Source organism: Engraulis encrasicolus, chromosome 14, assembly GCF_034702125.1.
Source record: "Engraulis encrasicolus isolate BLACKSEA-1 chromosome 14, IST_EnEncr_1.0, whole genome shotgun sequence".
NCBI classification, from domain to species: Eukaryota; Metazoa; Chordata; class Actinopteri; order Clupeiformes; family Engraulidae; genus Engraulis; species Engraulis encrasicolus.
In genome coordinates this window covers 1,174,740-1,317,239 of record NC_085870.1, presented here as the reverse complement: position 1 = coordinate 1,317,239, position 142,500 = coordinate 1,174,740, and the positions used below count along the sequence as shown (strand labels likewise).

General features: G+C 42.8%; 7 protein-coding genes across 8 annotated transcripts in view; 4 read left to right on the top strand and 3 right to left on the bottom strand.

The window, feature by feature from the left end:
- The window catches only part of ca16b (carbonic anhydrase XVI b), a 178,774-nt gene extending 165,917 nt beyond the window's left edge, over positions 1-12,857 (top strand). Inside the window, exons 23-31 of the mRNA XM_063216202.1 lie at positions 919-1,054; positions 1,576-1,722; positions 3,327-3,420; positions 4,242-4,318; positions 4,815-4,943; positions 5,697-5,843; positions 6,768-6,910; positions 7,982-8,117; positions 10,575-12,857. Of these exons, the coding sequence (XP_063072272.1) occupies positions 919-1,054; positions 1,576-1,722; positions 3,327-3,420; positions 4,242-4,318; positions 4,815-4,943; positions 5,697-5,843; positions 6,768-6,910; positions 7,982-8,117; positions 10,575-10,715 (1,150 nt within the window). The 3' untranslated portion in view covers positions 10,716-12,857. The remainder of the gene's footprint in view (positions 1-918; positions 1,055-1,575; positions 1,723-3,326; positions 3,421-4,241; positions 4,319-4,814; positions 4,944-5,696; positions 5,844-6,767; positions 6,911-7,981; positions 8,118-10,574) is intronic.
- Positions 12,858-16,575: 3,718 nt separating this feature from the next.
- On the top strand, positions 16,576-22,555 carry tardbpb (TAR DNA binding protein b). Of its 2 annotated transcripts, none has more exons than XM_063214764.1 (6): positions 16,576-16,682; positions 17,001-17,357; positions 17,830-17,993; positions 18,511-18,651; positions 18,856-19,026; positions 20,504-22,555. In XM_063214764.1, exons 2-6 carry the CDS (start codon positions 17,111-17,113, stop codon positions 21,005-21,007), a joined length of 1,227 nt encoding a protein of 408 aa, XP_063070834.1. In that variant the 5' UTR covers positions 16,576-16,682; positions 17,001-17,110; the 3' UTR covers positions 21,008-22,555. The 2 variants fall into 2 exon arrangements, with proteins under 2 accessions (XP_063070834.1, XP_063070833.1); XM_063214763.1 differs by having other exon boundaries at positions 18,823-19,026.
- Positions 22,556-23,659: 1,104 nt separating this feature from the next.
- On the bottom strand, positions 23,660-26,053 carry cenps (centromere protein S). The gene is made up of 5 exons (XM_063214765.1): positions 25,826-26,053; positions 25,580-25,703; positions 25,443-25,476; positions 25,254-25,320; positions 23,660-24,364 (listed from the first exon to the last, which is right to left on the bottom strand). Exons 1-5 carry the CDS (start codon positions 25,850-25,852, stop codon positions 24,227-24,229), a joined length of 390 nt encoding a protein of 129 aa, XP_063070835.1. The 5' UTR covers positions 25,853-26,053; the 3' UTR covers positions 23,660-24,226.
- Positions 26,054-29,340: 3,287 nt separating this feature from the next.
- rbp7b (retinol binding protein 7b, cellular) lies at positions 29,341-39,558 on the bottom strand. The gene is made up of 4 exons (XM_063214762.1): positions 39,343-39,558; positions 31,892-32,070; positions 30,000-30,101; positions 29,341-29,516 (listed from the first exon to the last, which is right to left on the bottom strand). The coding sequence occupies exons 1-4, from the start codon at positions 39,413-39,415 to the stop codon at positions 29,463-29,465; spliced, it is 408 nt and encodes a 135-aa protein (XP_063070832.1). The 5' UTR covers positions 39,416-39,558; the 3' UTR covers positions 29,341-29,462.
- Positions 39,559-44,493: 4,935 nt separating this feature from the next.
- LOC134463031 (uncharacterized) lies at positions 44,494-48,802 on the top strand. Its single transcript, XM_063216287.1, has 7 exons — positions 44,494-44,838; positions 46,145-46,241; positions 46,421-46,483; positions 46,919-46,998; positions 47,462-47,592; positions 48,297-48,363; positions 48,622-48,802. Exons 2-7 carry the CDS (start codon positions 46,168-46,170, stop codon positions 48,708-48,710), a joined length of 504 nt encoding a protein of 167 aa, XP_063072357.1. The 5' UTR covers positions 44,494-44,838; positions 46,145-46,167; the 3' UTR covers positions 48,711-48,802.
- A 3,019-nt stretch (positions 48,803-51,821) lies between these two features.
- h6pd (hexose-6-phosphate dehydrogenase (glucose 1-dehydrogenase)) lies at positions 51,822-72,823 on the bottom strand. The gene is made up of 9 exons (XM_063214760.1): positions 72,770-72,823; positions 66,777-67,301; positions 65,762-66,067; positions 63,945-64,062; positions 62,910-63,179; positions 60,762-61,021; positions 59,886-59,993; positions 57,550-57,780; positions 51,822-55,770 (listed from the first exon to the last, which is right to left on the bottom strand). The coding sequence occupies exons 2-9, from the start codon at positions 67,263-67,265 to the stop codon at positions 55,021-55,023; spliced, it is 2,532 nt and encodes an 843-aa protein (XP_063070830.1). The 5' UTR covers positions 67,266-67,301; positions 72,770-72,823; the 3' UTR covers positions 51,822-55,020.
- A 9,224-nt stretch (positions 72,824-82,047) lies between these two features.
- LOC134461938 (limb region 1 homolog-like protein) lies at positions 82,048-122,513 on the top strand. Its single transcript, XM_063214759.1, has 17 exons — positions 82,048-82,309; positions 95,727-95,811; positions 101,316-101,349; positions 104,091-104,230; positions 105,791-105,894; positions 106,090-106,213; positions 108,025-108,093; positions 108,983-109,047; positions 109,986-110,058; positions 111,257-111,340; positions 111,910-111,986; positions 112,434-112,511; positions 112,821-112,894; positions 114,315-114,405; positions 115,301-115,367; positions 116,664-116,825; positions 120,022-122,513. Exons 1-17 carry the CDS (start codon positions 82,247-82,249, stop codon positions 120,105-120,107), a joined length of 1,476 nt encoding a protein of 491 aa, XP_063070829.1. The 5' UTR covers positions 82,048-82,246; the 3' UTR covers positions 120,108-122,513.
- The last annotated feature ends 19,987 nt before the right edge of the window (positions 122,514-142,500 follow it).

The following is a 142,500-nucleotide window of genomic DNA, read 5'->3' as shown; positions in this document are numbered from 1 at the left end:
GCGTTCAAAACGTTCTCAGATCCGAGGCCAGACCCACTCGCTAGCTGAAAAACTTCGGCGTCCAGCGGGTGCCGCTGGTTTACCAGGCTAACATTTCCCCATACTTTAAGCCATTCGCTGAGTCTGCCCATACAAATTCTACCTTCAAGGCAGCATAATATACCATGTAATTGAATCATATACGGTACCAGCCATTAACCTGGTTCTCACGCAGATGGATATTCATCGAGCGAGGTCACAAAGTTTTACGAAGATGCACAAAGCGCGAAGGGTCTGCGCGAGAGCCAGGATAGCAGCTATAGCAATACTGTAACTTTCAATGCTAATTGCATTTCTCTTGTTGTGTTTATCTTGTTTTGAGGGTGTGAAGGAGAGAGAGAGATGGGGAGATGTTTTATTTGAAATACAAGGACGTGCATAGCTATTGTGACGTAGGCACGTAATACCGCCTCCAGACGAAACAACCTAGAATTTGTTGGTCCCACTCGCTGCAACGTGACGTCATCACACCCTGTCCAGTTTCGTTCTGGTTTTAATAAAACTGCTGTCTTTGGCATTGTGACGTGGCGCAAAAGAGGTAAGGTTCCTGCCAGCGGCTTCAATGTTGGGTGCACTGCTGATTCCATGAAAATGTTCATATCTTCACTATTTTATGTCCAAACGGCGTGAAACTTTGCGCTGCAATCCGCGGTACCACTGCCAAGTCACCTTCCAAGTTTGAGATGTTTTGGTGCTGTTCTGCGGGAGTTACGCAGGTCACAGAGACACCGATAGAACTTTCTTGAATTATTAGATAGATTGTATGGTATGAACTGGTGGTGAAGTCCACTAATTGAGTTTTAAATGTGTTTGTGCCAGTGCTAGTGGTGAAATCCACTAATTGAGTTGTAAATGTGTTTGTTTGTGTGTTTGTGACAGTGCCGGGGTGGGGCGGACGGGCACCTACATCGTCATCGACAGCATGCTGAAGCAGATGAGGGACAAGTGCTCGGTCAATGTCAAGGGCTTCCTGAAACACATCCGCACCCAGCGCAACTACCTGGTGCAGACAGAGGTACAGTACTAGAGGGGTGCCTGTGGATCTGTGTGTGTGTGTGTGTGTGTGTGTCAACGTCAAGGGCTTCCTGAAACACATCCGCACCCAGCGCAACTACCTGGTGCAGACAGAGGTACAGTACAGTATAGGGGCGCCTGTGTGTGTGTGTGTGTGTGTGTGTGTGTGTGTGTGTGTGTGTGTGTGTGTGTGTGTGTGTGTGTGTGTGTGTGTGTGTGTGTGTGTGTGTGTGTGTGTGTGTGTGTTTGTGTGTGTGTGTGTGTGTGTGTTGAGCAAGGCACCACATTACCCCAGGGACGGCAACAAATTAGAGATGCACCGGATCCTGAATTTTTAGGATCCTGCCGGATACCGGATCCACTGCTTAAGATCCTGCCGGATCCGGAATCGGATACCGGATCCTAGGAAAGGGTTGAAACACATAGCCTACTCGTACACGTGAGCCCTTTTATTAAGTTGGCTCAAACTATTTTTTAGACTCATTGGCTTATTGCCACACTGCCTGCTCTGTGTCTCCTCAGGAGCAGTACGTCTTCATCCATGACACCCTGATGGAGGCCATCTTGGGGGCGGAGACTGAGGTGCCCTCCTGGCAGCTTCCCGCCTACATCGGCAACCTGCTGACGCCCGACATGAGCTACCGCTCCCTCATGGAGAGGCAGTTTAAAGTACGCGCACACACACACGCACGCACGCACGCACACACACACACACACACACACACTCAATCTTACCCATGCGCCTGGAGTTGTGATGCTGACTCATTTACAGTATGATGATCTCATCACACACATTTGAATGATGTGCTGTTAGCTTTACACATTCTCTCAAGTGATAAGATGTAGCTTTGTAAGACCAATGTTGCCTACAGCTATTAAAGGGACACTGCAGGAAATGGTCAAAAATGGTACTGCAACTATGCTGCTCATTGAAACTAGGCTGCCTATTGCCAAATTTGGCCAAACTCTTTATATGAAAGTTTACTGAGTAATAAACAAACGTTTTCTAGTATGGTCCAAGTACAGTCATTTTTGCAGCTAAAAAAGGCTATTTTTGGAAATTCAAAATGGCGGACCATGGAGAAGATCCCCCTTTTCGTGTATGAAAAGTAAAATTTTTCCAGTCATAATGAATACTTCGAATTTGATGCCGGTCGTAAGTATTCATGAAAAAGGTAACATTAGGAAATGGGCAGCATGAATTCTGGAAATAAACAACTAAAAATCTCACACAGTGTACCATGTAATTAAATGTGTGAAGGTGAGAGGCAGGCACCCTACACTAGTAGAGGCCATGCCATTATCTTGAAGTGGCGTTAGTTATCTAACACACGTTTTTTAAAACGTGCTCGTTGAGCCAAGAGAGGCCTGGCAGGTCTGACAGTCTAAGTGAAAAAAGAGAAGTCCGCAACACTGCTTGTCTATTGTATATTTAATCGAGCAACGTTTCGACCTTCAGGTCTTCATCAGGCAAAGTGTCAAACTTTGCCTGATGAAGACCTGAAGGTCGAAACGTTGCTCGATTAAATACACAATAGACAAGCAGTGTTGCGGACTTCTCTTTTTTCACTTGGATTTACTCTCATTGTCCTGCACCTGGCCCGTCGGGTGGGATGTGCACACATCTACTCCTCTGAACTCCCTGTCGGCGCCAGACAGGACAAGCCGATGCGATGTGCCAGACAGGACAGGCCGATGCGATGCGCACGTTATGTTATTTGCAATACGAGTGGCAGACAGCTATCCAGGGAGCCCGCTCTCATTTAACGATGGCGAGTGAGGCTGTGGGGTTTTTTTTCTACCTTTTTTTCTGTTATCTTTTTTTTGTCACAAGTTGCAGTCTCGCAGTGTAAAGTGCTGAATACTTTGAAAATAAACATGGTAGGAGGGGGGTGGAGCGGGAGGGGGATTTGGAGGTGTCAGGTGGTGAGGGGAGACATGATAATTATGCCAACGGGAGAGAGAGAGAGAGAGAGAGAGAGAGAGAGAGAGAGAGAGAGAGAGATGGCTGATTCTGGCTATTTTCTTCCTCTTCTTCCCCTGCAATGCTGAATGGCAGACAGTGGTGCCGCGGGCTAACAAATCCCATTTCTCTCTCTCTCTTTCTCTCTCTCTCCCTCTCTCTCTCTCTCACACTTTTCTCTCTCTCTCTCTCGCTTTTCTCTCGCGCGCGCGCACGCTTCTCTCTCTCTCTCGCGCTTTTCTCTCTTTTCTTTCTCTCCCTCCCTTCCCCTCTCTCTCTCTCTCTCTCTCTCTCTCCTCCCTCCTCGCAGCTGGTGATGCAGTGCAATGCTCATTTTGTCGACTGCTTCAGTGCGCAGAAGGACTACAACAAGGAGAAGAACCGCAACTCTTCCGTGGTGCCCTGTGAGTGTCTTACCTCATTAACCTTTCCTGCCCAACACTGCCATTACTCATCCCGCAGCCAGAAGACATGGCGGCTCCCGGGGTTTTGTTTTTGTTATGCCTGGAAGGGAGCGTGGGTGGGTGGCATCAAAGGTGTTATATGCATATATACACACAGCACAAATGCATGATGTATTTTGTAAGCATACCGTGTAACTACGTAATGATTATTTAGTGTGAACATTTCAATACGATACAATATAGTTGTTTAACACTGCGTAGGCTACATGCACATTGTAATGCATTGATGGCGCACACATTGGTTACACTCTAGTTAAAATGAAAGTTCTTAACCCCCCATAGAACTCTCCACTGCTCAGTCTTATGCCGCAGTGTTTCTCAACAGGGGTGCTGGGGAAACGGCTGATAAATTATGTAATATAATACATATTTGTCTAAATTGATAAGTTAATGCTAGCCAGTGGAATCATTCATCTGCCATTTATGCACAATAAAGTAAATATAGGTTCAACTTCGAACGTAGGACGTGTGACGTCTCCAAATGTGTTACTTTTCTAAGCTTGTGTGGTTGGTTTGGGCTTGTTGGTTTGGGGTGCCTTGAAATTTTTCATGAATTGAAAGGGTGCCTCTCCTAAAAAAAGCTTCATAGAATGTGTTACCAAAAGTTCTGCTGCAGTGAGCTGGGCTGGGCTGTCTGGTGTGCAGAAGGGAAGGGTTCTAATTGGGTTCTGGTGTGCAGAAGGGAAGGGTTCTAATTGGGTTCTGGTGTGCAGAAGGGAAGGGTTCTAATTGGGTTCTGTGGTTCTGTTCTCTTTTCGTAGCGGAGCGGGCACGGGTTGGATTGGCCCCTCTTCCTGGGTCCAAGGGCACGGACTACATCAACGCCTCCTACATCATGGTACTTACTGTCTTAAGCAATTCGCAATTACCCCCGGACCTGTTATTTTTGGGGGCGCATTCGGACGGGATAAATAAACGTCTGTTATTTACTCAATTCACAGACATTACAAGGGAGTGCAGACGGCGCGCCTATGTAAAATTACCCCAAGAGTTTCGCCGAAATACAGTAGGTAATTCACGGCGGAATTATTACCTCACAAATCGCGGACATGGCACATTCGCACAGGACTAAAACTCAGACATTCTCTGTGATAATTCCGAATCACCGGGGGTCCATAGGTAATAAAAGTCCTGTCCGAATCGGGCTTTACTTGATATTTTATTTGAGATAGGACAATGAGAAAGAGACAAGAAACGAGTGGGGAGAGGAGAAGGTCGGAATCAACCCCGCACGTGAGATACCACCCCCCCCCCCCCCCACCCCCCCCCCCCCCCATGTACTCTTGACACATCTCTCTCCTGTTTCATCTCCTATTCATCTCTTTTGCAAACAGGGTTATCACCGTAGCAACGAGTTCATCATTACCCAGCATCCTTTGCCCCACACCACCATGGACTTCTGGAGGATGATCTGGGACCACAACGCTCAAGTCATCGTCATGCTGCCCGACAACCACGGCCTGGTACGTATAGAATACTGAATATAGCGATGACAAGAAATGCACTCAGAGAGTGCAGACCTCCGACAAGGAAGCTGTTCGATTGAACATTTGACTGTTACACCCTATTTTTAAGTCTAAGTCTTTCTGGAGTTAGAAACTGGAATTCAGTTAAATTTGCGGTCACTAGGGGCGTCTGGCAATGATTATAGATAGCTAGCTAGCAATGGTGAAGAATCTGTTCAAAAGCCCTGGTTCAGATTCATGATCCAGATCACCACCAAAATGTAATCACTTGTTCCATGGGTCATTTTCAACAACTCCACAAAGTTTCATCCAAATCCGTTCCTGAGTTTTTGAGTTATCCTGCTGAGAAACGGACAGACAAACAAACAATTAAAAACAACAGACAGACAAGCCAACGGGACCGAAAACATAATCTCCTTGGCGGAGGTAACAACTACCAGGCATCCATGGCCGGGTACGTACTGAATGTGGTGTCCCACAAAGGAGACAAAGGGGCTTCTCAACTAGCCTCGCGAGCCATCCTACGTACTTCCGCCAAAGGATTGGCTCCACTACTGTAGTCTGGCCGTGCTTCTCTATGGAGTGCCTGGAGCAGTAGGATTTTGATCGCAATAGGATCGTATAGAATCAAAACGAATCGAATCGCTACCTCCCGAATCGTGATCGAATCTGATCATGAGGGCAGTGCCGATCCACACCACTAATGATTTGTGTTTGTTTGTTTCTGCTACGTCGCGGTATTTCCTGCAGACTGAGGACGAGTTTGTGTACTGGCCGAGCCGAGAGGAGGCCATGAACTGTATGGCGTTCACTGTCACGCTGATCAGCAAGGACCGGCTGTGCCTTTCCAGCGGGGAGCAGATCTTCATCCATGACTTCATCCTGGAGGCTACGCAGGTACCGTACCAAACCAAACCAAACCACACACACGCACACACACACACACACACACACACACACACACACACACACACACACACACACACACACACACACACAGATACACACACACGCACATACTCTCTCTCTCGCTCTCTCCCATGATGTGTCTTCATCCACGACTTCATCCTGGAGGCTACACGGTACCGTACCGTACCAAACCACACACACAGGCACGCACGCACGCACGCTCGCACGCACACGCACGCACGCACGCACGCAGGCAGGCAGGCACGTACACACACACACACACACACACACACACACACACACACACACACACACACACACACACACACACACACACACACACACACTCTGTCTCTCTCTCTTTACCCACGATGTGTCTTCATTCACAATTTCATACTGTAGGCTCCTCAGGTACCAGCCCCTGCCTGCCCACCTCCCTCGGTGGCTTCTACTTGACAGGGTTTAGCTCACTACCATTTTTTTTGTCACATAAAGGCGGGATGAAGATGAAGGAGGGATGAAGGAGTGAAATTTTAAAAGCAGATTGATCTTTTAAAAAAGACAGATACGCGATCGAGACATCATGTCCCCTGCCTCTCTTCCTAGGCATAGTGCTATTTAATTGTTTGAGACAACCCATGTCTCTTTTCTTTTTAATCTAAGTGGAACGCTATCACTTGATATCACTTTCTTGAGACCACCCACGTCTCTGTCTCTCCTGCTTTGAATCTGATAAAATAATTTTCACTTTTTTTCTGTGTCTCTTCCTTCTTTTGCATCTAAAAGCAGTGTGTAGTATTATCATTCTCTTGAGACTAGACACCTCTCCACCTTTTACCTTAGCATCTAATAGTATGATTGTGGCATGACAATGACAATATTATTTCATTTTGTTCATTCTTCCTCCTCCAGGATGACTATGTGTTGGAGGTGCGCCACTTCCAGTGTCCAAAATGGCCTGACCTGAACGCCCCCGTCAGCAGCACGTTTGAACTGGTTAACATCATAAAGGAGGAGGCCCTCACCCGCGATGGACCCACTATTGTCCACGATGAGTAAGTAGACCTAGAGCTGGGCAATATGACGATATACATCGTTATCGTGATAGAAACATGTATATCGTGCCCTTTCTTTTCTATCGTTCATATCGTGATAAACTATTTTTTTTTTCAATTTTATACAATTTCATATAATTTAATCACATTTCATGTTGCCACTATACATGCTCTAAGTTCATATAACTGTAAAAATTTGAATAAAAAGATTCATTTTAAAGAAATGTGGTTTTGCGACAGGACAAAATAGAGAAAATAAAGAGAATAACTGAAAACGAACGTTATTAAATATCGTGATATATATCGTTATCGTGATATAAAGTAATCCATATCGTGATATAGGTTTTTTTCCATATCGCCCAGCCTTAAGTAGACCCATTATTGTTCTTGACGAATAAGTACTAACTAACGCGATGGACCCACTATTGTCCACGATGAGTAAGTACTAACTAACGCGATGGACCCACTATTGTCCACGACGAGGACGTTCTTGGGCAGGGCCAGCTACACCGCTTAAGGGGTATGCCACTATTTTGGGGCTTAATACAGTTAAAATCGTTGGCTGGGGTTTATAAAGGTGGTAAAGTGTCTTATTTTTCAAGTTAAGCGTTGTCATGCTACACGGATCCATTGACTTTCACTAGCTTAGCGACATATTCCCTCTTTTAACTTGTCTTAAAGGGGTATGCCACTATTTTGGGGCTTAATACAGTTAAAACCGTTGGCCAGGGTTTATATAGGTGGTAAAATATCTTATTTTTCATGTAAGCCGTTGTCTTTTTTTAAGACACGTTAAAAGAGGGAGCATGTCGCTAAGCTAGTGAAAGTCAATGGATCCGTGTAGCATGTAGCAATGCTACATGGATGCATTGACTTTCACTAGCTTAGCGACATATTCCCTCTTTTAACTTGTCTTAAAGCAAGACAACGCTTGACATGAAAAATAAGACACTTTACCACCTTTATCATCCCTGTAACTGTATTAAGCCCCAAAATAGTGGCATAACCCTTTACTTCTGCATTAATATTCAGTAAACCACAACTGCTCACCAGCTCTTCTCTTTGCTGCAGGTATGGGGCGTTTTCGGCGGGCCTGCTCTGCGCCCTCACCACCCTGTCGGATCAGATGGAGAGCGAGAACGCCGTGGACGTGTACCAGGTGGCCAAGATGATCAACCTCATGAGGCCCGGCGTCTTCACCGACATTGTGAGTTGTATACTCATGAACGGCGTGACGTTTTCCATGTGCGTTACGCCCATTTGTGGGGGAAAACAGGCAATGCAAGTCAATTGGTGTTATTGGGGTTTAATAAACGAAAGATAAGGACCTATAGACAAGCGTTGTTCACGCGCAACATGCCGAAAACGTGTTGTGTTGCCGGCTGTTCAAATAATATTGCCAAACGGCCGTGACTGAAGCATGTACTGTGTTCATTTAGGGTAGCCGCTGTAGCATGTAAGTTGATGAGACATTCGGTTTGTTTTCACCCATAAAGGGGCGTAACGCACATTTAGGAGCAAAGTACCCGGATGGCCGTTCATGAGTATAGCGACTGCTGCACTGCATTGCTGTGATGTAACCAGAGAATCGTATATGAGAGGGAGATAAAGCAGGCGGCTTCTTTTCCGGTATCCACTTTACGTCGGGTGAACGCCCCTTTAGGAGACCTTCAATTAGGAGACCTTCGGAGTCTTGAGGTAGAGAATAAATGGAGTCCCCTTAGCGCTGTAGATGGCGGTAGCGCACGTCTTGTGCAAACACCACGAAAAGGGAAGAAGAAGGAGGGACAACGCCCCCTTAGGAGACCAAATTTTGAGCACAGGCTTTTGCATTGAGTGGGCGTGTTTCGATTCCTCTTATTATATATCCAACGTCTTTGATGTAACTGTGTGGGGAAAAATCGATCAGAAAGTCAAGTCAGGGCCATGCCGTGGCCTATTGGTAGGGCACTGGGTTACTATGCTGGCGACCTGGATTCGATTCCGGCCCGGGTCATTTGCCGATCCCTCCCCATCTCTCTCTCTCTCCCCACTCATTTCCTGTAGAGCATGAAACGGGAGTGGATTTTCACTCCCGTCCCATCCCGGTCCCAGAAAAAAAATCCCATCCCGTCCCGTCCCGGAGTGGAGTAAAAGAAACAAATCCCCGTCCCGTCCTGAAAAGAATGGCTCCCAATCCTGCCCACTCCCACTCAAAACCAATCCCACTCCCGTTTCATAGGCTTTTTTAATGAAAAAATAAGCAAGCATTCCCGCTCTCATTGATTTTTATTCCCGCTCCTGCCCGCTCCCATTCATCTTTATTCCTGCTCCTGCCCGCTCCCGTTCATCTTCAAAATTTTGACTCCCATCCCACAGGAATCCCGCAGGACCCGCGGGACCCACGGGAATTCCTGAAAAATGTCATCCTCTAATTTCCTGTCCATCCTTCACTGTCCTGTCAGAAATGAAGGTATAAAAAAAAAAATACAGTATATATAAAAAAGAAAGTCAAGTCAGTCAGTCAGTAGTCAAATCAATGTATTAATAGACGTGATATGTCCATAGTCTACACCAGTGGTTCTCAAACTTTTTCCATCATTCCCCCCCTCAGAGGGGCTCAATGCCCCCCACCCACCCCCGCAGTCGAATGCAGTGCAGATGTGTATTCATTTCCTGTAGTACTATTCAAATTCATGACAATAATATAATGTTGGTGAGGGCTTTAAACGTATTGGCTTATTGGCGAGACAGGAAATCATTTCCTTGGGATAAAAAAACCAAAACAAAATCAGATGTCACACGCCCCCCTTGCGATGCCTCCGTGCCCCCCCAGGGGGGCTTGCGCCCCACTTTGAGAAATTCTGGTCTACACGGACATGGTGAGTCGGACCAGGGCGGCCGACAAGAGGTAGGGGGGTGAAGGGGTCAGATGTCCCAGGGCAGCCCCAAGGAGAGAGGAGGCCAGGAGTTGGGTCCTTAGTGCATTGTATGTATTGGTACTAGAGGTACACTAAAATGAAAATATGTGGCCGAAACCAAAACCGAATAATAATTAATCACTTGGCCAAATACCGAAACCGAACCCGAATAGTGCAATTCAGTCAAAAGTTGGGTTTTTCACTTTTTCACTTTCACTTTCCACGGTTTACAATAAATGTTTTCAAATGTTAGAGTAGAACTGAAATTATTTTAATTAATGCCCATTTTCAATTCATTTTCTATTCGGCCTCCGATTTGGCCACTCAATTGGCTTTTGGCCGAAAACCGAGAGTGCCTTTTTTTGCATTTTCGGGCAAATATTTTCTGCGGCCGAAATTTCGGTGCACCTCTAATTGGTACATTGTATGAACGCTGTCAGCTGTCCTGAGTAGAACTGCACTGCATTTGACACAACTCTATGAGGAAAAATAGGTCAGAGAGTCTATTTATTTATATACCGTGTGGGCTACAATATTTACCATAGCAGTGCTGATCCAGTGCTTCACAATTGATAAACTGACAAAGAACTATATAGCTTTAATCATCAATAATAGATATTGAGTTGTACTTGTCATGGAAACAAGTCTGTACAGTAAGTACAGACTTGCAATACTTGCAATACTTGGTATGGCATTTGTATACTGTATATGAATGATGCTGAAAAAAAATACTTTTGTTCTTTTTCTTGTCTCTGATTTTATAGGAGCAGTATCAGTACCTTTACAAAGCTATGCTCAGCTTGGTCAACTGCAACGCGAATGGACTCTGGTCGTCATACACAGAGAGGAATGGCATTGCAGTTATCACAGACCACCCTGCAGTCAGCATGGAGTCCCTCGTCTGAGCTGCGTGCAAAAGAGAACCACACTCCTTGTCCTGAGGCCTTTTTTCTTCAGAATACTGGGGTCCGTTTCTCGATTCTTGTCGTTGCTAACCGTCTTAAGATCGTCTTAAGACGCAACACCATTCCCTTGGATTTAGTGATGATCGTCGCTGTCGAGAGAGAGTTGAGTCGCTCTTACGAAGGACGTTGCTACCGTCGTTAGCAAAGACGCTTTCGAGATACGGACCCCTGGTCAAATAAAAAACAAAAAAAACTAAACTAAAACCCAGTGACTTTTTATACAGATTATACAGATGAAAGGAACTTTTTTGATATTTATTTTTGCTGCTTTTTGTTAATCTGCTGATTGTCTGTATCTGTTGTACTTTGTTCACAAAAACAAAAAATGCAGCTCTGTCTATTTTGCACTATACTGTCAGTGTTACTGCCTATACATGGTCTACAACTTACAGACTGTGATGTCCTCCAAAAAAAAGCGTTGAGTGAGCTAGGGCTGCACAATGAATTGAAAATAATCTAAAATCGTGATAAAATCGTGAAATCGAAGTCATGATTTGAATCGTGATTTAATTGTGGCAATAGTAACCTACCTTTGAGAGCGTCCTTGAAGCCGGAACATACTGACAGGCTGGTGTTTCTGAACAGGAAACTGTCCACCTAAGTTTCATGCTATTGCCTTTACATAATTATTACAATTCATTTTATTTTGCTCATCCTGTGTATAATTCATTATTGGTTATATTTCATGTTGTTATAATTTTCAAAAAAATCTGTACAAAATGAATAATCGTGATTACTAATCGTGATTAAGATTTTGACCAACATAATCGTGATAATGATTTTTTTCCATAATCGTGCAGCCCTAGAGTGAGCTGGGTCAGCCTGTAGTGCCCATCCCTGGTGGACACTGGACTCTCACTGGAGCCCACGCTGCGAACACTGGTCAAAGAAGAGAAGATGAAGAGGACTACTGGTCAAAGAAGAGAAGATGAAGAGGACTACTGGTCAAAGAAGAGAAGATGAAGAGGACTACTTCTCATGTTCTCTCTCTCTTTAACTCCCTCTCTCTCTCTCTCTCTCTCTCTCTAACTCTCTCTCTCTTTAACGCTGTCTCTCTCTCTCTCTCTCTCTCTCTTTAACTCTCTCTTTAACTCCCTCTCTCTCTCTCTCTAACGCTCTCTCTCTCTTTCTCTCTCTCTTTAACTCTCTCTCTCTCTCTCTATCTATCTCTCTCTCTCTCTCTTTAACGCTCTCTCTCTCTCTCTCTCTATCTCCCCCTCTCTCTCTCTCCATCTCCCCCTCTCTCTCTCTCCCTCTCGCTCTCTCCCTCTCTCTCTGTCTTTAACACTCTCTCTCTCTCTCTCTCTCTCATCCCTGAGTACCCTTCAGCACAACACAGCTTTGCGGCAGAGCACAGCGTTCTCTCAGTATGCTACTGATTTGATCTGATATCCCCCCCCCCCCCCACCCTGTGGGGAGACCCCGCATTTCAGTTCAATGTTGTGTTTCATCATTTCAATAGACTTTGAGGTATAAAATTATGACCTGATATTATCAGAATGGTAACACTTTATTTTAGGGATACATCTATTAGCACTAATACATACAATGTTCCTGTATAAGTTTGTAACTTATAAACTTGTAAGGCATGTACAAAGCAAAATCAAACATTTGTTAGGCATGTATTCGCAAATGTCTTGTTCATGCACAATAAGGGATTTATTACCAATTTAACCTTAGTAAGGACCTAGTAGGCCTTAGTGTTTGCTTAGTACATACCTTACAAGTTACTTGTGCAGGCATTAACGTTGCATGTATTACTGCTCATAGATGTTTCCCTAAAATAAATTGTTACCATAAGAATGTATAAGTCTCACTTTCCAAGTTGGGAGCCCCAAAGGAAGGGGCCCCCTTTGGGTTGATGAGTGTCTCCTTTTGTCCTTAATTTTATTTTGATATTTATTTCAAATAACATGTTTCATTTTATATCTAACTTATAAATGTTTTTTTTCTAATTAGTATTATAACACATAGTATGGACTCTCCTGTTTTATGGCAAAAGTTCGGTTGTTTTGTAAATATAAATATATTGATCATGTCTACCTGTATTTTGTACATTTCAGCTGTGCCCTGTTCCTTTCTCAGTAATATATTTTATTCAAAACTGTGGCCCGTTATATTTGATCCATCTCTGTACCTTTTTACCAGCGGGTGGTGTTTTCCTAAAAAAAAATACAAAGAAGTTAAATACATGTGCACGCGCCCACACACACACACACACACTATAAAAGCCCTAAGAATGAGGACAAGGTTCACTATACAGACACTAAATGTGGTGAATGCAATCAAGACCACTTTCTTCTCTTTTCTTGTTTTATCTCTCTCTCTCTCTCTCTCTCTCTCTCTCTCTCTCTCTCTCTCTCTCTCTCTCTCTCTCTCTCTCTCTCTCACACACACACACACACACACACACACACACACACACACACAGAGACACACACACACAGCCACACACCATATGCTCATTATGTCCTTGAGCAGCTCTAGTCATCCTTCATTTTGTGCCGTGATGGGAATTTATCGGGCCTTACATCCAGCATACTTCTTACCATGCACGTTGTGCTATAGATCCTTTTTACTATTTTAAATGCCCTGCTTAAAACGAACACTGTTTAAAAGCATTGACAAATCTAGCAACATACATATTTTTTCTTTCATATTGCTCTTTTTAAATATCACTGGATTTATGAAAGAAGGGAGGTCATAACAAATGGGAGCACCGTGGCTAAATATGTAGAATATCTCTGCCCCCTAGCTTCAGAAAGAAGCATTGCATCTCCCCATAACTGGAGAGGATCACCAGGGATGAGTTTCTCAAAAGAGAAGTTGTTAGCCTAATAGCTAGTAGTTGCCAATGTGAAAATGCATGGAAAACAACAAAGTAGCTAATGTAGTAAGTAACTTTGGTTTTGAGAAATTCACCCCAGGGCCGTATTACAGTAATGCACAGGCTAGATATGGCTGCAGCCTAGGGCCCCCCCACCACAGGCTAGATATGGCTGCAGCCTAGGGGCCCCCCACCACAGGCTAGATATGGCTGCAGCCTAGGGGCCCCCCACCACAGGCTAGATATGGCTGCAGACTAGGGGCCCCCCACCACAGGATAGATATGGCTGCAGCCTAGGGGCCGCCACCTGCCAGGGGCCCCACCACAGGCTAGATATGGCTGCAGCCTAGGGGCCCCCCACCACAGGCTAGATATGGCTGCAGCCTAGGGGCCCCCACAGGCTAGATATGGCTGCAGCCTAGGGGCCCCCACCACAGGCTAGATATGGCTGCAGCCTAGGGGCCCCCACCACAGGCTAGATATGGCTGCAGCCTAGGGCCCCCCCCACCACAGGCTAGATATGGCTGCAGCCTAGGGGCCCCCACCACAGGCTAGATATGGCTGCAGCCTAGGGGCCCCCCACCACAGGCTAGATATGGCTGCATCCTAGGGGCCCCCACCACAGGCTAGATATGGCTGCCGCCTAGGGGCCCCCACCTACCAGGGGCCCCCACCACAGGCTAGATATGGCTGCAGCCTAGGGGCCCCCCACCACAGGCTAGATATGGCTGCAGCCTAGGGCCCCCACCTACCAGGGGCCCCCACCACAGGCTAGATATGGCTGCAGCCTAGGGCCCCCACCTTCCACGGGACCCCTGATTGGTCAAAAGTGAAAAATTGCTGAATTGTGACTAGATGCAATATTGAAAAATATCAATATCAATACAGTTGGTAGACATGTTATCCTCCATCGCTAGCTCGTAATTATGACACTATCTATGTAAATTTGTGGGGAAATTTGCCTTCTGGGGGGCCCCACAGCAACCTGTAGCCTAGGGGCCCCAGGCCATTTTAATCCGGCCCTGAGGATCACACATCAATAGCAAAAGCCGCAGCAGCTGTTGTATGCTGAAAACTGGCCAGCTAAAATCAACAATATAATGTGATCTATTACCAGGTTTAACCCCTTAAGACGCAGCTTTATACATTTGTTGTTACCAGTATGGTAATGTCCAAGTCGTGGTGCATTACTAAAGGGCCTGTGTTGTGTCATAGTATTCTAGTGATTTGGTAGTTACATTTCAATGACTATTACAGCGTGCCACTTAAGGTACGGCGCGCATTAAGGGGCTACTGTATTTTGTTTATCATGTTGAATTATTCTGAAACAAATTGTATATTGAATTAATTTAGATTGCATAGTGGAAGAAAACAGTACAAAAAAAATATTGTTGGACAGATGAGCCTACTGTACTGACAAAACACATGAAGAGTTCAGATGCAAGACCCCCTAAGTGCCTTTTCAGAAAATAATCTTAATTCATTTTTATTTAATACAAAGCTATCAAAATAGCATATTTTTAAATTTTATTTATGTAATATAACTATTTATATGTATTATCAAGTACATGACGGTAAACCAAACCAACAACGGTGTTCTCTAAAAATATAGAAGTGCAGGTCTTTAGAAATGGAGTTAGGGGGTTTTGCTTCTGAACTCTTCACATACAGTACAATCAAGGCAAACACCACACTGAAAAAACCTACATCTTGAGCTGGTAAGTTTGTTTTCCAATTGCAAAATCGATTTAGTTTCATCCCACCAACCATGTTACGCTGCCTAATGTGCCTCTATTTTCGCTTATCAATAAACTGATTCAAGCTCAGCAACATTCCGTATGAATTAACAAATAGATTGATCTTTCTCATGTATGTTTTTACTATCTTCTATTTGTAGGCATACTCCCATTTCCATATCTTATGGTAGGTCTATTTTATTGAATCATAAAAACAAAGGACCAATTAGAACATATTTACTCTTTTCTATCTGCTGTTTGGAGTGATAGTGAAACCCCCTCCCCCACAAAGGGGACAGAGGCAAATGTTGACCACATGGATCCTATCGTCTTTTTCGTTGTTGTATGTTTTATTTTAATTGTAAAGATGACAGCAGAAGATGGTAGGCCTACCAGAAGCGCCTTGTGGAATGGGGTTTGGGGTAGGAGGGTTCAGGATCTGTTGGTGTAGGCCTATCCACCATTTTTTACTTTTGCATTTTATCATTGGAAATGACTGTTCAGAAGTCCTATCATCTATGTGTGAATTCTTGCCATTCAAATATTTTGACAACACACTTTTTAATAAAATGCATGTTGCAATGCAATGTCCAAAACAAAATGGTCAATTTCCCTAAATATTCCAAAATGGACATAGGCCTACACCATTTTGCAATGAAACAATTCCATTTTAAAAGTACACCGGCCTGATTTACTTCTGATTGTCAAATTCAATACATTCTACAGGTCATAATTGTTCTATTACAGCCTAATTCCATGCCTCCACAGGGTTATCATGTGGGGAAAAAAACGTAAATGAACACTTCTATAATCTCCTTCTGCTTGAAGTATTTTAGGAGCAATGGCATGTGAAACAAAATTACCAAGGAAAACATGTGGCCAATTCATTCATTGTGCAGTGTGGAGAAAGAAAAACCTATTGTGTTCGATAAACCACCAGGGGTGACATAGAGTCATCGGAAGTTGCAACATCATTTGGAAAGGGGGTTTACCATGGTCCATCAACAGGGGTGTTTAGAGAACAAATAAAAAAGAGCGTCTATTGTGTCAATTCTGTATGGATAATCACTATTCACCATAACTAAAACATATCATTTAGTGCTATTTTTCCACAATTATCATTGAGGTGAAGTCAACAGTGACATAAAGAATGGAAATGCATTAAATCGTATGCCCCCGCATATCAACAGTGGGCACTTCCAGACGATGACGTACTTCCTGCATGACTTAGATAATGCCATTTTGAGCCAAATTACAGCTTGTAGGGCGCACGGGATCTGATAATCTAGACGCTTTTTCAGACCGAACAAGATCTTCCAGCTGTACTAACCCACAAGAAATACCGTAAGCATGATTTGTGGTATATTTTACGATTGACGCAGTATTCGAATTCAGATTATAACTCGACATTTTAATGTTTAGCATTAGCTAGCTATCTCATTGATACTGTACCACATTGTTAGAACGAGGTCGTTGTCAGTGAATGAACGTGTTGCTAAGTTGCTAGCCAGTCAGCTAACAAAGGAATATCGTGTCGGCTTTTTTCAGACCGCTATTGATAAGCAAGACGTGCCTTGGTTGGTTCGGGGTGAATCTAGACCACAATTACGTTTTTGAAATCCTAAATACGTAACACCAATTTCGATTTGTTGTTGTTTGCAGTAACCTGCCTTTCTGTGCGGTTTTGGTGAACCACTCCTCGCTGTCCTGACTCCTCGCTGAAGCTTCCCAAGCAACCGATTCTGCGTCCGGGCTAAAACCCATTGTTTCTAATGAAAATGGCCGAGTGTTACATTCGTGTGGCGGAGGATGAAAATGAGGAGCCAATGGAGATCCCAGCGGAGGAGGACAACACCGTGCTGCTGTCCAGTGTTTCGGCACAATTTCCAGGGGCCTGCGGCCTACGCTTCCGGAGCCCTATTTCCCAGTGCATGCGAGGCGTCCGTCTGGTGGAAGGAATTCTTCATGCCCCCGAGAATGGATGGCAAAATCTCATCTATGTCGTCAACTACCCAAAAGGTACGCACGTGTACACATTTTAGCCGGTTTGTGGGTCAAGAGAAACCAGCATTGTCAAGAGAACCAAAGGTGATCGGCGGTAAACAGACACCGTCTTGGCCGCCATTGTGTTCATTCATTCCCAGGCATGAACGAATTGAGTTTATGTAAGACAAATGGGCTCGATGTTTTTACCTTTTCTATTGTTTTTTTATATTTAATTTTCAAATGTTGTGAGAGGAGGTATTGATTCAACGTGGTAATTTCAGCTTCCTTGACTTCGTCTATTGTTCGACCTCTTATGAACATGATCACCCAGATCATTTTACACAGGGATCCCAGTTTAGCTGCGCACGCAAGGCCATCTCAAGACCGTGTAACTGCTGGTCTTGTTTACTGTTTACCTACCTCCCCATGAAAACAACGGGGATTTTTTTTGTGTGTGAATGTTTTTGGTTTTCTTAATGGCTGGCTTGCTTCTTCTGTCCCTCAGACAACAAAAGGAAGATGGACGAGATGGACGCCGCCTTGGCCTCCAAGATGAAGAGGGGCGACCAGAAGACCTCTGATCTGATTGTGTTGGGGCTGCCGTGGAAGACCTCCGAGCAGGACCTGAAGGACTACTTTGCCACCTTTGGAGAGGTCATCATGGTCCAGGTAAGCTAGGGGTTCCCACTGGTGCTTGAATTCCTTGAAAATGCTTGAATTCAATTAAGAGTTTTCAAGGTTGTGGAAAAAGTGCTTGAAAATGCTTGAAATTTGTGTCAAGTCAAACTCGGTAAACCAAATAAATTGTTAAAGTACATCAAAAATCTGAGGGAGGGAGATGTCAGATGGGATTTGCCATTCGATATCTTAAAATTGATTAAAATGCAGGGAATTGCATTTTAAAAACACAACATTTTCTGGGGGAGGACCCCCACACCCCCTTCCCACGACCTATTAAAGGTGCTGGAAAACTGATAATTTGGTGCTTGAAAAGTGCTTGAATTTGTTCATGAAAAAGGTGGGGGAACCCTGTAAGCTGGTCAGCTAGCTCTGACCACCCATTGTCTTTTGGATGTAGGCCAGGGGTTGGGGGGCTGATTGAATTGATAGATCAAAGGAGAATGGATTGGTATGGATTAATGTTAATGCATTCTGGTTCCATTCCTCCCCCTCTATTATGTTACAGGTCAAGCGTGATGCAAAGACTGGCAACTCTAAGGGATTTGGATTCGTGAGGTTCACAGAATACGAAACCCAGAACAAAGTCATGTCCCAGCGCCACATGATCGACGGAAGATGGTGCGACTGCAAGCTGCCCAACTCCAAGGTACTATTTTGAAATCATCCTTTCCTTTGTGACTTTTCTAGCTTAAAAGCAGCTACACCACATCCTTTCCTCTTTTCCTTTAGTGTAGTGTAGCACAATCTCTTAAATGACCAGGCTACTCTTACTCTTTTGGGAAAAACATATTGGCCTACCCATCCCTTTCTTGGGTAGGCCTTTAGTCCATACTCGATGTATGACCAACAGGCAGGCCCCGATGAGCCCATGCGGTGCCGGAAGGTGTTTGTGGGACGCTGCACCGAGGACATCTCCGCCGACGACCTCCGCCAGTTCTTCATGCAGTACGGCGAGGTCACAGACGTTTTCATCCCCAAGCCTTTCCGCGCCTTCGCCTTCGTCACCTTCTCGGATGACCAGGTACGTTGTGGAGACTGCACACATTTATAGGGATGCACAGATACTGGTATCGGCACCCGATACTGCTCATTATACTCCAGGGTTCCCACCGGTCATGGAATTTCTGGAATATCATGGAATTTCATGAAAGTTTTTCCAGTCATGGAAAGTCATGGACTTTGACAATTTTGAATGCACAGTCATGGAATATCGTGGAATTTTCTTAACGACGGTTTTCGAAGCAAAAGCCTTTTTGTTTGGTGTATAACATTTGTTTCTTACTGATTATACTACAACGCTTCGCCACAGACGGTTTGGTTTCGCACTGTAATGTGCAACATTCAACATGCAATGAGCCCACTGAACTCTGAGGTGGCTCGGCGGCGTCTCGAAGGGTGAAGATAATATTCAGTTTTTACACTTTTTAAAACGTTTGAACGTCATTTTTTACGAAAGTGGTCATGGAAATTCTGTTTTTGGGGTCTGAAAAATCATGGAAGTTTATATCTGAATTAGAGTGGGAACCCTGTACTCGTACTTGTCAAGCACTTGTTAATACCAGGAACGATACTGCTATTACACAAAACGATGCAAAATCTTGTCACGACTTAGAAGCAGCATGGAAAAAAAGTGCCACCTCATACATTTACTAACATTTAAATCTACATGGAAATGGACAATAAAAATATCACAGGTGGAAAAAACAAGGCCTGCATTTATTTTCATTGTATTTTGGTGGTTATCGGTATCGGTACTCAGTATCGGCAAGTACACACATTAATGTACTCGTACTTGTATTGGTTTTCAAAAAAGTGGTATCGGTGCATCCCTACACATTTACGATTGTTATGCAGAATGTTCCACTTGTTTTTTTTCCCATTTCTGTACCTGATGGAGCCTCTGTGAATGCGTTACAATATACGACCCTCTCCACTTGTGCTTGTCTCCTCGTACCAGGAAGTAATATGTCATGATAACATCACTGGCCACAGTATTGTATTTTAATATCTTGCAAAAGCTCAATTGTAAAGCCTTTTCATGTGCAATTGGGATGGTGAATGAAAAACCAGTCCCTCAAAAGTTGTTGTGGCAAGGCTAACAGCTGGGAGACTTTATCGTTTTCTCCATGGAGGAGGGGCCAGGAGGTGGGGCGAGGCTACACGCACAAGTGGAGGAGGCAAGGGTGCATATTGTAAAGCGGCGTACACACACACAAAGCTAGCTTTTCGCTTGCTCAAAAGTTCTAGCGGCTTTAACTGCCAATGAACAGGCGAGAAGTACAGAACTCTGCATTCCAATTGGTTACTCGACTTGCTCAAATACAAAATATTTTCAACTCAGGATCCGCCCACATCGCATCGCTTGTACAGTGCTCGCCTGCGAGTCTCGCTGGAACACATCGACATTCCATTGACTTCATTTGCTGAGCGAGTAAATAGTAGCGACGTGTGTGTACGGCCCTTAACGCACTCTGTGTGTTGTGTTTTCTTCTGTGTAGGTGGCACAGGCACTGTGTGGCGAGGACCTGATCATCAAGGGAGTCAGTGTGCACATCTCCAACGCCGAGCCCAAGCACAACAACAGCAGGGCCATGATGGAGAGGGCGGGGCGCTTTGGCAACGGCTTCGGCCAGGGGTTCGGCGGCACTAGCCGCAGCATAGGCGGCAGCAGCTCCGGCAACCTCGGTAGCTTCGGCAACTTCAACCTGAACCCGGCCATGATGGCCGCGGCGCAGGCGGCCCTGCAGAGCAGCTGGGGCATGATGGGTATGCTGGCCAGCCAGCAGGGGCAGTCCACCACCTCAGGCACCAGCACGAGCGGGCAGACCAGCTCCACGCGCGGAGACACCCAGACGTACAGCTCGGGCGGCAACAGCAACTACAGCACGGGTTCGACCGGGTTGGGGTGGGGCACGGGGGCTAACTCCACCACGAGTGGCAGCGGGTTCACCTCCGGGTTTGGATCCAGTATGGAGTCCAAATCTTCCGGGTGGGGTATGTAAAGCGGGTCGGGTCGGGTGGGGTGGGAGGTTTGATGTGTTTGTAGTATGTGTGGTAAGTATTCAAGATTTTTTTTTTTCTCCCGCCATGTTGTATGAGTAAAAAAAAAAAAAAGAAATGAAAAAATAATTGAGGAGGGATATTGAATGTTTTGTACATTTGGACAAGTTTTTTGTCCAGGATTTTTTGTTAAGAGTGTTTGAAATGGATCATTGTTAACCAGGGGTGGGGGGTGAAGAAAACACACCAATGGTGTCCTGTTTATTTTATTTTTGTTTTCTCCTTGGTTGTCATTTCAACTGGATTCTAAGATGCATGTATTGTATAGCAAAAGGTTCTGAGCAACAACAAAAAAAGATGCATGATTAAGTTTAAACATCGAACCTTACGAGATTTCTAACAAGTATAGTCTTTTCATTATACTGTCTTGCATTGACCAGAATCTAGTTGAAACTGAGAAATGTATTGCCTTTTAAAAAAGAAAAAAAAAGTTACATTTGTTTGCAGTCAAGTTTCTACGAGAGAAAAAAGCCTTCATCAAAAAAAAATCTCTTCTGCAGTTCCCCTCTCTCCCACTCTCCTTGGAGGACGGTCCCGTTTGGCAGCAATGTATGGCTGAGGTCACTGCCTTTTGCCCTCCTCCCCATGTCTAAACGCTTTGCCACCACAGAACGGCTATCTCCCTTCGCATGCGCCGACAAGACGGTGGGTGTTCTTTTTATCCACTTTTTTTGTTTTTCCTTTTTTAAGAAAAAAAAAAATAAGAAACACAAAATTACAAAATGGCAAGATCTGCGCAAGTGACTGAGAACTCTTGAGTGCGATTGGGGATGATGGCTTGTTGGTGGCGAAGAGTGAAGATGCGAATGAGAGAATGGAGAGAGAGACGGAACGGGTGGAAGAGAGAGAGCGAAAGCGAAAAAGACTGGGTGTGCGATGCGATGAGAGCGCGCGCCACATTGACTGACTGCGATGGGTGGTGGCTATTTGGTGCGAGTGTGAGTGGACGCAAGGCTGCAGACGCTACAAGCTCCTCCTCCTTTACGATCTCCCTACCCCCCCCTTTACGATGGACATTTCGTTAACTTGTACATCTCCTCCCAGATCTATTCCTTTTCTTTTCCATCCCTCCCTCCTTCCTTCCTTTCTTCCTTTTTTAACCAGCCCTCCTGTTGCTTTATTTTCCTTCTTCCTTTTTTAGTATACGTGCATTTAAGTAGCACAGAGTTTAGTGGAATGTTGTGATTATATATATTTTGTCTTGCTTCTATAACCCATCCTGAATGCTGTATGGTTGTGTGTGCTTTTTCCTTGTACTTGACCTGTAAGTGTGAACTTGATGTGGATGGCAACCTCTGAGGACACTTGAGGGGAGAGACTTGAGTGATGATGTATGTAAGTGAGACTTGTATGTGGAGTGCTGTGGGTTGTGTCTTTTTGAATCCCTCTCTTAGATAATGTTACTCAGTGTTTTCTATGACATGTCATTGAAGGGAGTTCTCTAATAAAAACAAAATACACATTGCTTTAAAAAAGAAAAAAAGTGCTTACTTGCTCGTATGAAAACTTTGGTTAATATATTATTTTTTGTTGTCATTTTTTATTAAAAGAAGGAAAGCAAAGTCGTAAAACTAATTGCATTCGCTGATTTAGGGGCCTTGGACACCGCTGACGGAGGTGTCCGTCTGAACCCAGAGTGGGCCATTGAGTAATGTGAAGGCTGAAGATGGAAAGGTCTGCTCTGCGGTCCCCCAACCTCTGACTGGGGGGATGTTCAGCAGTATTTGTAGCCTGCACTGACTGAGGACCTGAAAGTGGGTAAATGGCCTTTGTAAGAGTCCCCTGGGGGGAGTTTCTCAAAAGAGAAGTTGTTAGCAACTTCGTTAGTTGCCAATGGGAAAAATGCATTGAAAACAACAAAGTAGCTAATGTAGTAAGCAACTTCCCTTTTGAGAAACTCACCCAGAACAGTATACAAAACACTAAAGTTAAAGATGATGATGCACAGGACAACTTTCAGAGCAACGTTGCTTGGCAACATGATAGCTGCAGCAACTTTCCGATGGGATATTATGAAGTTGTCTGCTGTTGGTTCTAGTTCTCTGGATCACTTGCACTGAAGTAATTAAAACTAAATCTTTTTTTTTGTATTGTTGCCTGGACACGGTGCTGAAGAAGTTGCCCTGTGAATCACCACCTTGAGACTAGCTCAAGCATTTAGTTGGAAGGAATTTTGGACTTCTCTTTCAAGTTAGAAGTCCAAGTTGCTTGCAGCTAAATAAATATACATGACGTAGATGAATGAGAATTTTCATATGCAGCAAGATCTGCTGAATTGGTCATAAGGATCATATATTGAAAACCAGTTTGGCAGTGGTAGCAGCTGAGCCTTACGTTATTTTTTTAAACTATGCCTTTTACATTGTGCTTTTACCAGTTGGTATGGTATTTTTTAAAATGTAAATGAAGTCACACAGGAATCACAATTCATAAAGGATAAATGAGTTATACATTTTCAAATGTTATGGCTGTATTTATTTTAATGTGGTTAAAAGTATAATTGGACCAACTGGCACTATAAAATCGTGCCCCGACATTACACTGCAGCTCTCACACATGTGTGGGTGCATGTTTCCCCCCCCCCTTCATCACAATAAAAATAACAAATACAAAAAAGGCATTTGTGTTTTGCTTCAGTAGTTAAATCCTGTAAGTCCGTTGCAAACCGTACTGATCAACAATCAATTGATGCAAGCAGTGGAGCTGACAGAGGACAAAGGGGTCCCATAATTGGGTTCTCATTACATAGCATGTATTGGGTGGGGGGCCTTTCAAATGTCATTGTCCTGGGCCCAGCAACAGCTGTCAGCGGCCCTGGATGCAAGTATCTGTGTGTATATTCCAATATGTGACCTTGCCTCCTCCACTTGTGCTTGTGGCCTCGTACCACGAAGTAATGTCATGATGACATCACTGACAACAGCATTATTTCAATATCTCACTAAAACTCAATTGTAAAGTGATTTTCTCATTCGCAAACTGGATGGTGAATGAAGAATAGTCCCCCAAAAATTGTTGTGGCTAGGCTGACAGCTGGGAAACTTCATTGTTCTCTCCATGGAGGAGGGGCCAGGAGGCGGGCGAGGCCACAAGCACAAGTGGAGGACGCAGGGTCGCATATGGGAATGCACCCAGACAGAGTATAGTCCTGGGTCCTGTGGTCAGTCCTCGTGCTGGTCAACAACATCATCCTCCTCGGTGTCCAGGTGCTTCCTCTTTGTCATGTTCTTCTTTCTCTTGTCTTTCCTCTCCTGCTGGGCACTGGCCAGTTCTTCAGACCTCTGCTGCATGTGGGTATACTAAAGGGAGGTCAGCAACACACAGGCTGGAAGTCAAACCTTTTAAAACAACTCTACTTTTGATGGGCTAATGCAAGCAACCCAAAGGGTGACACTTAACTAGCATGATCCTAGCAAGCAAAGATGGCTATATATCTCAGTTCACTTGCACAACTGGGGTGTTAAACTCAAGTCACAGAAATAGCCCTTTTTTAACATTGTATTCTTGTTGACATGAAACTAAGTATGATGACCTACGCAAGTGGCGATTCTATCCATTTGGGGGGCCTAGGGGAAATATAGACATGGGGGCCCTCGGGAATTACTTTTGCTGGTATTTACCATGGTCAGGGATGACTGCTGGGGGTGTCGTGCCGAAAAGCGAGTCCCTGCCAGAACACGAGTGCCCTCATTGAAACCAATGACATTTTTTGAGAGAAAATTATACTATTTTTTTGCAGAATAAATGACATGATTTATGAACTAAAAATATGCTTTGTTATGAAACATTACTCGTCCTCCACTTAATATGAGCTATTTGAATGAAACCGTAACATTTGTTATGGCAACTCTTCAATTCTTTTATGGAAATAAAAATGAAATTGTAACCAGCTCTTTGTAATACTTCCAGAAGGAATGTAGATGTTTTCTTGATAGACTTTCCATCTTAAATTGTATCGGATTTGTCTACAAAAATGGGTAAAACATATCTGAAAAATTGGTCATTGGTTTCAATGAGGGACTCGCTTTGCGGCACGACAGGGGCACTAGGCGATTGCCTATGGTAAAGTTGGCTCTGACTTACGCCTGACATGCAATCTACTGCACGACAGGTTGTTTAATGTGGTAATTCTTGGGCTACTGCACAGAGTGAAAATGTAGGCCTACAAAATATTAAGGATTTACTCACAAGGGCGGTGCTACGCCTGGAAAGAAGTTTGATGTCCTCGACGTTAACAGTGCTTCTTTTGGCATGTCTGAGTGAGGGAAAGGACAGACATATTAACCGCAAGAAGAAGAAAGGACAGGCATTTAGCTAACGACTAAATAATGTACAAAGGACAAAGAACTTGAAGTATGCTTAAAAGTGTGACATTACCTGGCAAACCACTCTGCGTCTTTGGCAAAAATGTCTGCAGGTAAGAAAAATGCGCATAGCAAGGATCAATGGACAATAGTAGCAAGCATTAGGTTCTAGTCTTAGCCTACAGTTTACAAAAAGTGCAAAGTACCTACCACACTGTCGAAATGCTGTTTCGGCTATTGCTGCTATGGTTTGTTTACTAAACTTCATACCACCGTCATCTGCAATTCGTTGACATATCTGCCCCGTGGTGAAATGGACAGCTGCTTTCAATCTCTGTGAGTGTGAAAGAAGAAATAAACAATTTTACGTTGCTGTACCTTAAGTATTAAGTATATGTACCTTATTTTTCCTGGAAACGTTTTAGAGGCGTTTTGTTGATAGTTGAGTGTCCGTACCTGATTCTCACCAAACGTGTCATCCATGTTGTCCAAATCGCAGAGATCACCAGTTTGACGCAGTAAATAACTTGTGGCAAAATCCACTTCTAGACGTCAGAGAACGTATTGTCAGACGGGGTTTCACTGGGCAGACGTTTAATGTATCGTAGTGTCTTCATTTCACTGCGTGTCTACATAAATGTCGCATTTTCAGTATCAAAAAGAGAATTAGCGGCACAATATTACTTCTTTCTTCTTCTTCTGTGAGGGTTTAATGGGCGAGTAGCGCTCAGTTCAGGCGCATGTCCGCCCTCTACTGTCCTAAAAGAGCCAGAGTCTACTTTCCCTAAATCTAAAGTATGAAAAAAAGTGTGCGTGTGTGTGTGTGTGTGTGTGTGTGTGTGTGTGTGTGTGTGTGTGTGTGTGTGTGTGTGTGTGCTTGTGTGTGCTTGTGTGTGTGTGTGTGTGTGTGCGTGTGTGTGTGTGTGTGTGTGTGTGTGTGCGTGCGTTGTGTCTCTGTGTGTGTGTGTGTGTACTAGTGTTTCAAATCCTGTCAAATAAACCTGTTTCTTTTAAAAAGGTGAAAAAAATACTCTGTCTAACACTAGTGACATAATTAACCAGACTGATGCCTTTACCCTGATTCCTAAGCTCTTGAAGAATTGGCTTCCTCTGAGAAATATATTTATCACAATGAAGTAATGCATGTTCCACTGACTCTTCTTTCCTGCAACATTCACAAAGACCTGATGGGTGTTTCCCTATGATGTGAAGTGACTTATTTAATTGAGTGTGCCCTATCCTGATTCTAGTGATAACTCTTTCCTCCTTTGTACTTCTTATCGCTACTCTTCCCTTTAAACCCACAGTTTTCTGAAAAACAAATAGATGCCTCCCCTTCACAGTCCTTTCCCAGTCATCCTGCCATTCCTTGATAAAATAATCTTTTATCAGTGATTTGCTTTCCGCTCTACTGAGAGTTACTTCCATATCTGGAACGTCTGCCACCACCGCCTGCTTAGCCAGTTGGTCAGCTTCCTCATTTCCCTCAACACCCCTGTGAGCAGGAACCCACATAAAAGAGGCTTGCATATTTTGTTGAGACCTATAAAGGCTCTCATAGACTTCAATAATTATATCTTGTCTACTAGTAGACCTGAAAGATTGGATTGCTTGTAGGGCAGAGCATGAATCAGAGCATATAATTACTTCTTTAATGTTGGCACTCTCCAGCCACTGAAGAGCATCTAAAATTGCCAACAACTCTACTGTAAATACGGATAAATTATCTGGAGTCCTCTTTTTGACAGCGATATGCAGAGACGGGATGACAAACGCGAATCCAGTGCACCCCAATTCGGGGTCCTTTGAACCATCTGTAAACACTGGTACAAAGCCGCCATACATGAATCTTAGCTTATCCTCCACAATCTGCGTTACATCAGTGGGTGGCTTGCGTGACCTCATCTTATCCAGGATACTGAAGTCCACATTAACTGGAGGAAACAGAAATGGGGGAGTTACAGGCAACGCCACAATGGGGGAAAACCGCATCTGAGCGAAAAGCATCACATCTGCAAGCCTATTACCTTTCCAACCAAAGCACTCCCGTTTACCCCGCTCACTCTCCCAACACATCTGCAAAGTATGAACTGCAGGATTAAGATTCTCTAAGTGCCCTTTGAGATTAACCCAATAGTGCATGATCAATTGTTTCCTTCGCAGGGCTAGTGGCATCTCTCCCACTTCTACCTGAAGGGCTGCTACAGGGGAAGTCCTAAATGCACCGCAGCACAGCCTTAGCGCCTGCGCCTGAATCACCTCCAACTTTTTAAGAGACGTCACTGCCGCAGAGTCAGAGAGATTCTAGAATGAGAGGGGACATATGGCGGCCATCTTGGTGACGCCTCCGGGGTGCTATTTCGCGATTAAGTAGACCAGATCTGAGAGTCAATGGGAAAAATGAATGGGGAAACTGAGTATAGGACGGAGGGGAACCCAGCGGTTGTGAAAACCATATGGTTGAAACGACCGTGAAAAACTGATCAATCTAGACTACTTGATTGTGTCATACGAGTCAAAATAAAGCTTTTTGAGCCACTTTTCTCACGGTTTTTTTGACAGAGCGCAGGCGCAGTAGTTCCATAACGGCACGAGAGCAACGGCTTTTCACAACTGAGCATGTGCACAATTTCGCGTGCGCCGATGCAGCCAGATGATTGGATCACTGGCAACGCAGCTCAGCAGGCACATTGGCTCTTGTTACCAGAAAGGCGGGAGATGTGCGGGTAGACGCCATATTTGCGTTACGAATCTTCACCGTTAATTTCTATGGACCCGTCCTATCTCCCCTTACTAGAATATATCTCTGGCAGAGTCATATACCACACACCCATAATCCAGCACGGATCTAATCAAGGCTATATAAATCTTCTTCAAGGCTGATTTACTAGCCCCCCAATCCATCCCCCGAAGACAACGCATCACATTTAAGACACCCTTACATTTTTTGACCACATATGAGATATGAGAGTTCCATGTCAATTTAGAGTCCATCCACACACCTAAGAATTTAAAGTCCTTGACTTGTTCAATTTCCTGTTCATACATTTTCAGTGTCACTTTCATGTTCCTCTTCCTTGTAAACAACAACATCTTAGTTTTCTCTATAGAGAATTTAAAGCCCCAAGCGTATGACCATTTCTCCACAGAATTGATTGCCCCCTGCACTTTTAACACTATATGGCCAATATTTTTCCCTCGCTTCCATACTGCAGCGGCACAATATTAACTCGTTTCTGTCAGCTTTCAAGCTGTTTGGCGCGCTCTCGCACATTGAGTATACTGACACCTGTTGGTCAGGAGTGGAGTAACCATTGCGAACTGGTGCTTTGCATTTCTTCAGGGCATATAATAATATGAGGGTCCCAGTCAATACTACCTTTTGTGAATAGTTTTTGAGTGCTTTTCCTTTTTGGTTTGAAGTTTCAAGAAATAAAAGTTCCATAGTATCACGAATTTTGAATGAGAAGAAACTCTATTTTCATTAGTTTGATATTTATTTGCCCTACCCCCAAAATCGACAAACATAACACAAACTCTTAAAACAGTGGGGTCTCATCAGTTACAGACTCCAGTCTCCTGCAGAAGAGATAGGTTACAGAAGTCCTTTGTCTCCAGGGCCATAGATTTTTAACAACCACAAGATCTGTCATCTAAGAATGATGAGTCTCACAAATCCCACAACAATTTTCAAACTGTTCAAAGGAACTGTGTGTGCAGTGTCATTTGGGTAGTTGGTGTGCTATGATTTAGAATATACATATATATATATGTGTGTGATTGCTATAGTCACTACTAACAATGAGTGATTTAAAATGTAAACTTATGAGCTGCAGGCTACGGCAGGCCAACATTTAGCCATAACACCAATACAAATAAAAGTGGCACAGTCATACAAAAACAAGGTCTGAAACATGCCTTAGCTTTATTTTCAGGAGGGAAATCACACCAGTGAGTCATATGCAAAGCAGTCTAACATGCATTTTGTTGGATGTACATTGTGATTTATTCATTTCATTGCATAAAGCCTAATTGTAAGAAGAAAAATAAAACGCATACACACACATCCACTGATACATTACAGCTGACAACTTTAGGCACTCTTTTTGAAGACCTGTTTGCAAACCTGGCCTTCACAATGAAGTTCCTGTGGAAAGATGGGAAGATAAAAGAGAAATGTTATATCAGACACCTGTCTTGATGCCTATTATATAGTAATTTTCTACACAGGCATAGGCTATGGTTAGTTAAAGGTACACTGTGCAGGAAATGGTCAAAAAAGGTACTGCAACTATGCTGCTCATTGAAACTGGGCTGCCTATAGAATTTGATCTTTACATTGAAGTTACTAAGTAATAAACAACTATTTTCTTGTAAGATCCAAGTACAATCATTTTTGCAGCTAAATTGGGCTATTTTTGGAAATTCAAAATGGCAGACCATGGAAAAGATCCCCCTTTTCATGTAAGAAAAGTGCATTTTTTTCAGTCATAATGAAAACTTAGAAATTTACGGTGGTGGTCAGTATTCATGAAAAAGGTAACATTAGTGAATGGGCAGCATGAATTCTGGAAATAAATAGCTAAACATCTCACACAGTGTCCCTTTAAATGTAGGCCTCCATACATACCAGATGCAGCAGATCTCCTTCTATCCAGTGGGTCCATCCTCTGTTCTTCTTCTCGCCCTTCTGGACACAAACCAGTTTGTCATTGTCCCAGTTGACAACCGTCTGTTGACAGAGGAAATGATGGATAATATACTGTAGGCCTATCTCTCTCTCTCTCTCTCTCTCTCTCTCTCTCTCTCTCTCTCTCTCTCTCTCTCTCTCTCTCACTCACTCACTCACTCACTCACTCACTCACTCACTCACTCACTCACTCACTCACTCACTCACTCACTCACTCACTCACTCACTCACTCACACACACACACACACACACACACACACACACACACACCAGGGCTTGAGATTGGCATCTGACAACCGACCAAAGCTGGGTAAAACTTGGCTGCAACAACGTAGTAGCAATTTTAGTCTAGCCACTTTGGTAAGTAACTTAGTCTTGGGTATAACATGTATATCCTTTTTTGGTTGGTGATTATTTTGGTTCAAGAAAGATCATCACAATTCTATTTGTCTGATATACTTATACTAATATAATTTAACAGGGAGCGTGTCTATGTTCCCACAGCCCATTGGCCCCACATCACTAAGATTTTTAACATTATTTTTAGGCCTATTGGTTCTCTTAGTTTACTTGGAAATGTGGGGATATGGAGTTGTAGAGCATAGGGCTTATATTTGAATAATTTATTAAAACTGTGGGAAAACGGAGCAGCAGGAATAAGCTGGGACCATTTGGGCTGTGGGACCAATGGGCCGTGGGATCAATGGGCTGTGGGAACATAGGGCTGACCCCATTTAACACACTATGGCTGGATCTCAAATGGCGCACTTGTGCACTTCGGGCACTATGTTTCAGTGCGTAACTGAAACATGAACACCAAAGTGCACAAGTGCACCATTTGAGATTCAGCCTATGTTCATAGCAGCGATCGTCTTGTTTCATCACTTAAAGCAGGGGTCCCCAAACTTTTTTTTCTGGGGGCCACATTATCGTTCCTGACTGTGATCAGGGGCCGGGATCAATCGTGGGCTGTATACTAGGCCACTGCCTGTTATAGCCATAATTTCTTGCACATCATCACAAGTGATTTGCAAAAGAAGTGAGTAAGCTTACTTCACATGTTTTTTTATTTAACATACAACAGGTATTCCTTTTACATTCTAATAACCATGTAGAAATAGCAAGGAAAGGTTAGAAAAATATGGCGATTAACAGTTTATGAGTGATACAATAGAAATGGTAGGCCTGTTTATATTACTCTGAGATGGGAAACTATCAAGACAAGAAACCTCTCGTGATTCAAACTAGGTTAGTGAAAATTAAACTGTAGGAAGGCCTGTTGAGAAACAAAATAAAATACTTAAAAATATATATTTTATCTTTTTTTTCTGTGAGGATTGCTTCTTTGGGCCTGTTCAAATGGTGAGGTGCAGAGAGGTGGAGGGCCATCAAAGGGGCATGGCGGGCCGTATCCGGCCCCCGGGCCTTAGTTTGGAGACCCCTGACTTAAAGGAACAGTCCACCCTTTTTTTATTTTCACATATTTGCAGTATTTCCAAGCATTATTCATGAATGTGCGTATCATTTTCTTCTCAGTTTTTTCAGTGCTTAGATTTATTGGATCAGAATTATTAGCATAGCTTAGCATAGTCACTGGAAGTGAATGGAGGCATTAGCATCAAGCCACAAATGATCACAGGAGGACAGGATAAAATAGCTGTTTTGCACTCTGTTGAATTTTACAATTATACATTCATTTTTAAGTACTTTATAAGTACATTTAATGATGTTTTGTTTGCCCCCATAGACTTGCATTGCTACGCTTAATTTGGCTATTGCAATGCCATGGCCTACTGTTAAACTAAGCAATGGAAACACATGAATGACGCACCTGGCATTTCCTGTTGTCCATGCCTTTAGTCACCTCCTCAAACTCTTCGCCGATCTTGAATGAGACCGTAAGATTTTTGAAGCTCGTGAGCGTTTTGAATGTGAAAGAGTTGCCATCTTGTTCAATAACTTTCTGGGGCTTCAGTCGACTTGCTATCTTCCGTGTGGCAAAGTCGATATCTGCAGGAAGAAGAAAAAAAATATAGAATGTGTTTGATGTGTAGTATTCCCTATATACCACAGATACAGTACGTAGGTGTGAGTCTTATTGGGTGTGAGATAAGATATAGCAGTGGTGTAGTCTACGTAGAATGCGGGTATACGGAGTATACCCACTTCTAAATTTTAGCGGTTTCAGTATACCCACTTAAAATTGATTGATCCATTGTTTTGAATAACACAAATATATACAGTATACCCGCTTCAAAAAAGGCTCAAATATACAGTATACCCACCATAAAAAGTAGACTACACCACTGAGATATAGGCTACTGTGTGTTCTTAGAAGTGCATTATCATAATAGTACACAACACAAGATAACACAAGCATTGTCAGTTGAAATTGTCAGTTGATTCATAGTGTATTAACCTTATTCCCCACCAGGATTTACAGTATGTTTTACTTTAGTCATTTGCAGTAATTGGGCTTTTGTCACATCCTGCATTTGCACCCATATAGGGAGGGACACAGGGTTGAATCTAGGGGTCGACCGATACAGGTTTTTTTAATGGCCGATGCGATACCGTTTTTTTTTCATCACTCTTGGCCGATACCCGATTTCCGATACCCGATATCTGGGGCCGATTTAAAAAAAAGGTTAAAAAAAAGGACAAATATTCCAGGTCTCAAGTTAAAAATAAATATTCCTTTAACATTATCAAATTGAGGTAGAACTTGTAACATTTAAACACCCACTCTAACAATCAAGTAATGTCTAACAATCAAGTAATAAAAATGTTTTTAAAAGTGCTTTTAAAAAAAAACCCGAATGACATAAAATAATAAATATTGCGTATCGACCAAAACCACACGCGTATCGGCCGATACCGATACACTTAAAATATGCAAATATCGGCTTGATACCGATATATATATCAGTCTATCCTTAGTCCAATCCCCCCATATGGAAAGGATATCGTAAAATTATACACAAGTTTTGTACAAGATTTTTTTATATGACAGTGAAAACTGATGTACATTTTTTGGTAAATTTGCTCCTGAAAGTGGCCCATTTTCTCATATTTAATTCTTAGGTGAAACTAGTATGGATAAAGTACAAATTGTGAAAGTGAAAGCAACTAGGAAACTCCAACTCCCATTGTCATTGTGACACAGCACTCCACGGCACACAAGTGAACACTGCACTCAACGGATTGCATTTTATGCCTCACCCGTGCAAGGGAGCAGTGCGGCGGGACGGCAGGCACCATAGTCATGGAGGAGGATGAGGTAGAGCATTGGTTAATTACTACCCCCACCAACCTGACGGGTCGGGAGTCGAACCGGCAACCTTCGGGCTACTAGTCTGATGCCCCAACCGCTTACCCATGACATGCAGGCCTACATGGCATTGTGTGATACAGTTACTTTCTTTGTACGCTTCATATAATGTTCTGCTCATATAATAATTCTGTGAAGGAAAGCACCAAAAAGGGCCAATTTCAGGAGTAAATCGTACATGGAATATTTGAAGAGCTCTTTTCCAAATTGAGATATATCCATTTTATAGAATGTTGGGAAATTGAATTATTGGGTATTCCATTGAATTCGCCTTTGGCTAAGCCCCGCCCTCTTTAGTTACAGTTGCTAGGTCGGACCAGAGCCGTAGAGAAAGAGTTGTCCTGAAGCCGTTGACGGCCGCGGACGAGCATGGCTGCTCTACATCCGGGGTTTCGCCGTCACTTCATTTTGCTCAAAGGGTCCTGTGCAGCAACGGGGACGCCATTGAGTGTCGTTGGCGTGTCGACCACTTCCCAGGTAAGTTGATATAATAGGGAGATTAATCAAAGTTGTCTGTCTGTGTCAGCGTAAGCTATCACAAGTACAGTCTCTGAGGATGTAATTTTTCCAGTTTGGGTAATATAAAATCACAATGGTAATGTGAAAACCCGTTAATTGTGTGGTAGCGTTTTCAGCACGGGCGCTTGGTTCAACTTTGGATTTTGACGTGTTCGCAAAACATCAATGCTACCTTTCAATCTATATTTTAAACGATGACATGTCACATATGTCGCATATTTTATAAGATACCGTCCTGTTGTCTTCTGTCAATATCCATACAGTCGTTATGTTTGATTTCAGAGCTATTTGCTTACGGTCATTTATAGCTAATGTTTCTAAGCTAGCTGAAGGCTAATGTCAACAAAGTTATACTAGTTGATGCACGGAGATCTTTTGTGCTAACTAATTAGATCCAGTAATGGACTACGAGGCATTCAAATGCTGATGTTCATGGCTTCAGGTATTACTTAAGTAGAATTTGGGATTTTTGTGCCATTGAGTGTCTATGTGTCGTGTGTCGACACAGGCTATCACAAGTACAGTCTCCGAGGATGTTTGTTGTTTTTGGGTAGTATACAATGGTGATGTTACCTGCTCATTTGTTATGCTGACATTAAGCTTACATTACTCGTGTATCTTTACGATAGCTAGATTCACAATGAACTGCGAGGCATTGAAATGCTGATGTTCATTTTGTCATTTTTTCTGTTCGAATCTAGATTCTATAGCTATTTTAAAGCAGATGGTGTGCTGAAGCTGTGAGCTCGTGATGATCAGGGTAAAGTGCTGTTTATACATACCTGGGTATTTTGATAAACGAACATTTTCTTCTCTACGCTTAGCAAAATATTTTTGTTCACATCACAGGCAAATACGCATAAATATGCAGTTGAGAGCTGTCATAAATACGTTAAGCCTGTGCGCCGTAAGTGGAAGTCTGCGTTTATATACAAACGCTAACGGAGATTTTAAAGAGTTTTTTTTGGAACTTCATTTATAGAAGGAAAACCTTCGTTTGTGAACGAAAGGCACAACCGAAGGGGAAGGTCTTAATATATTTAAATACCCGGGTATGTATGAACAGCAACCTGATTAGAGTGTGGTTCATATTATTTTCGGTCAGATATTAGTGTGTGACATTACCAAAGAACTGCAAGAATTATTTTTTGTGTACTTGTGTATTAACTACAATCAGTAAAATCATAACCTGGTAGCCTATTCGTCAACGTTTCAACATTGCAGTGTTAATATTTCAGTCGTTGAACAGTTTATGATTAATGCTTGCCTTTCTGTTTTAAAGCTTTCTGTTGGTCTCCCACCCACCACAAACTGAAAACCTGCTGGAGCAATCCTGGCGTATTTCCCAATAAGCTGTAGACTTGTGATTCAAGCTGGAAGACACAAACCACTCATATGACCAAAAGGTAAGGTTACTAGGGTTTTTTTATCAAAGGGGAAAACGCAGCACAGTGCCCTCATGCCAGACATAATTTCTCCACAACATTCTAATTATTGCAAACACATCAACTGTAAAGTGTTTTGGAGACAAGAGAATATATGTAGTTAATTGAAATTCACAATCCAGCAATACAATGATAGATTCGACAAATTGTACTAAACTCAAAATGTAGGGATGTGGTGGGTGCAGTAGTATACTCATTTTTGCACTACCATAATTTCATAATTTCACTGATATTAACAATATTTTTGAATTGTAAGTTCAACTGTCTGTCAAACATTTATTCAAGTTTTACAACTTCATAGAACTTAATAATAATAATAATAATAATAATAATTGTATTTGTATAACACTGTTTCATACAAGGCATGTAACTCAAAGTGCTTAACAAAATGGGAAAAAAAACTTCATTGTTAGAGATGGATTTAAAAGGAGAGGTATAGAGGAGAGGCAGAAAGTAATGTCATCGTTAACTTTAGTTAACAATTTTAAGTAATGTCATTGTTAACTTGGTTAACAATATGATCTACCATAAAAGACACATTTTGATTCAGTTTGGTTATATGTTGGTGGAGACCGCTACAGCAGGCTGGTGCAGGAGGTGGTGTTGGTGGAGACCGCTACAGCAGACTGGTGCAGGAGGTGGTGTTGGTGGAGACCGCTACAGCAGACTGGTGCAGGAGGTGCAGACTGGTGGTATTGGTGGAGACCGCTACAGCAGGCAGGTGCAGGAGGTGCAGGAGGTGCAGGAGGTGGTGTTGGTGGAGACCGCTACAGCAGGCTGGTACAGGAGGTGCAGGAGGTGGTGTTGGCCGCTACAGCAGGCTGGTGCAGGAGGTGCAGACCGGTGGTGTTGGTGGAGACCGCTACAGCTGGCTGGTGCAGGAGGTGAAGGAGGTGGTGTTGGTGGAGAACGCTACAGCTGGCTGGTGCAGCCTGGTGGTGTTGGTGGAGACGGCTTACAGCTGGCTGGTGCAGGAGGTGAAGGAGGTGGTGTTGGCCGCTACAGCAGACTGGTGCAGACGGGTGGTGTTGGTGTTGGTGGAGACCACTACAGCAGGCTGGTGCGGTGATGTTGACGTTTCCCTCCAAAAGAGTAAACTGCAATGATATTACAGTATTACGGTATTGACACTTCAATATTTTTACATGACAATGAAGGCCATAAAATGGCCTACAAAAAACAAACCGAACTCGTTTTTTTGGGGGGGTATAATCTGATATAATTACCGTAAAAGGACGCTCTCGCTCAATGAAATGTGCAGACCGGTGGTGTTGGTGGAGACCGCTACAGCAGGCTGGTGCAGCCTGGTGGTGTTGGTGTTGGTGGAGACCGCTACAGCAGGCTGGTGCAGGAGGTGAAGGAGGTGGTGTTGGTGGAGGCCGCTACAGCAGGCTGGTGCAGGAGGTGAAGGAGGTGGTGTTGGTGGAGGCCGCTACAGCAGGCTGGTGCAGGAGGTGAAGGAGGTGGTGTTGGTGGAGACCGCTACAGCAGGCAGGTGCAGGAGGTGCAGACTGGTGGTATTGGTGGAGACCACTACAGCAGACTGGTACAGGAGGTGCAGGAGGTGGTGTTGGTGGTTTTGCCCACAGAATCTCTGCTCACCCTTTTTCCCCCCTTACCATTCTTTGTTAACCCCAGAGATGGTTATGTGTGAATATCCCAGCAAATCAGTCTTTTCTGAAATATTCAAATCAATCCCTTTCAGCACCAACACCCATGCCAATGTATTTAAATAAATCTCTCTCTCTTTTTTTTTTTCTCCTGTCTGCTCCACTCTGGTCATAGGTTGATGCTTTCAATGCATTGGAAGTTCCAGCATGTTTCCAGTTCCAGTGAATTCCAATTCTTCATGCATTATTGATTTCACGAACACACACACACACACACACACACACACACACACACACACACACACACACACACACACACACACACACACGTCTTGTCATGTACACAGACATGCCGTTTTATTCATAGTTATTTTGTTTGGGTTGTTTATGTTTCTATACCAATATAACTATTATTATTTGGAGTAATTTTTCTTTCAAATAAAAGATTGAACCATTCAAGCACAGGTTGTACAGCTGTGGGTTATTTACTTCATGTTCATTGCATCATGTTCATGTTCATTTGCATCCTGCATTGAGTGGTTTGGCAGGTCTGATGATGACTAGCATCATAAAGGCCGAAATTAACAGTAATGTTATATTACTGTAGGCCTACAACTGGGACATGCTGTGTTTATATATATATATATGCGTGTGTGTGTTTATTTTTTTATGTATTGGAAGTATTTTATCCATTAAAATATCCTACTGTAAATCTGCTGAATCCAAAACAAATAGACATTATCAAGGGCTACGGACAATTAGCATCTCAATGGTAAGTAATGGAGCTTCCTAGCTAAGATGACGTTTCCCTCCAAAAGTGTAACTGCAATGATATTACAGTATTACGGTATTGACACTACAATATTTTTACATGACAATGAAGGCCATAAAATGGCCTACAAAAAACAAACCGAACTCGTTTTTTTTGGGGGGGTATAATCTGATATAATTACCGTAAAAGGACGCTCTCGCTCAATGAAATATATTGACAGCTCCCGGTGTATAGGACCCTTCTGCGGTGGGCGTAGACTACGCAAACCACGTGACCACTCGTCGGCAAAGATCAAAGGATGATCCAACTCTTTCTCTACGGCTCTGGGTCGGACAGATAAACTTTCAATGCTGAGATATCAACGTGATTTATGCAGTGACTGCAAATCGCAGCAGTTATTCACTCATAATAAATAAAAAACGCATTCATAGTATTGTGAATATAAGTATTTATTTTCTGAACGGTCATGCGATGCATCACAGCTTTTATGGGCTCTTCTATGGGTATCGATAGGCATTGTAACCAGCACCATGGTAAGCTGAGCTCGCATATCTTTTGAGCCCTGACTCAAACTTGCTAGACGAAAACGAAATCACACAACTTAATGGCTGTAGTCATCTTCAAAGCTACCACAGCAATGTGTAACATTAACGTTTGGCGTTTATATCTTCAGTAGCTTAACAAAGTCACGTCCATCAGCTGCTAGTCAAAACACTCCTGCCGTGACCGATAGTTAACTTTGCTAGCGGTGTTTCTTCATTAATTAGGTCAGAAATCCAAAATCCTACTCTGAAACAGGTTCGTGGTTTGCTTACAACCTTACTGAGAGGGACACGAATGAGATGGTGGCATGATCGGAGCACACAAAGTATGTTTTTGATCCGTGTGCTTTCTAGTCGAGTGTGAGGCTGCCGAGACCCTTCAAGGCAGACTATCCAGCTGCTAGTAATATTAGTCCGGTTTTAGGTAAAGAGGAAAGTGATTACCACCTGTTACATCGCGGGGAAACTTGCACATTTGTCACAAATACCCCAGGCACATTTCCAATCATATTTTAATAATAATACGACCGTATTTCGCTAACTACTTGAAAACATGCGATTTCAGCATTGAGTTCAATGGAGCGCTGTCAAAACTGTCCGAGGTTTGTCCGAGGTCGTCCTTTTGCTGCGCTGTGATTGGTCAAAAAGCACTTTAGGGCGGGCCTTAGCCAAAGGTGAATTATTGCAAAATGCATTTTAAAGAGGTTGAAAAAGTATGTTCTCAAAACATTTGAATGGCAAGAATTCACATATAGATGATAGGACTTCTTAACAGTTAATTCCAATATTAAAATGCAAAAAGTAAAAAATGGTGGATATAGCGTTTTGGAACTGATATACATAAGATATACATAATTCTTTTAAGTTCTTAACCATTTTTCCCGCATGGGCACAGGGTCATTTCCCCCCCCCTAACTCTTTCTCCCTCTGCTTTCCTGTCACATCGTCACCAGAGGGAATACAGAAAGAACAGTCTCTTTCGTCATTATACTATCACAGTTAAAGGCACCAAAATCCCTACATATATTTTTAAAAAGGTACATTAATAAAAACACCAACTCACCCAAGGCAAGCATGTAAGGTTCAAAGTTTTCGTTGCTAACAAAGTCCCAGGTCCCAGAGTAATCGGCAGGCATGATTAATCAATCAGAGGTGTAGATCTACTGTCGGAGAGTCTGCTACTGTAGCGTGCTCTTGAGAAACACTGAGGCTGCAGATGGATGACCTCAGTTGCAACAGTCTGGATGTGTCAAGTGAACCACAAGAGTCAAGTCCTGGCCTAAATATGACATGCACTCGGGTTGACCAATATGGGGCAGAGGTGGGTGATCACAATAGGATAATGACTGTATTTGTGCGTGTGTGTGTGTGTGTGTGTGTGTGAGAGAGAGAGAGAGAGAGAGAGAGAGAGAGAGAGAGAGCAAGAGGGAGGGAAAGAGGGGAGGTTTGTAACTTTTTGCCCAGTGGACGTCGTGGGGAAATGGTTGTTTCCTCCAGGGGGTTTGAGTGGGGTTGGCACGTAATGCATGTGTGTTAAAGGGATCCCAGAACCTTTGAGCAGGCATTGTAAAATTAACTTTAGACACTACTACGGTATTTTATTTATGAATTAAGGGATATAGCCAGGAAATACCTTCTGCATTTTCCAGATGAGACACGGAGGAAGGTTTAAAGACCTTAACGCACACACACACACACACACACATACACACACACATACACACACACACACACACACACACGTACGCACACGCACACACACACACACACACACACACACACACACACACACACACACACACACACGCACATATTCATTAAACTTAACATTTAAAAAATATATGAATGTCAGGGGGTGTTGTCTTTAAAAACTAAGTTAAAAAGTTGAGGGAAAACATGTTGATATAAAAAGCAGATAATGTCAAACTTAAAGGTGTAGGCCTGTAGTGAGTATTGCAGCTCTGCCGCTCATTGAAACTGCTGCCTATTGCCAAATTTGAACTTTTCATGAATATTTTCTAAGTAATAAATTAATATTTACTAGTAGGACCAAAGTAGAGTAAGTTTTAGAGTAAATGCGAAATGGCACACATGGAGAAGATCCACTTTTTCATGTATGAAAAGTGCAATTTTCCCAGTCATGAATACATAGAATTTGATAGTGGTGGTAAGTATTCATGAAAACATTTGTGAATGGTCATTGTTGATGTCCAAATCTTAAAGGGACACTGTGTGAGATTTTTAGTTGTTTATTTCCAGAATTCATGCTGCCCATTCACTAATTTGACCTTTTTCATGAATACTTACCACCACCATAAAATTCTAAGTATTCATTATGACTAGAAAAATTGCACTTTTCATATATGAAAAGGGGGATATTCTCCATGGTCTGCCATTTTGAATTTCCAAAAATAGCCATTTTTAGCTGCAAAAATGACTGTACTTGGAGCATACTAGGACATATTTGTTTATTACTTAGTACACTTTCATGTAAAGATCAAATTTGGCAATAGGCAGCCCAGTTTCAATGACCAGCATAGTTGCAGTACCTTTTTTGACCATTTCCTGCACAGTGTCCCTTTAAATACCCTAATGCTGTAGATAAATAATGTCTTGCTTCAGGTATTGTTTATCACAATCATATTGTGTCAGTGAATGAATTAATGCCTTTGTAATAAAGAGGGAAGTGTAGTGACACCATGATTAAAAGGATATCATATAATACTGTGTGCCAGGGCTGGCCTGGGATGATACAATCGACCGGGCATTTTGGCACCTCACACACGTACAACCCGATTTTGAACAATATCCTGACTCGGCCCACTGGCTAAATTGAAGACGGACCACTGGCCCGCCCCTTTAATCTGTGGGCCAGGCCCAAATAAATAAACACAACAGTGTCGGCCCCTGGGGACTGTCGGCCCACCGGGAAAATGCCCTGTATGCCAGATTACCAGTCCAGCCCTGCTGTGTGCCTCCTAGTGCAGGATGGCCGCTTCACCTAATAATAATCATATTGTTCAGGAAATAATCTTCACTCTGCACTAGATCCTGTTTGTGTGGTAGCTGTGACCTTTCCCTCAGTCTCTGCACACCATTGTACAGAGTTGGGACTAAGTCACAAGCAAAGAGGCTTGAGACAAGAGGGCTTACTCACGTCATAACAGCGTAGTAGGAAATGATGGCGAGGGGAGTACGGAAATGTTATTCACTGTGGAACAGGTCATAGGACAGCGTGAATGTCTGTCAGCTGTCCTTAATTACCCCCAGCAATTACTGCTGACCAACAGCTGCCGTTACTTGGCCACAAATTATCCATCATGGTGTCGCCCCCACTGACCATGTGCAAGGGAGTACGAAAATGGCATCCATCGCACCCACTGACCAATGACCATGCGCAAGGGAGTTAATTTTCCGTCCACTCGTGTCCTCAGGCAACGCCCCCGTACTACACCATGGCCAATGCATTCCCCGCCAAGAGATTGTTCTTTCTCTTGAGTTTCTTTGGTCACAAGTAGCTAAGTCTCAAGTCTTACAATCAAGTCCAAGTCAAGTCTCAAGTTAAGACACATTTGAGTCAAGTCCAAGTCCAAGTCTCATTTTTGCTCAAGTCCTTAGCAAGTCATCGTGTATTTTACACACAATCTTGACAACTTCTTTTGGTCATAAATTCATTACCTCTCCTTCACGCTGCGTGCCCATCTTTGCCCGTCACCTTGTTAACAAAAAAAATAGAAGGCCTACTGGCACTGTTTAAGGGCAAATCATTTGATACAAATTAAATGATACAAATGCAGAAAATGGAATACATTTAGACTTCGCATACCATTGTAAGTCATTCCGGAAACGGTCAAGTCCAAGTCAAGTCTCGAGTCAATAGCGCACAAGTGAAGCGTCATTCCTCAAGTCTCAAGTCAAGTCTCAAGTAATCAATTTGTGACTAAGATTTGACTCAAGTCAAAGTCATAATTCACAAGTCCACATCTCTGTCATTCTCTATCTCAATTTCCTCAGTTCATTCTTGCCATATGTGCTACTAGATGCCACTAGAGGTATTGGTTTAGTTACAGTCTCTGGGGCCATGATGGGTGCCTTGCTCAAGGGCACTTCAGGCATGGAGTGCCTTACAATATGCGACCTTGCCTCCTCCACTTGTGCTTGTCTCCTCGTACCAGGAAGTAATATGTCATGATGACATCACTGACAACAGCATTATTAGCTCGTTCAAAAAGTCGAGAATCCCAAGAAAGCCGGCCTAAAACCTCGGGAAAGTGGGAGTGAACATTTGGTGACGCAATGTCAGATCGATAATTATCGAGGTTGATCTCAGGCGGAAGTATAGAACAACGAGTTCCCGAGCTTATGTTTTGTGTGACGACACACGCATCATCAACATGGCGCCTATGCATGCAACTGACGTAAACAGTATCATAAATGCTAAAATATCGTCTTGTAATCACTATCTACAACACCAGTTAATGTCATTCAATTGCAGATGCACATTTGACAGCAATGTTGGTCTCTGACTGTTTAATTTAGCTTACTTCAGCTAAAATGATATGTCGTGGGTGTGGAGGTGAAAAAAAGAAAAGAGAACCAAAACAAAACATGCATGATTCCCGATTGTTCCGGGATCAGTGGCGTTCATGCGCCAAAGTCCAGAACTCGGTTGTCACATGAGCAGTGTCGTCAGCTGTCTCGAGAGGTCCGAGATCATGAAGGCACCATTTATTTCAATATCTTGCAAAAGCTCAATTGCAGAGTCTTTTTCTCATTTGCAATTGGGATGGTGAATGAAAAACAGTCCCTCAAAAGTTGTTATGGTAGGCTGACAGCTGGGAAACTTTATCGTTTTCTCCACGGAGGAGGAGCCAGGCGGAGGGACGAGGAGACAAGCACAAGTGGAGGAGGCAAGGTCGCATATTGTAACGCACTCATGGAGGGAGGAAGTGTGATTGGTAAGGGTGGGATATGAACCAGCAACCTTCTGATCCACAGACCAACTCCCTAATATGGCTTCCCCCGTGCAGAGCAGAGCACTTTACCCCCATTCCATAGCCAGATGACAATAACTTCTGATGGGGCGTTTAGGCCTTTATTTGACGGTACTGTGTGAGATGGGGACAGGAAGTGAGTGGGAGAGAGAGACGGGGGAGGACCGGGAAACAATCTTGGGCAGGAATCAAACCCTGAGTGTGCATACCAATATGCAGCCTTGCTTCCTCCATGTGCTTGTGGCCTCGCCCCACCTCCTGGCCCTTCCTCTGTGGAGAAAACAATAACGTTTCCCAGCTGTCAGCCTAGCCACAACAACTTTTGGGGGATTGTTTTTTATTCACCATCTCATGCAAATGAGAAAAAGAGTTTAAAATTGAGCTTTTGCAGGATATTGAAATATAATGCTGTTGTCAGTGATGTCATCATGACATATTACTTCCTGGTACGAGGAGACAAGCACAAGTGGAGGAGGCAAGGTCACATATTGGAACGCACTCTGGGACATCAGGCCCGGTCCCTGGTGCAGTGCCTTATAGGGTGCGTTCCAATATGGAGATTTTGTCAGAGACGATCTATATCCAAACTAGACTCAAGCAGCACATCTTCCATAGTGAATTTAAATAATTTGGTTGGACTTAAAATAAAAAAAATTAAAAAAACCAAAGCCAGCCACACAAGTTTTAATCATTGTGCCATCGTGTCATGCCGCGCACCCTTCTTGCATGAATCAGGTGGCTCTGTCTGCAGGCACTTGATTTTGTTCACAGTGGCCGTATTTATCACGTCTAATCATGCCATCTAAAATATCAAAAGCATTTTGACTCAGTGCAGAGACCACGGCAGCATAAATACATTCTCATATCAAGTTGCCCTGGGCGGTCGGTTTTGAAAAATTATGTGTGATGCTGCTGTTAAGCGTTGCCTGGCTGTGTCTCTGACCGGAGTTCTCCCAGCGCGAGAGCGGTGCAAATTAATTTAGGAAACGTGATTGGTTGATTCTGCCCTGTTGTTCGATGATTGACAGTTTGGCCACGCCTTTTTAGGAGACCAGAAGTACTTGGTTGGTGAAACATTCCATCCCATTGTTGACGTCACCAGTGCTCTGTCTTATTAGAATAGAGAATCTTTGACTTCCTTCCTCCCTTGCTCACTTGCCTGCTTGTGACCTCATGATGATGTCACTGACGACAGAAAATCAATTCAATGTCTTGCAAAAGCACAATTCTAATATAATTTTCTCATTTGCAATTGGGGTGGTGAATGAAAAACAGTCCCCCAAAAGTTGTAGTGACTGACAGCTAGAAAACTTTATTGTTTTCTCCACTGAGGCTGCGAGGCCACAAGCACAAGTGGAGGACGCAAGGTCGCATATTGGACTGTACCCATAGTGTTGACACACAGCCAAGGCCCTGACTTATGCTCCTGCAATAGTCAAGAGAGTGAAACCTGTACCTCTAAATGGACACTAGGGGCACCATTTCTTCCAGTAACATACCACCACAGTGACCACAAGTGTATTGTCTGCACAAGGCTGAGAGCTGCATTTCTTCTTCACCTGGTGGTAAGTAAAACCTATTCCATACTGAAATGTAGCTCTTTTATTTCAGGATTTCAGGTAGACGACGTGTCCCCATTTGTGGTGTAAACATTTCTGCAGGTTTAATGGACAACACTGTTGCTGTGTCATTTCAATTGGTATCACAGTAGATATGCACAGAGCTTCCTCTTCCAGGTTTTCCAAACAAATGTAGGCTATGCCATTTTTAAAGGGACACTGTGCAGGAAATGGTCAAAAAAGGTACTGCAACTATGCTGCTCATTGAAACTGGGCTGCCTATTGCCAAATTTGATCTTTACATGAAAGTTAACTAAGTAATAAACAAATATTTTTTAGTATGGTCCAAGTACAGTCATTTTTGCAGCTAACAATGGCTATTTTTGGAAATCAAAATGGCGGACTATGGAGAAGATACCCCTTTTCATGTATGAAAAGTGCAATTTTTCCAGTCATAATGAATACTTAGAATTTGATGGTGGTGGTAAGCATTCATGAAAAAGGTAACATGAGTGAATGGGCGGCATGAATTCTGGAAATAAACAACTAAAAATCTCACACAGTGTCCCTTTAAACAGTAGTAGTAGTAGCAGTAGCAGTAGTAGTAGTAGAAGTAGTAGTAGTAGCAGTAGTAGCAGTAGTAGTAGTAGTAACAGCAGCAGTAGTAGTAGTAGTAGAAGTAGAAGTAGTAGTAGTAGCAGTAGTAGCAGTAGCAGTAGTAGTAGTAGTAGTAGTAGTAGTAGTAGTAGTAGCAGTAGTAATTGTAGTAGTAGTAGTAGTAGTAGTAGTAGTAGTAGTAGTAGTAGTAGCAGTAGCAGTAGTAGTAGTAGTAGTAGCAGTAGTAGTACTAGTAGTAGTGGTGGTAGCAGTAGTAGTTCCTGTAGTAGTATTTTCATGGTGTGTAAGTGTTTGTCCTCAGTAAACATGTCCTTATCACTAATGCCCTGTGTCATGTTGACTGTGAGTGCGTTCCAATATGCGACCTTGCCTCCTCCACTTGTGCTTGTCTCCTCACCCCGCCTCCTGGCCCCTCCTCCGTGGGGGAAAACGATAACGTTTCCCAGCTGTCAGCCTAGCCACAACAACTTTTGAGGGACTGTTTTTCATTCATCATCCCAATTGCAAATGAGAAAAATAGTTTACAATTGAGCTTTTTGCAATATATTGAAATATGATTCTGTTGTCAGTGATGTCATCATGACATATTACTTCCTGGTACGAGGAAACAAGCACAAGTGGAGGAGTCAAGGCCGCATATGGTAACGCATCCAAGGCCGCATATGGTAACGCACTCTATATGTGCACTTCACAGGTGTCCGTCCCATCATCAGGCCGATGTTTCATCACTTCCTGGCATACGCAGCCTTCCACGCCAGCAGATGGTTACCGAGAGCCCAGCGGCTGCGATTGTAAGTAGCAGTGAGAGGTAAATGGTGATCCGCCTGATTACCTCTTAACAGGATATAGGCCTGATATATATATTTATAACACACTGCATGTGCCTTGACTTCTTATCCTTGATGTTTACTTTGAGTTTGGACTTTGACCTGGTGACTTATCATCCTCGCATTTCTTCTGTCTCTTGCAGTCAGGTCATTCTGGTCACATTTGCAGTGGTAGTCGTCACCCCTCAACTGTATGTGTTGACAAGGCAAGTGCGCGTCTGGACCATACAGTACATGTTTACATTGTTATGAATGTCAGTAATTATTTAATAAGTTTAAAGGGGTATGCCACTATTGTGGGACTTAATACAGTTAAAAATCGATGGCCAGAGTTTATAAAGGTGGTAAAGCGTTTTATATTTCATGTAAGCCGTTGTCTTGCTTTAAGACAAGTTAAAAGAGGGAGCATGTCGCTAAGCTAGTGAAAGTCAATGCATCCGTGTAGCATGCTACATGCTACAGTGATCCATTGACTTTCACTAGCTTAGCTACATACTCCCTCTTTTAACTCGTCTTAAAGCAAGACAACGCTTAACATGAAAAATAAGATACTTTACCACCTTTATAACCCCCAGCCAACGATTTTAACTGTATTAAGTCCCAAAATAGTGGCATACCCCTTTAAGTTTATCTTTCCGCAGGCCTCGGTCGTCCCGTTATTGCCAGCAGCCTCTCCTCAACAACCTTATAGCATTCATCATCTTATCATTCATGGCCACAGGTGAACTATCAACGACATCAACCTTAAATGGCACTGAACTGCACACCTTAGTATATAGCACACACATTTCATTAAATGGAAACCATTTCAGACATAAGGCTCCATGTCCTTTTTTGATGATGAATGTTTGGTAACACTTTATTTTAGGGATACATCTATTAGCACTAATACATACAATGTGCCTGCATAAGTAACTTGTAAGGCATGTAGAAAGCAAAATTTGTTAGGCATGTATTCGCAAATGTCTTGTTAATGCACAATAAGGGATTTATTACCAATTTAACCTTTGTAAGGACCTAGTAGGCCTTAGTATTTGCTTAGTACATGCCTTACAAGTTACTTATGCAGGCATTAACATTGTATTTATTATTGCTTATAGATGTATCGCTAAAATAAAGTGTTACCGAATGTTTTACTCTATACAGCAGTCTTCATTGCTGATTTATCCTTCTGTCCGTTTCAGGCTTTGCGGTGGCTCTCTCCCTCCTGGACCCGGTGCCCGAGAGTTTCCGAGTCGCCTTCCATCTGTTTGGGGTGGTGTCCTTTACTCAGGGGCTGTGTACCACCCTGCTCACCCTACAAGCTGCTGACTGTGTGCGTATAGTATAGACCTACTGGCTCCCTCTATCTCAGGTGTCTAATGTCTTCCACTGTACGGTATCTCCTTACTGCTGAGTCAAGGGGCTATTGGGGGACTAATGGGGTCTGATTTGATATATGTACAAGTAGGTCTAGCTAGTGAAAGTGCTTAAAAAAAAGATTTTTTTTGTCAAATCTTCAAATTAGGTTTCTAAAATGATTCAAGTGGTAGCTAATTTGTAACAGGGTGAAAAGCACTTCTGAATTCGCTTCACCATCCTCATTGGAAACAGCATAAGAGACTTTGGAGGAGTGGGCTGTATCCATTTGAACTATTTTAGACTTCCCTTTTCTGTCTCCTCTGCTTACCCGCAAAAAAACAAAACATGCTTAGTGTCACTTTAAAACCAAACAGCAGTTAATTGGTGCAAAACCATAAGCAACTATGTTCACATTTCTCTAGTCAAATGCAGGACTAGTGGCCAGGTTGCATTTGAACAGCTTTGAACCACATTATGCTCTATCTATTTAGCAAAGGCATTACACTTTGCCTGGTTAACACCAGACCTAATCACATTTCAGATCGAAACGATTGTGTAGAACTAAAGGCAGTATGGGAGTTCCCAGGCTACATTACACTGACATTCTGACAGCATTCACTTTTCTGACCTTTGTAATTTTATTGCTAGTGTGACCATTTTATTTTCCTTTTGCCCCAGGCATGGACAACAACAGAACTCTACTACCTCTCCCTTGTTCTATCTTGGGCATGTATTCTCTCGGCAGGTAGGTCTGTACATATTTCAGACCAAATAATTAACCTTCTCCTTCATCATATTCACTGGTGATGATGATGATGATGATTAAGAATATGATTAATGGTCTTTGTTAGCTACGACATCACATGTGCAGATCTAGGGCAATATTTTAGACCCTCATTTAATACACAGAGAGTGAAATGAATGCACGGTTAGGGCCTCGGAGGAGTCACACAAAACAACGCGAACTAATTGTCCTCATTTCTGTCTCTGTCTTCCCCTAAAGTCTTCTATCTGGTCAGAGGATGCCTTTGGGTCATCAGCAAGTTGTGGCCAAACTGGGTCAAAGACATGCGGCTCTGGAACAATGTATAAGACCACATTACAGCAACTTTTCTCATCCACTCTTAATTATTTATGCTGGTTTCCATGCCCTGTGTGGGGGCCAACGGCGAACAAAGATCCTATTACAGGAGTAGACGAGTGGAAGAGAGGGGAGGAGGAGAGGAGGGGAGGGGAGAGGAGAGGAGAGGAGAGAAGAGAAGAGAGGGAGAAGGAAGGATAGCAAGAAAGAAAATGAACAAGAGAGAGAGAAAGTGAAGACAGGCGGAGACACGAAGACATGACATGAAGACACAAATAAATGAGTGGGAGAGAGGGAGGAAGAGAGGAGGAAGGAGGGAGAAATAGAGCAAGAGAAAAATGAAGGAGAGATAGAGAATGAGGGAGGAGGTTAAGAGTGGAAAAGAGAGCACGTGAAAGAGAAGAAGGGGGTGAAGGGGGGGGGGTGGTCTAGGGGCCAGTCAGCTGCATGCAGCAGGCTGAAAAGGAGACACAGGAACAGCTCTATTATTCTCACTATCAGACTTAAAGGGACAGTTTGGTCAATTTCAACATGCAGTTGTATTGCTCACGCTACCCTTGACTTGTCAGTACCTGGTGATGCCACATTTTTTGGCTCAGCCCTTTCCGAGATATGAGCAATTCTAATGGGGGCAGCGTTTGTTTACATTTTTAAAAAATGAAACGTAGGCCAACTCCAAATATTTTCCCAAAAGGTACTGCTGTTTGCTAGTTGTCTGCTGATGTTTTATAACCGTTTGGATGTTTTTGTGAATAAATAAAAATGTTTTTTTGAAATGTAAACAAAGAGCTGCCCCCATTACAATGACCAGGATCTCGGAAACGGCTGAAGAAGAAGAAAAAAAAATCCCAGGCACTGACAAGTCCAGGGTAGTGCGAGTATTACAACTGCATGTTGAAATTGACCAAACTGTCCCTTTAAAGCAGTGGTTCTTAACCTTTTTTTCTTAACGCACCCCCTTATCTGTGCCAAAGACAAGCCGCGCACCCCCAACCCAAACTTCTACACGTGTATAGGCACTGAAAAAGGATTGAAGTGATTAATTACACTGATTCTTGCTTGAGACACTAATCAATATCTTATTGCCTTACATGGGGACTAAAACATATATTCATTTGGTTTTGATTTGGCCTAATTATAATGTTCGCAAGGCAAGTTTTGGTCACAACCTCAACACAAACAAAATTCCGTGCACCCCCTGAAATCTCTGGCGCACCCCCAGGGGGTGCCCGCACCCCAGGTTAAGAACCACTGCGTTAAAGGATTCAAATCTCAACGACGGTTAACATTCTACTGGACACCTGTTCTGACGGTGTTACCTGATCCTCATTGGGTTTTATTTTCAGCTCTAAAAGTCTGCATTTATCGTGTTTTATGTCCACAAAAAAACAATCAAAGTCGAGCCTTCCATTACTGCACACCAGGCAACAGCTTTTTGGTTGAATGATCAGTTGAACTCTACTGTAGGCCTACTATCAGTTTCAGAAGTGCAGGTGGCTTTCAGTGAGGAGTTTAATTTCCCTTCAACGAGGAGGACGGTTGACAGTTGAGTGGTGTTGCGTTGTTAAGAGCGTGAACACCAGGGTTGCCAGATGAGGCTGATGATTTCCAGCCCAAAAATGCGCAAAGTCAGCCTGGAAGCACTAAATCCCGCCCAATTCTATTGATTTCTATGGCAAAAATTTGGCGGGGTTTTCTGCCAAATGCCCTTTTTACCTGCACACGGCCATCCTAATCAGCCCAATTGGGCGGGAAACAGCCCAATCTGGCAACCCTGGAACACACAGAGCCTGTTCAGTCATGGGAGGGACAATGTGAGGACCAGCCTCACAGTCGGGGAGGGGCAGGCAGGCAGGCAGGCATGCAGGCAGGCAGGCAGGCAGGCAGGCAGGCAGGCAGGCAGGCAGGCAGGCAGGCATGCAGCTTTGTGTGGCCAGCGGGAGGGGCCTTTATGTCTGCTTGATCCCTCTGAGTGCATTCCAATATGCGACCTTGTGTGCTCTACTTGGGCTTGTGGCCTCACTTTTTGCTGATGCCCCGCCTCCAGGTAGAAAAAAGAAAAAAAAGTTTCCCAGCTGTCAGCCTAGACACAACAATTTTTGGGGGACTAGTCTTCATTCACCATCCAGTTTGCAATTGAGAAAATTACTTTACAATTGAGACTTTGCAAGATATTGAAATATAATGCTGTTGTCAGTGATGTCATCATGACATATTACTTGCCTGGTACGAGGCCACAAGCACAAGTGGAGGAGGCAAGGTCGCATAGTGGAACGCACCCTCTCTGAAGCAGCCACAGGAGCAAGGGTGCCTGCCACACACACACACACGACACGCCACCCCAAAAATGCTGTCCTAGTCACTTCGCCTCTTCACCAAAACATGCCTGTGTGTGCTTTCTTTTTCGCTAGTACATGCCTGCATGTCTGTGGAGTTGACCACTAGAGCATGACACGGGAGTGGATTTTCACTCCCATCCCATCCTGGTCCCAGAAAAAAAATCCCATCCCGTCCCGTCCCGGACTGGAGTAAAAGAAACAAATCCCATCCCGTCCCGTCCTGAAAAGAATGTCTCCCAATCCTGCCCACTCCCACTCAAAATCAATCCCACTCCCGTTTCATAGGCTTTTTTAATGAAAAAATAAGCAAGCATTCCCGCTCTCATTCATCTTTATTCCCGCTCCTGCCCGCTCCTGTTCATCTTTAAAATTTTGACTCCCATCCCGCGGGAATCCCGCAGGACACGCGGGACCCACTGGAATTCCTGAAAAATGTCATCCTCTATTGACCACCACCAGGCTGGGCTCAGAGAATTGCACATACAACACTATACGGCCCTTGTAGCAGCAGCACTATACATGGGACTATACATGGGACTATAGCATGGGATCTCAGCTTTGACACTTGTCTTTTTTTATGACGTGCAAAATAAAAATGGATGACCTGAATATTCCTCAACTGTGTAAAGTAATCTTGATTCTGAATCTCTTCTGAAGTTGATTAGATTGTTCTGTGGATCAGAAAATAGGTCAATGAGTGAAGAGAAGTGAAAGGAGGTTTCAGCAAAATCGATACACTTGAGCTTGGATGTGCTAATAATAACTACACTCTGATCACAACCATAAAGGAAAATATCAAAAATTGATTTTATTCATCAGAAATCTGGTACCCAAGTAAAATGGAATATATTCAAAGTGTGAAATAAGACTCAAGGTGTATAATAACCAAGTACAGTACCATCATTTCCCTGTTACTATGTATGTACAGTACAATGCAGTCTTACAACATTCGAAAATGTGGTCCACACTTACAACAACCGTCATGTACCAGTATACCCATGTCTCTTGGAAAGGCACTTGTCTGAGGAACCACCATTTCATTTTTTAGGGTGCTAATGCATCCGCTTTAAGCAGACTCTGATGAAGGCTAATGCCTCTTTTCCACTGCCGATTTTCTGGTAGGCCTACAGCTCGACCACAGCCAGACTCTGCCACCACTTTTTGGTCTTCAATTGAATAGTGTCGGTCCCAATGGAAAAGCAAAAAGTTTCAGCCGAGTCACGCTTGTGTCGAGCTGTAGGCATACCAGAAAACCGTCAGTGGAAAAGAGGCATTAGAGTCAAAATTTCAGCAAGCCAAGAAATTAAGAGGTGGTAATAAAGCAGCAGTATGGTGCACTAAACTTCTGCACTGAAAATGAGGCAAGTTTGAAAAGCTGCAGCTGCCAACCAAGACTTTCAGGGGTGCGGGCCCTCACAAAACTTTTGTGGGGTATGACAGTTATAGAAGAACCGAATTTACATCCCGGCGGCCCCTGTCCTCTTTACAGCGCTCCGAGTAACATTATGTTTTCATTCCCTCAGACACATTATTCACAGTATTCTCACAGAGACTTCCCAATCCTTCATCTGATAAATGAGTGGAAATATTTCCAGGTAATACATTTTTTGAGTAGCCACAGTGGTGTTGATAGGCTGGTAATTTTTTGGCCCCCGATCTAAGATTGTACACTTATGCCTCTTTTCCACTGGTAGGCCTGTAGCTCGACAAAGCCTGACTCAGTCGCCACTTTTTGCTTTTCGAATAGGCACGACACAGCTTAATCGTGATGCAAAAAGTGGCGGCCAAGGCGCTCTGTGTCCAGCTGTAGGCCTACCAGAAAATCAGCAGTGGAAAAGAGGCATTACTACTTTGCTCAGTTCCAACATTTTGTCTAGACTAGGGGTGTCAAACAAAAGGCCCGTGGGCAAGGTCCGTACCGGCAGATGGTTCTTGTAGAGAAAAAGAAGTAAATCTCTAGCCCATTACAAAGTTGCAGCAGGTGTCTGAGATTTCAGGTTTTCAGTACTTTTTTTGCTCGTCACTCACAGGGCATCTCTCAAAACCTAGTGCAGTGCACGTCCAAGTGTATCAGCCTAATTAGTCCCTCCCAGTGATTGGATACCCTTTATTAGTCACACCCAGTGATTGGATATTCTGTAGAGTTCACGAAAGAGTATCCAATCACTGGGCGTGACTAATTAGGCCAATACACTTAGAAGTGCACTGCACTAGGTTTTGAGAAATGCCCACAGTCAATGGTCGTCACTGTCATTCATCTCAAAATGATAGACCAGCAATGGGATTCCAATGTGAATCTGAAAAGTATGATATTTCAAATTGGCTGTGGCCCCTGAACCGAAACGAGGTGCTGTTTATTGTTTATGTATATGCAGGATATTTTTTTAGAAGGATATTTTTTTAGCAGGGTATTTGTTTCTCCTTTTTACGTGTAAATGCAACATGTGGATAAAAATAATTCCTCCATTGTAACTAATGCGTTTCAGCCCCCTAAACTAGGATATTTTTTTTCTCCTGCTTTTTATACCTGGATTTTAAATATCTGCTACGTGGAAACGGAAGGCCAAAACCAATGCAAAACCAATGCAACCAGGAGAAAAAAATATCCACATATAAAAATATCCAGCTACGTGGAAATGGCACCTAAGTTTGACACCCCTGGTCGAGACACATTACTTTGATAAGCCCGCTTCATCTGCTGCCTACATAGTAGTTGCTGTTTTTCGTTCGACATATTGTACATTTCACGCCCTCTTTAAAAAGGCAGAATAAAGATGATGTGGGTACACAATTTAAAAAAAAAAAAAGATCAGGAAAGAAAATCACATTCCTGACTGATTACGTGTATAACTAATATTTCAAAGAATTTATAAACAATTTGGCACATTTTTTTTTACAGATATTGATTAACACATGAAAAGACCTCTGTATCCAGCATTTGTGAATTAATACTTCCAAAAAGTTCATGGTTGATTCAAGTTCTATAAAATGAACTACACCTGAATTCCAAATAACATCTATAATACCCCCTCCCCTACCTGAGATTGTAATGCGAATGGTATGTAAACCGAGCAGACACTGAACAGACCGGAATCGACCATAGTGAATTCATTGCAGTGGAAGTCCGCTAAAAGTCAGTTCACTTTATGGTAATGAGCATGGTTGGCATGGTTTGGCGAAAACCTCTTGGAATGTTTCTTATCTTCATAAAGGTTGGAGCAGGCTTCACCCAAACAGGAGTTTTCTCTTCTTTTAGGGTGCTGCTGACCAAAATAATTTACAACGGAAAGGTAAGAAGAGAATGTTCATATCTTGGAATGCCCCAGGTTGACAAACTACCTCGAGCAGCTCTGAGATGAGCTCTTGACGATAGCTTCCTGTTGGCTTTGGTCGCTTTTGCTCTGGTGTGTCCTGGTGTGACTGTACAGCATTCATTTGATTGTATTGTAAGGACACTGGAGCTACTGTTGAGTGCAACAGGTGTGGTTCAGTTGAAGTGCATGTAACATTCGTCAGCCACTTGCCTTCTCATTCATACGGTTAAAAATTCACCTTTGTGCAAACAATTAAAAAAAAATACAACACCATCATCAAGAGTTTATCAGTTGGTCAAAAGCAAACATTAAGCACACATAATAACAAACACATAACATCTGATTGTCAGCACAGACAGGTAGTGCGTTCCAATATGTGACCTTGCCTCCTCCACTTGTATGATGACATCACTGACCACAGTATTATATTTCAATATCTTGCAAAAACTCAATTGTAAAGCCTTCTTCTCATTTGCAATTGGGATGGTGAATGAAAAACAGTCCCTGAAAAGTTGTTGTGGCTAGGCTGACAGCTGGGAAACTTTATCGGTTTCTCCACGGAGGAGGGGCCAGGAGGTGGGGCGAGGAGACGAGCACAAGTGGAGGAGGCAAGGTCGCATATTGTAACGCACTCAGGGACATATTATCGACACATCGAGGGAACGTACTCATTGCCCCAGCAGGGCTTCATAGTCTATGTACCACACTAGCTTCCCGCTGGTGGGCTGGATCTTTGTGATGGGCCACCGGTCCGCGGCGTCCTTGATGCGGCTCAGCTGGGTGACCAGCTCGTGCTTCCCCTTGCCCATGACCAGCACGCTGACCCGCCGCGCCCGGTTGATGGCGCCGAACGTCAGGCTCATGCGCTGGTGCGGCTTGACGGGGCTCTCGGACAGCGTGACCAGCCGCTCGCCGTGCGGCTCCAGCGCGTTGCCAGGGAACAGCGAGGCCGTGTGGCCGTCGAAGCCCACGCCCAGCAGCACGTAGCTGAAGCTGGAGGCGTTCACCAGCCGCGCGATGTCGCGCTCGTACACGCCCGCGCCGCCGTCCTCCTCGACGCACAGCCGCTGGTCGAGCAGCACGGGCATGGGGTGGATGTTGAAGTACGGCAGCCGGCGCACGTGCTGCAGCAGGTGCTCGTGCAGCGCCAGGAAGTTGGAGTCGGGCTCGCCGGGCGGCACGCAGCGTTCGTCGGCCAGCCAGACGTGCGTGTTCCACCAGGGGAAGGCGTGGTGGTGCTGCGCCAGGCGTCTGAAGAGGGCCAGCGGGCTGGAGCCCCCGGACAGCGCCAGGTGGAAGGGGGATCCGGACAGCGCCGCCTCCTCCGCCGCCTCCTCCATGTCTCGGGCCAGACGCTCCACCAGCTCCTCTGGCCACGCCGACACCATGTCCGCGCCGCGGAACTTACCGTGCATCACCTGCGACAACAGACACCGCACAAACCAATGAGCTGAAAGTAGGGCTGCACAATTCATCGAAAATAATCGGAAATCGTGATAAATCGTGATATCGAAATCATGATTTTAATCGGGATTTAATCGTGGCAATGGTCACCTAACTTCGAGAGCCTCCTTGAAGCCAGAACATACTGACAGGCTGGTGTTTCTGGCCAGAAATCTGTTCACCTAAATTTCATGCTATTGCCTTTTGCATAATTATTACAATTCATTTTATTTTGCTCATCCCGTATATAATTCAGTCTTGGTTATGTTTCATTTTGTTATATATATATATTTTTTTAATCAGCAAAAATCAATAATCATGATTAATAATCGTGATTATGATTTTGACCCAAATAATCGTGATTTTAATTTTTTCCATAATCGTGCAGCCCTAACTGAAAGTGAAAGTGAAAGCCCATTGGGAAACTCCCATTGTCATTATGACACAGCACTCTACCACAGCACACAAGTGAACACTGCACACAACTAAATTGCATTTATACCTCAGCCGTGCAAGGGGGCAGCCCTCAATGGCGCCCCAAGAGAGCAGTGCGGTGGGACGGTACCATGCTCAGGGTACCTCAGTCATGGAGGAGGATGGGGGAGAGCACTGGTTGATTACTCCCCCCACCAACCTGGCGTGTCTGGAGTCGAACCAGCAACCTTTGGGCTACAAGTCTGATGCCCTAACCGCTTACCCATCACTGCCATGAACTGAATGAATGACTGACTGACTGAAAATACTGTAAAATAAAACTCTGACGCAGGATTTTATTTAATACAAAGTACAAACACTACAAGTCACATGATTTTGAATGAGAAAATTGTGAACAAAATAGTACAGACCTTCTAAATAAATGGCCTTTTAAACAGATTATTGTAACAGGTTATGTTTTTTTCTGATGTATATTTGTTAGTTTGTTGTTAGTTGTTCAGATGCACAGATTTTGATGGTGTACTACCTTAAACAAAGGCTTTTGTGGCAAAACATATGAACACCTCTGCCAAAGTCTTTTACTATTTGGTAGTTTTTTTGCTTGTTAGTTTCATGGATGGTGTTACATAGCAGCGGTGCTACAACTACAGCTTAAAGGCCTAAACAGAGCACAGCCAAAAACTCCTGTACAATTTGTATCATCTTTGAGGGAATGCTATGACGATGCAGGATCATACAGACCAAAACTGACAGTTTTGCAACAAACTATTCCTATCTATGTACCAGCATGCCAAATTTGAGCTTCCTACATGGTTTAGTTATTGAGCTACGGGCTTGTGAACTTTGACAAAAAAAAGAGTGTGAACAAAATGGGCACCCCCCTCCCCCAGTAAAATTGGCTGTAACACGGAGAGTATACATCTTACATTCAAATAAATTTACAGTGCCTCTCTTAAGTACCATGGGTACACTTGGTAATATTTTCAGAATTTTTTGAGACCTAAGTGCGCGGGCTCTTGTTGATTTGGCGTGGAATGACCCGTGTGTGTTCTCCTGGGCGATGAGGTTGACCGCACAAGCACACACACACACACACACACACACACACACACACACACACACACACACACACAGACACAGACACAGACACGCACACAGACACACACAGTCCTGATACACTGACCTGGAAGCTCTCGTGTGTGTTCTCCTGGGCGATGAGGTTGACCGCACACGCACAAGCACACGCACACACACACACACACACACACACACGCACACAGACACGCACACAGACACACACATTCCACCAGCCCACTGACCTGGAAGCTCTCGTGTGTGTTCTCCTGGCCGATGAGGTTGACCGCGTCCTGGCTGGTGAAGCGCAGCTGGCGTCCGTGCAGCTGGAAGTCGAGTCGGTTGGCGTTGTGGGGGCTGCCCAGGTACGGCCGCGGGAACTCCTTCTCCAGGCTCCTCAGGAGCGGCGTCCAGAACCGCCACGATGCCAGCAGGCTGTCGGCGCTGACGAAGCGCTCCCTGCGGCCCTGGAAGACCTGCGACGTAGGGACGCAAACGATTAATCGATTAATCGACTTTAATCGATCAATGCATTAATCGATTAAAAAAACATTAATCGCAATTAATCGACAATTCAACTGGCAAGAGACCCAGGTGAAATGGACATACAGTGCCCTCCATAATTATTGGCACCCATGGTTGAGATGTGTTAAAAGCCTTAAAATAAATTCAGTGTTTATTGCAGAAGAATACTGTCACACTGAACATTTTAGGAAAATGTAGCCTTCAACTCAAATGAATTGTAGGAAAATAAAAAAAATCCCTGACTAAAAAATAATTATTTTTCATTAAATCACCTGTTCCACAATTATTGGCACCCTTAACAATTCCCAGGAAATAAATATAATTGAAGCATTTCTGTCATTTCTACAGTAGTTTACAAAGTTTACCAGAGTATGTAGGAACATTTAATTAGTAATTCATCACTTCCTGTTTCCCTGGGGTATAACTATGACGTGACACCGAGGCCATTTCTCTTATCCACTCTTAAACATGGGAAAGACAAAGGAACACAGCATACAAGTGAGGCAGATGTGCGTCGACCTTCACAGGTCAGGCAGAGGCTACAAGAAGATTGCCACTCAACTGCAGCTGCCCATATCTACTGTGAGAGGAATAATTAAGAAGTTCAAAACAACTGGAACAGTGGTAAACAAGCCTGGACGAGGACCCAAGTTTATTTTGCCACCACGCACAGTGAGGAGGATGGTAAGAGAAATCAAAATATCTCCAAAGCTCACTGTTATAGAATTACAACAAATGGTAGCATCCTGGGGTCACAAAGTCTCCAAATCAACCATCAGGCGCTGTCTACACGCCAACAAGCTGTTTGGGAGGCATGCACGGAGAAAACCTTTCCTCACCCACAATCATAAAGCAAACGTCTGGAGTTCGCCCAGCGGTATTGGGGCTTCAACTGGGACCGTGTGCTTTGGTCAGATGAGACCAAGATTGAGCTTTTTGGCAACAAACACTCTAAGTGGGTCTGGCGTGCCACGAAAGATGCGCATGCTGAAAAGCACCTCATACCCACTGTGAAGTATGGGGGTGGGTCAGTGATGCTGTGGGGCTGTTTCGCTTCCAAAGGCCCTGGGAAGCTTGTTAGGGTGCATGGCATCATGAATGCTTTGAAATACCAGGACATTTTAAATCAAAATCTGTTGCCCTCTGCCAAAAAGCTGAAGATGGGTCGTCACTGGGTCTTTCAGCAAGACAATGACCCTAAACATATGGCCAAATCTACACAGAAATGGTTAACCAGACACAAAATCAAGCTCCTCCCATGGCCATCTCAGTCCCCAGACCTCGACCCCATTGAGAACCTGTGGGGTGAGCTGAAGAGGAGAGTACAGAGGAGAGGACCCAGGTCTCTGGATGATTTAGAGAGATTCTGCAAAGAGGAATGGCTGAAGATCCCTCTTTCTGTCTTTTCCCATCTTGTGAAACATTATAGGAGAAGATTAGGTGCTGTTTTGTTGGCAAAAGGGGGTTGTACAAAATATTAACAACAGGGGTGCTAATAATTGTGACACACATTATTTGATGTCAAATAATTATTTCTTTATGTGGGATTTTTTCCCCACTGAATAAATGCACTTGTATTGAAGGTTGGATTTTTCTCTTTTTTTTCCATTAAGGTCCCATATTATTTAGAGAAAAATAATAATAATTGGAAGCTAAAAAACACATCTCAACCAGGGGTGCCAATAATAATGGAGGGCACTGTATGAAGAGTGTGTGAAGAGGGGTGTGAATAGTGGGAATATTTAAATCACCTTTGGACTAAAGATCAATTTAGTATTTTATCTCAATTTTATATTAAAATCTTTAGATTTAGTAGGGTTTTTTTTCGATAAACATTTTCGAGACATTTCGGAGGGAACTACCTTCTGCTGACTGTAACTGTTAAAAACATGACTCTTTTTATTTTTATTTTTTTTCCAGTGAATTCATGAAAGCCTCTGCTGTCATCCATTCACTTGAAACAATTTTTAAAAATCATGTTTTTTTTACCGTTACAGTCAGCAGAAGGTATCCGTTACACTGAATGACAATGCCATTTTGCACGTCTTTGACCTACCTGCGAGATGAGCTCAGTGTAGGCCTCTCGCTCCACCACGGGTGTCTGGATGTAGTAGTCGGACAGGCGCAGGCCGAACAGCAGCTCGTCCCCGTTCTCCTCCTCCACCTCATTCAGTAAACAGTTAAAATTGTGGTTACTGGACTGTCAATGCTGTCAACATAATCTCTTATAGTTAGGCTACTAGTACTGGCAGGTATTTTTTAACTTATTTGGGTATTGTATCTTGTAATTGTATTTTGTATAATTTATTTTTAAAATGTGTGAAATATATTTGACTCTATAATTTTACAACTGTGTACTATAACTGTGTATTTTTAAGTTTTGTTTTAACCTTGTATTTTTTAAGGAACATCAAACCTGTCAAGGGACAAAAGATGGAAATTAGCCTCATGGCTATAATCTTGTGTATTTAGCATTTTTGTTTAAATGCTGGTAATATATGCTGTCCCTTTTTAAATAAATAAACTTGTAAACTTGTAAACCTCCTTCTAGGGATGCACCGATACCTATACTGGTATCGGTATCGGCACCCGATACCGCTCATTATACTCGTACTCGTACTCGTCAAGCACTTGCCGATTCCAGGAACGATACTGCTATTACACAAAACAATGCAAAATCTTGTCACGTTCTGTGGACTTGAAAGCAGCATGGAAAAAAGTGCCACCTCATACATTTACTAACATTTAAATCTACATGGAAATGGACAATAACAATATCACAGGTGGAAAAAAACAAGGCCATGCATATATTTTCATTGTATTTTGGTGGTAAAAAGGTATCGGTATCGGTACTCGGTATCGGCAAGTACACACATTAATGTACTCATACTTGTATTGGTTTTTCAAAAAAGTGGTATCGGTGCATCCCTACCTCCTTCCAGGCGCTGCTGACCAGGCCGGGCCTGAAGAGGTTCTTGCTGACCAGGATGGCCGGGTAGCGGAGCAGGCCGTGCCCGATGTAGAAGACGATCTGCCGCGGCTTGCAGCTCACGCTGCTCTGGTCCTCCACGCAGAAGACGTTGTTCTTGAAGGCGACGCGCGCGTAGCCCACACGCTCGTCCAGCCGCTTGCCGGACACCAGGAGCATGGGCACCCCCTCGTACTGGGGCAGCGACGTGTGGATGGCAATACCTGCAGGCAGTCAGACGAAAAACAAAAATCTATTCATGTGTTTTTCAATGTGTATTGTTATGGGCTTTATCGCCTTTATTTCAGAATAGGACAGTGATCGCGATTCGATCTTTTGAACCCAGCCCTAAAGGCAACACATGCTTTTGCAATACTTAGTTAGTCTAGTTAGATAGTTACTCTAACCAAAAACCTGGCGATAAAAAAGGATGGAACTGTGCAGCAGACATTTCAATTTGCAGGAGTATACTACTACTTGTATAATATTCATAAGCCATCATCATCGCCACCCCCTCGTACTGGGGCATCGACGTGCGGATGGCAATACCTGCAGCAGGGGTGATGGTGAAAAAAGATCTTGAGCCTGAACTTTTTCCCCTGCTCTAACGACGACGACAAGATACTGCATAGTGACGTAACATAGGCCAATTTTGACACATTATTCAAACATTTAATAGCCTATGTATGACCATTATTCAAGCCTGATAGCCTGAGAAGAAAACCCTGAATCTGTAACACTTTCGAGATGAGAATAACCTAATGGCTAATTATTATCAATGTTTTTATTTTTGCAAACTCTGTCAAGCCTGAAATCAGGCATGGAGCCTGAATACTATCAGCCCTGACCTGCAGTCAAGTCAGACAAACAAAAATCTATTCATGTGTTTTCCAATGTATTTTTATGGGCTTTATCGCCTTTATTTCAGATAGGATAGTGAACAGCGACAGGAAGCGAATGTGGAGAGAAAGATGAGGCAGGGATGGCAAATAACCCAGGGCCGCATTCGAAACCTGGGTGGTGCAACCATAGAGGTAGAAAATAACACTAGAGAGGACCCGCCCCCCTTTTACGGCAATCTGTAGCGGCCATTATCTGTAGGTAGATCAGAGAAATGGAAATTAACGGAGAACAAGGCTCACCTCTGTCAAAAATGGCTTAATCATGTGAAAATGTCCATCAACACACTATACAAGGACAATAGTTGAAGTGTGTTGTTAACTATGTTCATAAAATATATTATTTGATTTTTAAATGTATTTTATCGACTCATATGATTTCAGTAGATATGTAGCCTGACATTTCAAATCTGGTCTTTGATTAAAGTGTTACTTTATATTTACACAGTTTTAGTTAATTTCTTGACAGGGGTGGGCGTGTTCTCCATTGACTTGCATTGCCTGAGAGTACCTACACTACCTACGGAAGTTGGGAAGCTCCAGCTGCCATTTCCCAGTGCTGTCGCAAATTGCTGTGTCCTCTTCAGTGTTATTTTCTACCTCTATGGGTGCAAGCCTTGGGGAATGCTAGCTCAAAGGTGGGGAGGCTTAGCGCGCTGCTCTGTTCATGTGTTCATGCATTCATTCAGGAAAGAACGGACCGCAGTGAACAGCGTTGGGCAAGTTACTCAAAAACTGTAACGCATTACTGATTACATGTTACTGTCTTTTCAAAGTAATCACAATTACATCACAATATTGCTAAATTTAAAATGTAAGGCAACACATGCTTTTGCAATACTTTAGTTACTCTAACCAAAAACCTGGCGATAAAAAAGGATGGAAGTGTGCAGCAGACATTTCAATTTGCAGGAGTATACTACTACTTGTATAATATTCAATAACCAGTGTTGCCAGATTGGGCTGTTTCCCGCCCAATTGGGCTGCTTAGGATGGCCTTGTGCGGGTAAAAGTGGCATTTAGCAGAAAAACCCGTCCAATTTTTGCCATAGAAATCAATAGAATTGGGCGGGATTTTGTCCTTCTAGGCGGGTTTTCAGCGTTTTTGGCCTGGAAATCATCAGCCTCATCTGGCAACCCTGTCAATAACATCACACTGTTGCAGTCGCAACAAGCAGCACCCACAATGCTAATAATTCAGTATCCAACCGACCTGCGAAGGTGGGCGTGAAGCTGAAGTGGTCCTTGGTCTTGTTCAGTTCGCTCTGCACCTCGGTGTTGTAGGCCTGGTACTGTCCAATCACGGCGCTGCCCTTCTCCAGGCGGTGGAGCGAGGCGAAGACGCGCTGCTTGTTGCGGTCCACTTCGTAGCAGTCCGTCAGGTTCCGGGGCACGCTCATGGTCAGCAGCGTCAGCACCTCCGTCAGGTGGTTCTGGATCACGTCCCGGATCACGCCGTACTGGTCGTAGAAGGAGATGCGACCTGCAGTGTGGAATCATGACATGAGGAGGGCTGGGTAAAATAATCGAGTTAATCGATAATCGATCGAATCAAATCGAAATTCACATAATCGATTCACTGGGCACAAAATCAATTTTTTGGTTCTTCTTTTTGTTCTTTTTGTTTAATTTAGGTCTATGGAAAATACCCAGTAGGTATTAGTCAATTATGCCTAGGCCTACTTATTACAAATTAGCAATCTGTTAACACTGTCAAGCCACAGCCCTTTGACTGCGACCTGCAGTGTAGAATCATGACATGAGTAGTAGGGTGCATCAAACGCCCCTCGAAAATGAAAACTTTGGAATATCCCACTCTGCTCTTGCAGTATTGTTCCTTTGCACCATCATAACTCCCTTGTCAATTTCTAGAAAATTTGATTGATGTTAAAGGGTGGCACAATAGGCAGGCTTGAAATTTTGAATGGCAGTGAATGGGCATTTTTAACCAAATCTGTGCAAAGTGTATTTTGAGACTGTTTTGATCATAAACATCTTGAAGATGCCTGAAGAAGATCTATGATCGAAACGTTGCTCCTAATAAATTAAATCTTTTGCAAGCAGTGTGCAGATCCTTTCCCGCTCCTACAATAGCAGATCCTTTCCCGCTCCTACAATCCTTTCCCGCTCCTACAATAGCTGTGGTCGTACCACCTGACACCTGCTACTAAAAACATCAATGACCCTAAAAAAGAGAAAATGTTACCTTTTTCACTAAAAAATCTATGGTGTGTTTTAGCAACAATACCTTTTGCATCCAGGGTTTCCTTGAGCACAATGTCCACGCGGTCAATGTGGTTTTTATTCCAGATAGGTTGGAGGAATTTGCTGTTCTGTTTTCTGAAGGGCAATATCTGAGACACAACCTATTGGGAAAGACAACGATGAATGAATGAAGTGCCAGAACAGACTGCCACACTTTCAATAAGGATTGGCAAAGGACGCGCTCAACTTCTTGGAAAAAACGAAAGTCTTTGGGTGCAAGATAAAAAGCGTCAACTTAAGGAAGAAAAATCCGCACTCGCAAACTGCGTCTCATTATTTATTTATATTACCACCATGACATGAGACGCAGTTTGTGAGTGCGGATTTTTCTTCCTTAAGTTTACACTTTCAATAAGGGTCATTTCACGTGAAATCAGACGTGGGACCCGACCGACACAGATTTCAGTCATACTTGGTGTGCCTGTTTAGTAGCAAGGTAGCACCCCAGAACTGCATTGGTTTGAATCTGACACCAATATTAAGGGAGAAACAGACTAGCAAAGGTTTACATATGAGGGTAGGACAGTATACATTCAGCCTTGATTATATCAGTCAGTGTAAGTCACAAAAAGATGTCTGTGGTGCTATTTGAAAGCTCTTTTCTGGCTCTACAAATTACACAAACAGCATGGAATACAACAACCCTCAGAATATGAATTATGATATATTGGAAAAATTAAAAATTGAATATCAAAAAACTACTAAACAGGCACACCAAGTATGATTGAAATCTGTGTCGGTCGGGTCCCAAAGTGTCTGATTTCACGTGAAATGACCCATAAGCATCAGACATTTGTGGTGTGTGTCTCTGTGTGTGTGTCTTTATTGTTGATGACAATATGAAAATGTAGTGTATGAGTGTGTGTGTGTGTGTGTATGAGAGAGACAGAAAGACCTTATAATTTCTGTCTGAATCTGTACGTTTAGTTTTAAGTTACTGTACATTCAAGTCTGGTCAAACACAATTTCTGTTACATATATTGTTTACGATAATGCTATAGATCAGTGATCTCCAATTATTTTTCTCCAAGGGCCAAATTATGTAGCACAAGTGAGGCTGCGGGCCAAACCAACGACCCTACCCAATGAGAAACAAGCTGTACAGTATATCTGGAAAGAGAACAGACTTTTTTCTTTTCCGTTTCCCTTCTTGACAATGTCTGTTATGAGACTGTTAGCATAAGATCTAACTCTCTGTGTGAATGCTTTGGGGAGATATGACCCACTGAAGTTTTAGAGACCAAAAATCACACACATTTATGTTTTCATTTGTTCTGTCCTCATGGCAGCCCAAATGTTTGCCATGACCGGGCCAGATTTGACCCGTGGGCCTTTGTTGGTAGACCAAGGGTGTACATTAGTGGCGTCAACAATGATCGACTCGGCGATGCAATCCAATGCGGGGCATGGACGATCCAGAATCGATGCGGCAAGTTCCAGAATCGGTGCAGCATTTTTTTTAAGTTTCAATTACTTCCATGGATATTTCGGGAGCAAATGAATGTTAAATTAAATAAAAGCACTTCAAAACAGCCAATAAATTGTTGCTCAGTATCTGACTACATGTATTGCCTCATCATGACTGATTAAACATTTGCTTTGCTTTCAGTAGAAATGTAATGCATTGCAATGCATTGTAGAATTGAATCGGATTGGATCGGATCGCATAGAATCGAATCAAATCGAAACCTCCCGAATCGTGATCGAATCGGATCGTGAGGGCATGCCAATCCACACCACTAGTGTACATACATGGAGTTAAGAATTTTTGAATTTGAGAAATGTCCACGTGTAGCGTACCTGCTTTCCGAGGTAGTGGTCTATCCGGTACACCTCCTCCTCCTTGAGCGACTTGGCCACGCGGGTCAGCATCTCCTGGGCACTGCTCAGGTCGTGCCCGAACGGCTTCTCCAGCACCACCCTGAGCCAGGCGCCCCGCCCCTGCCCCTGGCCCTGCCCCTGCCCCTGGGGCGGTGGGCGGCAGCTTCGTTTCACGTTCTCGGCGATGTCGGCGTAGGCGGTGGGCGGTACGGAGAGGTAGAAGAGGCGTCCGGCCTCCTCCAGGCCCTCCTCCTCCAGCTGCGTGGAGATGTGGCGGCCCAGCGCCTGGTAGTAGGGATGCAAATTATCGATTAATTCATTAATCATTAGTTGATGATAGCGTTATCGATCGACTTACGATTAATTGATGAGCAGCGTTTTTCCCCCCGTAATCTCAATGTTTCTCGTAAAAAAACGTACTAAATCTAGATAAAATACCACATTTAAATTAGTTCTATTTCACTTCTTTAAAGGTGTTTTAAATATTCCCACTATTCACGCACCCCTCTTCACACACACTCTTCACATGCCATTTTCACCTGGGTCTCTTTTTAGGTTGAATTGTCGATTAATTGCGAATAATGTTTTTTAATCGATTAACGCATTGATCGATTAAAGTCGATTAACCTTTAAGAGGGTGGGTTTTTGAACATTGTATGAAAAGAATGCGTTCTATAACAATGCAAGATTCTAAAATTCCAAATTGTATTGAATGACGTCCAGAATTCTATAGAACTTTCACTGCCCGAAAAACATTCCCGTCACACCGGTGTGACGGTAAAACTCTTAAAGGTTCGATTAATCGCTTGCATCCCTACCTGGTAGTGCTCGGTAATTTAAATATTCACACAAATTCACACCCCTCTTCACATGCCCATTTCACCTTGGTCTCTTGTCAGTTGAATTGTCGATTAATTGCGACTAATGTTTTTTAATCGATTAACACATTGATCGATTAAAGTCGATTAGTCGATTAATCGCTTTGCATCCCTACCTGGTAGTGCTCTGCGTTCCTCAGCTGCCGGTAGTGCACCAGCCGCAGGAACTGGGCCTTGACCAGCGTGCAGCGCGCCTCGGGCACCTCCGGCGGGCACGTCTGGGCCGCCAGGATGTCGAAGAGGCGCGGCGTGCCCTTGTCCTCGGGCGACAGGCCTCCGCCGATGAAGGAGAAGCTGTGGCCCTTGCCCACGCTGCTCAGGTACTGGTGGAAGATGCCCTGCCACAGGTACTTCTTAGCCAGGTCCCCCGTGCAACCCACCACCACCATCGTGATGTGGCCCTTGGGAGAGTGGGGGCCCCCCTTATGGTCCTCCGTCTCCTGGGCCTTGGGAGAGGGGGGGCCCCCCTTATGGTCCTCCGTCTCCTGGGCCGTCTTCCCGGTCCCGGTCTCGTCACTGGACGACGTCCCAACACATGCCACCAGGAGGAGGGGCACCAGCAGCAGCAGCAGCACCACCCCCCGTCCCCATGATGCCTTCCACATAGTCCAGCCAGCCACAGTCTCCAACACCCAACTCACCTGCGGAGTAGAGAGTATGGATGCAAACCATTAATCGACTTTAATTGATCAATGCGTTAATCGATTAAAAAACATTAATCGCAATTAATCGACAATTCCAACTACAAGAGACCCAGATGAAATGGGCATATGAAGAGTGTGTGAATAGTGGGAATATTTAAAACACCTTTGGATTAATGAATTGAAATAGAACTAATTTAAATCAATTTGGTATTTTATCAATTTTTAATTGACATTTTTAGATTTGTTTACTTACAAGCGTAAGCTTACTCATGTTAGTTTGGTAAATATTACCGGTTACTTCATTTTAGTGAACTTTGGTGCATCCTATAGGGTATGGCACTTTCGTTAACTTCAGAGCGTTGATGAACCCTAGGTTTCAAGAAGGTAACCAGTTCCAAGAACTGTCAACTTCGGATGTTCTGAGAGTTCTCTTGTGACGGAACCATCATATTCCTCAATCTCCACCAGTGCACTGAATATTCCCGTCTGTTTGTCTTCTTAAGTTTGCCCTGGCATGAGTAATCTTAAGCTAGTAAGTAAACAACACTGGGGTCATTTCACGTGAAATCAGACACTTTGGGACCCGACCGACACGGATTTCAATCATGAGGGTAGGACACTATACATTCAGTCTTGATTATATCAGTCAGTGTTAGTCACAAAAAGCTGTCTGTGGTGTTGTTTGAAAGCTCTTTTCTGGCTCTACAAATTACACAATCAGCTTGGAATACAACAACCCTCAGAATATGAATTGTGATGAATAGAAAAATTAAAAATGTAATATCTAAAAAACGTATGTTTTAAAATGGCCAATTCCTTGTCTTAACGTAGCCTGCAATGTCATGAACAACACCACAGACATCTTTTTGTGACTAACACTGACTGATAAGGCTGAATGTATAGTGTCCTACCCTCATTTGTAAACCTTCTCTAGTCTGTTTCTCCCTTAATATGCATGTCAGATTCGGTGTCGGTCGGGTCCCAAAGTGTCTTGCTGTGCCTGTTTAGTAGCAAGGTAGCACCCCAGAACTGCATTTGTGTGAATCTGACACCAATATTAAAGCGATGGTTCGGAGTAGAATCACCCTAATGCCATTTGAACCGTGACACCCATCCACCTTTACACCCGAAGTGTTTTCTGCCGCAGGCTTACATCAACAGAGTTGCCGTGTTATTCGATGTTTATTCCGGATAGCTTGACTCAAGCGCATATGGATCCTGGGCACCGTCTCCAAACTTTCCCCACAAAAATAACATGTCATGACACCAAACTTCTACAGTATAACAAATGTGGTTTGTACTCACAAAAAGATGAATTTGAAACTTTGTACATAGTTCAGGAGTTTATTAGTAACAACACACAAGACGATTAGCTTTTCTGCTGCTAAACATCCGTCGACGTCACTTCCTCCAGCTGGGACTTTCTTTATTGTAAGGTTTGTGTTTTAGTCCACAGCCAGGATATATGCACGAGTGTGGCATCGTCTTCTATTTATTAAACGTGGTAAAATTTAAATCCGAAGTGGTTAATTTCTAGTTGTAGCGCAAGCTGTCTTTTTGAGTTTTCCGCCTTCCGGACTCACGTGTATTTGTTTCCATCAACAAAGTCCCAGCTGGAGGAAGTGACGTCGACGGATGTTTAGCAGCAGAAAAGCTAATCGTCTCGTGTGTTGTTACTAATAAACTCCTGGACTATGTACAAAGTTTCAAATTCATCTTTTTGTGAGTACAAACCACATTTGTTATACTGTAGAAGTTTGGTGTCATGACATGTTATTTTTGTGGGGAAAGTTTGGAGACGGTGCCCAGGATCCATATGCGCTTGAGTCAAGCTATCCGGAATAAACATCGAATAACACGGCAACTCTGTTGATGTAAGCCTGCGGCAGAAAACACTTCGGGTGTAAAGGTGGATGGGTGTCACGGTTCAAATGGCATTAGGGTGATTCTACTCCGAACCATCGCTTTAAGGGAGAAACAGACTAGCAAAGGTTTACATATGAGGGTAGGACACTATGCATTCAGCCTTGATTATATCAGTCAGTGTAAGTCACAAAAGGATGTCTGAGGTATTGTTTGAAAGCTCTTTTCTGGCTCTACAAATTACTCAACGGCATGGAATACAACAACTTTAAGAAAATAAATTATGATACATTGAAAAAATAAAAATTGAATATCAAAAAAACTTGCTGTAAGGTCATAAACAACACCTAAAAATGGGGTGTTTGGTTCTTTATTCATTTCAGAGATAATGGGACATAAAGGTTGAAATGAGTTGTAATGAAGGAATAATAGAGTAGTGTCAGGGACAGGGCTGGACTGGCCATCTGGCATAACGGGCATTTTCCCGGTGGGCCCTGCACCCTCGTCGGTCCCTATTCCACGTACTCAAAAACGACACGGCTTCTGCCCATTGTCAATGGACACAGTGGAAGCTAGACCATTTTAAGCATTCAGAGAAGGCAGGGTTGAAAGAATAAGCCCAGTAAAGGAATTGTTTAAATGTTCAAGCATCAAAGGGTATGTTGTAGCTGTATGATGGCAACTAGTGGCTAGCATGTGTTGAGGAATGTATGCCGAGCACTGGAGAGGTGAAACTGAACTTCCCAAACACCAACATTTTAGGTGTTGTTTATGACATTGCAGGCTATGTTTAGACAAGGAACTGGCCATAAGTTTTTTTGATATTCAATTTTTAATTTTTCAATTATGATAATTCATATTCTGAGGGTTGTTGTGTTCCATGCTGTTTGTGTAATGTGTAGAGCCAGACAAGAGCTTTCAAATAACACCACAGACATATTTTTGTGACTTACACTGACTGATATAATCAAGGCTGAATGCATAGTGTCCTACCCTCATATGTAAACCTTTGCTAGTCTGTTTCTCCCTTAATATTGGTGTCACCTTGCTACTAAACAGGCAAAGCAAGTATGATTGAAATCCGTGTCGGTCGGGTCCCAAAGTGTCTGATTTCACGTGGAATGACCCAAATGTAATTTGTAACATTTGCAAACATGTCATGTTCACATTAGAATTATGTATGGGCGGGATAAGACCCCTCCCCCACCCCCTCCCCCCCCCCCAAAAAAAGCCCTAGAGACTTAGTTCCCCCACTCCTGCACTAGTGTGATTGACAATCTGTGTGTGCTTTCAGGATGTGCAATCACCTCACTGGAAGACAAGTGGTTCAAAATTCAAACCCAACTCTTCTACTGTAGGTCCATTTTAAAGGGACAGTTTGGTCAATTTCAACATGCAGTTGTATTGCTCACGCTACCCTGGACTTGTCAGTACCTGGTGATGCCACATTTTTCAGCTCAGCCCTTTCTGAGATATGAGCAATTATAATGGGGGCAGCGTTTGTTTACATTTTTTAAAAATGAAACATAGGCCAACTCCAAATATTTTCCCAAAAGGTACTGCTGTTTGCTAGTTGTCTGCTGATGTTTTATAACCTTTTGGATGTTTTTGGGAATAAATAAAAATGTTTTTTTGAAATGTAAACAAAGAGCTGCCCCCATTACAATGACCAGGATCTCGGAAACGGCTGAAGAAGAAGAAAAAAAAATCTCAGGCACTGACAAGTCCAGGGTAGTGTGAGCATTACAACTGCATGTTGAAATTGACCAAACTGTCCCTTTAAACCAACTCTACTACTGCAGGTACATTTTAAATGGACTGCTGTGCTGTGCATTATTCTTGTAAATCAATCAACCTCTTCAAAATACAGAAACTCCTCCTGAAATAAATAACAATTAAACAATAGAGTTTTTTTTAATAGCGCATTATCACACATAAATGTCATTCAATGTGCTTGAGAGGAAGGAAACACTCACAGTCACTCACAGCCTTATTCATTTACAACAGCTCATTTATAAACGCAAACATTTGTCCTCCTCCCCTCTCAAGGTCTTGTGATCATCATCTCTCCACTCCAAATATCAGTGCCTTCTTGTCATGAATGTCCAGTTACTAATACGATTATTGACACATCAACAAAGGCAACCCTGTTCTCATAGGAGATCATGGTCTAAAAGAGAAGGGAACCCATCTAATGACGGGCATTAACAACATTGTGAAATAGTAAACATGAGAAGTGTGTGTGTGTGGGGGGGTGGGGGGGTGGGGGGGTAGTTGTGCTTGCCCTTGTGTGTACCTACAGAGCTGAGTTTCAGCTCTGTTTGGGAAAAAACAGGATTTCCTGTAAGTCCACTCAAACAAATCATGGTGAGAGTTGTTGATATGAACTGAACTCATTATGTGCCCACTGCTGGTAAAAGCCAGGAGAGTTACGCAACGCGCTGGGAAGTGTAGAGGTAGGTAGGTGGGATACACTGACAGCCTGCTTCGATAAGCCAGACTTCCACTGCAGATGTGTTGCAAAGTTGCTTTCGAAGAAGATAGCCAAACGGCAGGATTTATGGTGCCAGGCCTCTTTCGTAACAGCAAAAACATGGCTCTTACAGGGCGTTAAGAGCTCCATAGAGTACAGAAATAAAACTTTATCCTCACTGTTTATATAAAAACAGACATCTGATCTCATCGACAACATCTCCATGGATCTAATTCAGACAGTTCGCCATTCATTGGAAAAACCCATATTGCCTCAAACATCCATGAACACCTGGCCTGGCTGTCATGTTATGTGACATGTTCTGTGACATGTTATGTGACATGTTATGTGACATGTAAAGCCTATGACCTCGACAGCATGGCTGGGGGTACGCCTTTGTCCACCTTTACAAACAAAGAAAAAAAACTGAATGACTGCTGGGGGGAGGTTGCATTCTAGTCATGCATGCTGGACAGGCAATGGACATGTGTCATGTGTTACAATGTGCCCAACTTGCCAAACACTCTTCTGTTCTATAATGACAGGGTTCAATGCACAACTACCTCCTTCACCTACAATCCATACTCACCAATGTTAGAAGCAGAACGCAATGACAAGTCATTAGGTACAATAGGCAGACACTTCTTACAAACTTTACTACAACTTGGCCATAGGCTAGGAGGAAAGCAGTGCTGAACAACTAGTAGGCTACCGGTAATCCTGATCCACAAATCCCAGTAGCCTATATGATGTTTAAAAGGTTGTTCATGCAATAGAGGGTTAACCACAGTTCTCGAAACTAAGCAAGGTGTCTCGGCCAGAACGAATGACATCGTACAATCATATTCAGATCAGACGTTTGTTTCTGAATCGGTGAGCAAGGGGTGTCAAAATGAACCAGTTTACTGCACAGAAGTCTCGCTGAATGGATCACAGAATATCACAGTGGGGAGTAGCCTACGAAACAACATCACCTGCGCAGAAGTTGACAGATTGCAGCCACCCGACCCCAGTAACGGTAAAGCTGAACAAACACTAATCCCCAAGCGCAAACCGATTCAATGACAGTCCACTCACAGTTTAAAAAAGACAAGAAATAAAAACGTGTAGTCAAGTGGTGAACTCCTACCTGTCAGCCTGTCAGAGCATAGTGCGCTGAAGTCGGCTGTAAACTCAAATCAGCTTCCTAACCATTGGGCCACGTGACCGGTACATCCGGATAAGAAAACTCGGCAACGAGTTCACAGGCGCCTTTATAAAATGATGCAAATATACAATACTAGATACGAACACTGGGCAACTATTAAAGTCGAACTAGTTTGACCATTTTCAATGGCCATGGCATGTAACGAGACGTACACGTTTAGACAATCAGTTATCCTTTTCTTGTTATGGTGTGTTAGTAAGCAATTGGCCACCAGGGGTCGCAACAGGATCAACTGTAGCAGAGCCGTAGGCCTATATAGAGAACTGTAGCAGAGCCCTGAACTGTAGCAGAGCCTGAACTGTAGCAGAGCCTGAACTGTGCCTGTGTGTAGATGCCCGACCTTTCACCTGATGGTTGTGTTCTGTGCAACATGAAGTAGAAGTAGGCCTACTAGAGATGTAAAAAAAAAACAACACTGGTAATATTATATTACATCGTTGAAACCATGTAATATCATCATGTCAGTGTTAGTAGTAGGCTTCTTTTAATTCTAGGCTACAACTCGGCTGTGTTAAGAGGGTAGGCTATTTCTGTGTGAGGCCAGAAAAAAAACAGACAGATTTTCACTGAAGGTATTGGGAGCCAATGATAAGTTGTTGTTATATGAATATGAATATGAATATGAATATGAATATGAATATGAATATGAATATGAATATGAATGTGAACATGCATGGGCCAGTGCACGGTTTGTTTAAGTTGCAGTATTGTGGGCGTTATAGGTTTATGCAAAGTTGCAACGTTTTCTTCAATAAGTAGGCATGGATAGGGTTAGTTAGGCCTATAGCAATAATTTATACACATGCAGAGACATGTTCTGTACAGTAGATTCTTTATATATGAACAGAATACTTGGGAAACGAATTTCCCTTTGGGGTCAGTAAAGGCTATCTAGTATCTACTGCAGACAGGGTGGGTCATCTAGGAAGGGCTGTGATAAAGCAGCACACTTATCAGACAGTTATGTCAGAGAGAGTAGAGAGAGAGAGGTTCCATTGGCCCATTGTTTCCGGGTTCTATTATTGCAAGGGGGAGGGGGGGATCCCCCTTTAGGCAGACCTAGGCAGACCTAAGGACTGTTCTATTCAATGCTAGGAGTATTATGACACGTCCCTTTAGGCAGACCGGAACCTGGTCTTGTTAGGTGCCCATAGCAACCTATTACATTGGCATATCTCTGTATACTTAAAGAATCTATGGTTATGTAGTAGCTTGTCTACGTATGCACATTTTATCCTTCAGGAAAAACTGTAGTGTCTAAAATCACTGTATAAACTGCAGTGAGTTGTCCCAAATATTGCAGTTTACAGTTGAATCCAAGCATAGCCTGCTATATTCATTTTACTGTGCAGGTTTGTTCACAATTTTGCTGTACAGCAATAATAGCCTACTATAACATCTGCAGTTTCTTACTACAGTGTGACTGCACCTCATTTGTTTATTATCTGTACATCTATTCTAGTTTAGGGCATAATGTAGCCTACTAGATTACCATTCTATTCATAGGGGGGTTGAACAGGGCATATAGGCCTAATTGTCTGGATCAATGTGGGGTTATTGATTAGGATTAGAGATGCACCGGATCCGGTTCCGGTTCCAGATCCGGCAGGATAATAGGGTTTTTCACAGGATCCGGGTCCGGCAGGATCTTAAGCAGTGGATCCGGTATCCGGCATGTTACCTAAAAATCAGGGTCTGGTGCATCTCTAGCCTTGGCTTTTCAGACAGTCTTTCACAACCCCAATCACTGCATGGAGAGAAAGCCCTTTGCAAGTGGCCGTTGCAGGCAGTGTGGCAATAAGCCAATGAATCTAAAAAATAGTTTGAGCCAACGTAATAAAAAGGGCCCACGTGTGCGAGTAGACTATATGTTTCAACCCTTTTGTAGGATCCGGTATCCGGTTCCGGTATCCGGCAGGATCCTAAAAATCAGGATCCGGTGCATCTCTAATTAGGATGTAATGACCACATTCTGCACACTAGTAGACCTATGGGATTCAAAATCTACAACTTATTGTAGAATTTAGGATGATTCGAAGGCGCTGATTACGCATGCAGATATTTTATCGTTATTGTATTTTATTGTTTATATGTATTGTTATAAACACAACATGTGCTGCATACAAATAACAACTCCACGGTGACAGGTGCGGTTTAGCCCCATAAAATAGAATATTTTTTAAACCACAGTGTTGAAATGAGCATTCTAAAACTGCGTTTATGTGTAAACGAGAGGCCAAAAGCAATGCATTTTGTAGAATATCCATGTATGACTAAAGACCAACAAAGGTCGGCGTCTGCGCCTGCAGTTAACACCCGTGTAGGCCTATTGCTTGGTGCGTCACGTGCGTGCACTCCCAAAAAGTAGTGATCACTCAAGATAATGGAAAAAGGAGGCGCACACAAGGCTTGTGTGAAAAAGTGTATTAAAGCCGAAAATTGTAACAACTGAAGTCTGAGGTTTAACTGGAGAAACAGACGTTTCGGAGCTAGTCCATTCTCAATGTCTCCAGTAGTCCTTCTGCGAGAGACTGTGAGTCTGTTCATCCATGCAACATACAGTAGATTTTCAAAGGGTGGACAGGCTTATACCAGATCTTGATAACCTTTCACTGGATATGCTAGTAGATAACTCTTAGTAGATAGGTTTATTGATTGATCACATTTTTTTAGGTCAGCAGTTTCAATAACTTTCAAGATGGCCATGGAACGGAGGCATCACTGTATGAGTGCTTGGCAGTTGAGTTCCACTCTGTTTTACTTCCCATGAAATATGTGCAGCCGTTACTGTTGGGCTTCACGTGAAAACAAAAATAGAAATATAAAAATGTCAGTGTCATTTTAACACTCAAAGAGTTGAAATAAACTCCACTTCAGATAACTTAGATAATTTGGTCCCACTCAAAAAATAGTGTTCATTTTTACTCTTTGGTCAGTGTAATATTTTCAAAGTTCATTCTACTCAACATTTTGTAAATATCAACACTTGAATGTGGAAAAAACTATTGAACACTGGAGCAGAGTGGGCGGGTAATAGTTTTGCTGTTGAGTTGAAATAATGCAACATTTTACACACGACTTCTGACTCTGACACTGTTATTAGTCATTTGACCCTCATACAGTATATCACGAAAGTGAGTACACCCCTCACAGTTTTTGCAGATTTGTGAGTATATCTTTTCATAGGAAAGCATTACAGAAATTTCATTTTGACACAATGATTAGTGACCTTTTAACAACATATTTAACCATTTAAATTTCTTGTTCACTCAGAAAAAAAAATACAGCCATTAATGTTTGAACATGTACTCACAAAAGTGAATACACCCTAGATGAAAATCCGGTAGAGAAGGGGCTGTGTTTGCTCGAATCGTCTCGAAATGAAACGAAATGAAAAGGGATGAAAAGGGAGGTCATCAGTGTGCGTTTCAACCTTTCTTTGCATTGAACTTTTACATTTTGAGTCTGCATCTAGCTTAAATAGATTGGTGTGAGATTTGAATGCAATCCTATGGAGAATATCATGATCTGCTTCAGTAGTCACAGTGCATGTTGACATGCATGTTTCTTTTAGGTGTATTTCAGATTACCAAAGTTGACAGCATCCATGCATCCCCAAACCATGTCAGTCCCACTACCATGCTTGGCTTTTGATAGGATACACTTTTATTTGTAAAACTCATTTGTTTACCACCACACATGCTTGACACCATCTAAAGTATAACCCTAAAGTATAACAACCCTGTATGGTGACCAGTGATGAGTTCTACAACCCTGTATGGTGACCAGTGATGAGTTCTACAACCCCCCTGTATGGTGATCAGTGATGAGTTCTACAACCCTGTATGGTGACCAGTGATGAGTTCTACAACCCTGTATGGTGACCAGTGATGAGTTCTACAACCCTGTATAGAGCGTGAAAGAGATGTCACTTCCCCCGATTTCATGGGACCTCAACAGCGTTTTTAGCCGAAAACATAGCATGTAGCTGTGTTTCTTCACATTTTTCATGCGGACGGCCTCGGAACAAAAGATTGATACTTCTGCATGAATAATCTTTATATAGCCTCTTAAAGAGCATATTTGTAGCCCAGCGCATATAATGACTGAGATCAGAAGATATTTACTCGCTACCATGTTGTCAGATGGTCAGCTTAGGTCCCGTGAAATGCGGAACTAAGGGGCGGGACTTTCAAGCTCTATGGTGGCTGGTGGTGAGGCCTTGCAAGATTAGCAAGCGGCAGATGGTCACGGGTATGATCCCCCCAACGCCCCTTTCTGCTATGTTCCAATACTCGTACTGTCCGCCCTTTCCGCACTGTGTTTGGGTACGCAGGGTGTTCCATTTCTAAACGCGACGGTAAAGTGTACTGTAAATTACCCGGATAACGCCCCCAAAACGGCCATTTTTCGAAGTGTGGAGTTACTGTACACTTTTCGCACTCAACGGCCGCCATGTTTGTGACGTAGTTGAGTGTCAGATCTGTCAAACGGTTGAATCTCCGTGATAACAGCATAGTTTTGATTCCAAAGACAATCGCCATGTGTATTAGAGGCAGGGGTAACTTTAAAAAGTGTCAGCATAACGAACAGTGCCTTCCGTGATGAATTGCATATTGGCGGTTGGTAAACTCGGATGACACGCGACCAACCGTCATTTCCGTTAAGTGTATCAGACAGAACGGGAATCGGAATGTACTCGCCTTGTGAATCGCGGAGGGTGGAAAGGGTACTTCACTGCACTCAAACAAGGTACACAGTACAGAGGGTGAATAATGGAACACAGCATAAGGCACTTAACCCCAACTTTAGTCCTGAGAGAATGTGCTTATGCGGGCTAGTTAATTAACTCATTATAAGTCATTGTGGGTAAGAGGGTGCCAAAGGACATCAACCATGAAAGTGTAGTTGCAGCCTCTGTAGTACCACTAGGGCTTGGAATCGATCTAAATTTCCTGGATCGATTCGATTCCAATCCAGAAGGTCACGATCCGATTCGATCCACGATCCGATTCAATTTGATTCGATATTGATCTTTTGTATTGCTGGGTTGTCACTTTAACCCATTTATGTCTAGAATTCTAAGACCGGCTATATAAACCAAAACATCTCAGAATTTGATGCCCACACAAAGTGACATACCTTGGTATGAAAGAAGCAAGCAGGAAACTTGTATGAGAGAGAAAGGTGGGAAAAGACTGGCACTGTTTACTTGAACAGGCTGTGTGTATTTGTGCATGTAGCCTACATGAATGTGAAAGAGAGCTACAGGATGTGGTTGAGAAAATAGCACCTATAATTATCGGCAAAAGATCGATCTACAATGTTGTGAATCAATCTCGGAATTTTCAATCGTGAATCGATATTGGATCGCGGATCGATCTTTTGAACCTAGCCCTAAATACCACCATCTTCACAGTGTACAGTACTTTATGTCTTCTCCTTGTAGGTATACTTACCTATTTATATCCGAGTGTCAGTGGCACTGACTTGTATCATTGGTCAGTGGCCAAATTGTTATCTGAGGATGTATGCAGCATGTGTGTCAGTGCTGTGTGTATGTGGCAGCTATGTCCAACACAAATTTCCTTCGGGACCATTAAAAAGAATCTTAGATCTTGAACCTTTCTTGGTTTAAAGGAGAAGTCCACTTTTTTGAACATTAAGGCCATTTTCTGAGTGGTCTGCAATGTTTTAGAGTCCCCCTCACCGTTTATTTCATGATTGCTGCAGTCTCTGTTATTTGGCTGATTTGGATTTGATCTCAACCAGCTTTAGAATGGCCGTCTATGGGCACCTGCAACTCTGTTCTTAAAATCACCTTTAACATTTGTTTTGAAGAATATGCAACTCAGCAAGTGTTCAGCAGTATTCACTGGTGTTCCTTAGCAATTTTTGTAGCGAAATATGGCATCTGTCATGTTTTATGTGTGTTTTAGCAATTTGTAAGTTAAGTTTCACTTTCACTTTCACTTTCTTTCACAAAATGGCAAATAAAAAATGACAGAAGCCATATTTCGCCTTGAAACTTGTTAGGGACTGCTAGTGAACACTCCTAACCACTTTGTGAGCTGAAGACTTTCGAAAACAAGTGTTTAAGGTAATTTTAAGAACAGAGTTGTAGGTGCTCATAGACGGCCATTCTAAAGCTGGTTGAGATCAAATCCAAATCAGCCAAATAACAGAGACTGCAGCAAACATGAAATAAACGGTGAGGGGGACTCTAAAACATTGCAGACCACTCAGAAAATGGCCTTAATGTTAAAAAAACTGGACTTCTCCTTTAATGGAGCTTTACCTCTGCTGATTGCTGATGCCCATTCCCCATTGAAGTGAAGATGTACATTGAAGTGAAGATGCACAGTACATTTCGCAGGGGTCCATTTTGGGCCCTCTGCTATTTACAATATATATTAATAATCTTGGTGACAACTTATCAGATGCAGATATTCACTTTTATGCAGATGATACTATAATATATTGTTCTGCACCTTCGATGGAAAGCTGCATCTCAAAATTGCAAGAAGCATTTGAAAGAGTCCAGCGCAGCCTTTTATCTTTAAAATTAGTTTTAAATGACAAGAAAACCAAATATATGATCTTTGCAAGGAGCCGAAGGAATATCCCTATTCCACCTCTTCTCACCTTGCAGGGCAGCCCCATCGAGTTGGTTTCCTCTTATAAGTACTTAGGTTTTGTGTTAGAGGAGGACTTGTCTTTTAAGCTTCATGTTAAGCAATTGGTGTCAAAGTTAAAATTAAAGTTGGGGTTTTATTACAGAAACAGTGCTTGTTTCTCACAATCTGCAAGAAGGAAGTTGGTAGAAGCTACATTTTTACCTGTTTTAGATTATGGGGACATTTTTTATAGAAATACCACCAAGGCACTTTTACAATCACTTGACTCTACTTATCACTCTGCTTTAAGATTCATCACTAGAAGTAAGCATTCTACGCACCATTGTGTGTTATATGATCTAGTAGGCTGGCCATCACTAGATTTTAGACGTCATAAACATTGGCTTTTATTCGTATACAAGGCCTTAGTTGGCCAGCTCCCCTTGTATATACAGAGCCTTTTATCTTTTAGCAGTCAAGGATACAATCTACGCTCAAGTAGCTACATTGTTTTAAATGTCCCCATGATAAAAACTGAATTTGGTAAAACTGCTTTTATTCATTGTGCCCCAACTCACTGGAATGAACTGCAGAAATCTCTTAAGCTTGCTGTTTTTATGTCTGTAGCTGAGTTTAAAACCTATCTTAATGACACTTTTAAATCTGTCTGCACTTGCTTTTAATATTTTAATCTCCTTCTAATGTTGTTTTATGTTTATTATTTTATGGTTTTTATTGTGTAATTTTATCTCTTTATCCATACTGATTTGTTCTGTTTTGTCTGTGTCCTGTCTGTAAATGTAACTTTTATGTGTGCTGCCGCCTTGGCCAGGGCTCACTTGTAAAAGAGAATTTTATTCTCAATGTGATTTTTTATTTCCCTGGTAAAATAAAGGTAAAATAAAAAAAAAAAAAAAATAAAAAAAAAGTATCTGAACCGAATTCACTGCCTTGAGGGGGACAGGCCGTGCGGGAACACCTCGGTTACACTGGTGCCGTGACCCGGATGGGAGAGAGGTTTAGGGGGGTGAGTGTAACGGAGAACAACTAGCAGAGTGTGGCATAGGATGATAGTAAACCTCCCTCCCAAAGCCTCATACATTATCGGTAGCGCTGAGCTATCGGACTGGTCCTTTAGCTCAGCGGTATCATGCTGTGCCTCCCCTGCCCGAACCGATGCGTTGACCAGGAGGTGTCGAGTTCGTGGGCCTGAGGGGGACAGACTGCACAGGAACACCCTGGTTACATATGATATGACATATAGATAGGGTGACCAGACGTCCTGGTTACATATGATATGACATATATAGATGAACTTGAATGGCCTGCACAGTCCTAACCTGAACCCAATAGAACACCTTTGGGATGAATTATAGCGGAGGCTGAAGCCAGGCCTTCTAGACCAGTGTTTCTCAACCTTTCTTTAGGCGAGGCACCCTTTCAATTCATGAAAAATTTCATGGCACCCCGAACCAATAAGCCGTAACATGGCATCGCATCCGATACCACACAGCTTAGAAAAGTAGCACCTTTGGAGACGTCACACGACCTGTATACGTTCGAAGTTGCAGCTGACTGGGGCGACCTTTATTTACTTTATTGTGCGTAAATGGCAGATGAAAGATTACACTGACTAGCATTAACTTTTCAATTTCAATTTCATATGTTTTATATTACATACTTTATTTATCAGCCACGTTTCCGCGGCACCCCTGAGGGGTGCCCCGGCACCCCTGTTGAGAAACACTGTTCTAGCCCAACATCAGTGTGTGACCTCACCAATGTGCTTTTGGAAGAATGTCAAAAACTCCTAAACACACTCCTCAGCCTTGTGGACAACTTTCCAAGACGAGTTGAAGCTGTAATAGCTGCAAAAGCTGGACCTATATCATACTGAACCGTCTGGGTTAGGAATGGGATGGCACGATAGTTCAATTGTCAGTCAACACAGGTTAGTGAATACCTTTATATAGGCTAATGTGTGTTTGGCCACTATAGCCTATAATATAGTATATATAGTGGCACTATATAATATTGTAATAATAGGCCTATATGCAAGGCTATTTGGTAACAGACCTGTATAGGCTATTCCATAGCACAAAATGAATTATAAATGTATATCTTCATAAATAAACGTTGTGTTAGAGTCATATTTGAACAATAAAACGTCCAAGTTCCATGACTGCCTGGGGCATCTCAGCTATGTGGCATGTGTACAGAGACTTAGGCCTATTGTTTCAGGGCCAGCACATCTATCAACATGTTCTATTGTCACATTCCCTCATGCTGCCTGTTATTCTGTAGTGGTGGCATAGCAACAGCAAAACTAGTGTAGGTACACAGGTGCATTAATGCACACAGGTGTTATTTTTTAGTAGTCTCGTTACTTCATCTCGGGTGGCTAAACCTGACAAAACCAACAAGCCCAATCAAGTTGCAATATTTGGCATGCCTCTGAGTGTTAACAAGACTGTTCCCGTCAAATGAATTTGGCTCACGCAGCTCCGGCGTTGTCAGAGTTGACGTAGTCGCCGCCCGCCACTGCCAAACTCGGCTCTGCGCCCCCCCTCTCACTACAGCTTGTACAGGCTGTTCCTGAGAGGGCTGCCGAGTGCCGACAGAGATTGTAGCCAAGGGCAGACAGCAGCACAGTCGCCTCGCTTTCAACGAGTGATCCGTGTCGGAGCTGCGCCGCGCATCTGTAGCACATCATTGTTGAGACTTTCAGTGACAGTCAGGCTTTCTTTTGCTCCGTCAAAGACTGCGACATGTTTGTCAGACTATGGAAGGCGAGGACGTGACTCTGCGGGAACAGCTTTTCCATGACCGCGTCCGGGAGACCTTAGTAAGCACACCTTGTCCTCTCTCTCTCTCAACTCACTGATAGTTATCGTTTAGCAGGAGCATTTTGTTTTGTGCATTGGCGATGGGCATAAACAGCAGCTGCGTTAAGATGTATCTAGCTGCGTAAAAATATAATTATTGTTATAGACAAGAGGTCCGTTGTAGCATCTACATCATTGCCATAGGCTGTCAGTAGCAGTGTTGGGGGTCAGTAGTCTATTTTCCAACATTTCATCATATACCTTTTCGTTATTATGCTATTTTATGCGTTTATTCGTTTTACTTTGCTGCTACAACTGCGACAAACTTTTGTGTTGGTTTGGATATGCTGGAGAGCCAAGTGCTTCACCCCAATGTTCAGGTTTAAATTTCTTGTTTTTGTGTGTCTCAGTTGAGGGGGGAATGTGACTAATCCGATTTTCCGAGAAACGTGCAGAGGTCATATGCAGCCAGCCGCTGGAATTATTTCCCAGTTGCAGACACGAGCCATGAATAAAACTAGAAGACACTTTATTCCTGAACTTAAATACATGTAGATTGGTTATACATTCATGAAAGATGATGCGTCACTCAAATAGGCTAACTGAAAGTCCTTTGTGCAGAATCAGAAGTGTCTACAGGTTACTCTCAATAGACCTACTGTATAGGCCTACTTGGTAAATAGTAGGCCTAAATGAATACATTATGCATCATATTAGGCTATGTACTGTATTTCCACTGATGTGCAGTTTGTGAATTGGTGTGGTGGGTAGTGTGTGTGGGATGCGGCTGCCTGTTGAATGTGTTTTAGTGGGGATTTGGCTCTGTGGGGTGAGCCTCAGACTCTGGTCAGAAAGACTGAAAAGCTACAGACCATAACAAAGCCGGTGGTAATTGTTATGTTGAACTGTCATGTCCCTTCTATTGTTACAGCCAAATGCCATCTAACCATGCGCCCATACTCTCCTCTTATTCCCATCCTGGACCTAGCCTGGGCTTAGCATATCCTAAGACAGGGAATGTTGTTGTGTTAATTAAACTGTTGTAGGATCAACACTATGGGTATTCATTTTGACTGTGTGAGCATCACTGACACTGAAGCATTTCCTACGCACTGTTGACTTGAGTATGGAAGGCATGGCCGGGCCAAGCTACATTGAAGCCACATTGTCATGGTCCTATGCCGCTCTCAACCTGTCAGTTCAAATGTTTCCAGCCCTTGTAACATCTGTAGTATTTCCGTGGTCTCGTGGGGCTTTGGTGAGGTTGTTGTTGTGCCTCAAAGTGACGGATCTCCTGTGAGAACTCGCCAACAAAGGACTTAGTGGGATATAGTAGATAGTACAACCAGCCACAACACATCAGCCAGTGAAAAAAAAAAGAAAAACAAAATAGAAAACAATGCTACCATATGTTATCTGGCATCATGGCATCATCCAGTTATATTTTCCCTTCCATTTAGGCATATCTTTTTTAAAGATACAAAAAATGAAACCCATGCCCTTTCCCTGTCTTGTAATCTTTACATGTGTGAATCTTTGTTTCTGTATGTGTTTTAATACCACAGTTACGGCCCTGTGCCAAGGCCACAACAAGAAGGAGGGCAGGAGTTTGATTTAACAAAATTAAATAAACATTTTTCTAGATAACAAAAAAGAATATACTAAATGTTGTGGGGTAGGAATAGTTTGTTACTCCACATAGAATGGAAGACAATCAGTGCAGTGCCTGACATCAAGAGCCTGGGGGTTGTCCCCGGTCCCTGTGCCATGAAACAGAAACCAGTTTCTGAACATTCTTCACAAATTCCATGTACAGAAGGTCTGTCGATCTGCACATAAAATCACCAAAAATGAATCATTCACAGAGGCACTCCTGTTTGTGAAAAAAAAAATCCTTGACATGTTGTTGAGCTATTTGCTCTTCTTCTGTCTTGAACAAAGTCAGACACACGTTATACTTGAAGGTGACAAGGGTCACATGACACAGCAGTTAAGTCATGATTGGTTAACACACCTAATGTCATAAACAACGTTCCAAAATTAGGCTACCCGCGGTCATTTACCGATAATTTCCCCCAAATCTCTACAAGTAACACAAATCTTTTGCAAAACTGCATTTTAACAAGGCCCATACTACAAATTCTCCCCACTGACTAAAAAACACAAAGATACCTCTCTTAGAAACCTGCAGGTACTTTGTTACTCAACAATCATGGAAGACAATCATTAGTCCCATCATGGAAGACTGGGTCCAGAGGGCCATAACACACATCATGTGCCGCCATTAACCACAGGAAGCTGCCAATAGAGAGGCAGTGATTTCAGATATGTGTCTGACCTCAAGGGCCGCCTCATGCAGCCTAGCTTACTGTATTAGATTATTGACCCCCAGCGTGAGCATGTGTGCCGGCCGGACTACATAGTGCAAAAGACTGTAGTCATTGAGCTGTAGTTTACACACAAACAAACATGCATGTACAAGAAAAGCCGTTAAGCACGTTGCACTGTGCTGTCATTATCCGTGGCTGAGAGAGAGAGAGAGAGAGAGAGACAGAGAGAGAGAGAGAGAGCCTGTTTAGGGCAGGACCACTCGCCATGACCTACATCTATACGTGCATGCCCGTCTCTTTCAGCCGTAACTGTATTTCAGTTTATATTGGATGTTTTTCAAGCAGATGAATCACTTTTATTTATTAACATTTGGTAAACATAGTTGAAAACAGAGATGAGATCATGGGCATGTACTGTGTGTTCAGAAACGTGCCCTGCACATGTCCATTGCCATCCTGCAGCAAGTCGGGACTGGTGCTGTCTGTTTGTGTCACGTTTCACATGACTGGAATATCACAGTGTCACTTTTTGGCTGGTTAGTTAGCTGTGTGTCCGTTCAACGGACAACAACAACGTGAAATGTGTCGTCAGTGTTGATTCAACACTCGCTCAGAGTCAGAATTGCACACTACACTAGTAATGTTGGTCCTGTTTTGCCCTGCAGTGTTAAAATAAGAATGTGTGAAATGTCCTTTTGTATTTTATTGAGTCGTGCCCATCATTAGTGCCCAGAGGCGGAACAATTGTACATAGCGCCCCTGGGCGAAACACTGAAAAGGCCCCCTGTACACCCTGCCAAAGTCATAATAGGGCCCCCACCACCAATAGGGGAGGGTCCTGGGCCCAGGGGCAAATACCCTGCTTGCCCCTCCTATAGCTCCGCCCCTGTTCGTGCCTGTTGAGCTGTCACTCTGCATTGTACTCAGGCCCGGCCCGGTCAGCGCTGGCTGGCCGCTCATAATAGCCACCCCTGCCCAGGCCCAGATTAATGCACAGGCTAGATATGGCTACAGCCTAGAGACCCCCACCTGGCAGGGGCCCCCACCACAGGCTAGATATGGCTACAGCCTAGAGACCCCCACCTGCCAGGGGCCCCCACCACAGGCTAGATAGGGCTGCAGCCTAGGGGCCCCCACCACAGGCTAGATATGGCTACAGTCTAGGGGGGCCCACCACAGGTTAGATATGGCTACAGTCTAGGGCCCCCACCACAGGCTAGATATGGCTACAGTCTAGAGGCCCCCACCACAGGCTAGATATGGCTACAGTCTAGGGGGGCCCACCACAGGCTAGATATGGCTGCAGCCTAGAGACCACCCCTGCCCAGGCCCAGATTAATGCACAGGCTAGATATGGCTACAGCCTAGGGCCCCCACCTGTCAGGGGCCCCAACAGGCTAGATATGGCGACAACCTAGGGCCCCCACCTGCCACGGGCCCCCACAGGATAGATATGGCTACAGCCTAGGGCCCCCACCACAGGCTAGATATGGCTACAGCCTAGGGGCCCCACCACAGGCTAGATATGGCTACAGCCTAGGGCCCCCACCACAGGCTAGATATGGCTACAGCCTCGGGGCCCCACCACAGGCTAGATATGGCTACAGCCTAGAGACCCCCACCTGCCAGGGGCCCCCACCACAGGCTAGATATGGCTACAGCCTAGAGACCCCCACCTGGCAGGGGGCCCCCGCAGGCTAGATATGGCTGCAGCCTAGGGCCCCCCACCTGCCAGGGGACCCCAACAGGCTACATATGGCTGCAGCCTAGGGCCCCCACCTGCCAGGGGACCCCCACAGACTAGATATGGCTGCAGCCTAGGGCCCCCACCTGCCAGGGGCCCCCACCACAGGCTAGATATGGCTACAGCCTAGAGACCCCCACCTGGCAGGGGCCCCCTGATTGGCCAAAAGTGAAAAATTGGAGAATTGGGACGAGATGCAATATTGAAAAATTGATCCACCATGTTGAGAACAGTTGGCAGACATGTTATCCTGAATTGAAAATCTCGTAATTATGCCACCATCATCTACATACATTATTCACGAAATTCGCCTTTGGGGGGGGGGGGGGGCAGCAACCTGTAGCCTAGGGGCCCCGGGCCATCTTAATCAGGCCCTGCCCCTGCCTGCTTCACTCCACACGACTGGCCTACAGCTCGGCTCGGGTCAGCTGGGCATCAGTCCAGCCGTGTCCGGCCGTGTGTCTGCTGTTTGCTGCTGCAGGCAGCGAGAGTATGTGAGACTTTGTGGTGGGCATCAACATTAGTGGCCAGCGAGAGTGAGGCTTTGTGGTGGGCAGCGACATTAGTGGTCTGCGGGCTGGGGGGCATTAGTGGGCAGCGGGCCGGGGGGCATTAGTGGGGGTTTGAGCCCGATGAGCTTCATTGTATTGTATTGTATAGTGTACTGTATGTGCCCCCCCCCCGGTGACCAGCTCGGCTTGTTAGGCCGCTTTCTGCGGTTTATACTCTCGGTTTTGTTTGGTCCCTAATCGCTGTCAAGCCCAACATGCAGCATGCCCCTCACCCCTCTACACACACACACACACACACACACACACACACACACACACACACACACACACACACACACACACACACACACACACACACACACACACACACACACACAGAGTTACACACACACACACACACACACACACACACACACACACACACCTTACAACACACACACACACACACCTTACAACACACACACACACACCTTACAACACACACACACACACACACACACACACACACACACACACACACAGATACACACACACACACACCTTACACACAAACACACACAGATACACACACACACACACCTTACACACACACACACACCTTACACACACACACACACACACACACACACACACACACACACACACACACACACACACACAGATACACACACATACACACACACACACACACAGATACACACAAACACACACACACCTTACACACACACACACACACAGATACACACACACACACTCACACACACACACACACACACACACACACACACACACACACACACACACACACACACACACACACACACACACACACACACAGATACACACACACACACACACACACACACACACACACACACACACACACACACCACTACCCCCAGTCTGATCCTAGCCACCCTGTCTGGTGATGGGAGTTCAGTAGCCCAGTGGTTCCCAACCTATGGGTCAGGACCCAACCTATGGGTCGCCAAAGATCCACAGGGGGTCGCAAAGACCTCTTGATTTTAAGGGGTTTAATTCTAATACCATATATAGCCCATGTTGAATAAATGACAAAGCATTTAACTAATAAATGCATAGAAGCAACAAATTGTAAGTGCTACATTAAACATTTATTCTAAATTTGACCAAAGACGAATTGAGGAATAAAATAATTAAAATGAGTTTTCGCAGGAAACAGAGGGCATCTTGTGACCCCGTCTTGTGCGGGCGCTCGCGCGGTTGGGTCACCAAAGCTTACAATAGTAAAAACATGGGTCCCTGAAGAAAAAGGTTGGGAGCCACTGCAGTAGCCTATTGGTGGATGCTGCTTTCATAGTGCATCTTACCCTGCAACAGTACAGTATGAAGCTGGGTATACAGCACAATACAAGTGGTCTACTACTACTACTATACAAGTGTGTATCTTTGCCATAAACAATTCATGCATGCGTTATATTATTGTGCACTCATGCGCCTAAAAAAAGTTATTTTTAGTTTTTATTCAGGTCATGATGTGTGGCTACTAGTGTACTTTATTTTATATTTTTTACCTCGTATCATTTAATCATGCACTGTACATATTTGCTCTTACATGTATCTGCTGAGTAGAAAACGTGCTGACCCTCTATTATAAGCATTACTGTTACCAAAATGGTAATGGCCAAATCTTAATCTCTTACTTTAGACTGTCGGTAATGTCATTGCAATGTTGTTATGATGTCGTTTCGGCAAAAAAACCTGAAAGATTGCCAGCGATCCCATCTGCACTAAAAAGCAACATGTGTGACTGAATCTGTTTTAATTCCACTGTCTGCAGCATGTATGCGGGTAACCTCATTAGGCTATGAGAGATTAATGGCAGAGGGAGAGGGGGGGAGATAGAGAGAGAGAGAGAGAGGGAGGGAGAGAGAGAAAGGGAGAGAGAAAGGGAGAGAGAGAGGGAGAGAGAGAGAGAGAGAGAGAGAAAGGGAGAGAGAGAGAGAGAGAGAGAGAAAGGGAGGGAGAGAGAGAGAGAGAGAGAGAAACGGGTGGTCTGTCTCTGCCAAACTAGGATTAGGCCACCACCACAGATCAGACTGGTGCGGTGCGGTGTCCATTTCAGTTGACTCACAGTTAGACGCTTGTAGGGATGCACTGATACCACTTTTTTGAAAACTGATACGAGTACGAGTATGTTAATCACTGATTCTTGAGAAAGCGGCTAAAATATGTCTCTGCCATAAACTGCCAGTTCTGTTGAAAATAAACTACATTTTCATGAACAAAATGAATCCAGGTGAAGACACAGGGCGAACAGAGCGAAAACGAAGTGGCTAATGTGAGCAAAAAATGCACAATATGTAAAAGAGTGTTTTTTTGTCTCACACCGTCAGATGTCACCACCGTCAGATTTTGTTCCGCTCATCATCTTGTTCCATATTTTACTACATTGTGCTGGTTAATGAAACATTACCAGACATGTTAGTAATAATTGTGACCCAAACTTATACTCCAGCTTCCACTGAGGTGCATTTGAAGGGTTTTTTGTCACAAAACCTGACGGTGGTGACATCTGATGTAGTTCACAAAAAAACATGTGTTTTACATGTTTTTGACAAGTTTTAAGAATATGCTTCCAATAAGTATCTACAATTATGTTGAATTGTAAAAGTAATTCACTTAAATACAGTTAACTTATTATTTTACTTCTAATTCTGTCTGACGCTGGTGACAAAACCAAGAAAGAGCCCATTTTATGAAAAATGTAAAACATGGGGAGCTTGGCCAATACATTCACTGCACAGCCAAGACGTTCATCTATGATAATACACCTCTATATTTTGGATTTGAACAACTTAAAACCTGTTTATGCCACATTTTCAATAATCTAGGCCTACTTCCTAGAGTATCTAACAAATGAAGAAAAGACACATGCACAAACATACTGTGCACACACAAAAATAAAGTGTTTATGCTAGATGTCATTGACTTGAGAGGGATATTTATTTTGCTAAATGTAGGTAATAATTAGGTCACTTTCACCACCTTCAGATTACTGTCACCACCGTCAGTTCTTAAGTCACCACCGTAAGAAGGAGTTTTGGACATTTTAAATGAATGTGCTAACAACATTTTCCTTTGTAGTTGTTGAATTATCAAAGTAATAGCAAATTTAAGCCTACACGAATATTTGTGAAATTACAAAAAATTGTTTGATCTATTTAGCCATTAAGTAAGCATTGTCTGACAGCACATATTTTTAAATTAGAACACATGAAGCAGTATTAAAATAGAATGAAAGTGAATTTTCAAAATTTAAAGGCGTATGTGTGAACCAAAAAACACACACAATCACTTAAAAACTCCAGATACATATGCAACCAAATCAATACACTTTTTATTGCTTTTAATTGTGTCTGACGGTGTTGACAAAAAACAAGGTATGATCGGAGAAAAACCTGATTTCTGAAAAAAATGGAAAATGGGGAGATTGGCCTTGTGCATTTCTGAAAAGCCAAGACCTTTGTCTACGAGGATATACCATATTATTTTGTAATTCACTTTGTTTTTTTCTTTCAAGATTACAACCTGTTTTAGCCACTTTCTCAAGAATCAGTGTAATGTGTGTACTTGCCGATACCGAGTACCGATACCGATACCTTTTACCACCAAAATACAATGAAAATAAATGCATGGCCTTGTTTTTTTCCACCTGTGATATTTTTATTGTCCATTTCCATGTAGATTTAAATGTTAGTAAATGTATGAGGTGGCACTTTTTTCCATGCTGCTTTCAAGTCCACAGAACGTGACAAGATTTTGCATTGTTTTGTGTAATAGTAGTATCGTTCCTGGTATCGGCAAGTGCTTGACGAGTACGAGTATAATGAGCAGTATCGGGTGCCGATACCGATAACAGTATCGGTATCGGTGCATCCCTAGACGCTTGTGTATCATCTTATGCCCTGGCTGGAACAAGGTTACGGAGGGAGATATAATATTGCAGACAGGTTACGGAGCGGAGGGAGATATAATATTGCAGCTACAGCAGTAAGCATCTCCTTATGTCCTACATACATGCATACAGTGCACGGCGAGATGGCCAGCAGGTTATGTTACAGGGCAGGCTTGCTCAGCACAGCTCAGCCTGGTCCTCTGAGCCAGCCAGCGATATCTTTTTTTACCAGGTCACGAAATGGGAAATTACTGAGTGGTGTGAGACTGCTCGATTCATGTTTTGATATATTTAGAACGCATGGTTCAAGACTAGCAAATGGGCCTTCTTCAAATTTAGGATGTGATGGAGTGACCATCACTAGGGTTGTGGGTGTGTTCTGACTAACATGCCAAGGAGCCTGGCTCTTTGGTGTAGCGGTCAGCGCCCTGGTTTACTACCCCAGAAGGTCTGGGTTCAAGTCCCGGCTGGTCAACTCCACTCCCCTTCGCTACATAGGGAATGAAGTGGTCTTTTACCCTGTGCTAGTCTACTTTTACCCTGTGCTAGTCTTCTTTTACCCTGTGCTAGTCTTCTTTTACCCTGTGCTAGTCTACGTTTGCTGTGATTCTGAAAAGACTTTCATTTATCCAGGTCATGTTTGGTTGTCATCCAACAAGTTTAGTTACAGCCAACTGGACCATTTTGTATTCTACTGTACAGTATATTGACTACTTACCTGTTGGTAAATATCTGTATGCACATTTTGTGAAGTGAAGTGAAAGCCCAACTGGGAAACTCCAACTCCCATTGTCAGTGTGACACAGCACTCCACAGCACACAAGTGTTCACTGCACACTGCACACAAAGAAATTGCATTTATGCCTCACCTGTGCAAGGGGTCAGCCACCAATGGCGCCCCAAGGGAGCAGTGCGGCAGGTTGGTAGTTACCTTGCTCAGGAGGATACCTCAGTGAGTCATGGAGGAGGATGGGGGAGAGCACTGGTGAATTACTCCCCCCACCAACCTGGCGGGTCGGGAGTTGAACCGGCAACCTTTTGGGCTACAAGTCTGATGCCCTAACCGCTTACCCATGACTGTATGATGCACATTTTGTGAAGGATTGATTAGCAAACACAAGATCTGTTTAGGTTCAGCATATATCGGAATGAAATATAGACCACAGCTGTGCTTATTCCCAGCTTTTGTACTTGATTTATGACGCCTCAGCAGAAATCTGTACAGAACCAGGTGGTGGTTTCCTCAAACGCTTGGAGAACACATACTGGGGGGGGGGTTGTAGAAGAGTGCAGCATATTCAACATTTGCTTTCTGGGCCTCTTGTGTGTACTGTATGTGTGTCAAGGGTGTGGAGGTGTACTTTAACAACACTCCCATAAGCTTGACTTACCTGGCCTATTTTAAGACCTCCCAGAAGAAATGGGGAATGTCATAGGCATGAGAAAGAAAACACCACTTTATTTAAGGGCGGGACTATTGTTTGTGCTCATATCCTGTTGTTATCAAAAGCTAATGCTGAGTTTGTTTGTCGTTGAAGTCATTTCATGACGCTCACACTGACCAACAGCAATACGTAGTTAGGCAGGTCAGTTTGCGTCAGACGTAGGCGGGTCAGTTTGCGTCAGACGTGGTGCAGGTCAGTTTGCGTCAGACGTAGGCGGGTCAGTTTGCGTCAGACGTGGTGCAGGTCAGTTTGCGTCAGACCAGACGTGGTGTTGGTGCATTAGCAATGTGCTTTCTGGAGGTGGGGTGTCAATCTCTAAATTGAATCACCGGTCTGTCAGACATGAATTTGTCAGCGTGAGAAATAGCTAGGCTATTTACTGGAAGTGTGGTGACGATAAAACAACTTTTTTTTGTGACTCTCAACTTAGCTGATTGCTTGTAAGTTGGCAGCCCTTAGTATCCTTTAGCATCGTCCCTGTATCCCCTCATCCTCATTGATGCCCCATTTCCCCTATGTGTCCTTTGATGATGACGCATGCTCGTTGTCAGTCACCAAGTGCAAACTTCTGTTCTCAGTTCAGCATTAGGGTATAGACCTATTGTAGTACAGGGCTTGACACTGGCACCTGCCAACCAGCCAAATGCTGGTGAAACTTGGCTGTGGCTGGTAACAATTTCAATGTCACTAGCCAATTTTGCAGGTAGCTTATCTATGATATCAGAATAGAATATTCTGTGTATCAATTTTTTGTATTTAAGTTCAAGAAAAGGCTCAGTTACTCAGTTTCTATTTGTTTATGTTATTTACATGTAGAAACCCATGCACTAATCTTCTTGGCACCTCATCTTCTGAGGTTAGTTGTACAGCGTCATGATAACAACAACAAAAAACTAATTTGTGGCTAGTAGAATAACTAGATGGCTAGTGACTCGGGAAAACCACTAGCCACAGTGGCCGGCAAGCGAAAAAGTTTGTGTCAAGCCCTATTGTAGTAGTATTAGTAGGTATTACTGACAGTAGTGGTGAAAACCATGATCGTGGTCTTTGGGTGATCCGTGCCATGCATGCTGTGGCTGATCCGTGTTATGCAACGTGCGTCCTTCGCTACAGCTATTCTATCTCCATTTTACTGATCCACATTTTTCACATTTTAACATTTCAACTAGATGCGCTGCTGTACCTCACACCACAGGTGTTACTAGGTATATTCCATTCAACCTGACACTGCGACTAGAGCATTTTCAGAGTCGTATGACGTGAAAGCAGCGTCTCTACCCCATGGACTAGATAGTATATTACCTATCTAGTCCACTATAACTATTACTATAATGTGTACGATCCTGTTATGTGTGACGTAATTGCATCTGTGGCACTTCTATTTCTTCATTAAGAAATTGTTTGTTAATAATTTTGTCTTTTGTCTTAGGTTCCTATTTCTATTGTTATTATTATTGTTTACATTTAATTTTTTCCATTTATATTTTTTCAGTATTAAGCTTGTTTAAATTACCATGGCCTAACTTTTGATTATTTCCCCATCATTTTTTCCTCATCATTTTCTTCATTATCTTTTAGAGTTAATTCATTATTTTTATTTTATTTTTATTTTATTCTATTTTTAGTTTTATTTTATTTTATTTTTGTTTTACAGTGTTTTGAGACCATGTTGTGTGGTGATACTGCACTTTAAGCAATAAATTATTATTATTATTATTATTATTATTATACCTACTTATGATAACAAAGAGGACAAATTCACACCAAGACTCATATCTACAATACCAGTTTGTCTTTCTAAAACAACAATAATAATCCTCCTGCGTGTCATGAGCGGGGGGGGGGGGGGAGGGGGGGGGGGGGGGGGGGGGGGGGGGGGGGGGGGGGTTTGGGGGGGGGGGGGGGGGGGGGGGGGGGGGTGTGTGTGTTCACAGCAGGCGGTAGTTAGTGAAAACAGGAAGTGCATGATATTGGGTTTGAGGGGGTCCATGTAGTGAAAACAGGAGCTGCATGATATTGGGTTTGCGGGGGTCCATGTTATTTTGAGTGTAATCTGTTTCCATGTGGTCATCCATCCCTTCCTGAGCTCTCACTCTGTTTTGGAGATTGCATAATCTGGTAATCCTGCCCAGGCCGCCCTGTCACGTCAGTGTCCATCTCTCTCTCCTGCGCTCTCCTATCCATATCTCTTTCCTTCTCTCTCTCTCTCTCTCTCTCTCTCTCTCTCTCCTGTGCTCTCCTGCTCTCTCTCTCTCCTGCGCTCTCTCTCTCTCTCTCTCTCTCTCTCTCTCTCTCTCTCTCTCTCCTGCGCTCTCCTATCCACATCTCTTTCCTTCCCTCTCTCTTTCCCTCTCTCTCTCTCTCTCTCTCTCTCTCTCTCTCTCCCCGCCTGCCTCCATATCTCCTTCCTTCCCTCTCTCCCCCCCCCTCTCTCTCTCTCTATCTCTCTCTCTCTCTCTCCTGCGCTCTCCTATCCACATCTCTTTCCTTCCCTCTCTCTTTCCCTCTCTCTCTCTCTCTCTCTCTCTCGCTTTCTCTCTCTCTCTCCCCGCCTGCCTCCATATCTATTTCCTTTCCTCCCCCCCTCTCTCTCTCTCTCTCTATCTCTTTGTCTCTCTCTCTCTCTCTCCCCGCCTGCCTCCATATCTATTTCCTTCCCCCCCCCCCTCTCTCTCTCTCTCTCCCCGCCTGCCAGTCACCACTGTTTTTGTTTTGCATATTCATTTGTTTTTTTCATTTGCTCAAACTGTACAGACTCACAGAGACTTGCTGTACACATGTGCATGCACGTGTATGATCGCAGACACACACACACACACACACACACACACACACACACACACACACACACACACACACACACACACACACACACACACACACACACACACACACACACACACGCACACACACACACTCAAGCTCACAGGCAGACATGAATCCAAACATATACAGTGTAGTCACATGTGTACATGCCCACACTTGTTGAGTGTTTTTCCATCAAAAGTAAAATGTATATCTAGTGCTCACGTGGCTTGAAATAAAATCCTGTTTACGAAAGGATATCAAGTTTTATTTGTTTGCTGTTTCATGGAATCACTCCAAAGTATTTTATTGAAACATTATGCAGGTAGTACAGTATGTCTGTGTACAAATGGGCTAGGTGGTATGGTTGGCATGTTGTTTTTCTAAATCCAGGCATGCAAACCAATTCTGTAGTGGGCATCCTGTCGTCATGCTTTTCCAGTTTCCAGTTGCAATGAGATACTGTAGAGCTTCAATGTGACCTCTCTGTATGTTAGTTCCCTGAGTAAGGCATCATCTGAACCAATTATCCGTTTAGACTTCAGACTTTCAAGGAAACACAGCAGCTCTCATCTCAATGAAAATTCCCCGATTTGAGATTCAAGGTTTTAGTCAACATCACTGATTTTTTTTTTCTTTCCTCCTGTGTGTTTTTGTCCACCAGATCTGTGTGCTTCTCTTCTCCTGCCTCTACATCATCTGCTATCTGGTGGTGGTCCATTACAGGAGGATTGCAGAGTTTGCTACAGGTACGTACGTGGGGCAAGAAGAATGTTCCAGAACCTTTTAGAATGTTCAGCACTGTGACATCATCTCCCATTACTAGTTTGCTACAGGTACGTACGTGGGCAAGAAGAATGTTCCAGAACCTTTTAGAATGTTCAGCACTGTGACATCATCTCCCATTACTAGCACTAGCAGCACGAGTCTTTTCTTTTCCTTCATGTGCTTGTGCACACACAAGGATTTTCTTGCTTAACTCAAAGAGAGTTCAAATCCAGCGATCATTACAGTAGCACGTTTCATATGCAGAGAGTTATGAAGAGAATTTTGTAAATCGTGTATAATCTTGTAATTCCCTTTATTTTGTTTGTTAGATTACTTTGGTGTGGACTCTCACCCTTTACAGCTTTATTCTCTCTCTCTCTCTCTCTCTCTCTCTCTCTCTCTCTCTCCCTGTACCCCCCCCCCCAGCACAGAATCTCTCTCTCTCTCTCTCTCTCTCTCTCTCTCTCTCTCTCTCTCTCTCTCTCCGCATTTTTGACGCAGCAGGCACACTCCACAGCACAACACACAGCTAATGGAAAGGTCAAAACAAAGTCTCTTTGTTCCCGTTCTGTCTCTGCTGGGGATGGGAGGGTGGGAGTGGGTGTGAGGGGGAGGGTTAGGGAAGGATAGGACAGTACAGTAGTGGGAAGTGTTGGGTCTCTAGTGAGTTGAGAAGGGACAGTCCAGTCGTTTATGTCATGGTGCTGTATAACCGCAGAGATACACCAGCGGCGACGCGACTCAAGCGACAGAGTGTAGCAGCAAGCGATACGAGAGATTGAGGAGACTAGAGTATGTCCGTACAGGCAGAAGGCAAAGCATTCAAGCATTCCCATTGGCTGTGGTCACTGACCTCTATACAGTCATTGGCTGTCGCGGCTTGTCGCCGAACCGCGTCATAGAAAGTTGAAAAGATTTCAACTTCAAATTGTCGCGCTCGTCGCGCAAATCGCTCTAGTCTCCAGAATCGCTTTTGTCTCTCGACTCAATACAAAGTCAATTACTTCCGTCGCTCGACTCGCTCAGATCGCCGCTGGTGTATCTCTGCGGTAAGGTGTATGCTGAAGGCCAGTCGTTTATGTCATGGTGCTGTATAAGGTGTATGCTGAAGGCCAGTCGTTTATGTCATGGTGCTGTATAAGGTGTATGCTGAAGCGAGTACAAAGCTGACCGCTTTCTCCTCTGTGACTGACCGCTGCATTGTACTTTAAAAACCCCGCTCCAGCTGTTGTTCCTCCTCGTCCGGGGAGTCGGGACTTCTCCGTGTGAAGTTAATTTAGGCGGTGGTTGTTACGGACAGGAAGAGGGTGCGAATAGAGAGAGAGAGAGAGAGAGAGAGCCTGGCTCGTCCTCGCCTCCCACCTGTTACACGTGTGGATTCCTGTCGCTAAAAGAGACGCCAGCACTGGCAAAGGTCTTGTTTGGAGACCCTCCAAATAATTTGGCCTCGCTCGACAGAGTTACACCCAGACAGTTACGCAACTCTGGACCCCCTCCCTCACCCATCCCCCCAGGACAGACTCACTCATTGACTCTGCAGTCCCCGCCTACACAACCCCAAATACCCAAAAGCCCCCCCACCACCCCACCACCCCGTCCTCTTTCCAGTCCCCATGTGCGGCGCAGAGAGAGAAAGGCTGAGAGGGAGGTGTGGAATGTTCTAGTCAGTTAATAATACCCCTGCACAGGACAGCAGCGAAAACACACACCTGACACCTACATACATAATATTATGTCCTTTAGGTGTAGTAACAATGTCAATGTATACTCTTTCAAACACACACACGCACATAAACACATGCATTCAAGCAAAAATGTACATAAGCAGACCAACATATGTACGCACACACGCACGCACGCACGCACTCACGCGCACACACATACACACATACACACTCGCACGTGTGCGCGCGTGCGCACACACACACACCAAAGCACATATTCTTCATACTTCTTGCAACCACACCGACTCACTAAACATTCCACAGCTGCATAGCTGCTTTCATTTACTACAGTCTTTCTCAAACGGTGGGCCGGGGCCCCCTAGTGGGCTTTGAAAGTATTCCAAGTGGTCTTTGATATCATTTTCTCAAAAATCAAAATAATATTTGTGTGTATGTTTGTGTTGCTGTTGATTATTTATTTAAGTTGTATTGTCTATTGGGTCAGAGGTGGGCCCTGAACATTCTTAACATTTCAAGTGGGCCTCAAGTTGGAATAGTTTGAGAACCCCTGCTTTACTGGATAACCCTGGGGGACAGGAGGCCGTTTGTGTGTGTGTGTGTGTGTGTGTGTGTGTGCGTGCGTACGTGTGTGTGTGTGTGTGTGTGTGTGTGTGTGTGTGTGTGTGTGTGTGTGTGTGTGTGTGTGTGTGTGTGTGTGTGTGTGTGTATGTGAGTGTGTATGCAGCATCTGCGTTTGCGTCTGTGGTCTGCGTCTGCATCTGTTTGTTGGCAGGGGGTGTTGGTGCAGACTGAGAAAATGACCTGAAATAAATCTGATTTGTTTTTCGCATGGGGTTAAACGAGTCCTTCGAGAGCAGAGTGTGTTGTGCAGAGTGTTGCAACACGTTACAGCCAGCCAGGTGATGCTGATGGCAGCGAACTGAAACAAACAATGTTTTATTCCGTCAATGGAATTTCGGTCTTTGATCTCGCTATTGTTTGTGTGAGGACTTTAATCCGAGTTGTACTGTATGGTACTGGAGCCTCCAAGTGTGGGCTTTTGTTAGGCCAAATCGCTCGTCACGAACTGACTTCAAGGATTTTTTTTTTTTTAATCTCTGCTATGGGCCATATACAACAGATGAAATTAGGGCTGTTACTCGATTAAGATTTTTAATCGAATGAATCTATAGGCTTTGAAATTAATTAATCGAATTAATCGCATTTTAATCACATTTAAATATCTGACTTGAGAACAGTATAAAGTATTTTTTTTCACATGGATTTTGTCTAATGACAATAAATAAGATTAATCTAAAGATATTGTTCCTTTTTTTAAAAAGAGAGAATTCTTCTCAATTTCAGCAGGCTGTTCACCATCAGGCGTAATACTGCCCTCCACTGGTCTAATCCAGAACTATTAAGCTATATTTTGTAGTGCGATTAAAATGAGTTAATTTTTTTAATCACGTTAATTTTTCTGTGATTAATTAATTGAAATGCATTAATGTCCCAGCCCTAGATGAAATATGTTAAGTCCTGCTGGGGCGTGGTTTCGTAATTAAGGTTCAGAGATGTTTTTATGACGGTTATTTATTAGGCTCTCACATCATCCTCATGGCACTTCATAAAAATTGTCAGACGTAAGCCATAAGACAAAGACAAGACAATACAAGCCAAGCTCATTTGTAACAGTGCATTTCATGAGGAAAGGCAGTTTGATTTAATAAAAAAAGAAAAGCAAAGGACAATATGTAAAAATCACAAAAGATAAAATCAATGAGTAAAGCAAGACTCATTTTGTAATATTGTTAATGTGTAATTGCAGGAGAGATAGCGTAGATTTGGGGTGCATCCCAATATGTGACCTTGCCTCCTCCACTTGCCTCCTCCACTCGCTTCTCGTCATGATGACATCACTGACAACAGCATTATATTTCAATATCTTGCAAAATCTCAATTGTAAAGTCTTTTTCTCATTTGCAATTGGGATGGTGAATGAAAAACAGTCCCTCAAAAGTTGTTGTGGCGAGGCTGACAGCTGGGAAACTTTATCGTTTTCTCCACGGAGGAGGGGCCAGGAGGCGGGGCGAGGAGACAAGCGCAAGTGGAGGAGGCAAGGTCGCATATTGGGATGCACCCAAAATGTGCGATCGGTTTTGTTCTCATGCAGTCCCTTTCCGTAATCAGTTGATTCCAAAGCCATGGCGTGAAGATATCGACCCCTGAATACTACAGTAGATTGCCCAATCAATTCTAGTTTAGTATTTCGGGGAAAGTGTTGCCACCAGTTTTCTTATCTAATCAAGATTCAAGATTCAAGATTCAAGAATTTATTGTCATTGTCAAAAAGGCAATGAAATTGTGTTTGGGGTACAATACTTAGTAGCAGCAGGTTTTTTTTTAAGTAAAGTGCAATAAGAGGTAAAAGTGACAGCAGTGCTGGACCCCCTCAGCCCCCCCATCCCACTTAAAGTGCAGCAGAGATGAAGTGCATAATGCTTGACACCCCCCCCCCCCTCTCTCTCTCTCTCAAACGCACGCACACACACACACACACACACACACACACACACACACACACACACACACACACACACACACACATATACACACACGCACACACACACACACACACACACACACACACACACACACACACACACACACACACACACACACACACACACACACACACACACACACACACACACACACACACACACACACACACACACAATCAATGTTTGGAGGCTATATGAGTAGCGATACAGGATCTTCTGCTATTACTCATCATAAATCCTTGTCTCGACTTGCTTGTGTTTGTGTGTGTGTGTGTGTGTATGTGTGTGTGTGTGTGTGTGTGTGTGTGTGTGTGTGTGTGTGTGTGTGTGTGTGCGTGCGTGTGCGTGCGTGTGTGTGTGTGTGCGTGTGTGCGCGTGTGTGTGTGTGTGTAAATGGTCCATGTTACTTTTCAGTTTTGCCTAAAATAACTCAGGTAAACCCTTCGGCATAGAGAGAGGAGCAACCAGTTTTGGGAGATATTGCTACAGTTGCTGGATGTTTGCGTTCCTGTTTGTAAAGGGCAAGGCTGAATGCTATTAAGCAGTATGCAATAAGTATGCACAGACACAGACACAGACACAGAAGTTACATGCAGAAGTGAAAAGCCTGAAAGGCCTGAAAACAGGTGAAACAGTAACACCTTATTATCATGATGTGTTGTCAAGATGTTATCTGTACCATATTGCGTTGTCTATTTTCACATGTGTCAAGATTGAGAATGGTATTCTTTTGTCGACATTCAACGGCATGCTATTTATTCTTTTTTGTCACACAGGTTGTATAGCTTCCTTGATAACACATGCTCAAAAATGAAATCTATGTGTGAACATGGTATGTTTAGTTGTTTAGCAGAAGAATTGGTAGAGCGCTACTAGTGTCCCTCAAAACCAACTGGTCAAAACAATCCTTGGTCCAGGCACTTCAGTTGGTTCATGTGGTAAAAAAAAAACTTTATTTAAAGGGCAAATGCATTAAAAAACACCAACGTGTTTCGGCACTGTGGCCTTCATCAGGGTGTGTTTTTAATGCATTTGCCCTTTAAATAAAGTTTGTTTTTTACCACATAAACCAACTGAAGTGCCTGGACCAAGGATTTTTTTCCTTCAGTGTTTTTTGAGCATATGTTGTTTATTGTATGAAGGCACTCCATGGCAAAAGCAGCCGTTGTCAGTGGTGTGTGATGGGTGAGATGGCCTTACATGTGTACAGTACAGAACACCGTGTTTCTCATCAATGTGTCTTATCTTCCCCCTCAGACAACGATGAGGACGCCACTGTCAACAAGATCGCGTAAGTCACTCAACACCACCACATGTACCTCAGTTTGCCTGACATGACACACAGCACAAATACCAGTGTTAATATAAACCTTAAAGGGGTATGCCACTATTTTGGGACTTAATACAGTTAAAATCGTTGGCCAGGGTTTATAAAGATGTTAAAGTGTCTTATTTTGCATGTAAGCCGTTGTCTTGCTTTAAGACAAGTTAAAAGAGGGAGCATGTCGCTAAGCTAGTGAAAGTCAATGGATCCGTGTAGCACAATGCTACACGGATCCATTGACTTTCACTAGCTTAGCGACATATTCCCTCTTTTAACTTGTCTTAAAGCAAGACAACACTTAACATGAAAAATAAGACACTTTACCACCTTTATAAACCCCAGCCAACGATTTTAACTGCATTAAGTCCCAAAATAGTGGCATACCCCTTTAAAGAGTTGAAATTAACTCCGTAAACATAACATTTGGGCCCACTCAAACACAGTGTTACTTTACTCTTTGGTCAGTGTAAATATTAAAAGAGTAGAGTTGAAATTACACTGGCCACCTGCAGAATACTCTGTCTTGATTTACATTTGTATGTGAGTTTACTCTGACATATTGACACCCCATGTTGTCATCTGTAGTCCTGTAGACTAGTATATTAAAGATACGGTAACACTTTATTTTAGGGATACATCTATTAGCACTAATACATACAATGTCCCTGTATAAGTAACTTGTAAGGTACAAAGCAAAATCAAACATTTGTTAGGCATGTATTCGCAAATGTCTTGTTCATGCACAATAATATCCTGGTGAACCAGTAACACATAGCTTCTGGTTCACCAGGAAAGCACAATAAGGGATTTATTACCAAATTAACCTTAGTAAGGACCTAGTAGGCCTTAGCGTTTGCTTAGTACATGCCTTACAAGTTACTTATGCAGGCATTAACATTGTATGTATTAGTGCTAATAGATGTATCCCTAAAATAAAGTGTTACCAAAGATACTAATACTGTATCCCCGAAAGGAAGTCAAGGTGTACAATACAGTATATCACACATTTAAACACATCTAGTTCTAGCTCTACTAGATATGTACTGAAGTTGTACCCAAGTGTGTACTTGTGTGTCCCTTGTGAGCCCTTTGCCCTTACAGACTGTTACTTTGTACTTTCTCACTCACTCTGTTGAGATTGTACGTGTGTGTACGTGTGTGTACGTTTGTCTCTTTTGAACCTCTTGCCCTCTATAGAGAGGGTGGTCGTGCTCCTTCTTGCTCTCTGTGTCAATGTTTTGATGTTGCGTTCAGACCCCCTATGTGCTCTGTTGTGAACCCTGTGAACTCTCCTATACTGCCGTGCAAAACAAGAACGCAGTAACTCGAAAATGGTCGAAATTGAGTTTAGATCGGAAATGGGCTTTAAACTACCTCATTTGTCTTGTGTCAAAAAATGGTGGTCCAACATCGTCCCGTTTTAGAGAAAAATCATTTTGAAAGTGCAAAAATGACAAAAAAAAAAAGTTACTGAGGTGTTGGATTAAAGGTTACGTCGTGCAAAACAAAAACGCAGTAAGTCGGTGAGTTACTGCTGCACTTTCCAACGGGAATGGTTTGAGAGTAGACAGTAATACTAGCCAAGAATGCAGTAACTCCTGCAGTAACTCCATTTTGTGGCAGTAATACCAGCCAAGAGCGCAGTAACTCCGTTTTTTGCGGCAAAAACACACATAAATGTTGTTTTTTCTTGTTTTTTTTGTGTGCATTTAATTTCTATCCTAAAAAAGTATTACAAGGAAGTGTCACCACCACTTTACCGCGACAACACAGTTGTCAGGCCATACAGGAAACTTTGAAGCCTTTTTCTCTCAGTTTGCCAAAATCTGAGTTACTGCGTTCTTGTTTTGTAGGGCAGTATAGGCGGTGGCTGTACACCGTCTTGGTCTCTGTGTGTCTGTGTAGCTGAGGTCATATTGCACTAGTTTTCCACACAGGACTCAAACCTGCGACCTACGGATGCCAAGTAGTAGAGTTTGGCAGTAGAACATTAGTAAATCTTCCTCCTGAAGCCTCATACAGTAATGCCAGCACTGAGATATTCTCCAGATTGGGCATGGCATGACAGCACGATACCACTGAGCTACGCATACGTCCACCTGATACACAGGGCAACTTTTTGAACAACATGTCTGGGCAACGATACTATAACATTTTTAAGATACTATAAGATAACATTCTTATCAAGAGGCCTTCTTACTATTCAATTAGAATGTTTGTAGCCAATCATGATGTTGCCTGGCAACGCTGCTCAAAACGTTTCCCTGTGTATCATCACCTCAGTTGCCATCCGTTACATCTGCACTCTGAGGTTGTGCTCATACTGTGACCCTTGAACCCTGTGCCCTGTCCTATAGGCTGTGTCCCTTGAACCCTGTGCCCTGTCCTATACTCATGTGCCTCTCGAACCCTGTGCCCTCCTGTGCCCTGTCCTATAGGCTGTGACCCTGTGCCCTGTGCCCTGTCCTATAGGCTGTGTTCCTTGAACCCTGTGCCCTGTCCTATTCTCATGTGCCTCCCGAACCCTGTACCATGTGTCTCTCTCTCCTATTGGCTGTGTCTCATGTGTCCCTCTCTCCTATAGGCTGTGGCTCATGTGTCCCCCTCTCCTATTGGCTGTGTCTCATGTGTCCCTCTCTCCTATTGGCTGTGTCTCATGTGTCCCTCTCTCCTATAGGCTGTGTCTCATGTGTCTCTCCTTCCTATAGGCTGTGGCTGTGCACCTTCTCCCTGACGGTGTCGGTGGGGGCGGTGCTCCTGCTGCCCATCTCCATCTTGTCCAATGAGGTGCTGCTCTCCTTCCCCCAGAGCTACTACATGCAGTGGCTCAACGGATCCCTCATCCATGGTGCGGCATCATGGCATACACACACACGCACACACACACGCACGCACGCATGCACACATACACACACCACACACACATACTGTACACACATATTGTCATTAAGTGTCCTTCTGTCTCTCTCTCTCGCGCTCTCTCTTTCGCGCACACAGACACGCACCCTCACACACACACACAAAACACACACACACACACACTCACACACACACACACACACACACACACACACAGACACAGAATAACACACATCTTTACACACACACACACACACACCGCAAGCCAGGAAATGAAGAGGTAATTGCTGCACATCAGGTAGGATAAATCAGTGACACGGGTGGCAGGGCCGTACACCAGATGTGGAAGAAGGTGTGTCTGTAGCCTCTTACTGCAGTAGGGGTCGCCGGCGACCCTATTCACTTGCTGAAAATGCTTAACTACATCATAACAACATTGCCATGACATTACAGAGAGCCATAGTGCTGCGCTAAGGGGTTAAGTAAAAGTAGAAGTACCATGCGAAAAAATTACTCAAGTGAAAGTTGAAGTTGTACACCAAAAATGTACTTAAGTAAAAGTCACAAGTACTAACTTTTTGAGTACAAAAGTACAAGTATGTCTGCCTACTTGATCCAATAGGAAAAAGTTTCTGCAACGGTTTTCGGTTCTATTTGAACATGACTATGGAGTCCTGTTAATGTTTTTTAAAGTATCTTTTCTGTCTGGGTGTCAGTTTGAAAGAGGGGCTTGGTCCCACCTCCCTGCCCGCAGCTGAGGCTACTCAAATATCCACAAAACACAACAGGAAAACCTAGGATAAATGTAACTAGTAACTAAATCCTCTTCTAGAAATGTAAGGAGTAGAAAGTACAAGTAATTGTCAAAAAATGTAATTGAGTAAAAGTAAAAGTGTGCATTTTCATTTTTACTCAAGTAAGTACAAATTCCAGAAAAAAATACTTAAGTACAGTTACGAAGTGAAAATACTTAGTTATGTTCCACCTCTGCCGTACACACATTCACTCTCGTGTCCGCGTACTCATTCTCACCCAACTACTACTAGAGTGTCAACTTTCATTCAGAAACATTCACTCCATTCACACCAACTTGTGACTTTTCCTATGAGTATGTCAGTTCATTAAGTGTAGGGGTGTTGACTACAAGGTCCAATACATCTGTGAAAACAGAGACTTGGGAAGTCTCTTCCGTGTGCTATGGCACCCCCTGGTGGTGACTTTGGTGACTTTAGTTTCCCTTGTTTGTAGACTACACACAAGTCAAGTCAAGTCAAGTGTACTTTATTGTCGAAAATCTATGTAACAGGGTTAGCACATAAGCTTGAAATTGCGTTTGACCTGTCTCCAATGTGCAGTTAAACTAAACATATAAATAAGATATTGACAAAAATCACCTACACACACACTACAGTACAACAATAACCTACTCATACGTACATGAATTTACAATTCTTTTCTCTGACACATATGTTCATTCTGTTGCTGAACTGTTTAACTTCAGGGAGTTAGGATATCAACTGTGAGTGACTTTGGTTTAATTTCCTTCCAGGACTGTGGAATCTGGTGTTTCTCTTCTCCAACCTCTCCCTGGTGTTCTTCCTCCCATTTGCCTACTTCTTCACGGAGTCGGAGGGCTTTGCTGGATCCAAGAAGGTACACTGCACATAACAAGTAGTTTGTCAGAGGGTTGTACCTGTACACTAGGCCATATGTGACCAATTTGAAAGGTTTTAAGGCGATTTTGAACTGTGTGTGTGTGTGTGTGTGTGTGTGTGTGTGTTTGTGCGTGCGTGCGCGACTGCGCGAGTGCGTGTATGCGTGCGTGTGTGTGTGTGTGTTGTTTTGCAGGGTGTGATGGCGCGTGTGTATGAGACGGCGGTGGTGCTGCTGCTGTTGACTCTGCTGGTGCTGGGGATGGTGTGGGTGGCCTGTGCCCTCCTCCACGACACCTCGGCCCGCGAGAGCCTCTACGGTAAGCACCAGTGATTGCAGAATATGATATAGTCTCATACAATTATTCTTTATATGCTTAAAGGGACACTGTGTGAGATTTTTAGTTGTTTATTTCCAGCATTCATGCTGCCCATTCACTAATGTTACCTTTTTCATGAATACTTACCACCAGCATCAAATTCTAAGTATTCATTATGACTGGAAAAATTGCACTTCTCATACATGAAAAGGGGGATCTTCTCCATGGTCCGCCATGTTGAATTTCCTAAATAGCCAAAAATAGCTGCAAAAATGACTGTACTTGGACCATACTAGAAAATATTTGTTTAATACTCAGTAAACTTTCATGTAAAGATCAAATTTGGCAATAGGCAGCCCAGTTTCAATGAGCAGCATAGTTGCAGTACCTTTTTTGACCATTTCCTGCAGTGTCCCTTTAAGATGAGGTCTCAGGAGGGACTCTATAGTACCTGTTGTATAGTTCTTTGACTCCTGAGTGGTCTGACTGCCATCATTTGGATTCTGGTGTTGGTTCTGTTCCAGCCAGGGGCGGAGCTATAGGGAGGGCGAGCAGGGCACTTGCCCCTGGGCCCAGGGCCCTCCCGTATTAGTGGTGGGGGCCCTATTGTGAGCTTGGAAAGCTGTATAGGGGGGCCCCATAAGTGTCTTGCCCTGGGTCCCTGTGTGCAATTGTTCCACCACTGGTTCCAGCCTTCCTTCGGGAATAGCTGCCTTCAGACTAAGGCTGGGCGGTATACCGTTAAAAAAACGTGATAACGGTTTCACCTACACAAGGTTCACTTTTTGATGAGAGAAGGTTTTTTTTTTATTATTATTCCAAAACAGTGATTCAAATTGAAATGGAGATTAATTTAAATTTATGATTTTATCTCTTTTTTAAATTAAATTTCAGTCTTTTCTTCAGAAACATTGAGATGTGGGGGAAAATCGCTGCTTATAAAAAAAAACGTGCAGAGAACCGTGATATCAATTTTCATCAAGATACACATTTTTTCCAGAACCGCCCAGCCCTACTGCAGACTGTTGTTTGTGTCCTTGAGCAAGCCACCAATACACCACACTGCTCACTGCTCACTCCCTATTGCGCTGTCTGGCACATAGTGTGCCAGCGGAGTGTGCATGTGTCCGTGTGTGTGTGTGTGTGTGTGTGTGTGTGTGTGTGTGTGTGTGTGTGTGTGTGTGTGTGTGTGTGTGTGTGTGTGTGTGTGTGTGTGTGTGTGTGTGTGTGTGTGTGTGTGTGTGTGTGTGTGTGTGTGTGTGTGTGTGTGTGTGTGTGTGTGTGAATATAGCTGAATGTGAGGCATTAAGTTGTGTAGAGGTTCTTTGTGTACTCTGCTGAGTGAGTGGGAGGAAGTACTACTGTATATACATTCTGTCAGTTTATCATTTTTGAACCCTCCGTCTCACCCACACCAGCACTGCACAGCTGCTGACTGCAAAAAAATAATTCTGAATATCTTCATCCTTCCTCTCTCTTCTCCTCATGGCCATATGGCGAACCCGAAAAAATAAAAATCTTGGGGAGGGGACAACAGACCCCATGGAAGTTTTAAAGGGGATGGTGGGGTGTAGGGTCAAGGTGGAGTTTGCATATTACAAATTGGTGAATGATGTAGATTCTTTTTTGGGAATTTGGGGATTGGGAGGACTGTTGTGTGAGGTGGATGAGGAGGAGAGGTTGGTGTTGAGGCTGTAAGGAGGGAACTGGTTTGGTTTTGTTTTTTGTTTTGTTTTTCTTTGTTCTAAAAATGTGAATCTTTGGTCCAATAAATGACTTTTGAAACCTCTTTCTTCTCCTCCTCCTCTCAGACCTGTGGGAGTACTACCTGCCCTACCTCTACTCCTGCATCTCCTTGTTTGGGGTACTGCTGCTGCTGTGTAAGTACATTGCACATTCATGTAGAAAAGCGGCACTCTCGACTGTAATTCTTGGGGTTTTTTTTGTTTTTTTTTAGTGAGTCAGCATGACAGACAGCCTTCTTGCGTATAAAGTAGAATTAGAAGTAGATTGATGTAATGGCAGCACTAGTAGTATGATATTTAAGCAATAAGCCACGAGAGGCCGTGGGTTATGCTCAATTGATAACAGGCAAAGGGGAGTGGGGCACGACGCGAAGCGGAGTTAGGTTAGGTTAGGTTTCTTTATTAGTCTCCACGAAGGAGAAATTTGCTTTGGAGACAGGGAGGTTGCAGCATCATAAGGAACACATAGAACACATAGGACACATGACACCAACACAGAAAAACAAACAACAGTAAAACAAATAGAAGAAAAACAGTGTAGGCCTACATGCTCAGAAGCACAGATGGTGCAAAGATGTGCTCTTCTTGCAGACTACCCCAACTGCAACATATTCTCATTACCGACGTCTATCTATCTATCTACTACTGTATTAGTACAGATTCAGTCGGCAGTGTGTTGTTTATATTCATTTTTTATTTCAATGCTTGTTTTTATTGCCACTGAATAGCAGCAGTATTTGATACTTAAACGTGCATGTTGGTATTTTTCAGTGGAGTTGTGTTGTTGTGTTGGTACTCAAGAAGTTTAAAAGTATTTATTCTCTCTCTCTCTCTCTCGCTCTCTCTCACACTCTCTCTCACTCTCTCTTTCTGTCTCTCGCTCTCTCTCTATGTCTCTCTCTCTCTCTCTGTGTCTCTCACTCTCTCTCTCTCTCTCTCTCTCTCTCTCTCTCTCTCTCTCTCTCTCTCTCTCTATCTCTCTATGTCTCTCCCTCTCTCTCTGTCTCTCTCTGTCTCTCTCCAGTGTGTACTCCTCTGGGCTTGTCTCGCATGTTCACAGTCACTGGCAGACTCCTTGTAAAGCCACGGGTAAGTGTGTGTGTGTGTGTGTGTGTGTGTGTGTGTGTGTGTGTGTGTGTGTGTGTGTGTGTGTGTGTGTGTGTGTGTGTGTGTGTGTGTGTGTGTGTGTGTGTGTGTGTGTGTGTGTGTGTGTGCGTGTGTGTGTGTGCTCGTGTGCCAGGGCTTTAAATTAACTTTTTTCATCACCAGCCAAAATTACTAGTAGATGTTAATCTCATTAGCCAAACACACACTCACTAGTGGGTCAAACTAGAGATGTCCGATATTGGCTTTTTTGCCGATATCCGATATGCAAAATTGTCCAACTCTCAATTTTCGATTCCGATATCGGCCAATGTCGATATATGTGGGTTATTTTTCCTCAAAACAAATTTTAAGAAACATTACACATCTCCTGTAGTGGAACAAAATATGCTTAATTTTATTGTAATGCCCCACTAGATGCATCGGTTTTGTCAAAAATCCGATACCGATATTGACCGATATGACATTTTATGCTATTATCGGGCCGATAATATCGGTGGGCCTATATTATCGGACATCTCTAGTCGAAGTGGCTAGTTAGTAAGTTGGTCTTTTCTACCAGCCAAACTGAAATTTCATCAGCATTTGGCCGGTTGACTGGTGTTAATGTAGAGCGCTGGCGTGTGTGTGTGTGTAAATGTATAGCCTACATTAGTATTTTATCTGTCCATATAATAAAACACATTTTATGTCATTCAGTCTTTTTCTCTTTATCTGTCTGCCACTGTCTCTTTTCTATCTACGTGTATATTACTATATCTGGCTGCCTCCTTCTCTCTGTCTGATATTCTCTCTCTCTCTTCTCTCTCTCTCTCTCTTCTCTCTTTCCCTCTCTGTCTCTCTCTGTCTCTCTCTCTCCCTCCCTGACTGTGTGATGTGTATCCTCCTCCTCTCCTCCTCTCCTCCTCCTCTCCTCTCCTCAGCTCCTGGAGGATATTGATGACAAAATGAGCTGTGCCGTGTTTGAGGAAGCCGCCCTCTCCCGCAAGCTCAACAGTAAATGGCCCTTTACATGCAATACACACACGGCATTATTTAAAGGACCAGTTCAGTCAATTTCAACATGCAGTTGTAATGCTCACACTAACCTGGACTTGTCAGTACCTGAGATTTTTTTTTCTTCTTCTTCAGCCTTTTCAGAGATCCTGGTCATTGTAATGGGGGCAGCTGTTTGTTTACATTTCAAAAAACATTTGTATTTATTTCCAAAAACATCCAAAAGGTTATACAACATCAGCAGACAACTAGCAAACAGCAGTACCTTTTGGGAAAATATTTGGAGTAGGCCTTTGTTAATTTAAAAAAAAGAAGTAAACAAACGCTGCCCCCATTAGAATAGTTCATATCTTGGAAAGGGCTGAGCCGAAGAATGTGGCATCACCGAGTACTGACAAGTCAAGGGTAGCGTGAGCAATACAACAGCATATTGAAATTGACTGAACTGATTCTTTAATCCAACAGAACGTTTTATTAATTCAAATGGCAAAAGTTTACAGCACACATGTTTGTCTTTTGTCTTTCATTGACAGTGAACAGCACATGTACAGTACTACTCTACACTTCACATCTGTGCATTATCAGGTTCACTCAGGAATTGAACCTGAATGTGCACAGATATGAAACGTGATGCTCAACCTCAATACATAACATGATGAGAGAAAAGTCAAACAAGTGTGCGTTAAACGATATTTTTTCTTTTGGATTGCTAAACAGTCCTATCAGCACGTAGAAGCTGTGCATGAATCTTTGAATTTGAACACGTTTATTATTACAACATCAAAGCACAATATCATTACAATATTGGTATCACTTTATTTTAGGGATACATCTATTAGCATTAATACATACAATGTTAATGCCTGCATAAGTAACTTGTAAGGCATGTGCTAAGCAAACGCTAAGACCTACTAGGTCCTTACTAAGGTTAAATTGGTAATAAATCCTTAATTGTGCATGAACAAGACATTTGCGAATACATGCCTAACAAATGTTTGATTTTGCTTTGTACATGCTTTACAAGTTACTTATACAGGAACATTGTATGTATTAGTGCTAATAGATGTAGCCCTAAAATAAAGTGTTACCAAAATATCATATTGTTGTAATATGACAGTGTCCGCTGTACTGAGTGTCTCTCAGTATCTAACTTCATGCCTCTTTTTGCCTCTTTTTTACCCGTTTGTGTGTCAACCAGCTGAAACATCGTGTTGGATAAATGTGAATATGGACGTTCTGAAGAACCAATTTGTGGCCATAAAGGCACAGCGGGTTGCCCTGGGTAAGATACACTCAACACACTCAACACACACACACACACACACACACACACACACACACACACACACACACACACACACACACACACACACACACACACACACACACACACACACACACACACACACACACACACACAATGCAGGGACAGACATAGTGCACCACACCACACACACACACAGCATCCTTTAAAGAAGAGTGCACTGTATTGTATTGTAGACGTATGGCACTGTTGCTGTACACCAAAAACGTCCGAAACGGCCGGAGCAACGGAAGTAATTATTCTTTATGGAGGGTTGACGAATTGAGCAACCAAAGCAAATTTGCCAGGGCTGAAACGAATTGAGCAACCAGAGCAAAATGTCAGCGATCATAAGTCAGCTGATGTTATGGCAATGAGCTATGGCACAGTTCTGCGAAAATCAATTGGAATGTTCATATCTTCGAATGTCCCTGGCTGTAGCCTTAATAGGTGGGGCAGCCAGGGCAAGGCAGTACCATTTCTCACCCTCTGTCTCCTCTCTTCTCTTCTCTCCTCTTCTCACTTCATCCCTCCGTCTGTCTCCTTAGAGATGCGGAGGAGAGCGTCTCCATGGCAGCGTAACCTGGGATACCCTTTCGCCATGCTCCTTCTGCTGGCTTTGACGGTAGGCAACAACACCACAGACATCTAATCCAGTGATTCCCAACCTATGGGCCGGGGCCCACTAGTGGGCCCTGAAGGTATTCCAAGTGGGCCTTGAAATCATTTTCCAAAAATAATAATCATATTTTGGTGTGTATTGTTGTGGATTTATTTGAGTTTTATTCTCTTAATTGGGTCAGAAGTGGGCCCCTGAACATTTTTGACAATTTCGAGTGGGCCCCAAGTTGAAAAAGGTTGGGAACCCCTGATCTAATCTATGCCCTCGTTTTAGCCATACATTCTCTTCTACTGTGTCATTTTGTATTTGATTAACATCAAGTTTATCACTCTTCCTCTCCATCTCTTTTTTGTCTTCATCTCTCTCTCTCTCTCTCTCTCCATCTCTTTTTGTCTTCATCTCTCTCTCTCTCTCTCTCTTTCTATCTCTCTCTCTCGCTCTCTGCGCCAGGTGGTGTGTGTGTTGATAGTGTGTTTCCATGTGCTGGAGCTGTTGTTTGACGAGACAGCATTGCCCCAAGGAATGGAGGTACAGCACTGTATATAATATAATATAATATAATATAATATGATATGATATGATATGATATGATATGATATGATATGATATGATATATTATATTATATTATATTATATTATATCATATAATACAATACAATATAATACAGGTACAGCACTGTATATCTTATGTGTTCTCCACTACAGACACATGGTCTTAATAATTATTCACATACACATTATACACATGTTACTTGCATACTGATATAAAGTGTTGTGTGCACAATGTAATAAAAATTGTGTGTGTGTGTGTGTGTGGTTTGTTTTGTGTGTTTGCAGGATCCTCTGCTGGGTGCTGCCTCCTTCTCCATGTTTGGCTCTTTTGGTGCTGCTGTTCAAGTCCTCCTTATCCTGTATCCTTAACGCTCAGCCTCTCAGCCAATGCAGTAGCTTATAGAAACTAAGTCTAGTATAATAGTAAATCTAACACTGTGCAGTCCGGTTCTCGATTCTGATTGGCTGATAGCTGTGGTCAATCGAGCGTAAACCTACACCTTCCACCTGAAGATTCTATGCGCGTCCAAGTTAGACCAAGCGCATCAACGTCGGTAATGAGAATATGTTGCAGTTGGGGTAGGGAGTCTGCAAGAAGAGCACATCTTTGCACCATCTGTGGTTGGGGTATCAGTGTGATTGCAAAGACATTTCATTCCCGCTTCGCGTCGTGCCCCACTCCCCTTTGCCTGTTGTCAATTGAGCATAACCCACAGACTCTCGTGGCTTATTGCTTAAGTTACTGACACAAGGACATGTACTGTAATCTCTCCGTGTACATACACGTACAGTATCTCGAGTGTGCGTTTGGGTGAGCTAAGCTTTATTCAGCTTTGTTTACACCGACACTCTTGACACGCACAGTATGAGTATGTCCTGTGTAAATATAGAGGCACATGCAGGGACGTCGTCAAGGGTGTGACAAAGGTGGTCAGGTGTCCCGGGCCCAGGGAGATGGGGGGCCCCAGGATTGGGTCTTCATTGCATTTTATGTTTTGAGTGTGTGTGTGTGTGTGTTTGGGGGGGGGGGGGGGGGGGGGGGGGGGGCGCTTTCAGTTGACTTTGTCCTGGGCCCGACCAAAGCTGTCAGTGGCCCTTGGCACATGAAGCGTTTGCCGTCGTCGGAGCCACGTGTACTGTAGTGTTGACGTCCCTTGAGCTACGTGTATAGAAGTGTTGACGCACCTTGACTCCGCTTCCACCTGGCTGCAGCTATCTCATGCGGTCCTCTGTAGTGTACTGTAGTGTTGACGCCCCTTGAGCTACGTGCAGGGTGCGATTTGTCGGAAAAGCAGAAGGGGGGATATGTTTCAGATTTTAAGCAATATCAATGGAATTACATTAAACAGTGATAAAATCATGTAGAAAAAGTAGCGATATCAAGACCAGAAGGGGGGACAAGCCCCCCCATGCCCCCCTAGTTGACGTCCTTTGACTCTGCTGCAGCTATCTCATGCTGTCCTCTGTAGTGGGCTGTAGTGTTGACGTCCCTTGAGCAAGTTGCAACACTGACAACATTGTCAAACACAAGGTAATAGAAGCAACATTAAATAATAGGAAGGTAACAAGGCAAATTGGATAATAAGCAAGGCATCTAGGTGCAGTGTACAGTTGCAACACTGGCAACAATGTCCAACACATAAAGATAAAGAAAAATGTTAAAAAGCAAATGTTAGGTACATAAGAGATGTTAATAGCAGTGGCTTAAGGAAATACCTCAGAGACTAAGACTAAGGAAAGAGACTGTAGTGTTTATGTCCTTGACTCTGCTGCTCTCAGCTACCTCATGCTGTCCTCTGTGGTGGGCTTCTACAGCTCCCCTCTCTTCTCCACACTGCTGCCCCGCGCTCAGGACACCACACTCACACAGGTACGCAGCTCACACACACACACACACACACACACACACACACACACACACACACACACACACACACACACACACACACACACACACACAGGTACGTAGCTCACACACACACACACACTCAGGACACCACACACACACACACACACACACACACACACACACACACACACACACACACACACACACACACACACACACACACACACACACACACACACACACACACACACACACACACACACACACACACACACATTTCGATTTGTTTATTTGGGAGGACCAATAATTATTGAGAAAACAATACAGTCAGCGCCCCAAGCAATGTTAAAGAAGCAATGATGTGTCTTTTACATAAATACCAAAATGATAGTGGTCTACAGCCTCTTCAAGGATACAAGTGGAATCTCCTTCTCCATATATGCAAACTGCCTATAACTGCAGAAAGTGAGCAATACTTAGCTAGCTGCTTCGCTTTTTTCTTATTTAGGCCGGCAATTTGCAGTCCTCTCACACACAGCCTATGAACATGGCCTAGGCTACCATAGATAAGTGCCACCATGGATGTACTCACCAGTAGGTCTGTACACACGCACAGTGGGTAGCTTTATGCACCGAAATAGCCATTTACTGTATATGCCAAGATTTTGACTATCATCATTATTTTCTATTTTCATGGGGCTGGTGGCCCCGGTAGACTTCATCCAAATTTCAAAATATTTTGCACAGTGTGTTTTTACTGGGTGTAGTAGAACATTTTTACTATAGGGCCAAGGCAATATTTTTTCATAGGGGGCATTTGATGCACCCTAACGCACACACACACACACACATGCATTTTCTGTCTTCCTTTCTGTCTAATACACTTACCTGTACTTTACTGTGACATGCCCTGCAGATCATTGGCAACTGTGTGTGTCTGCTGGTCCTCAGTTCCGCCCTGCCCGTCTTCTCCCGGACTCTTGGTAAGTAAAGTGAGGCAGAGAAAGAATACAATGCGCTCCACTTAGTCAGGATTCCCACAACACATTTTTACCTTGTTGTTGAGTCAATTTTACGTATGCTGTTGATTATATCCTCAGTTGAGAGTCGCTCTGGATAAACGTGTCTACTAAATGTGATGTCATTTAATGCACCGGTTTAGTCATGTACAGCAATGCTATCAGAGAGAGTAGAGCGAGAGAGTGATTCCGTTGGCCCATTGTTTCCGGGTTCTACAATTGCAAGGGGGAGGGGGGGGGAAATCCCCCTTTAGGCAGACCTAAGGACTGTTCTATTCAATGCTAGGAGTATGGTCATCTTAGGTGCCCATAGAAACCTATTACATTGGCATATCTCTATACTTAAAGAATCTCTGATACTATCATGCATGTCTTCAGCTCCCTGGCATACGCTCATCTGAGGGGCTGTGTGGCGTATTTCTGTGAAGAAAACGAATTCATTTGACGATACACGAGACCACAACAATTAGATCAAGGTGCAGTTGTCTTTCGCGAAAGGAGAGAGATTGAGAAGCCTAGATAACATGCTCTTTGGTTGGCTTCTGTACTCTCTCTCTCTGTCTCTCCTTCCCATTACGGCCCTTATTAATGAGGAGACACAGGAAAGGAAAATCACAGGGGTCACACGGGGGTCAGACAGGGGTCATACAGGTCAGTGTGTGATAACTCCCCTATGCTTCTTATCAGAGGCAGCCTTAACTATAAATCCTCCTACAGTAGTTACATAGTTCTCTGGTGAAAACTTCAAAAGGGCCCCTGCCATGGCCAACCGCTCCCCGTCTCTCTCTCCCCACTCGCTTCCTGTCACCACCTTCACTGTCCTATTGTAAATAAAGTCAAAAAGAAGATTTTAAAAAATAATTAAAACTTCAAAAGGAGCAGAGTGTATAACAATATATCTAAAACAAATATAAACAAATATGAAAGTGAAAATAAAAACAAAGTCTTTGCTACGGATTATAATTATTTCTACAGTTCCTGTGCGATGTATTCCTGTACGATGTATTGCCGTGTGATGTATGTGCTGTGTTATGTGTTATGTTATAGGATCAAGTAAGGGGAACTCGCACACCTTGTATACCGATGCAATAGTGTTCTTTTATTGCATGTTTCGAAAATAAAAAAGTGCTACCCACGTGAACAGTGCAAACGTTTCGGTCCCATTCAGACCATCCTCAGTGCAACTTTTTTGAAAGAACATTTATGTGTTATGTTGTGCATCATTGGCTCCTCTCTGTGCTGCGTGTGTGTCCCATGCAGGCATCACTCGTTTCGACCTGCTGGGGGACTTTGGCCGCTACAACTGGCTGGGGAACTTCCACATCGTCTTCCTGTACAACATCCTGTTCGCTGGGCTGACGTCCGCCTGTCTCATCAACACCCTCACCTGGGCCGTACAGAGGGAACTCATGCGGGCCTTTGGTAAGGCATTGCCAACCTCCACACATAATGAAAATAATGAATTTTATTTTGAGTGCTTTTCAAAATACCCAAGGACACTTTACTATCAAAACAAATACATAACAGTAGGGAAAGTATAACAAAGCTTCAGTGAATTAACAATAGGAGAGTAATTAAAATGCAAAAATAAAATAGAAATAAAAGTACAATAAAAATAAATGTTTTAAAATCAGAAAAAGAAGTAGAATGCATTTGAAAATGAAATAAAAATGAGGGAAAAAAATAATGATGTAAAATAAAATAAAAAATAAACTGATAATTAAAATAAAGTGGAAGTGCCTGTCAGTGAAGTTGAAAAGCAGAAGTGAAAAGGTTAGATTTGAAATTGGACAGTGTAGATTAGAACACTGACGAAGTGACATACAGCACAGGCATACAGTACAGTCTATGCCAGAGTTTCTCAACTGGAACAGTCTTGGGACCCACCATTTTCCAATCTCATTCGGTCACGACCCAAATTTTTTAGCGATACTCGAATGACTGGTTGCACGCTACTATCTCGCAAAAACATTCTGATTTTATCTATGACGACAGATGACACACGTTCAATCGCCTATCAAAATGAAAGTTGTACATTTTTGCAGGAAAAGTTGGATGATTTTTTAACAAAAAAATTAGTGAATCAATGAATTACATTTTTTTTTATACCACGTCTCCGCGACCCACCCATGACCCTTCCGCGACCCACTTCTGGGTCGCGACCCACCAGTTGAGAAACACTGGTCTATGCTACATGTATACATGGGTTCACTATGCTTATAAACACGGTGTTGTGAGGAGGAGCAAGACACTGGCAGCCGACCACGTGAGCTAATTTTTTGACCAACAGAGGTTTCCAACAGTCAGAGGTTGAGTTGTGTGCAGCCAGGAGAAAACAAACATTTTGAACCCATGTATAAGTTGATTGACAGTACAAAAACAAAACGGCTGCCCCTGCCTGCCTCCATCAGAATGAAATACAGAAATATGTAAAATAAATGTATGGCCAACTGTGCAGCCAACTTCCTAGAGTTGCTTTACCATTTTAAAAAGGTTTTCAAATACTAAATATGTGCAGCACTTACTTACCCTCTACTGCTCTGCACACCACTGACCCATACGGTAGCGTACTAGCACATAGTCATGAGTGACCCATACGGTAGCGTACTAGCACATAGTCATGAGTGACCCATACGGTAGCGTACTAGCACAAAGTCATGAGTGACCCATACGGTAGCGTACTAGCACATAGTCATGAGTGACCCATACGGTAGCGTACTAGCACATAGTCATGAGTGACCCATACGGTAGCGTACTAGCACATAGTCATGAGTGACCCATACGGTAGCGTACTAGCACATAGTCATGAAGTACGCTACGGTACTAGCACATAGTCATGAGTGACCCATACGGTAGCGTACTAGCACATAGTCATGAGTGACCCATACGGTAGCGTACTAGCACATAGTCATGAGTGACCCATACGGTAGCGTACTAGCACATAGTCATGACTGACCCATACGGTAGCGTACTAGCACATAGTCATGAGTGACCCATACGGTAGCGTACTAGCACATAGTCATGAGTGACCCATACGGTAGCGTACTAGCACATAGTCATGACTGACCCATACGGTAGCGTACTAGCACATAGTCATGAGTGACCCATACGGTAGCGTACTAGCACATAGTCATGAGTGACCCATACGGTAGCGTACTAGCACATAGTCATGAGTGACCCATACGGTAGCGTACTAGCACATAGTCATGAAGTACGCTACCGTACTAGCACATAGTCATGACTGACCCATACGGTAGCGTACTAGCACATAGTCATGACTGACCCATACGGTAGCGTACTAGCACATAGTCATGAGTGACCCATACGGTAGCGTACTAGCACATAGTCATGAGTGACCCATACGGTAGCGTACTAGCACATAGTCATGACTGACCCATACGGTAGCGTACTAGCACATAGTCATGAGTGACCCATACGGTAGCGTACTAGCACATAGTCATGAGTGACCCATACGGTAGCGTACTAGCACATAGTCATGACTGACCCATACGGTAGCGTACTAGCACATAGTCATGAGTGACCCATACGGTAGCGTACTAGCACATAGTCATGAGTGACCCATACGGTAGCGTACTAGCACATAGTCATGAGTGACCCATACGGTAGCGTACTAGCACATAGTCATGAAGTACGCTACCGTACTAGCACATAGTCATGAGTGACCCATACGGTAGCGTACTAGCACATAGTCATGAGTGACCCATACGGTAGCGTACTAGCACATAGTCATGAAGTACGCTACCGTACTAGCACATAGTCATGAGTGACCCATACGGTAGCGTACTAGCACATAGTCATGAAGTACGCTACCGTACTAGCACATAGTCATGAGTGACCCATACGGTAGCGTACTAGCACATAGTCATGAGTGACCCATACGGTAGCGTACTAGCACATAGTCATGAAGTACGCTACCGTACTAGCACATAGTCATGAGTGACCCATACGGTAGCGTACTAGCACATAGTCATGAGTGACCCATACGGTAGCGTACTAGCACATAGTCATGAGTGACCCATACGGTAGCGTACTAGCACAAAGTCATGAGTGACCCATACGGTAGCGTACTAGCACATAGTCATGAGTGACCCATACGGTAGCGTACTAGCACATAGTCATGAGTGACCCATACGGTAGCGTACTAGCACAAAGTCATGACTTAGACCAGGGGTTCCCAACCTTTTCCAACGTGGGGCCCACTCGAAATTGTCACAAATGTTCAGGGCCCAGTTCTGACCCAATAAAGAATAAAACTCAAATAAATCAATAGCAACACACACCAAAATATGATTATAATTTTTAGAAAGCGATTTCAAGGCCCACTTGGAATACCTTCAGGGCCCACCAGTGGGCCCCAGCCCATAGGTTGAAAATCACTGACTTAGAGAATGAAAGCATTGACGTAGTCCTCAGTTCACTGATGCTGGAGCTCACCATTTATTCTATTCTATTGCATTCTATTGCATTCGATTACATTCTATTCCATTCTATTCCATTATATTTCATTCTATTGCATTCTATTACATTCTATTCTAATCTATTCTATTCTATTCTATTCTATTCTATTCTATTCTATTCTATTCTATTCTATTCACAGGCCTCCATAAACTGCCCATGAAGGTTTCTCGGTCCGCCATCCCTCTGAAGCTTCTATTGGCCAATGGCCTGTCAAAGATCCAGTGAGGATGTCCCGGTGGCCTGAAGTACAGTACAGTACAAGACTACAGCAGACACGACTACTTTGGTAGTCTGGTAAACCAGCGCCACCTCCTTTTCAGCAGCGAGTGGGTCTGGCCTCGGATCTGAGAACGTTTTGAACACTGTGCCCTGAGTCTGGCAAAACCAATCACAACGGAGAGATTTGTTTTGAATCAAAGCGGGTGGGATTTTGAGGGAATGACGACGAAGCTCGCAACACCGTTGAGAAAGCACATCAACGGCAAAGATCGCAGATTGGTCAGAGCGCCGGCACGGTTTGAAAAAACAACAGGTTGTTCTCATCAACAATCTTCGGAGGTATCGTTCATCGGGGCCAGACTACATTACTCCGGTCTCACATTTAGGCTGGTTTATCAGGCTACTATTTTGGCCTAAAGTACAGTGGAATACATGCCTCCTTCAGCAGGGTGTCTATGCCTATGGCAGGACGCCTAGAGGACCCCTCCCCACCCACGACAGCTGCGTCCTACCAAAGACACCTTACCGTGAGGAGCAGATGGCGGTAGCTGAACACCTTACCGTAAGGAGTATCATCGACTTTCAAATCTCTTCGAGGACTTGGTCTGACCAAGAGCATAACAATTAACCTTTCCCAAACGGTATTTCCCAAATGGCCTCCCTTGGTTTGCTAATGATTGTTTGCTTCCCAACAAAGTGGGAGGAGTTCCCGTATTTGAGGGAACTCAGAAAGTACTTGCATTGACTCTTGACCTGACTGGTAGCAACGCTGATGCTGTTGCGTCACTAGGAGGGCACGGCCTGGCTAGATGGCGGTAGCTGGACACCTTGCCCTGAGGTGCAGATGGCGGTAGCTGGACTTTGTGTTGACATGTTTCTTTTTTCTACTTTACATATTTGTGACAGTTGGTCAGTTGGCCAACATATTTTGCTGGACTTGTTTTGTTTTTGACCAGAGCCTGACTAGCTCTGGTGGCACCTGACCCGAGGACTTCACTTTGTACTGTATTTAAAAAGCAATAAGCTGTCCAACAGCAGGGACCAGCCAAGTCAATCAGTGTGCCCTGATGTTAGGGACTGGACTGGAGCAGGTGTCTGATGTTAGGGACTGGACTGGAGCAGGTATCTATGGTGAATATGAACAACTGCAGATCGTGAGATCTATCTCTGCCAAAATGAGATTAATGAATGTGTGAATGAAGTGGAATTTAGTCATACAAAGGGATCATTGCTGGTGTTTTTCTTTTTTTTCTTATCGTGTACTACTCACAACCTCCCTTTGAGTGATATATTTTTTTGACAAAAGGTGTGATTACTTGGTTTATTAAGTTTGGTTTTGAAAGTAAATTATTGTTCCTTGTCCACCAAGTTTCTCCAGATGACAAATTAGTCATACTCTTAAGATGATGGGATTTGTTGAACCCAGTAGTGTCAGTGGTTCGTGTTAGATAAAAAAATGGTTTTAAAAGTTTGGTGGCTAAAAAAAATATCTAATGACAAAAATATCTATTTCTTCTCCTGGGCTTACTCTAGCAGCTAAAACGTACTACAGCTAAAACATAGTTTAGATAAATGTATCCAATTAGAATCAGCTGTCCCTAATATTTCTTGTTACTACAGATGAACATCTCAATATTGTGTACATCACACTTTTAATTTTAATTTAATATTTTTGTCCTAGATTTTGCCCATAGCTGTGCTCATTTTTTTATCTGACAAGTGTTTTCCTGTCGTGAACTTTCATTCTTACTGACCATGTGAGATATGCAAATAATGAACTGGAAGAACCGAATTGCAAGAGATATTCTTGTGTCCTACATGCCTTTACCAGTAATGTTATTTGCCTATATTAGAGCATCATATTTTTGAATCTCATCTTAACAATGTATTATCCAACTTTTCAACGTTTATTCAGATAATATACAAAGGAGGCTCAAAACCTGAAACAGGTCAAATACAGTATATGTGACCAAGTGAAATGATATAAAATGTTTACAGTTGTAGTGGGTGTTATGGTTTATGGTTCTTATTAGCTTTTATATTTATGCTTACGTGCCTCCACCAGTCTACAGTATATGTACAGAATATTCAGTATTTTTATTTGTGTGTGTGTGTGTGTGTGTGTGCGTGCGTGCGTGCGTGTGTGCGTGTGTGTCTGTATGTGTGTGTCAGAGTATCTGAGTTTATGAGAGATATTGTATCTTCATGTCTATGTGCAATGCCACTTCACACTGTAGTGACAATCAGTACTTCCCAATGCGGATCGTGTCACCTCCACCAGCTCCAATCAGTACTTCCCAAAGCGGATCGCGTCACCTCCACCAGCTCCAGTAGGATTGTGATGTGCCTCTGAGAGGGTCTACCTCCCTCCACCGCGTTTACTTTACAATCAAATGTTAGCCTGTAACTCTCCTTTTGTACTGAGTCATTGTTCTGAGTCAGAGTTCATCTATGCATTTCCCTGTTTGGTTGTGACTGTGTAGCCTACTGTATATTCATCCTTCACAATGGAGGTGAGTGTATGGCTACAATTCATTGACATAATCTTATATCTCACCAAAGAAACGTTGAGTGACTGTGGGCGATGTGATTAGATTTTTTTATTTGTTAAATATTGTTCCGCAAACTACCAATGTCAGTGTAAACTTGCCTCTATATAGGACACGCTGTATTTCAGACAAAAAGAAGACAAAGCTAAAAGATAGTAACCGCATTGTTGTTGAAAATTAGTTTTTAATGATATATAATATAATGTGGTAATCAAGACTAGAGTAACAAAACAGCCTCGTGTCAATAACCTACTTACAGTAAAACTACTTTGGCTGGACAACAGAATAATTTGAAAGTCATTACCCCGTTCAGAGCTATAGCCTATGTATAGTTACTAGTGCTGTGGATCAGCACTGTCATCACGATCCGATTCGATCACGATCCGATTCGATGCGATTCGATCCGATCCGATTCAATTCTACAATGCATTGCAATGCATTACATTTCTACTGAAAGCAAAGCAAATGTTTCATCAGTCATGATGAGGCAATACAAGTAGTCAGATACTGAGCAACAATTTATTGGCTGTTTTCTGGATCAGTCTGGATCAGTGTGTATCAGTCTTGCAATGCTTTGAAGTACTTTTGTTTAATTTAACATTCATTTGCTCTCGAAATATCCAAGGAAGTAATTGAAACTTTAAAAAATTGCCGCATCGATCCTGGAACTTGCCGCATCGATCCTGGATCGTCCATGCCCCGCATTGGATTGGATCGCCGAATCGATCATTGTTAACACCACTAATAGTTACTGCCTTTTTGCTTTGTAAGGCTAAAATGTACATACGTATTAAAACCACCGAAAAAGAACACAGCCAAAGCAGTAGTCATCAGTCTGTATATGAGGTGACATGGAACATGTCATTGAGCTGTTCAGCTCTTTAGACAATCATCCAATTGTGCTGCTAAGCCATACTAGGTCATCACGCTCTCACTCCGATAGAAAAGACGAGCAAATACGATTTCATGGGTTCATCTGTGTAATTGTAACTCTGGAAGCCAGTGTAGGCTATCCAAATAGCCATAGTGCTAAATTAGGTTCAGCAGTGTTTTTTTTTAGTGAGGGTTATTTAAATGATATCGATTCTGTCAAGATTTGAAGAGTCTCCTCTTCCGGTTACGTCGTCAAAAGGCTCCGTTGTGCATAGAGTTGTGAATGAGAATCACCCTGTAGATGTGAATAATGTGTGTGAATAATTTGTCTTTAAATACGTGTATGTTAAAAGCTGTTAAAACATCCTGTAATGTCCGTTAATAAACATCATCTTGATGCTTTGTACTCCTCTGTAGCCTACCTCCCTCTTCATCATCTGTCTAACCAGTGATTCTCAAAGTTTTTCAGACCGAGGACCACTTTGTCCCCCCAAAAATATTCAGGGACCACGTGACAACTGAATCAACATTTGACGGGTGCTATTTTGACACTGATTTTGATGCAGATCACTTACTTTTTATTCACATTTACAAGCCTGTCTTAATGTGGAGAAAATATGACTTCAGACATGTTTGGTTTTGTAATAATGTTACATATATAGTCTTCTGCTAGCTTATCATTCACTCTTTTAAAGGGACACTGTGTAAAATACTAGTTGCCACACACTGACGCCAAAAAAACACAACATAAATACCTGAGACTTTGACTTTCATGAAAGCACACATTTGGCGGAACATTCAACACCTCAAAGGCTCTTGATGTTCTTGGTAGCAAGGACAACCCCGGGCTCCAGCGGTATAGAACACCCCCAGGCTCCAGCGGTCTTTAAAGGGACACTGTGTGAGATTTTTAGTTGTTTATTTCCAGAATTCATGCTGCCCATTCACTAATGTTACCTTTTTCATGAATACTTACCACCAGCATAAAATTCTAAGTATTCATTATGACTGGAAAAATTTCATTTTTCATACATGAATAGGGGGATCTTCTCCTTGGTCCGCCATTTTTAATTTCCAGAAATAGCCATTTTTAGCTGCAAAAATGACTCTACTTGGACCATACTAGAAAATATTTGTTTATTACTCAGTAAACTTTCATGTAAATATCAAATTTGGCAATAGCCAACCCCGTTTCAATGAGCAGCATAGTTGCAGTACCTTTTTTGACCATTTCCTGCATAGTGTCCCTTTAATGTAACTACATCATGAGAACATTACAACATCATACAGACTCTTAAGTATCAGATTTAGGATTCAGGGTTAAAAAAAAAAAAACTGCACAGATGATCTGTCTAGGTAATAATCTTTACAACCAATAGGTCACTAACCTGAGGCCCTCAAGCAACAACATGAAGTACTTAGTTATTTTCAGCCTGATTTTTTTTTTTTTTGGCTTGTGAGAGACCCTTCTTTGCTTTGACACCTGCCATGGACTGTAAACATACTGAGACATAGTGTCATTTCACAATTATACTTGAGACGGTAGACAGCCTATTGCTTCCAGGGCCTGATTATGATGGTATAGGGCCCTAGGCTATAGGTGGCTGTTGCTTCCAGGGCCTGATTATGATGGTATAGGGCCCTAGGCTATAGGTGGCTGTTGGCCCCCACAGAAGACAAAGTCTGCAATAAAATTAGGTAGACGGCGTCATAATTCAAAGCCAGGAATGAATATTAACACGATTGAACTCAACAGCTGATTTTTCAATTCACATCTGGTCACAATTCTACAATTATTGACATGCTCAACATAATCCCAATTACTTAAGAACAGCATTATGATAATCTATTGAATCTCCAACATCAATACTATTGATGTTATTTTATATACAGTGGGGAACTGCCTCACAGGTTTAGACTTTAGTTGTGAAATGGGGTGCACAGAAAAAAGATTATGGCGCAACCCATGTAAGGGGGGCCTTGGCCAGAATCTACTGGTGTATGGGGGGCTCTGTCATAGGTTTGGGAGGCCCTGGAGTAGTGTTCCTGTCTTACAATCAGCTGATTTGTGGTGTGTTTTTTTTTTATTTGTTTTTTATTTTTCAGTTGACAACACAGTCTATCTTCCTTCTTAGGTAGTGGAATAACTACTCTAACTGCTGTAATATTTGCTTGTCTTGTACTTACACCATAAATGTACTTTTGCTTTTGCCACCTCTGATAGAAACAGGTAAACGACGGGCAGAATAGGAGGCCAGGGCAGCACTCCACTGCCCCCCTGTGGCAAACCTGATTACAGCAGATTAGAGGCTGAATGGTAATGAAAACTGATGATTCCTAATTAGATGAAAATCCTTTATTATTGCATAAAATGTATTTATGTCAGGCTTTGGGGGTTGGAAATATTATACACATGCTATGATGATGTCCTCCATTGTAAGTCGCTTTGGATAAGAGGTTCTGCCGAATGTAAAGTAATGTAGGCCTAATGTAATGAATTCTGTCTGTTTTCATTCATCATTAACAACAACATAACACAAAACGTTAGGTTACGACCGTAACCCTTGGTTCTTTGATAACAGAGTGAGGAGAGACTTTCCATAGTGAAACACCGAGCAAAGTTAAAAAAAGAACAACAAATGTCATTAGTTAGCGGCGTAATCATCTCAATATTATATCCTTTATTATAGTCACCAATTAGAAAGCCACTACGTCATCTTAGGCTGGTACACACTGTATGGAAATGTAAAATTGTACATGATGCCTAAAATCAATAACAAAGTAGAGTAAGGTAGAGTGAAACACATGAAGAACAATAAAAAGCTATAGCATTGACAAAATATGATGTGTTTTGAAAACACCAAAGTAAATGCTTGTAATAAAATGCATTTCTTTTCTTTTTTTAATATATGTTTTTGGTCTTTTAGACTTTATTATGGACAGGATAGTATGAGAGGTGGACAGGAAGCGAATGGGGAGAGAGACGGGTAGGAGTCGGCAAAGGACCCGGGCTGGGAATCGAATCCGCATGGCAGGCGAGTGCCCTAACGGATGGCCACGACTGCACTGGTAAATTAAATGATGTCCACTGGCAGTGGCATCCACGATTTTGGCCGTCAAGAACAAGAACAAACAACAAAACAAAACAACAAATCTGTGAAACAAATGAGGATCAGGGCAGGCTTGGCGAGCACAGCTGAATTTTACTCTTCATGTTATTTACTGATTCTTTACTCATTGAAACAAGAAACCAGAGTGATGACAATGCAATGTTTTATGTAGTAGCCTATAAGAAAAAGTGCATTCTGAGCATTGTAAACCCCGACAATTAGAGAGCATCTCTCTGTTGCATCAGAGGTATAACAGACTTCAGTGCTGTTGGAACCACCAGGCCCTCTCCTGTACGCCATCAGGTGTAATGCTGCCCTCCACTGGCCTACAGTACTATATAACTATATTAAAGAGCCATAAAAATGGGTTCATTTTTTTTTATCGTATTAATTTTTCTGCAGTTAATCAATTGAAATTAATGGCGTTAAGTCCCAGCCCTAAAATACATAAAAACACAACACATGGCAGGAGAAAATAGAATAATAATAATAATAATTCGAAATAATAATAAATAATAAATCTGGATTTCTGAGAAGGCATCTGAGAAAAGCTTTGTTTTGAGTCCAGTCTTAAGCGAGCTAAGCCCCCCACATTTGGGCTTACATGCCCCGGTTCGAGTCCGGATGGGGTCATTTCCCAATCCTCCCCCATCTCTCTCTCCCACTCACTTCCTGTCAGCATCTCATACTGTTCTGTCAATAAAGGCATAAAAAGCTCCTAAAAATATGTAAAAAAAAAAAAAAAAACCTATCAACAGGCGCATTTTTTTTTCTACTTCATCTGGAAGCTGGTTCCAGTTTTGCAGCATAGTAGCTAAAGGCCACCTCACCACGCTTTGTTTTGACAATTGGTAAAAAAAAATGTTCATAGATCTGAGATGACTAGTTGGGTGCCGCTGGGGGGGAAAGCTATTGCAGATTCTAAGGGCCTAAGCACTGACAGGGGTCAAAAATTTTGTTCCTTATGAAATTCGACCATAGTAAACCATGATTTCATGGTTTTTTTTAGCGTGATTCCGCACAGTTTTTGGTTTGACTATGGTTTAAATATAAAATGAACCATGATTTTACCCTGAAAACTGGCCATGGTTTTACCACGGTTTATAATCATTCATTAAATTACACTTAGCTCCCACTTTTTTTATCCAACGCACATATTGTTGACAGTCCTTGGAGTAATGTGGGTTTAGGTGCCTTGCTCAAGGGGCACTTCAGCCATCGATGAAGGTGAGGTTTAGGGAGAGGTAAGGGTGCACTAAGTAATTTCCCCTGCAAAATAACGGCAGTTACTGGCAATTATATTTACCTGTAATTCTACTGTTATTTCACACCAAACATCAAATACAGCTCAGTGCTGTTTAAGGTATCACAGTATATAACATTTTTCCAGCAGCAATGTCTACAGAATGTTCACAGTTTTAGTATTGTTAAACTAAAAGTGCTCTACAATATTTATACAGTAGTATAGGTAAAATAAAAGTACACTTCAGTTAAAAAGTTGAAGATTGTACTGTGAGATGACAGGCAATTACTGGGTCATAGTTGCATTCATGAATATGGCCATGGCAACTTCCCGCCCACCCATCATTGCCCATAACTGTGGTACCGTGGCCATGTTACCACCCCGCCCTACCATCGTCCACCATGACTGAAGTGCCTTGAGCATGATACTTTGCCGCTACTATGCTTTATTGAGATGCTGGTTAGTGGTGGTCCTTTGAATGTGTGGGGCATGGATACAATTTCAGTGTACGTAGTGTTATGTTATGACAATGGGAGTGTGTGAGGTGGGCTTTTTAATGAATCAGCTCTTGATGAGGCGATGATGAAAATAGCATCGGTCAGTCTGTAAAAACTTAATTTGAACTAAGTAGCACAGCAAACAAGCAGCACTACAAGCTAGCACTCAAAGCAATGGCCAATTTGCAGCAAGCACATTATATGCGATTGTAGCAGGTGACACTGTCTGCTACCTTGCTGTGCCCCTCACAGCTGCCTCCAGTAACAAGGAGGCAGGGCAACTACAGGTCAATTAACCCTATTCAGACTGGGCTTCTTTGGCATTCCTGGGCCTGGGTGGGGGCTCTTTTGACCCCCCTCTCATAACTCATGAACGGAATACAGTATGACTACGAAACTTGGGGGAGATGATCTACATATGGACATCTATGAATGACATAATTTTTGTGTAATTATCTATTATTATGACGTCATTATGACATCATTATGTTATTATGTCCAAAATCTCGCCATAATGGATTTTCCAACAAATTTAGGTTATGCACTTAAATTTTAATGATTTTATGCTTCAAACCACTTAAATGCTCACAAAGTTGCCTGATGCTAATGGAAATAACAAAAAAATATGAAAATATATGGCGTCATAGATATGGTTAAGTGATTTTTGGTCAGACATACCTGTCAGAAAACCATTGCCATGGCAACAGAAAAAATGATAAACCTAATCTTTCGGTACCTAACTGTAGCCAACTAAATGTTAGGAAAAGTCACAAAGTTTCGTAGTCATAGCTTAAGTCGTTAAGGAATTATATGACATCAAAGTTGGTGCGGGCACTTTTATCTGTAGCCACACACATCTGTGCCTCAGGCTAACACCTAGCCTTGGTGTAGCTACTTTCTGGCCTGCTTAAAGGTATCATGGCCTTTAAGCCTGTGCTCACAGTTTAGGTCGTGCTGCTGTCTTGCGTTTTTGTTTTCTTTTGGTTTTGAGTTAACTTACCGTCTGCCTATTTTGTTTCATTTTTATTTTACTTTTGCATAGTCCCCAAGGTAACACCGGGTTTTCATCTGGCAAGGAGCATTAGTTTAGAGGGTGGCTAGTCATATATTAGTGTGGTGCATTTGACACTTGTTTGTTGTGTAATCCAGAATGTTTGCTGTGGACTGTATTAAGTCATGGGTTTCTGTGATTACTGTAATGTACACTTTCCAGTAGCATGCCCCCTTATAGTCACTGTGAGCTCTTGACAGTCTCTTGTCCCGAATAAATAAAAGAACCTTGTTTTTGTGCTTGGAATTCACATCTCCTCGTGTCTTTTTGAACCTGTGTGCCTTGTGTAACTTTTACTGGTTAAAGTCAAAGGGTCCTATAATCTGGGGATGAAACTCCCCCAGTGGCGTAGTCGTGCAACTACAAAATGGGTTATTATTTTGGTTAATTATCAAACCTTTATCAATATAGCATATTCTGTAAAGAGTTATTTTTAAGAGGGTAGATGTTTATATGGATACAATTATATTTATTAGCAGGCTGTATTAAATTGTGTAATTTTAATGTACTTTGCTTATAGCCTATTGTAATATGTTATTGTATTGTTTTTTTGTATGATTTCCAGATGTAATTTTTAATACTATGATGAACTGATTTTATTGAAGAAAAGGACCCCAGGAAGAATAGCTGTGGCATTGCCACAGCTAATGGGGATCCAACAAATAAACAAATAAACCTTAAAAGTCCACTCTGCTACACAATGCCACAAATGATGCCACACACAGCAAGTTCCACAAAGCAAGCTTTCACAAAGGGGAAAGTATGCAAGCCTGTAAGCAAGCTGGTAGGCAAGCAAGTCAGGCCAGCAGGCAGGCAAGCAATTGAAGTGTTGATAGTCCCGATTTATACAGGTGCAAGAGTACCATGTGACCAGAGTCATCAGGAATTTGGCAGGTGAAGGCCGTAATTGAATAATGGCATAACAGCCCTTAGTACTCAGGTGAGGCCAGGCACTGATTAGCAGATTGGTTTAGATGGGACTGCTTGTTGCAAGAGTGTTACAAGTTCTTAAAATGTTTCAGCCATTCACACTTTCATCACTATCAACATGCATGTGCTACTCATACTGTGCTTTGTAGTTTCCTTAGAAATTGCTTCATGCTTGATCGGGAAATCTTTAACCAGTGAGAATGACTTAAGTTCTTCAGGTGGTATGCAGCTTAATGGTGATCACGGACAAGTGGAGGATGAATGGGTTTCAATGGTGCTGCCTAAAATAACTTGGTTGCTTCCACAACAATGCTGCTGTTGTGCAGCACTTATGTTTCTGCTCAATACGTGACTCAAAGTAAAATTTTCACAGTAGTTGTCTGTTTTTTCCCCCTCACAGTAGAATGCTGTTGCCGAATTGCCCTAAATTAACATCTATTTTTTACAGTGTGGGATTCGAACTTGCAACTCTATGATCTTCAGTACAACTCCCTAACCATTACACCACGGCTGCAAACAATTTTTCATATTTTTTTGTGTGACCATGCAACCTACACTTAACCATGGTTTTTTGAACATGGTTTGTGACTTAAACCATAGACACAAACCATGCTGAAAAAAACATGAAAACCATGAATAACCATGATCCATGGTTAGTCAGGAACCACGGTTTTCATGGTTACCCAAAAGAAACATGGATAAGCCATAGTGATACTATAGGTTCAGGGTACTTGAAGAAACCATGGTTACTACAGTAAAACCATGGTCGATTTTCATGAGGGGAAGTCAATGCAAGGACCTTAAAATCAGGTTTATGTGATTATTTTGCTTGTCTTGTTATGCATTTTGGATTAGTTGAAGCTGTTTGATAGTCTTTTTGGGAAGGCCTGTGAAAAGGCTATTGCAGTAGTAAACCCCATCTTGAAATGAAAGCATGTACTTTATATTCTAGACCTTCTTTTGATAAGTTTAGAAAATGTTTTGAGATTATGACTTTCATGTGACTTAGTAATGTCTTTCATGTGACATTATCGAAAATGACACCAAGTCTTTTCACAGTATCATTTGATTTAAAGCCTATAGTTTCAAGGATAGTGGCAATCAGCCATTCCTTCTTTTACCAAATAAAACTACTTTGTAAATATTCTTTTATCTACTTTTTATCTGTGTTAAATTGAAGAACATTTTCAGACATCCAGTTGTTCATTTGGTCAATGCAATCATAGAGAGATTGAGGGGGTATAGTCATTAGATGACATGAGACATGAGGTGGCTATGGAAAGTTGGGTGTCATCAACATAGCTATGGTAATATATTGCATTTTTCGTCATAATTTCTCCCAGTAGCATAAATAGCAGTGATCCTAAGATGGAGCCCTGGGGAACCCCGCAGTTCAAAAACATCAGTGATGAGGTATGGCTTCCAATGGCAACAGAGAAACTTCTTTGTTGTACAGGTAAGTAAGACTTAAACCACTCGACAACTGTACCGGAAAAAAATAACCCAGTGTTCAAGTCGATGTAGTATGTCGTGGTCAACAGTATCAAAGACCACACTTGCGTCTAACAGCACCAAGACAGATGTTTTGACAGCATCAGCATCAAGGCAGCTATTAGATGTCAGAAAGGCATTTACTTGGTTAAAAACAAATTTCTCCATTATTTTACCAATGAATGGTAGATTGGATGTGGGCCTAATAGTTGTTGAGCACGGAAGCATCAAGGTAGTTCCAATTAGAGATGCACCGGATCCTGATCCTGACACACGTGGGCCCTTTTTATCACGTTGGCTCAAACTATTTTGACTGAAAAGCCTCGGCTACCGGATCCTGGATCCTGGAACCGGATCCGGATCCGGATCCTGTGAAAAACCTTATTATCCTGCCGGATCCGGAACCGGATCTTGGATCCGGTGCATCTCTAGTTCCAATGCTGGCACATCCACTACAAGAAAAAAGAACACAGTGATGTAAATGTAATGTATTTCTTAAACTGCTGTAAAATGTAATGTATTTCTTAAACTGTGTTATTTGTATGGTCTTATTTGATACTGTTATTTATACATTCCCAAGTCAATTATTTGTAGTTAAAAAATAACTGCATACCTGCATTATTGATGGCTTTAGCCATACCACTGATTATATGGTGGAGTGGACCTGTATAAGCAAATTAGTTAGTACTTGAAGTAGGCCTATGCAGTACATACATTTTCATTACTTTTCATTTTTATGTTTCACTCCAATTCCTGCGTTCAGACTGAGATGCTTTCCCCACCCTCCGCCATACACTCTATTACAGGGGTGTCAAACTCATTTTGGTCCGGGGGCCGCATACAACCCATGTGGACCTCAAGCGGGCCGCATTAGTAACATCATCGCAAAAAAAAAAAAAAAAACGTAAAGCAGAGGATTAGTGTTCAGTACTATCACGTTTTAAGTGTGTTGAATATGTAGGAAGCAATGCAATACTGATAATCCTATGCAAAATTTCCTTGACTTCATTCATTCATTGGCAACAGTCAATTAATTAAATATGGGACAGTTCATTTTGGCAGGGGGTATGGGGGTTTTCCCCCCGAAAATTTTGTATTTCTTATATGTAATTTCCTGCATTTTCACGCATTCTAACATCCCGTTTCCAGTTTGAGCTTAATAGGAATCAATACAAATCCAATTATATTTATTATTTAATTACAACCAATACCAATACAATACGAATAAGAAGTATTAACATTTTATCTCTATATATGAGGTCTATAATATTAGAGATGTCCGATATTGGCTTTTTTGCCGATATCCGATATGCCGATATTGTCCAACTCTAAATTTTCGATTCCGATATCGGCCGATACCGATGCCGATATATGTGGGTTATTTTTCCTCATCACAAATTTTAGGTAACATTACAAATCTGCTGCTGTGGAACAAAATATGCTTAATTTTATTGCAATGCCCCACTAGAAGCATTCTCGAATGCAACAGAGCTTTCCAAATATTAACATTGTCTGTGCAAAATAGAAAAATAATTAAGGAGAAAAGTGTACAGTAACTCAAGCATTATCATATCGGCTTTGATGGGTCAAAAATCCGATACCGATATTTACCGATATTACATTTTATGCTATTATCGGGCCGATAATATCTGTGGGCCGATATTATCGGACATCTCTATTTAATATATGAGCTTTATCAAATGCCTGTTACAGTACAAATTACATATATACAGTGTAACAGAGGGACCATTGGGTTAATGTCATGCAGGTCTCGATTTTGTCCCGAGGGCCGTAATTGCGCATTTCGGTTATTTCATTCAAAAAAAAAAGAAAAAAAAAAAAACAGTGAAAAACATCCGGGCCGGATGCGGCCCGCGGGCCGTATGTTTGACACCCCTGCTCTATAACCATTGTTCTTCTGCGGAGCAGCATGGCTGACAAAGGCCAACACTGTTTTGACGTCCCTCACTTTTTTCTGTCTTTCTTGTTTAAGGCACCTGCAAAAACATCTGCTAAATGCCTACACCCTTTATGGTAAAAGGTGCCCTCAGCCTATAAAAACCTAAATATGTCAGCATCCAAAGCACATAAAAAAATGAAATGAGTTGAATTTAAAAGCTATGACCCTCCTCTTGCATTAGAATGTGTCCATTCAACTCTAACATACCCACATTTTAATTTTAGAAAATCTTGAATTTTATGAGTCTGAATGCTGTGTCTAGTCACTCCAAGCGCCTAGGTCAATCCAGCACATTCAGCATCAATGGCTTAACCACGAGTGAGTCGTCGCCAGCTAATAGGCCTAGTTGAATATCAATGATAGGACATGGAACACAATAAATTACCGAGCAAGAATAATCAAATCTCAACAGCTAAAACGCCAGACTGAAACTCTAAATGACTACAGCCGTAAGGATGGGTAAAGAAATCAATCAAATTTTGTCGAAATCATCATCAGGCATCAGTCACATCTGGCAACGCAGCTCGCATTTTGGAGCAGAAAAAAAGCATGAGAGTCTAAAAGGGCCCAAATGCACATCAACATGCCTAAACACTCACTTGTTTGAAGCTGGTCTTGTAGTCAGGAGTTCTCTCTGGTCAGGATTCTGTTGCTGGTCTCTAACTGGGATTTCTCACTAATCAGGATGGTGTAGTTGGTCTCTAACTGGGATTTCTCACTAATCAGGATGGTGTAGTTGGTCTCTAACTGGGATTTCTCTCTGGTCAACAGCTGGTTTTGGCCTTGGGTGTGTAGATAAAGGATCCACAGCACTCTAATGGTTATGGCCAGCAGAGTACATAACACTCCCAGGCACACCACAGCACACCTGTAACGCACTGAAAAACATATACAGTATATTATAGTGTTTTTATTACTGAATATTTTGGACAGAATGATGAAAAAAGACTCATATTTACCAATAGTTGAGTTGCAAGTTCCTGTCTTGTTCGATGGAGTGCCGCTGGATAAGTTGACATAAATGTTTTCTTCTCCTTGCTGGCGATCTTCATTCATATCTTGCAGTTCAACAGCTTCCGCCATTGTAGCCTATATTATCCAGTTTGAAAACTGGCCGTAAATAAGCTCTGGCTCCTGAAGAGGCCGTCTGAGACTGTCATGCTCTGTGCCGTGCCTTTTCACAGCTTGAACGACGTCAACAGGAAGTTCATGAGCTTTGAAACATGGTTTCTCCCCGTGGTGTAGTCTACTTTTTTATGGTGGGTATACTGTATATTTGAGCATTTTTTGAAGTGGGTATAAATTTGTGCTAATCAAAACAATGGATCAATCAATTTTAAGTGGGTATAGTGAAATCCCTGAAATTTAGAAGTGGTTCTGTACATAGACTACACCACTGGTTTCTCCCTAATCTTGTCTCATGTCAACATTTCGTTAGCTCTTGCTATTTTTTTTTCCAAAGGTCATATCTCAGTCATGACATTTTGGTTCAGATCAGCCCAATGAAGTTAATCAACTTTTTGCTCTTTTGGGTTTGTGTACTTCACCTCTTTACAGTGATGATTCATCTGTCAGTATAAGTAATCTTTGACATCAAACCTTTAACCTTTAACACCCTTTCCCCTATCTATCTATGGACTATGGTGATACAATTTACATGCATGCAACTTTGTTTCCTCAAGAAGCTGGATGCAGTTTATCATTCTGCATTGTGGTTTGTAACAGGTGCCCCTTAAAAACTCACCACTGTGATCTATACTGTAAAGTTCATCTTTGCCATTAAGACAGACTTTGCACATGTTACTTTTTTATTAAGAAAGCATTATTGAGCAAACGTTCATGTTATGTCTGCAATCTTATGACTCTTTGCACATCTTCTTGTACTGTAGTCTTTCACCCCTCTGCTGAACTAGGGAATAGGCTTTTTTCTTTATTCCTGGAATGACTTATGTGTTAATGTTTTATGTAAGTTTATTTTCCTTATTATGTTTCTTGCTCAATAAAGGATAAGTAATAATAATAATAATTTAAAAAAAAAACGTTCCCCGCACCCTGCACTTCATGTGAAACAGAGCTATCATATAAGATCATCAGATAACACACATTTTCCTTCCTGCCATGTTAACCCAGTATTAAAATTGCAAGAAACCCATCCGGGAGTGCGGCTTTTTTTTTTTTTTTTTACTAAACATGAACTTTGCCGTTTGCTCGCACCCGAAGACTTTGTAAGACACATTTGGGAGTTGAGCGGACTTTCTCTACAAGAAGTCTTTTATCAGCAACAATATAGCCTAATACTTGCTATTTCAGTAGGCCTACATGTAATCCATGTTAATTAGATTTCTATTCAAAGCACTTATAGTAATATTAATTCTGACAAGCTCTGTTGCTCAGAAAAATACAGTTATTATTATTCAGGCGTATGTGGACTGAACATGGGTGGCTGAATGAAAATACCTTGCAGGAGGCACAGGCGGGGCCATGAAAATACCTACCAGGGGGCACAGGCTCCAAGGGGCCATGAAAATACCAGGAGGCCCCAGGCAGCAAGGACTAAGAAAAGGCCTACCAGAAAACACTGCTATTTTATTTGTTAAAAATTTGTAAGTAAATTGTGAGTCTGAGTTTTTGACTGTTGATTCCCTCCTTATGTTCCAGTGTTTAAGTGAACATTTACTGAATTATGGTAATGCTTCGTGTCATATTACATCCTCACCAAGACACAGGTTCTGGTCAGAAATGTAAAAAAAAAAATCCACCTGCTCAGGGGTGCCGCGGAAACGTGGCTGATAAATAAGTTATGTAATGTAATACATATTTGTCTAAATTGATAAGGTAATGCTAGTCAGTGGAATCTTTCATCTGCCATTTACGCACAATAAAGTAAATATAGGTAGCCCCAGTCAGCTGCAACTTCGAACGTAGGCTGTGTGACGTCTCCAAATGTGTTACTTTTCTAAGCTTGTGTGGTATCGGATGCGATGCCATGTTACGGCTTGTTGGTTTGGGGTGCCTTGAAATTTTTCATGAATTGAAAGGGTGCCTCTCCTAAAAAAAGGTTAAGAACCACTGCCATAGGGCATCGCAGATCATCCAAAAGGACACAAAATGCCCCATGTTAACACTAGCCTATGTGTATAATAAAGGCTTTTTACTGTTTGAATATGTGTAGGCAATTGAAGGTGAGGTCTTGGCAAGGTGACAACATGGCTCTGGCCTATTATGTACAATTAGTTAAGCAGTGCCAACCGTTCAGCTTCACCAATGATGCGGTGCTAGACTATTCCTTTCATAGTTTGATACTGAGCCCTTCAAATGACATGTGAGAGTAAAAAAATACCTAAGAGTTTCTTTTGCGCACCAGAAACTTTCTCGTGGCCACCAGTTTCTGGAGGTTTTAGCAGAGATATTCTACAGAGATATGCCAACATAATAGGTTTCTATGGGCACCTAACGCGACCAGGTTCCGGTCTGCCTAAAGGGGCGTGTCATAATGCTCCTACAATGAATAGAACAGTCCTTAGGTCTGCCTAGGTCTGCCTAAGGGGGGCCATAATAGAACCAGGAAACAATGGGCCAATGGAACCTCTCTCTCTCTACTCTCTCTGGTTTTAGCGTGTGACACCTTCTACTGGACCTCGAGGCTCACGCCAAATGTAGCGGTATAAAAATTAGGCCTACCTCCGCTAATTATTTTAAGCAATGTTTAAACATAAATCCCGCTTCAGCGGTTACGACTTAGCAAAGACCACTTGGTGCAACAGGCCCCTGAACGTACTGTTAGGCTATTTCGGACCCCTTGATTTGCAACGAATAATCAAGACTGCGGAGTGGATTATAGGCACAGCACTTCCCTCCATGGACTCCATATATGTACAGCGCAGCCATAGGAGAGCAGAGAGAATCATTAAAGACCCACTCCATCCAGCTAACTCTCTGCTCAGACACAAGAACTGCACATACAAACTGAGACACAGTAGAGCGGACAGCATTCCTACCAGAAAAGCAAGGTTTTTCAACAGTTTCTTCCCAGCAACAGTGAGACTGATGGCAAAAAAAGAACATTTGATCCACCTTTTTTTATTATTCTTTTGATCTCTTTGATTTTTATCACTTTTTAATGTATTTTGTCTTCCTATTTTTCTATTTAATTCTATTTATTGACTCAGAGGGCCTGCACAAGAGTTCCTATGTGCTTGGACTACTAGTTTATGCACAAATGACAAATAAAGTACTTTGAACTTTGAACTTTGAACTTTGATTTGCTTCCATGCTGCTCTTGCAGTTGTCCTAAAGAGTGCAAAGTAGTTTTTGAATATCTGGCACAATATTGCATAGGCGCAGCCAGGGGTGGGCCTGGGTGGGCCTGGGCCCGCCCACTTGACATCCAAGCCCACCCCATTCACACTTGACAGTTAACTGTTGCCTCATTGAACTATAATTAATGGCATAGCACTGAGCGATAATTAATCATTTTGTCAAAAGTCTGGTTCATCTTCTGTGATTTCTATGATTTCAATTTCAAAGTATCATTTTTGAGCACAATATTACTACACGCTTTCGGGTTGGGCCCATCCGATTTTTTCTGGGCCCACCTGTTTTATTATTTCTGCCTACGCCCCTGCAATATTGGATTCAGTGGCGTGCACAGACATTTTGGGGGGCAGGTGCTCGAGGGGGCCGGGGCCCACGTGGAACTTCCGGCTACCTTGCAAGGCTTTAGACGCTATATACATTATTTACATTATATATCGGGGCATTACACAATACAATACAACATTAATATAGCACAATATCACAACAATGAAGTTGTCTCAAAGCGCTTTCCAAATTCACATACACACATACACATTCACACACCAGCTCTGGAGGCTGCCGTATGGCGCCAATTGTCTGGGGTGAGAAAGTGCACACACATGCATGCACGCCCACAACCTCCCTTTGAGTGATATCTTTTTTGACAAAAGGTGTGATTAGTTGGTTTATTTAGTAAATTATGGTTCCTTGTCTACCAAGTTTCAGTGCGACGGTAGGGAAGGAATGCTGTAGAAAAAAAAGAGCAAATGTAAAGATGACAAATTAGACATACTCTAAGACAGGGGTCCCCAAACGTTTTTCTCTGGGGGCCACATTATCGTTCCTGACTGTGATCAGGGGCCGGGATCAATCATGTGGGCTGTGTACTAGGCCACTGCCTGTTATAGCCATAATTTCTAGCACAAAATAGTTCATCTTTACCTGCCCTGATGTAAGAGTTAAGATAAACGTGTATGTCAAACTGTTGGCCGCCACAGCTTATTGAACTCGACTTGTCTTGTTTATTCACAACTCACAGTGAACTTACATGTCTCAGATCTCGTATCTTCTTGTATATAGTGACTATGTAATGCACCATTTACCTTACTGATACCATGACAGTGCATGTCCTTCACTGTTTCTACCAGCAGGTGGCGTGCGTTACACTTTGCAGGACTGCCAATACTCATGACAAAAGTCACAGCGGACTTAATCTCTTCCATGAGATCATGCCACCAATCCATCAACATCTCTCTCTCTCTCTTTCTCTCTCTCTCTATCTCTATCACTCTCTCTCTCTCTCTCACACACACACACACACACACACACGCACGCACGCACGCACGCACGCACGCACGCACGCACACACACACAAACACACACACACACACACACACACACACACACACACACACACACACACACACACACACTGTAATCCCTGTTGGACATTACACCAATGGAGTGTGTACATTACCCATAACACATGTTATGGGTTACACATAACCCATTACTCATTACACATGTTATGGGTTACACATAACCCATTACCCATTACCCATGGTATGGGTTACACATAACCCATTACCCATTACACATGTTATGGCTACGTGCTTGATCTCATGTCACTGCCAGAGGAGGAAAAATACACAGAATGTAACCAGGGCACTGATGGACAAACTAAAGTCAGAAATTAGGTGATTGCCATAATAAAACAATAGATTCAGATGTATGCAAGATAGAGGAAACCTGAAGCACTAAAGATAGCAATTGTTATACTTTTTATTTGGTTACAATGTACGCGTTTCAGCCTATATAAACTTCTTCACGGCGTTGGTTTAGACTTACTTTAAATGCACACAAATACACAGTAGGCCTATAACCTGACTAGTCTCACCAGACGTTGAGGCAAACAAATATATGAAATTGATGAAATGGTAACATTTATGCTTTAATTGTACATGGTCCCTAAGCTGGAACTGAAACTGAAACAATTTATTGATAGGGGATAATATAACTAATGACATTAAGAGGGTCGGTCCCCATGTGCATTGTATATATATATTAATAATAATATAATATATAATACTATAATAATATAATATTAACATCCCCATATAGGCTACGTTTTCATTAGGCTACATCACATTTAGCACACATGTTTGTTTCTCTGTGTATTTATTTATGCACTGCATGCCACTTTGGGGATAGTAGTGTGGGGCTATATTTGCACTAGTTCATTATATAAGAATTGTGTTATATAATGATTTGGAAATGCTCTTGTACTCATGTTGACATGAGGATGACTGAGTTCATGTTGACCCCTGAGTTAGGACTCAGCTTTTAAATGTAAGATTTAATGCAACATTTATACCAAATATTCTACAAGATAAAGAGAATTTTTCTAAAATGTAACACTGCCCTGTACCCTTTCTCGCCCCTAGATGGCGGCATTGAGATTGCCTTGTGCTGTATTCAGCTTTATTTGGCATTCACATCTTCCTGGTGGTTGTTAGTAGTTATTACTTCATGATGCTGTCACTGTTACGTAACGTTCCCACTACAACTTCAACATATGAATCCTCTGTTTATATTATATTCTTACTGTCCGATGCTCTCAAAAAGAATGTTGCTGTCGTCCTTTAAATCTCCTCAATCCACTCATAAGTGAGATAGCCTCCATGCTACCCTACAATACCGACACCGTTGCCCACCAACAGAGGGCGACAAACTGGTCAGTTACCCTGGGCTGAGGGAGGAGGGTGAGCCAGAACGGGTCCCAATTAAAGGGGCACTGTGTGAGATTTTTAGTTGTTTATTTCCAGAATTCATGCTGCCCATTCACTAATGTTACCTTTTCATTAATACTGTAGCCTACTTACCACCAGCATCAAATTCTAAGTATTCATTATGACTGGAAAAATTGCACTTTTCACACATGAAAAGCAGGATCTTCTCCATGGTTCGCCATTTTGAATTTCCAAAAATAGCCATTTTTACCTGCAAAAATGACTGTACTTGGACCATACTAGAAAATATTTGTTTATTACTTAGTAAACTTTCATGTAAAGATCAAATTTGGCAATAGGCAGCCCAGTTTCAATGAGCAGCATAGTTGCATTACCTTTGTTGACCATTTCCTGCACAGTGTCCCTTTAAAGTAGAGATGCACCGGATCCTGATTTTGTCGGGAGACAATAAAAGCATTCATTGAGGGCTATGACAGTGAGTCTTTGCTTGTTCTAAGAGGGGGAGTAGGCTAGTTCAGTAATAATCATATCCAGGGTCTTGGTCTTCTGAAATTGGTGCTGCCGCCTTCCTATAGCATTTCTTCTATAACAGTGACTCAGGCGTTTAATACAACACACGTTGCTATGCTGCTGAGGCCAAGGGAGCATCGGTGGCCATTTATACACCTGACCCAATACCTTAACGTCCCTCCCACAGTCCCTCAGGTGGTGTCCATGACTTAGCCAGTTAGGTAAAGCCGTTTAAGTCCATCGACATGAACACCTGCTGTAACACTTCATCTCTTTCTCTCTCTCTCTCTCTCTCTCTCTCTCTCTCTCTCTCTTGTGCTGACGCACTAGACCTTCATTTATAAACTGGGCTAATTCCACTGTAGGGAATAGCGGTGACATGGCAAGAAGACAGAGGTTATCTGGTTATACATACCGTATATAAAAAAATAAAATAAAAATATTTAAAATGTATAGATAATAAAATATGTTAAAAAATGGATACACCCTTTGATTTTAATGGCTTATCATATTGTGGAGGCATTTTTTTAGAAAACCATGTCTTGCCTATGACTAGATGGTGGAGTCTGTCTCTGGTTCGTGATGCACCCTTTCCACCTGACCTGCTCACCGGAACAGTGACCTCTGACCTCTGGCACCGGTATTTAACACAATCACATGCCTGATGAAGACCCTGTTGAGTCGAAACGTTGTATGAGCGGAAGACATTTTCAAAATGGAACTACAGCGTGCAAACGTCTACTCTTTCTGCTATAACAAGACAGAGGCCACAAGAAGTTGGGGGGGGGGGTTATCAAATCCCAATCGGAGGGGTCAGACCCCCCCGTTACCCCCCCGTAATTGGAACAGTGCCACCCGGTCTGGTCAGGTAGTGCTTCTCATGGAGATGAAAACTAGAGGGCTGTAGAGGAAGTAGACTATTGTGGACATGAGAACTGGCTGCTCTGCTGTATGGCCCCGCCCTGGATTGACCCAAAAGCATCTGCAGACATCTGCAATTACAGAAACGATACGTGTGTGTCCTGGTTTTAATATACCTACCTCTGACATAGTATCTCTGGTGGCAACAAGGACTATGTCATTTAATGCAATTTATATAATGTGCTTTAAATAATAAAAATAACAATACTGTACTACTA

Bases quoted from the DNA above. Each gene is read 5' to 3' on its own strand.
- h6pd (XM_063214760.1), bottom strand. From the start codon at position 67,265: ATGTGGAAGGCATCATGGGGACGGGGGGTGGTGCTGCTGCTGCTGCTG. The intron at 63,180-63,944 runs GTATTGTTGCTA...TCCACACTGCAG, and splicing joins GGAAACCCTGGATGCAAAAG to GTCGCATCTCCTTCTACGAC. The intron at 59,994-60,761 runs GTAGGGATGCAC...TTACTGAATGAG, and splicing joins TCAGCAGCGCCTGGAAGGAG to GTGGAGGAGGAGAACGGGGA.
- LOC134461938 (XM_063214759.1), top strand. From the start codon at position 82,247: ATGGAAGGCGAGGACGTGACTCTGCGGGAACAGCTTTTCCATGACCGC. The intron at 110,059-111,256 runs GTAAATGGCCCT...TGTGTCAACCAG, and splicing joins CCTCTCCCGCAAGCTCAACA to CTGAAACATCGTGTTGGATA. The intron at 111,987-112,433 runs GTAGGCAACAAC...TCTCTGCGCCAG, and splicing joins TCCTTCTGCTGGCTTTGACG to GTGGTGTGTGTGTTGATAGT.
- tardbpb (XM_063214763.1), top strand. From the start codon at position 17,111: ATGAAAATGGCCGAGTGTTACATTCGTGTGGCGGAGGATGAAAATGAG. The intron at 17,994-18,510 runs GTAAGCTAGGGG...ATTATGTTACAG, and splicing joins GAGAGGTCATCATGGTCCAG to GTCAAGCGTGATGCAAAGAC. The intron at 19,027-20,503 runs GTACGTTGTGGA...TCTTCTGTGTAG, and splicing joins TCACCTTCTCGGATGACCAG to GTGGCACAGGCACTGTGTGG.
- cenps (XM_063214765.1), bottom strand. From the start codon at position 25,852: ATGGATGACACGTTTGGTGAGAATCAG. The intron at 25,477-25,579 runs GTAGGTACTTTG...TCTTACCTGCAG, and splicing joins AACAGCATTTCGACAGTGTG to ACATTTTTGCCAAAGACGCA. The intron at 24,365-25,253 runs GTGAGTAAATCC...ACCTCCCTTTAG, and splicing joins CCAGGCGTAGCACCGCCCTT to TATACCCACATGCAGCAGAG.
- rbp7b (XM_063214762.1), bottom strand. From the start codon at position 39,415: ATGCCTGCCGATTACTCTGGGACCTGGGACTTTGTTAGCAACGAAAAC. The intron at 30,102-31,891 runs GTGCGTCATTCA...CTCTGTCAACAG, and splicing joins TGGACAACAGGAAATGCCAG to ACGGTTGTCAACTGGGACAA. The intron at 29,517-29,999 runs GTATGTATGGAG...ATCTTTCCACAG, and splicing joins AAGGAGATCTGCTGCATCTG to GAACTTCATTGTGAAGGCCA.
- LOC134463031 (XM_063216287.1), top strand. From the start codon at position 46,168: ATGTTTCATCACTTCCTGGCATACGCAGCCTTCCACGCCAGCAGATGG. The intron at 46,484-46,918 runs GCAAGTGCGCGT...ATCTTTCCGCAG, and splicing joins CAACTGTATGTGTTGACAAG to GCCTCGGTCGTCCCGTTATT. The intron at 48,364-48,621 runs GTAGGTCTGTAC...CTTCCCCTAAAG, and splicing joins GGCATGTATTCTCTCGGCAG to TCTTCTATCTGGTCAGAGGA.